A 130,153-nucleotide genomic window follows, 5' to 3' on the forward strand; every position below is an offset into this window, starting at 1 on the left:
GCCTTCCATGTCTAAAGCCTATCCCAGCTCTCACCCTTGAAATTGTTGTATTGGCAGCTCAGATAGTTCCCTGATTTTCTCTCATGCTCTTATTCTCACTCAGCGCTGTTTTCCATAACCTGTAGGTGGGTTTTATTCGGCCTCAGTGAAGAATGAGAGTTGCCGGGTGAGTGTGAATGTGTAGGTCTGATCTAGTCTCTCCACTCCCATCAGGGAATTCAGCCTCACTAGCAGAATTCCCTCTGCTAACAAGGGTGGCAGAGGAGGGCAGGGCACAGCTCCCTCAGACCCATTCCAGGCTCTATCATTCTGATGGGCCAGACACCTGAATCCACCTGAGCACGTGTGTGTGCCTGAGTCTCCTGTACTCTCCTCCGTGGAGAGCAGATGGCCTCCAGTCCTTGGAAATAATCTTTTTATCTATATTTTTAGGATTCATACCATGATTTAATAATGCAAATACCTTCAGTAATAACAGAGTCTACATATCCATCACTAGAACCTTAACTGACTTAGTCGGTGTTTCAATGTCACGATGTGCCACGTCCTCGCTAGTCCCCTCCTCACAATGCATTCAGAGCTTTGGGGTCCACCTCCCGTGCGGACATTGGTAGACTGGGTTTGAAGCCTCAGAATCTGAGCAGACAGCGTGGGAGACCTTGTACTCACTGGCCTACACACATGCACTCTAAGGACTGGCAGCCTGAAGGGCTTTGAGGGACCTCTATCCCAGGTGAAGGTATCAGTGCCCACAGGTGGGCAGTGGCCGTGGGATGGTGGTACCATTCAACACCTTCTAAAGTGGCTGCAACCAATAGGAAAGCTGTAGCAAAATTACATGAGGATGTTAGGTGTCAGCTCCCTCCAGATACCTCCAACGCCCTCTGTGAATAAATCGATGAGATTCCAACGTTGCTATAGATCCTGTGTTTGGAGGCAGTAGAAAGAGCTAGATGCCTTGAATGATCATTTTAAATCTGACCCACAATGACTTGCATTGTCTGGAAAGTGGAATTTTATGCTACTACAAATGAGTTATGAGACTCCCAGACCATCTCATGGAAAAACAGCCTGGACACTCTCACTTTGTTCTCCCCTTTCTTATCAACTCCTGCCCCTTCCTATCATCCTGGCCTCTCTTCTTCTCATTCCTGGCTATCCATACCCCTTATTCCCTGGTGATGAATGTAAATGATGTTTATGTGTTTGAAGATTATTACCAATCTCTCCTTGGCTACCTCTATCCAAGTAAGTTCACCCAGTTTTCCCATCATCATGCATAAAACAACATCTCTCAGCTAGACATCACCTTCAAGGCCTGGAGAGGGCAACTGGTCCAAGGTCAGGCAACAGCAGTGGCAGAACCAGGACTAAAATTGACTTCTCTTTCTTGCTCCTTGGAAATACTAAAGCATCCAACCAGTAAATGGGACAGGAGGAACTCCTTCATCTCTCTACCTAGACCTTCTTGATAGATGGGGCATGTCAACCACCATTTTCTGGTTCAGCTCAGACAGCAAGTGCCGGGCAGGGAGGTGGGAGGCCGGGTTGAACAGTGAGTATGTGTACATTTCAACTTCTTTCTTTGCATTTCGGCTCCATTTAACAATGTGTTACCTCTTCACTGAGTAGTTTAGATCATTGCAGGATGCCAAGAATGACATCAACATCTATTAAAACCTAATGTTTCACATTCTCAACTGTAAACATTAACATTGCTTAGTTTCCAGATATAAACTCAAAGTCATTCTGAAGTTGGATGGTTTCTTTCCAAGAAAGTTGGTGTTACTGTAATGAAATTTACCTAATTAATCTCCTTAAGGACGGTTAATAAAGACCTCAACGTTCTTCTTGTAATCAGAGCAAGGCAATCTGTGGATTCATTTCGGGAGAGACCATAACTTTCCAAATAAATCTTAGTAAAGCTTTGCAGACAGGGCACTCGAGCTATTTCCCCACTTGGCTGGCTTGCTTTCAGACTTAACTAGCCCAGTGTAAATTTCTCTAGAACCTCGGTATATTTATATTCACCTGTGACCTTGGACCCCAATGCCCAGGGTCACTGTTCTTGATGCCAAGAACTCATAGAAAAGGTAAATTTGAACAAGTCATTGATGGAAACGCTTGGTCTGCCGTCTTTCAAAGCCAACCCTTCCCCGAGGATCATCTGCTCTCTGTGTGCATGAGCCAGCCTTTGCCTTGCACGGCATGTTGCTTGCACTGAACAGTGAGTATGGAGAATCGCGCAGTCATCAGCTGCCAGGGCTTCCCTGACCCAGTAGAGCTGTCCACGTGTACGTACCCAAGAATTTCTCCTTTCAAAGGAGCACAGGGCTCACACCAGAGTATAGGAAGCCACGCTGGGGAATTGGAGAAACATCACCTGTTTCTAGGCTCTGAGTTCAAGAGACACCCACAAGGAAGAGTCTTCTGAGAGGTAGCCTCCTGTAATGATGTTGAGGAAGTGATGGAGTTTATTAACTGGAACAAGGCAGGAGTCCAATAGGTATAAAGAGAGTCATGGGGTGGGAGCCCTGGGATGTGGGGTCAGAGCGGTATGGACATGAGAGTAATGAAGACTTTGGAAGGTTAGAAAGAAACCTTCGAATGTGGCAGGAATTGGTTTTCAAAATTGGGGCCACTGGTCATGAAGAGATAAGGAGTGAAGAGTACCTTGAACCTCAGCTCTGAATACAGAGCTGGATTTGGTGAAGTCTTGACTGATTCAGGACATGATCCGACCGGGAAGCCAGGTGGGGCTGGGTTTGCAGGTGGCAGATGGGACAAAGGATGTCAAGGGAGGTAACATGCGAGGCCTCACACCACCTCAGCCAAGAAGGCCCTAAAGAGTCTCGGAGGCTGGTGACCTGAGTAGGATTTTCAAGAACAGAATCTCCATTACTCCCCACCCCATGCATGGAAAATTTTTGTTCAGGACTTGACATGTAAAATTCTAGAGTAATTCATCCCAAAAAGCTCATGGCAGGCATCCTCCACTCTGCAGCCCTCACTCCCCGTGAGTGTGTGTGTGTGTGTGTGTGTGTGTGTGTGTGTGTAGACGGCAGGGGTGGGGGGGGCAGGGGTGGTGGTGGTGAGGGGGGTCTTAAATCTGGGGCTGGACTCAGCCTTACTGTAATTGCTGGTTCACCATCTGTGTCCCACACTGGATTGTGAGCCCATGAGAGCAAGGAGCAGATCTGTTCCTATAGCCCGGTTTCCAACACAATGCTGGCAGTCCATAGGCCTGTGATGAATGAATGGATAATGGTGGCAGAAAACATGACTATGCTCGAGTACTCACTGCTGCCTTCCCTCTAACACATTCCTTCGGGCTTGGCCCTGGGACTTGCCGTGGCCTGTGGAATACAAGCCGGCATGACAGCCATCTCTCCAGTAGGAGAGTGAGACTGCGTGGCGTGCCTCAGCCTCCCGTGCTGCTGCTGTGTCTGCCACATGCTGCAAGATGCAGGTGAGGGATGCACCTGCGACCTGAGGCCCAGAACAAGAGAGAGGCTGGCTGAGTCAGCCCACAGCCTGGAGCAGAGCCCTGCCCAGGCCACACGCTCACGTGGCACTATGGAGAAATGAACGCTCGCTGGTGTAAGCCACTTCGATTGGGGAGCTGATGTCATGGCAAAGGCCCCAAGAGGAATGAGGTATCTTCAACTGAATTTCACACGCGTGCTGGCCCCACTGCCACCAGTTCCTCCATCTCACCTCAGCTAGAGCAGATGGCAAACCCATTTGCCTTCATGACCCCCCCCGCCACGCAATCTCTCTCTCCCCTCCCCTCACCCCCTGCTATGGAGCAAGTGGCCTTTCTGCTCACCTCTCAAAAAAACACTCAGAGCTTCTCCATCCCAGAGACACCTCATGGTTAACTGTCAAGGCTGCTTACAGTGAAAGGCAAGTTTACATATCATATTTTAAACATTTACACCATTTTAAAATAAATACAGGCCTGAGGCTGGCTCCGGTCCCCTCCCTCACTTCACCTGCCAGGGAAGCACGTTCTCTTCAGTTCTTCAAAAAGCCAGACTGGGACTGAAGAACCCGCACGTGGTCTGATTGGAATCTCAAGGTTGTCTCGTCCGCACCTGTGTTCCATGGATCTCGGGGAACCTCCAGGATAAGATGTGCACGGGCTTCGGGCACAAGCGAAAGCAGACAAAACAAACCTGGAGCCTTGGTGTGCTCTGCTCAGTCCCAGCATGACTCCCGAAAGCTGCCGAAATGATATTTCACTTTTGATGAAAGGTGGAAAAAAAAATGCATACAGATCTATGAGACCCGAAAGAGCTAAACATTTGGAAACAGCTAAATGGTTCGTATTTTATCAGAATCTGTAACGATACTTCAAGGTCTGGGCCTCCATCAGTGGCCTGCTAATTCCAGATGCTGCATTTGCAACCTTGACTTTGCTCCCAAGGGCAGATCCTTAGAGCCACATGACTGTCCACAGCACTTCAAACGTCACGCATTTAAAGTTACACAGTGCAGAGCCCCCTGAGCATGGGCTCCTCTCCCTCGTGCCCCTCACTGACCAAAGGCCCCCGCCCACCCAGTTGTGCAAGCCCAAGCTCTCCTATCCCTCAGCTCCCGCATTCATTTAATCAACAAGACCCTCAGTGCAACCTCAAACCCTTGGCGGAAGACAGCTGGCTGTAATATACCCACGTATATAAATAAAGGCCCCACTTATAGTGGAAATTTCCCTGACACTCCTTCCCCCCATCCCACTCAGCAGCCCCACCCGCGTTGTCTCAGTTTGCCTCCACCACGACAAGGACCCCCTAACCTGCTCTGCACCCCTGTAGCTGCTGCCCCACCCCCCCAGCCCCCAGTGCATCCTTCAGATCCGAGTTCTCCTCCTGAAACACAAATCTGATGCTACCACTCCCTTCCAGGCAAGCCCACTGTGGCTTCCCCCGGCTGGGGAATAAAGCTGCAATTTTGATTGGCTCATGAGGACATGGTAGTTTTGGGGAATTTTCCAGGCTCATCTCCCACAGTGTCCAAACTCTGAGCATTTTTTTTTTTGTTATTTTTAAACATATTTTATTGATATTTCACAGAGAGGAAGGGAGAGGGATAGAGAGCTAGAAACATCGATGAGAGAGAAACATCGATCAGCTGCCTCCTGCACATCCCCCACTGGGGATGTGCCCGCAACCAATGTACATGCCCTTGACCGGAATCGAACCCGGGACCTTTCAGTCCGCAGGCCGACGCTCTATCCACTGAGCCAAACCGGTTTCGGCTAAACTCTGAGCATTTTGAACGCACTGTGCTCTTTTCCCCTGGGAACACGGTGTCTGACGAGGGGATCCCTGCTCATCCTTCTGGACTCAGCCCCACGGTCCCATTCTCTGTGGGGGCTGCCCTGAGGCCCCACCCGCCGTTGCCCCAAGCCCTGGTACAGCCCCAGTGGCTTTGCTTTTCACGGGGTTTACCTGCCTGTCTCCTCTATCGAACTGGGCGTGATGTGAAGGTGGCGGCTCTGCCCGAGTTACCTCTCTAACTGTGGGACCAGGACATGGCGTAGGCTCTGTCATGTCATCGAGTCAATGGAGGAATGAGTATCAGAACGAGTTCTCTAGTCGTAGCCTAAGGTCCTTAAGCAGATAAATTGCGTAGCATATTAATTTTCCTACCAGTACGTGAAAACCAGAATGAAAATCCACAGGCGAGTTTTTTAAAGTGAAGGTTTTCTGAATAGAAGGACAGAAAACTGTGCTATCCCAGCATTATCGCTGTAAGGACAGTGACATCTGCTCTAGAACTGGAGCATGAGAATACTGACACACGGGCGTGTAGCGGGGACAGCCCAGTGCTGCAGGGTTAAAGCGAGGATGCCGGGAGGAAGCTTTTCCCTTTGCAACGAGAAAGCATAAAAGCATACTTTGCAGAGTTCTCCTTTGCGGATAGAATCGTCATGGAGCCAACAGTCAAGGGTTGAGTTTCAGCTCCAGCACTTACTAGCTCTGTGGTTGTAGACAAGTAATGTAACCTCTCTGTGCCTCAAATTTCCTGTTAGTATGTTAAGAGCACCTGCTTCATAAGTTATTATGAGGACTAACTGAATTAACGCAGATAAGGCACGTAAGACAATTCCTGGCATAACATTAGAGCTCGTTAAGCCTTCTATTTCCCCCCAAATGTTAGGAGGCATTTTCTACATATCAGAGATTGTTAGATACACTTTCACTGGCATTTCTCCTGCATAATCAAGCATTTGTGTATTTCTGTTTCCTCATCATTCATTATGGCCCAATGTTTTACAAAAGCCACACCATGTTCACAGTGTGTATAATAAAGATTCAGAAAAATGGACCCAAGATACAGAACTTAGGAAGTTTGTCCCCACCTTACTGATCCTCCAGCTTCTGTTCAGGGACCATCAAGCCAGGAAGGGTGAGTCCTGGAGGCCCCAGAGCCCACGGTGTGTGTGCCCAATGTCACTGTGCCATCTAGTGGACACAGGGCTCAGCCGCCGCCTGAAGCCCTCCCACAGGGCTGGATTCCTGGGAAGGATTTAGCATAGCTGTCCTGGTCCGATGGCCGATGGCCGGCTCCCAGGCGATGTCACAACACCACCCTCTGTGAGTCCCTCTTAAGAGCCGACAGCTCTGCGGATGAGCTCCACCTGCCCAGCGCCATCACAGCCATCTTTGCAGAAGCAGGCAGAGAGGAAAGGAATGAAAATGGACACGCCAGTATTTAGAAAAGCGGGAAAGAAGCTAGCCAACATTCACCTGTGCTGTAGTAACAATACACCAACAAGCCAGCCAGCGAGACGTGCCGACGCTTACTAACCTTTTGACCTCCACTCTGGCTCAGTGCATCTTGGCTGAGGGAGCCTGGTGCTGACGAGGGCTGAGCCGACTGAGCTGAACCCTGCTTTACTGAAGCGTTTTTAGGGGAGGCCAATCGCTCTTTGTAGCTGATTAAGAGCTTATCCCCACAAGGCGAGTAAACATTCGCCCCGCCAATAACTCAGCTCTGGCATGCAGGGCAAGGGGTACCAAACAGCGTAAGGGGGTGGGTGGGGGGAGTATCCATGTAAAACCCAATCAAAGGCAAGGTTTGCCTTGGAGGCCAATAAGCCCCCTCATCTTTATTTCTATTCAAAGTTCTTGGCCACAGTGACCAGGCGGACCAATATTAAACTTGAAAGATAATAAGTTTGGAATCAACAACTAACTGAAATCACTTGCTTGGGTCTCAGTCCAACACATTCTGGCAACAGACTTTCACCAATAAGATGGCAATGAGCTTAGCTGTGTCGTGTCCAAAACACAGGTTCTTTGGGTAATACATTTGTTTCACGGTCCTTCCAAAGTTTTATACTATTTATTACCAGAAAGAGTAAAGTCCCTGGAACCCCGTTTGTCCCAGAACACTTAATTTTTGATGAAAAGAAAAATTCAAAATCAAGAAGAGGATTCAAGTAGAAAAGATATAAAAATGTTTAAAAGCAAACATTTCCTTAAAAAATAATTCAAGTAGAAAAGGTATAAAAATGTTTAAAAGCAAACATTTCCTTAAAAATAATAAAAATAATAAACATTTCTTTAAAAAGGAGTGGGGAGGAAGTCTAGACATGCAGGCAGAATCATATTTATTTCTCTTTTTGCGAGTCCCTAAATCATGGAGTTCAAGCCTTATTCTTTTTTTTTTTTTTTTTTTAATATTTTACTGATTTCAGAGAGGAAGGGAGAGGGAGAGAAAGATAGAAACATCAATGATGAGAGAGAACCATCGATCGGCTGCCTCCTGCAAGCTCCTTACTAGGGATCAAACTCACAACCCGGGCATGTGCCCTTGACCAGAATCAAACCCAGGACCCTTCAGTCCCCAGGCCGACACTCTATCCACCAAGCCAAACCGTCTAGGGCAGTGGTCGGCAAACTGTGGCTTGCAAGCCACATGCGGCTCGTGAGCCGCTGTTTGCCGCTCTGTTGAGTAATGAGTTTGCCGACCACTGGTCTAGGGCAAGCCTTATTCTTTTTAACGGCTAGAATTAGAGAAAGTACACTGAGTCAATGTACCATTTTATTAAAAAAAGGGGAGAAAAAAGAACCCCAGCCCGGCAGGTGTAGCTTAGTGGTTGAGCATCCACCTATGAACCAGCAGATCATGGTTTGATTCCTGGTCAGGACACATGCCCAGGTTTCGAGCTCGACTCCCAGTGGAGGGCCTGCAGGAGGCAACCAATCAATGATTCTCTCTTATTATTGATGTTTCTCTCTCTTCCTCTCTGAAATCAATAAAAAATATATTTTTTAAATGGAGCTAAAGACATACTCGCTTTTCCCTAAGTTAAAATTGTAAACTGCCACCAGGTAATTTAAGAAATCAGATCCATCGCCCTGACGGGACAGAGCTAGAAGTGCTCAAAAAGTATTTCTAAACACACTGGCACCACCTCCCCATCTGAACATTAGCAATTATGAAAGGCTCCCAGCCCCGTGTCCCTGAGTGCTCCGGTGTGGTCCCTTCAGAGTTCTCCAGATGATCAGAGATGGTGCGGACACACCGCTGTGCCTGGGAGCTGGCAAGCCTCCTTCCATCTTATTAAAATGATACCCTTTCTGCTAAGATTGAAAAGAAACCCAGGAACTGGTCACTGTGTCCTGCTCACCCTCCACACAGGGGGACGGTGGCTGATCAGCCTTCTCGGGTTCATCTGTCCCTGTAGTACTGCGTTTCCTACACCACCCGACACTCCATGGCTTTTGTGGAGAGGTGGGGACCATCCTGAAGGATTAAAATAACAGAATTAAGCACCTTGTGGCAGACACATTATTTTGCTTACCTCTCCCACACCTCCCAGGAAGTAGGTGAGGTTATTAATTTGGATTTTTACATCTCCATTTCCCAGATGACACTTGGGAGAGGCAAAGAAATCTGACTACAGGAAAACAGCTCTCAAGGTTCGGAGTGGGGATTTGACCCCAGCAGCCTGGCATCAGAGCCTGTATTCTAACACCAACTCCATCCGGCCAGGTAAAGCTAGTGACCACGGTGCTGGGAGGTCCACGATACTCATCCATAACTGCTCTGGAAGCAACAGATGTGGGGCTCAGCAATCAGCCAACCATGTGGGGCTTCACTGTGGACCCCAAGGCCACCTTCCTGACCCTGAATTGGTCCTTAGCCCATGGCCACACCCATTTATCTTCCCAGGCCATAGACAAGCTGGACTGTGATAAACTTGCCAAGAAATAGGATGGAGCATCTGAGTTCAACTGTAGGGTTGGTGAATGTTCTCAGCAACTTTGAAGACTGCAGGTGTTTCCATCTCAGAATATGCCTAGGATTCTGTCTGCTTTTAGCCCCATCCCGTCCAGATACACAATGTCAGAACCCCTACATTTCCCTGGGAGCTTGCAACTCCTTCTCTAAGACCAGTTTGCACCAGGGGGGAAGTCATGGTAGCTCTCCTCTTTCCTGGAGCTGTGGGGTTGAAATGGATGGATCCTTGGGTCCAACCACTCTTTCTAGCCACATGGTGGACACAAGTGTCCACCAGCCCCAAATGTCTTGGGCCCTGTGCCAGCTCTCAGACTGGTCTGAAGTTGGAGCTCGAGCATCGGAGCCTCAGGATACAGAGACCCTTTTTTCCTCTCTTCCCAGATGTTTGGATCAGAGTCCTCCAACACAAAAGAGCTTGCTTCTCCCCTCTTCTGCCACCACACAACCAGAGGGCCCATCTAGGGTTAAGGAAGACCGGACCTTTGAAACAGGAAAACTTTCCACTTCTTCCTGGGAAGTTAACACCTTCCCTCCTCCCCACTGCCCAGCCTCCACCCCACCCCAGCCCAGATGAGGGGCCCCTTGCCACAGCAGTGGAACCCAGAACAGTGAGGCCTCAGCACTGACGTTTTTGATGAGATCTCCTACCGCAGGTGCCACGTGGATCATTCTTTTTTCCTTCAGAATCTTTTGCATTGGTGTTGGGATGGCAGAAGTCAAGAAAAGTGAAATAGGAGAGAAGGAACACAACAAAACACCAAGAGAACTCAAGGTTGTCAATGAGAATGTACTTAATGCCACAGAATTGTACAATTAAAAATGGTGACGAACCCTGTTCTGTTTGGCTCAGTGGATAGAATGTTGGCCCTTGGACTGAAAGGTCCTGGGTTCGATTCCAGTCAAGGGCACATTACCTCGGTTGCAGGCTCGATCCCCAGCCCCGGTCAGGGCATGTGTGCGAGGCAACCAAACGAAGTGTCTCTCTCACATTGATGTGTTTTGTTTTTTTTCTCTTTCTCCCCCTCCCTTTCTCTCTCTCTAAAAAAAAAAAAAAAAAAAAAAAAAAAAAAAAAAAAAAAAAAAAAAAGGAAAAATATCCTCAGGTGAGGATTTAAAAAAAAAAGGTGAAGATAGCAAGTTTTATGTTATGTGTATTTTACCACACAAACAAAAAGATTGTACAAACAAATCTGTAGCTTGGGGAAGGGATAGTTATTAGAAATTGTTTCAACTGTATGTGCCTAATCTTCTAAGGTGTCAATCAACTTGTGAATATTTTTAATCTACTAAAATACATTTACATGAAATGAAATGGACTTGTCATGAGCCAGAGCTGTCTTTTCTTCTGTCCTTTTTCCCTTTGTGGCCAAAACAAACAAACAAACAAAAAAACACTCTATACACATAGACAGTAAGTGTGTCGGCTCCTCCAGAAATCATCAGCTTTTGGATAAGGTACCTGGTGGCATTATTTCACCAGATCCAGTTTCTGGAAGACAGATTTTTGGTCTCTTCATGTTCACAGGATCTCAGATTAGACTCAGGTTTGTAGAGTTGTAGAAAATCAAACCGACATCTCTTTAGTTCCAGATAAAAACATGGCACAAGCAAAACTCTGAATGAATGAAAAACATTCCTCCCTTCACAAATCCATTATATGTAGGTACCAACTTTCATTCCCAGGTCAATTGTGCCCACAGCCGGGAACTCACACGTTTTCTGTGTTTAGCTGAGCCTGTGGGTGGAGTCACGAGGCCCTGGTGGCCAGTCCTCTGCTTCTTTAAACATAAGCATCCATCAGGCTGCAGGCCGTAAGCATTTTGCAAAAGCCAGACATTAAGAGGCAAGAGCTGTTCAAGGAATCACAAATATTTATTCTAAAGCAGGTCTTAGTTCAGCTTTCTTCTGACTCGGGCTGCCCGCTGACATCAGTCATTTATTCAACACCCCAACCTCGTTCAAATAGGAGCCAGCTCTTCATAATTCCGGGGGCAGCCCTCCCTTGTTTGCAAGGGAGAACAATCCAGATAGAAAAACCAAATAAACGTTAAGTACTTGAAACCATGTGGCTGATTATGAGTCTATGATGGCCCTCGAGGAGGGATGGGCGCTGTGGGGAGCTGCCTCTCAGTAACCATGTGGCGCCCAGGGGCCCACTTGCCTTGGGAACCCTCCGTTGTGCTCACTGGTGAAATAAATCACCATATGGAACATCTCTGGGTAACCTCGTCTTCCAAGGCTCAAATGAAATTGTGTCAGTGGAAGGGCTTGGTAAATCACTTTATAGATGTCAGTTATTATGAAAAATTGAAGCTATTACTGAGGGTTCCATAATGTTTCTATTTATTTCCTGAGGTGGTTATGCTAGACTTTTCCTCCCCTGAAGCTTCAGGCCCTAAATAGGTTGAAGAAGGAAGAATTAATGACAACTGACTTTGTATCCACAGCCCTAATCTGCAGCCTACACGATGGCCCATCGATTAAATGTTGCTGATGGACAAGTCCAAGGGGGGCAAGCAGGGACCTGCTCATGAGCCAGGAATGCAGAAGGCACTTTTGGAACTGGATGACATGGTGCTGTGATGGGAGCGCAGGGACTTGCGGTTTAGGCAAGCCCAGGTTCAAATCCCAAGTTCTTTGTCTGTAACATGGGAAAATACTACCCTCACCTTCCAATCCTCCCATCACGGTGAGAACTGGAAATGCTGCGTGTAGAGCATTTGTTTAGACTCCTAGGGCCACGAAGGGGATGGTTTAAAACAACAGGGATTTCCGGTTTGGTTGCAGGCTCCTCCACAGCCCAGGCCCTGGTCGGGGCCCATACAGGAGGCATCCAATCGATGTGTTTCTCTCACATCGATATTTCTGTCTTTCCCTCTCTCTTCCACTCTCTCTAAAAATCAATGGGAAAATATCGAGTAAGGATTTAAAAAAAAAAAAAAAATCTCTCCAGATAAGAAGAAACCAGAAAAGACACACACACACACCACCACCACCACCACCACCACCACCACCACCACCACCACCACCACCGGGATTTCTATTTTCACAGCCCCAGCGTCCAGAAGACTGAATGGAGGTGTCGGCAGGGCTGCCCTCCCTCCAGGGCTCCAGGGGAGCATCTCTCCTGGGCTTCCCTGGCTTCCGGTGGCTCCATCTTGGCTTGTGGCTGCATCACTCCAATCCCTGTTCCTGTCTTTCTCTTCATAATCTCCTCTTCTCTGTGTCACAGTGTGTCTGTTATAAGGACACTTGTCATTGGATGTAGGGCCCACTTGGGGATAATCAAGGATGATCTCATCTTCCGATCCTTAAATTAATGACACCTACAAAGACCCTTTTGCCAAATAAGGTCACTTTCACAGGTTCTAGGGATTAGGGCATGGGCATACCTTTGGGGAGGGGGATGGCCATCATTACAGCACCTAATATGTATCTGGCACAGAGCAGCCACTCAGTATATGAGCCACTAGAAAAATTGTTGTTACTATTTCCAGCGTGGAAGGACAGGGTTTTCCACCTCCCTTTCCCCTTCCTTCCTGGCCTGGTTCCTGGTGCGAAGGATCTTTACCTGAATGACTCAGCAAAGCAGCTTGTCATTCAGGTAAAGTCCCTTGTCATTCAGTTTTACCCAGAGGGCTGCGTGTGCTCCTGTGAGAAAACTAAAGGCCTGTCTATTCTGCAGAGGAGGCCTGTTTACCAGCCACCACCTTCTCCTCTTCTCGGGTAAAATACTCTCAGAGCCTTACCCTCCCACTCCCAGGAGCAAGCCAAGGCAGGGGTGGGGTAGGCTACAGGGATTAAAAACAGGTAGAGGAGATGAAAGGAGGAGACAGGCATTCCCAGATGCCCGACTCAAGCTGACTGGGTGGGAAAAGGAACAAATATTTGCCACCATCACTTGGACTTGGTGTGTGTTCATCATCAGACGCTGGTGATTTTAGGTGATGGGTTATGACATATCCTTGCACCAGCTCCCTCACTTCAAGGTTTCCTGTTCCCTCCTGCCCCCTCCCGACGTCTCACAGGTGTTTCAGGCTGCATGGCACATTCGAGCTGCCCTCCTCAAGTCCACCTGTCCAAATGCCACTGGAAGAAGGTCTGGTCTTTCATCTGACCCCGGCATCGGACACCTCAGTGGTAACCAAACCAAAACAGCAGGGCTTGATGGGGATTTAGTGGATTTCTTGCCTTCTTGGGCTTTAAGTTGCTCTCCATGCCCCCTTTCCCCTCGGCCCCTCCAGTCTTCCCACCTGGGACCATCTGGCCCATCTTTTGTTCACTTTGCCCCTGCACTTTGGGTCCACACCTCACATCAGAGACCCACCCCAAATTCAGTTCCATCCCAGGCTCTAGGTCAGCCTCAGTTTTGGTCAGCAGAGAAGTCTGGAAGGCAGGGCAGAGCAGCGTCTCACTCTTTGCCACAAGTTCTAATCCCTGGACAGTTTTTAACTTGTGCTTTTTGCTGGTTGTTCTCATTTGCGTACCCCAAATCCATTCTCCATTCATCCTGCTCTGAGCCCAGAGCCAACTCCTATGGAATGCCTCAGCCAGGCTGTTAGGGACTGACTTCCAGCTGGTGTTGGCCATGCGGGGTACTGTACGGAGGGGGAGAGTAGTGGTAAAGAGGTTGGGGACTTATCCACTCCCACGGTGCACCTTCGGGCGTCCCTCGTGACTACAGCTCCTGTCCCCACTGGGCTCAGTGGCATGATTTTCCTCCCTAGGCCCTTCTGCGTGGTAACAGCGTTCCGCTAGCGGTGGTCTGGGGATTGTCTGCTTCCTTACCTGCCCATGAACCTCTTCCCTTGAACCACTTCCCAGCAGGAGCCTTACCAGCACGTGGCCAAGCCCCCTTCTTCCTCCACTCCTGGGTGCCCAGCTTCATTCCCTACATGATGCATTGGTTCCCTGGGGAGAGGGGTGGTGGGCACTGGGGTGTGCCACCCAGATCTCCCTGTTGGACCACAGCACCCGTCCCTCAGCTCCGGGGTGCTTGTGGTGACAGTGCTCTCAGCAGAAGAGAGCACCTTGCCAGGGTCACAGCCCTGCCCAAACGGAGTTCACGTCCAGTGACTGACTTGTCAGCGGGAAGAGGTTGGAGTTGATGATGGTGAGATCTCCTTGCTTCGGGGTCTGATAAGGCTGAGGGGCTTGTCCACTGCTGTTTGGCTCCTCCGCCTATTCCTTCTGGGGGCGCTCCCTCCTCGGAGCTGCTCCTGACAGCATGGCCAGCAAACTCCCTGTGCGCGTCTCCATCTGAGGGTCTGTCTCCCAGGCATTTGTCCTGAGACAATGGGCTCCTCACTACTGACCAGGCAGTGGCCATTCGACTCTGGGCTTCTAGCCTTTGAAGACAGTGCCTGCCGGCCTGGACCCCCTTTCCTTCTCTGAAGTGCTAACCAAAGTTTGCCCCATACCCGTCAGGATCTCCTACCTGTTCCCACTCTGTAGAAATTCCGTTAGTCACCCTGTCTCCCTCTTGTGGACTGGAAAGTCCAGTGTCTCTGCTCTGAACTGTCTCATCACCAACTGACCTCTAACTCTGCATTCTTTCTCACAAAATAATCCAGTGCTTCTCAGTTCACGCTACGTCCCAGGCACAGAGTCCAGAACGAGGGACATAGAAATGGGTCAGCAGTTCTGCCTTTGAAGGTTCAAATCCCAGACATGCCACTTCACCAGTGTGACCTGTATAACCTCATCAAGGAGACGGAGGGGAAGTGGCTAGCACGGCTGTAAAGGGAAACACGTGGAGGGCAGATCATAGAGGTCAAATGTTGGGTTAAGACAGGAGACTCTGCAGCAAGTTTTACTCGGCGCAATGACCGTGTCAAGAGGGGAAATGCTGATGGTATCTGTGCACGAGTGAGGGGCTGCTCTCAGGAGCACGGCCCGTGAGTGCAGGAGCCCAGAAACAGGTAGGTTCACAGAGCAGTGAGTGGACGTTCTCTTCTGATGGCTCCTATGTTCTCAGGGAAATAAGAAGGAAGGAGTCAGAGGCTGGGGAAAGGCACTCGTGAGCTGAAGAGAGAAGAGGGGGTAACAGGCATCCAGGGGAATGGAGTGAGAACGAGTTGACTAGGGGTTGTCAAGTTGGGTTGTTGGGATGATTAAATAAGATATTAGATGAAACGCGTTTCCCACAATGTCCTGTGCACAGTGAACATGTAAAAGCTTTAGTTATCATTGTCATCCAGAGAAGGCATCTGGTTTTTGGTGAGTATATTTACTCAGGAGTCCAAATTACATATTATAGGGCTGTTTGATAAGTTTAGGATTAGAGAGAAGGCAGTGAATCTTAGGAAATTTCTTTGAAACTATCACTGTCTAATGATTTATCTGTCACTGAGTTAACTATTCTTTGTAAAGAACTGTTTTCTCATCCTTAAATCAGGACTCAGTCTTGCCATCCTAAATATTTATCAAAAGGTACAGTTTCTCAAGATTATGATTGATATGGCTTACACAGGTGCACTTTCCAAATTACAGACACAAAAAGATCATTTCTGGCAAGACTGTCTTCAACCCCAAACATAAATTTAATATCCATGCCAGCAACAATACCAGAACTTAGCATTTCCCCCTTCTCTCTTCATCGTGGGTTTATCTTACTTGGGGGTGATTTGAGCCTTCTCTGTACTAACTACATGCTGTTTTGTTTTGTGTTGTTTTTTTTCCTAAAAAATTCATGAGGAACAAAAAGAGTGAATGCAATGTGAGGACGTGGAGCCTGTGGGTTTAAAAAACACACACAGATTTAATGAAAAGCATAAGTTAAATTCAACCCAAGGCTAAAAAGGTGATTAATTATCGTCAGCATATCTCATTTATTAAAAAGAAATAAACATTCCACTCCTTTCTCCAATTGACTTGAGTTGAACTTTTCATGAGGGACGTGGGGGCAGGGGTCTTTCTATTCTACTGGTATAAATGCTCCAAGATGTGTTGGCGTCGTAAGTCGGGAACTCAACTCAACATTATGAGATATTTTCCTCTCTGCAAGTACTATCTTTCCCTACATTTTAAGTAATTAAACCATGATGTATCAACTAAGTTCAAGTTTTTAAATAATTATTATTCCATTAAGTTTATGTACTAGTATATGGACTTTGGAGCTTAGTAGGTGAGAAAACAGTTCTCCTATTTATTTTTTTATTTTTATTTTTTAATCCTTACCTGAGGATATTTTTCCATTGATTTTTAGAGAGAGTGGAAGACAGAGAGAAATATCAATGTGAAAGAAACACATCGATTACTTGCCTCCTGCATGCACCTCAACCAGGGCCAAGGCCGGGGAGAAACTTGCAACTGAGGTATGTGCCCTTGACTGGAATCGAACCCGGGACCCTTTGGTCTGCAGTCCAACTAGGGCTCAGTTCTCCTATTTTCTAACTTGAGAGCCAGTATAAAATAAAGACCCTTTGTTTACCTCATTTATAGAACAGGAATAATATCACCTACTTACTTTTTAGGGTGTTCATAAGGTTTACAAATGAGATTAAATGTTTAGAGTACACAATAGGAGCTCACTAGATGAAACTCATTTGGCAATTAAAGGTATTGAGACATACTCATCCAAAAAAAGAGTTCACGAAATTTTTGAGAGGACCTTTTCTCCTGTTTCCCATTTCTTAAATCATTGACCACACTTGGAATGGATTACTAGAAGAAAGAAAAGGTACAGGTAATATCTAAATCATTCTCAATCAAAATTCAAATGTCAGCACAAACATCTCCAGGTAAGTTTAGTTATCCCCTGAGGAACTAATGCATTGTGACAATGCCTATAAGCACATACATATTAATAGTGTATTTTATACATTAACATAAAGCATGCAAGAACATGAAATATGTTCTTTCTCCTATATCTGTGATGCTTTATTTCTTTTATTTTTGTCTTCTTCCTGTTCACTCCCATCCCTTATGAATCTGGCCTCTCTTCTCTCTCTACATTTTTAGCAGTAAAACTCAGCCTTGGCAATGCACATTTTCCCAAGTTCTAACTCTAGTCAAGCATCTTTTTCCGGAACTACACACCTGCTTTCAACGACCTGTTTGGCACCTCTGGATGGATGTCCCGGTGGCATCTTAAACGGAATATACTCCAAGTTGCATTCATCCTGTTATTCCCCCAAACTAGCATCTCCTCTTGAGAATCTATGTCTAAAACTAGAAATGAGCTGGTTTTGCTTCTTCTTGTCTTGATACCCTTATGTCCAATCAGTTGACCTTGGGTGCTTTGCCTTGATGTCCTGTCTCTACCTTTCTATTGAGAGATTCTTACCTCAATTTTTATAAACAGCCTCTCACTGGTTCCCTACTCCTAGCCTCCTCCCATCACAATCTAGCCTGGATGAATCTTCCTAAGTCACAAAAGCAATCATCTACTTTCATACTCAAAATCTCCCATTGAGAAAGCGAGGAAATAGAAACTCATGCTTGGGTCTGAGGCTCTCTACCAGATATCAACCGCTCATCTCCAGCCCTACTGCCCTCTAATCCTTTGACCCCGAGGTTGCAGGAAAGAATGGCCCCTCAAAGCCAGCGCTAGGTGGTACATGTAACTTTCTTTGGCCTACACAATGGCTTCATAAACTTCTAATCAGTTGCTAACATTGACACATTAGAAGGCTTCGCATGAAAACCTGGAGTCTGGCTTCTAATGAAAAGTTGGAATATCTGGCGACTTTGGGCCTACATTCCCAGGTGGCAAAGCTGAAGCCGGGCGGTGAGTGCCCGGTTCACCAAAGCCTTCATCTCATGGTGTCACTCAGCGTGGCACTTGGCTTGGTGCCTGTAGGCGTGTGAATTCTGCCGCTTGCCCTCTGCTCCCCAGTGTTCCACCCACAGTGTCACTCCCAGATGCACAGTGCACCTCTGCTATGTTATTCATCTTCCCTGGCTTTAAGGTCCACTTCGAACACTGCATCTTCCAGGAAGCGTTCCTGCTGGAATACCGCCCTGTTCTTGACCTCCCATAACACCCTCCATAACCCCTATCATAGGGGTTCTGCTGTGCCCGTATCCCACTCTCACTGGGTCGCAGGCTCTGGTGCGCTGGATTTCTCCTCTCTCATCCCTCAGGCTTTCTAGAAGAGCAGTGTCCTTCTGATCTAGACCTTCCCCTGCTCCCCACAGAGGGGCAAGTCTCCCCACCCTCTTCCCTCTCAGGGACCTGCCTGTCTACAGTGGAGGAGCCTTGTTCTGCTTGGCCGTCAAGGCCCTGACTCGGCAGGTGAGCCCGAGCTTGTCAGCACTTACCTGGGTGTGCATGTTGGCCCAGTTCTGAAGTTCAGTGTTAGGAGGTTGCCACACGTCTAAGCCAGGATCTCCCGTCCAGGTTTTATCAGCAAGCAAAGCTAATACTCTCGTCATCATCTGCTTGAATATGTACCTCACAACTGTTTCACACTCAAGCAGGGAAATGGAGGGGTTTATATTGGTGCTTTCGAACCCCAACAAGAGCTCACTTTTTCTTGAATCTTCTGCAGCTCTTAGCAAATACCATTTTACAGAGAGGCACTCAAAACATTTCTCAAGTTGAGTAAAAAAAACACATAATCAATGTGCATAAAATTCATGCAATATAAATTTAAAAAAAAATCCTCACCTGAGGACATGCTTAGAGAGAGGAAGAGGGAGAAAGGGGGGGGGGAGAGAGAGAGAAAGAGAGAGAGGGAGAGGTATCGGTTGCCTTCTGTATATTCCCTGAACCAGGAATCAAACTGGCAACCTTTTGGTGCACAGGACAACGCTCAACCAACTGAGCCACTCTGGCTGGGCAGCTATATACTTTTTCTTATGCTTATGTCTACACAAACTGTAACTTAATGTCTCTTTGTATAGTTAACAAGGCACAAATTATTCTGAATGTAACATAAAATATTTATTTCCTATTTACATTTCCATTGTTACATATATCATTCCATATCATATCACACATCAAAAAGAAAGAAAAAGAAAAAGGAAGGGAAGAAGTATAAGCCTTAACGGTGAGTGAAGAAGCGTCGCGCTGCGCATTACCAGCAGTCTCGCAGCTCTCGTCTCTTACCCTTTTTGGACTTCGTGGCCGTTTCTTGACGAATGGTGTCATACTCCAGTATGGACATTCTGGAAAGCCTCTGTAAGTACTGAGGTGGTGCTCCAGCGAGGGGATCGCTGAAGCCAGAACCTGTCAGGAAAAAAGATCAGCTGCTAAAATTCAAATAATCACACATTAATGATAGTCTCTCAAATATAGTGCAAGCAAAATGTCTATGTCCCTTGTTGAGTGTGTTGAAATCTGGTGTCATCTCACACTTTCTAAAGTGACTGTGATAAGTCATCTCAAAAATATCTCACTGAAAACACCTGCAATGTGTGCATTTAATTATATAAACCTAAATCTGTGTCTGTAACATGGGATGGCTATGGAATTTATTATCTAGAAATAATTATAAAAATGTATTCTCCATAAAAAATTATGGTCAATTCCTCCCAGTGTACCAACAGCAATCAAGGCTTAACTACACAAATTATCTCTATAAATAATTAGCTCATTTAATGCTTTAAGTGCTTATCAAGTTATTTTTTTGCAAATAAAACCATTTCTCATAAATACTAAGTGAAGTAACAGTAAAATTATAAAGTGAAATGGGCCCTTCTCTAACTGAGCATCTCTTATAGGGTAGTAGGAATAGTAATAATACTAGTAGGTTCACACTTAGTGAGTGATCTCTTTATGTAAAGTACTCTTTTCATCTGTTTCATCCACACAACGCAATGAAGTAGGTAACTAGTACTATCTTGGATTACATATTTTAAAACGACTTAATGAGGCTTAAATTCTAGCCATTGTTAGGGACAGGATTTGAACCTAAATCCACCAAATTCATAGTTCCCATGTAAATCGCTTCTTATTACCTAAATATGTAACTGTGTGTAAATACTTCTATTTAGAAACACACAAGTGTTTGAAAATAAAATATGAATCCATTTATTATTTTGTAAATACCGTTATTTCACACCCAAGTTTCAAGTATCAAGAAAGCTGTCTTCAAATCTCCAGGGCGGTTGGGTTTGCTTGTTTTGTTTTTATTTGAATGTGTAACATGAGTGAGAAGTTCAGAGAGAGTGGAGGGCAAGAATATGATCAGCATTCTTGTGCTTATGCAAGGGACTTGATCTTAGAGCCTCTGGCTACAAAATAACCGGATGCTATGTATTAAGCAATATTCAAAAAACTTCAAAGAATTGTTATCATACAGACCAATAAAATTAAGTTGAAGTTGTCAACAATAAGATAAATATAAAAATTCTCAAATATTTAGAAATTTACCCACACATTCTAAATTATGCATCAATAAAAAATAAATCATAATAAACATTTAAGTAGATGACAAAAAATATTACAAAACTTGTGTGGTGAAACGAAAGAAAAATTTTAGGGTATAAACCTCTCTATGGTTTAGGGTATAATTTTCTAAATTTCCTTTGTTAGAAAAGAAGGCTGAAAATTAATAAGTGAGATGTAAGATATACATTAGGAAAAGAATAAACCCACAGAACATGGGGGAAAAACGATAATTCAGAAAAGAGGAGAAATAGAAAACAAACAATAAGAAACTTTAAAAAGATGATAGTTCTTCACTGAAAAGACTAATAACAAAGGAAAGCCCCTGTGAGATTAATCAAGAAAACAAGGCAGAAGGAACAAATCCTATGTAATAAAAGGGTAATATGCAAATCAACCGAATGGCGGAACAACCGGTCGCTATGACGCACACTGACCACCAGGGGGCAGACGCTCAATGCAGGAGCAGCCCCCTGGTGGTCAGTGTGCTCCCACAGGGGGAGCGCCGCTCAGCCAGAAGCCCTGAGCCAGGCTCACAGCTGGCGAACACAGCGGCGGTGGTGGAGCCTCTCCTGCCTCCACGGCAGCGCTAAGGATGTCCGACTGCAAGCGTAAGCAGTTAGTCGGACATCCCCCAAGGGTTCCCAGACTACAAGAGGGCGCAGGCTGGACTGAGGGACCCCCCGAGTGCACGAATTTCATGCACCGGGCCTCTAGTAAGTAATACTAGAAGAGGAACAGAAGTACAGATAGAGCAAAGATTAAATTTTAGGCCAATAAATTTGAAAACTTAGACAAAATGGAAAAATTCTAGAACATATAACTTATCAAAACTGATTGACAAATTAGAATGCTTTAAGAATCCTAAAGTTAAAATGACTGGATCAATATTAAAAGACTCCTCCAAAGAAAACAAATGGCCCAAGTGATTTACCTGCAAGACTCTGTCACCTCATGTTTTCCAGAGAGATTTCATTTTCTTCTGGCAGCTGTCACTTTAATCCGGCCAACGATGGGCTGTAGGCTGTTTTAAAGCTCATCTCTTCTTGGGATGCCTTTATTGTTGCAGCCCTCTGGGAGTTTTAACCGAGAGCCTGGGAGTTCACTAAGGGCTCTCCTAGGTAGGCCTTAACCTCCCCCTCTGTCTCCCTGGCAAATGCTAACTTACTGAAACCTCTGCTCAGTTCTTTCACCTCAGAGAGGCTGTTTTCTGCTTAAGGTCCTGACATATGACCTGGCAGACATGCCCCTCAGGAACAGGCAAACACCTGGGGGAAAACTGCTCACAGAATTTGGGGCTCACTTCTCTGCAATTATTTCTCCATAATCTCAGCTCTGAAGTCCTATTGGAAATGAGAGCTCTTGGCACCTTAAAGTAGTTGCTTTTTAATTATTTTATATTAATAATAAATATGCAACTTTTATATTATTTATTTATTATAAAATATATTTTTATGATCTTTTATAATTAGCTCTTATGCTAATTCTCAGTGGTTAAAGTCATCTAATAGAAGCTATTCCAGCACAGCCGGAGGTGGAAATTCTATGGGTATTTATTTACTATAATGAAATTACAGGATTTATTTCTTTATTTTGAATTTAAAAAGTATTTTTATTGATTTTGAGAGAGAGGAAGGGAGAGGGGGAGACAGAAACATCAATGCAAGAGCAAAACATGGATTAGCTGCCTGACAACCGGAATCGAACCAGCAACCTTTAGGTGCATGGGCCTTGCAACGCCCAACCAACTGAACCACACCACCAGGACTGGGCCATTTTTTTAAAAGGAGTAACTACTGAAATAGATGACAGTTGCCAAATGATCCTTTAAAAACTTAAATCGGATGACATGAAAATCATTCTTTTATTTTTTTAAATAAATCTTTATTGTTCAGATTATTACAGGTGTTCCTTTTTTTTTCCTCCCATAGCTCCCCTCCACCTGATTCCCCACCCCACCCCATGCCCTTACCCCCCGCCACTGTCTTCATCCATAGGTGTAAAATTTTTGTCCAGTCTCTTCCCACACCCCTCACACCCTCACCCCCCTGAGAATTGTCAGTCCACTCCCTTTCTATGTCCCTGATTCTATTATATTCATCAGTCTATTCTGTTCATCAGATTTTTTATTCACTTGATTTTTAGATTCACTTGTTGGTAGGTATGTATTTGTTGTCATTTTGTTGTTCATAATTTTTATCTTTACCTTTTTCTTCTTCCTTTTCTTAAAGACTACCCTTCAGCATTTCATATAATCCTGGTTTGGTGGTGATGAACTCCTTTAGCTTTTTCTTGTCTGTGAAGCTCTTTATCTGACCTTCAATTCTGAATGATAGCTTTGCTGGGTAGAGTAATCTTGGTTGTAGGTTCTTGCTGTTTATCACATTGAATATTTCTTGCCACTCCCTTCTGGCCTGCATAGTTTCTGTTGAGAAATCAGCTGACAGTCGTATGGGTACTCCCTTGTAGGTAACTAACGGTTTTTCTCTTGCTGCTTTCAAGATTCTCTCTTTGTCTTTTGCCCTTGGCATTTTAATTATGATGTGTCTTGGTGTGGTCTTCTTTGGATTCCTCTTGTTTGGGGTTCTCTGTGCTTCCTGGACTTGTAAGTCTATTTCTTTCACCAGGTAGGGAAAGTTTTCTGTCATTATTTCTTCTACTAGGTTTTCAGTATCTTGCTCTCTCTCTTCTTCTGGCACCCCAATAATTCGGATGTTGGTACGCTTAAAGTTGTCCCAGAGGCTCCTTACACTATTTTCATATTTTTGGATTTTTTCTTTTTGTTTTTCTGGTTGGGTGTTTTTTGTTTCCTCATATTTCAGATCTTTGGTTTGATTCTTGGGGTCCTTTGATCTACAGTTGAATTTCTGTATATTCTTTATTTCAGACAGTGTATGCTTAATTTCTGACTGGTCCTTTTCCATTTTTTTTTTTGGCATTCTCATTAAGGTCCTTGAAGGTCTCACTAAGCTCCTCGGAGGTCTCATCAAATTTCTCGGCAGTTTTTAGAAGATTCTTGAGTAACCTTATAAATGTGGTTTTGAACTCTATGTCCAGTAGTTTGCTTTCCTCCATTTCTTTCATTCGTGACATGTTTCTTTGTCTCCGCATTTTGCTGCTTCCTTGTGTTGATGGAGTGGTTTTCTGTGGTAGGTGACCAGTGGTTCAGCCTATCACCTGAGGTGGACACTCTTGGTGCACCCCTTTGTGGGCTGAGTGCAAAGTCTTGGTGTAGTTAAGCCTTGACTGCTGTTGGTACACTGGGAGGAATTGACCTCCAGGCCAATTGGCTGTGAGGACCCGCTGTGTCTATAATGGAAGAACTGCTGTGCTGGAGACATGCTTATGGGGCAGGACTTGCTTCAGTGGGGCTTTGGTGCTGAGTCTGCCTCTTGAATGTGTCACTTATGGATGTGAGTAGTTGAAATTTGGTGTCGTCTCACACTGACAACTAGATACACTGGCTTCTGGATCTCCAATGGGGTGAAGATCAGCTACTGTCTGAGGCCACCCAGCAGGAGGTACAGAGAGAACTACAGTTTTCTCCTCTTTGCTTGGGGTTTGGAGGTTTTGGAGCTGTCTGACCAGAGCTGCAGTTTGTTAGGTTAAGCTGAGATAGGGCAGACCATTTATATGCAAAAGCCGCTGCATGGAGCTTTGGTGGGTTTGTAGATTGTCCGGGGCGGGGTCTCAGGGAGTCACTAGGCTAAGGCGTGGCAAACAGCGATGGCTGCCAGTCAGCCGTCTCTGCATTTCTGCGTTTCCAAGTCACGCCGTCCTGCGCCCCAGCGCAGTAAACAATGATTGCTGCATGCACCTCTGCAAGAAAGCCACCCTCATTTTCCAACCCAATGGCAGACAGTCCAGCTTCTCCCCATAGGAGTTTGGGTCCTCAGTGTCTCCCCAGAAACTGGAGTTCAGAGTAATCGGGAGCTTGTCTCCCTTCAGGTTGAAAAAAGCAGCGCACCCAGTCACCCGCCGCCAGCCCAATTCACGCGCCCCCGTACCTCAGCTTTTCACGCTTGTGCACGTCTCAATGCTCTTTTCTCTTTCCTTCTAGTTGTAGAACTTCCACTCAGCCAGCTTTCCCGTGGTTCTGGGTGATAGATGTTTTGTCTTTTAGTTGTAGTTTTGAAGTTGTTGTGCGAGGCAGCAGTTTAGGTGTTTACCTATGCCGCCATCTTGGTTCCGGAAATCATTCTTTTGTTAAAATTATTCAGTGACTCCTCATTTCAATCAGAGTTAGATGCAGTGACCCTTCCAGGGCCCTGCAGAGTCAGATGTCACCTCTTCTACCTGGTCTTCCACACTCTGAGATTAGCCACACTTGACTCCTGAATTCTTCCAACCGGTCAGGTACCATCCTGCCCTGGGATCTTTCCTGGCTCCAAGAGAGTAACTGTTTTCCAGGAGTTTAATCCCTCACTTCTTTTAAGTCCTGGCTCAAATATTACCCTCACCAGTAAACCTGTTCTGATCCTAGACCTCCTGATCTCCCTTCCCTTATTCTATTTTGTTTCTGTTATACTTACACCTTCTGATATGCTAGGCAATGGACCTTCTTTATTATATTTAACTAGAGGCCCAGGGCTCGGCCCTCACAGCCCCTCGCAGCCTCGGCTGGACCCCACAATGACCTTCCGGATGGTCGTTTTGCTGTTCGGACTAATTAGCATGTTAGCTCTTTATTATATAGGTTGTTTGTCAGCGGTAGTCTCTCACTAGAATGTAAATTCCACAAGGCCTGGGACCTTGGTTTTGTGGAGGGATGTAACTGAGGCCTAAGCATGTAGAACAAGGCCTGGCACAGAGTAGATACTCAATTCACATTCTTGCATGACTCAAGGAAAATCAACAAGTATTTACTGAACACTCTTTGTATTGCAGAAACTGGTGTTGGCACTGCAGGTTATAAAGGTGAAGAAGATATAGCATCCGGCCCAAAAGAACCATAAACTTGGCCTGTTAGAACATAGGCAGGCAAATGTTCATTTGGGCCAAGATGTCTTTTGCTTAAATTACCATGTATATTTTTATTTTATGCTGCCTGTTGATCACAAAAGTTGTTTATAATATTTGGAAATTCAGAGAAAGGACATATCCAAGGAGAAATTCATGAGCATTTAACCTTATGAACGTCCAGAGACTGAACTTGCAAAGCTCCTAAGTCAATTCTGACTGCTACCAACAATGTCGAGAAAGCATTATATATTATATATTATTTACTCTACAATTTTAGTGTTTGTGGTTTCTTTGGAGGTGCTCTATTAGCTCCATTAGTCTATAAGTACAAAGTCATGGAAGTGATGGAGATAACTGTGATTATTATAAAAATAAGTAAGGTTGAAAAAATCTTAAGCTGGTAAAGAAATAATTATTATACACAGATAAAGAAGGAAACACTTGATAGTTTGAAGGACAAATCTATATATATAAAAGCCTAAGCGACCATCGCAACTGAACGGATGACACCAAACAGGCTGCATGGGGCAACCAGGCTGGCAGGGGTGGGCGTGAGGGGCGACCAGGCTGGCAGAGGGGGGCAGAGAGGGGCGACCAGGCTGGAGGAGGGGGCAGTTGAGGGCGACCAGGCCGGCGGGGGGGGCAGTTAGGGGTGACCAGGCCAGTTGGGGGGGGCAGTTGGGGGCGACTAGGTCAGCAGGGGAGATAGTTGGGGGTGACCAGGCCAGCAGGGGGGCAATTAGGGGCGATCAGGCAGGCAGGCAGGTGAGTGGTTAGGAGCCAGTGGTCCTGGATTGTGAGAGGGATGTCTGACTGCCGGGATCAGGCCTAAACCGGCAGTTGGACATCCCCTGAGGGGTCCCAGATTGGAGAGGGTGCAGGCTGGGCTGAGGGGACCCCACCTCCCCATGCACGAATTTCATGCACTGGGCCTCTAGTAGTAAATAATATATAATGCTAGACATGTTATACTTAATCCTGTGGTTCTCACCTGGAAGTGATTTTGCCACCCTAAGGTCCTTTGGCAATGTCTGGAGACCTTTTTGATGACCACATAGTGGCATCTAGTGACCACACAGTGGCATTTAGGGATGCTGCTAAACGTCTCCAATGCATAGGACAGAGCCCCACAACAAAGAATTATCTGGTCCAAAATGTTAATACTGCCATTGTTGAAAAACCCTGGCTTACATAATAATCGACAAAAGACAAGAAAGTGGAAAACTTTTGACTTCAAGAATCTTTCAAAAAAAAAAAAAAGGAATCTCTCCCATTTAACTTTGGATAAAATTCCTTCAGGAAATGAGCACGAATTTATTGGAGAACTTAAATGCTAGACATATGCATGTCGCATGCCATATATGGTTCCCTTAGTGTAAGGCCCAGGAATCGGTAACACACGAAAGTTAGGGATGAGACAGTCTAGATACCAGAGCTGCCAAGAAATTCCCATCATCTTGTAGACCTCATCAAAAGGGCAATTACCTGGCTCAACTGATTTTTCAGAGTCTATTTTTGAAAAACAAAATTCTGATCAAACACATCAGAAATGTGGAGGTGAGAATGCCTGATTTTATCACTTCAAAGAACAAATTCATACTCCAAATAAGTGAAAATACAGCTTAGTGCTATAAACCCTCCTAGTCACCAAAGGCTTAGGAATAAATCAATGTTAAGACTAGTTCTTTTGAACTCAAACTATTGGCATAGGGATAAGTTTCTGCAGTTGGATGTGATAAGATGCACAGGATTCAGGAAAATAATTAATTAGAAGATCAGGCCACAAAGGCAAGTTAGTGCAAGATGGTAAAGGGTTCAGTGCCAAGCTAGGGAGGTCATACTTCAGTCTGAGGGTATTGCAGAGGAATTGTTTTTGAAGAAGGGAGTGATGCGATTAGAGGCCAAGGTCTTCAGCTTGTTGTAGTATTGAAGGATTTCAAAGGCCAGAAACTCCAAGCCAGACTAGTTTGCAGGCAACTGCAATGGCCCACCTGCAATAAGGAGGGCCCATGCCAGGGTCCTGGGATAATAAAGATATACGATATACCGAACACAACATCTACTACATTTACACACCAAAGCTTCAAAGAAGCAGTAACAAACCAAAGACAATTAAATCAATGGAAAGAAAGGACGTTTAAAACAAAAGATAAGTATTCCCAGCACAATAAGACATGTGGTCAGGAAAAAAGAGGAGCCTGCTTGCCTTTGGGTCTCTCCAGAAGTGGTATCACAATGCAGGGCTCCTTGGTCTTCCTTATCCTGAAATTACATGTTATCATAAAGTCACTTCTCTACAAATCCAGGCACATCCGTCTTTCACGATGCAATAAGAGACAAGAAGCCTGCTTCCAGTGAAACTCACCTGTTGAAGGACATCACATAGAAACTAAATAAACATTAAAGAAACGAAACTCCTTCCATCATAGCTAATCTAATCAGAAACAGATATGAACCAACTTAATGTCTCAATTTTTGCTAATAAATTTTACCCATGGAGGAGTGTTATGTGTAACTTTTCCCATCTTTATCTCAATTTTATTTTTATCTTAATTCTCAGTAACCATGATTCAGGGAATGCTATGAGGAAGGGAATCAAGATTAGATCAACAGGGTATCTGGATATGCCAGCTAACCAACTCAGTTATTTGTACACTTATCACCTATTCATCACCACAATCTAAATTTTGACATAATTAACTCTCGTTCCTTCTGGAATAGATCTAGATAATATGTAGGAAATATGTCATGGTTGAATCTGCTGTGGGTAAGAGGATACCTAAGAATTCCAAATTTCTTGTAGCTACATTAAACTTTAGAAGTCAGCCAAAACTTTTAAATACTCGTCACCTCTAGGATTCGTATTATCAGTTTTATTACCAGACTATGCCTTCAGAGTCACTGAAAATTTCTGATTAGCATTAAAGAAATTTGAAAACACATTAGTCTTTTAGAATCAAAGAGGGGTTTGTACACAAAATGAACAAAAATGAGGACTTCCCTGCTTTACCAAGATTATTCCTTCACAGGGCGCTGGGCAATGCAAAGAGGAGAATAAAATTATAGCCCTGGCTGGCGTGTCTCAATGCATAGAGTGTCAGCCTGAGCACCTACGGGTCTCGAGTTCAATTCCCGGTCAAGGGCACCTTAGAGGCAGAACAGGCTGACTCAGGGGGTGCTTTCTGGGCTCCAGTTCTTTAGGGGATCATACACACGGAAGGAAGGGTCAGAAGACTGGTCTGGACTGAGACAAGTCCATCACCACAGGCAGCCCTCTACACTCTTACTCCCTTCCCCATCAAGGCCTGTGACCCCTGGGACAAGACAGGGATGGGCTAAGTAACAGTGTTGGTGATGGAAACACAGTGTCCTTGAAGAGGTGTTATACTCAGGTTTCCGGGGGGCCCGCTTCTTTCCACAATCTTACCATCCTGTCTCTTTAACTCCCACCATCTACTCTACTGCAACTCACTCTCTCCCACCGTCCCTGGCTCTGCCTTGTCTCACTGTAATCTCACTTCAGAAAGAGCAGTTTTGCTTTGTATATTTTTAGAGCTTGGCAATCTGTCCTCAGATAATATTTAAAATGTGGGGAAAGATTTTATGTGTACTATTGCTCACAAAAGTGAAAAAGTCAAGGTAATGTGAAAGTGCAATGATAGGAACTTTTAAATAAACTATGTTGTTTTATTAAACACAGTTTAATAACATCAATGAAATAAAACGTGGACAGTAACTGAAGATTATGTGAGATAAATACGTGTGTGTGTTTGTGTGTGTGTGTAAAAAAGGCAGAGTAAAACATTGTAAGTACACTAATATTACAACTAAAATAAAAATATATAAAAATGAAAAAGGCTAGAACTCCCAACAATAAAAATGGATATGTTAAGATGGGTAAATTTTCTGCAAAGCTCTTATTTTCACAATTTAGATCTAAACTAACTACAACTTTTCATTTTTAGTATGTTCTAGTTTTCTATTTATATTATCAGGATTTATTTTGAGTAATTAGCAAGAGCAATAATACTGGTAGAAAACTCAAGAAATAGACTCTGAAATTCTGATACTTGTGCGCTATATACAATTGGATGACTTTAAAGCTCATGACATGAAAATATACATATACGTGAAGACATAAATCCTCCCCTAAAAAGAGCTGCAAATCAGACTGCTTTCAATGCTTGGTCTTTTTTTAAGGTTGGCCTTTCAGTAAATACCAAATGAATAAATAAATAAACCAAAGTAGAAACCAAATAGAAGCCTGTCTTACTAATGAATACATACATACATCCCTTTAAAGAAAGGGGATTTCTTTTAAGGGTATGTCAGTCTGATTTACAGTGGGAAAGGTATTTATAATAATGTTTTTAAATGCCAGGATTCCAGCTGACAAACTCATTTCTGATCATCATTGCAGGGTCTTCATTAGGCTGATGTCTCATTCAGAATCACCCCTCACACCACTGCAAACAGGCAGTGAAATGCAAGGCTCTGTATGCAGGGGAGTGAGACCTGTTCATATTGCAGTTCATTTATTTTTATTGCTAAAAATTCCAACATTCTCATGAGCAATTTACACTAGGGCAATAGAGAGTCTTTAAAAAAAAGACCTCGTACCCTTTCTGACAATGTCACTTAACCGTGGGAAGCTCCTACTTGTCAAACTGAATAAAATCACAAAATTAAATCCTTTATGGAAAAAAATTAGTAAGCAGGAAAGAACTGGATTCACGGGCCAGAAACCTCTCCAAGCAGAAGTTTTACTCCAGCTAAGTATGCAACAGGAGAGAACGGAATAGGCAGGGCCTACCTGACGGGAGGCATCTGGGTGTCAGTGCGCCGCCGTCTGCTAGGGACCTCAGGTGGAGATGAACTCACACTTTTCTGGCAGGTTTGCAATCCTGGTAAATATGGCATTCTGACACGTTCTCTGAGCTCTTCTAGACCAAATGCTTGTGTGTATTCTAATAAAAAATAGTATCATAACCACCTTCATTATTTCCTGATTCAATGTATGTAACTTCTTTTCCTATACCACAATGCATAATAAAATATACTAAATGGGTCATTAAGAAAGAAAATTAAGCTACTGTACTTTACCTAGCATCTTTTCTGAGAGAATACCTGAATTCCTAACATAGGGACTGCAGGGGACAGGGGGTAAGGGTCTGCTTAAGATTCGAACCAGGAAAAAGGACAGCTTCCCGGCGCCTCAGTCTTCACTGTCCTCTGTCTTCATGATTCTAGAATCCTCAGAATATTAGATAGATTCACATTGAAAAGAGCCAAAAGCACTTTCAGGAGTCTTACATTATCTGCTACTTTAAGTCTTTCCTCCTTTCTGCTTTTATGTAGAAAATCAAGGTATGTAAATACATGATCATCTGAGCTAGCCGTATGAGATAAAGGAATTCTATTTTTTAAAAAATATATTTTATTGATTTTTTACAGAGAGGAAGGGAGAGGGATAGAGAGTTAGAAACATCGATCAGCTGCCTCCTGTATACTCCCTACTGGGTATGTGTCTGCAACCAACGTACATGCCCTTGATCGGAATCGAACCTGGGACCCTTGAGTCCACAGGCCGACGCTCTATCCACTGAGCCAAACCGGTTAGGGCTTCAGGCACTGATTTTATTTTATTTTTCCAGGCACTGATTTTAATGATTTTGCTGCAAATTTTCAAATTTGTAAATAACAACATTGAAACACCAAGATTTCTTCTACTGACCTCACATATCATTAAACAAAGAGATTATAAAATTATTAAAAATTTTCAAAACGAAGGAAAAAAGATTAAGAGATTAAAGGTTTGGGTGGTCATTAAACTAAACATAGAGAATTGTTTTTAAAGCTTTCTCTCCTGAGCAAGTCTAGCCTAGTAATAAAAAAGGTATTTAATGAGGCTAGAATTATATTAAATACTCAAAATGCTATTTTGCAACCTTTGATTGCTTTTCTTTTTTGGGAAAAAAAAAATGTTTCTCTTGCCAAAACCGGTTTGGCTCAGTGGATAGAGCGTCGGCCTGCGGACTGAAAGGTCCCAGGTTCGATTCTGGTCAAGGGCATGTAACTTGGTTGCGGGCACATCCCCAGTAGGAGGTGTGCAGGAGGCAGCTGATCGATGTTTCTCTCTCATCGATATTTCTGACTATCTATCCCTCTTCCTTCCTCTCTGTAAAAAAATCAATAAAATATATTTTAAAAAAATGTTTCTCTTGATCAAAATATATATAGATTCTCTTTTAAGCAATTAAACCTGGGGGTGGGGGACAGATAAACGGGTGTCTTCTGAGTACCTTTAATGGGAATCTAGTGGAAAAATTGAAAAACTATAGCAACACGTTCAAAACGAGAAGTGATGAAATGGTGAGGGAGTTCAGATTTTACTATTTTCAAGCATTATATCTCCGTCAATAAAGCTAATGGCAGAATTCGGGATAAATAAAAAATGTAATTTATAATTTGAAATTAAGGAGGGAAAGTTATACATACTCACTTACGTGTCAAAAGTCCTCAAACTAGTCTTTATTGAGCAACTATAGGATATAAAATACTTTTTACAGGAAAGGAAAGAAGACATAATTTTGATTAGAATTATTAACACAAAAAGGTTCTGTAAAAGATTTGGGTTTCTTAAAATATGAAAACCAGCTTGAGGTATTTAGTTTTGTTTTTTATTTGTTTTTCTCTTTTTGTTAATTTGTACCCAAGGACATCCTTTCCATTGATTTCCAGACAGAGTGGAAGGGAGGGGGAGAGCCAGAGAGAAACATCAATGTGAGAGACACACATTGATTGGTTGCCTCCCACACACGCCCCAACTGGGGCCTGAATTCGAGCCTGCAACTGAGGTTTGTGCCCTTGACTAGAATCGAACCTGGGACCCTTCAGTCCACAGGCAAACTCTCCAACTGCTGAGCCAGACCAGCGAGGGCGACTTGAGGTATTTAAAAACAAACACTATTCATGAAAAGGAGCATGATCCAACAGAGGGAGAACTGCACTGATATCAAGGGAAGTAGTTCTTTAAATTTGTTCTCTCATGAGTCACAGAATTACATTAAGGAAATTAATTTTAATTTGCTTCCATTCGTCTTTTCCTAAGTTTAAGATAGTATTCTTACTTAAATGTTACAAAAATTATAAAATGTCTCTTATTACTTTAAAAATATACATGTAAATTCAAACTCACTATTTCTATATTTTCTTAAGTTAAATAAGAATAAAATTGATGTTACCATTCTTCAACTTTCGTGTTTCGAAAACCGCTTTCCTCCAACTACTCTCAAAAAGCAAATATCTGTCCATGGAATTTCTGGTGACATTAGAAGTCTCAAATTTGATTTCAGGAGATAGTGCTGGCATTTTTTCTTCTTTCAACAGTGCTGATGAAAGTGACATGCTGATCCGAATTTGGGACACAAAATACCAAAATACAAAAAAAAAAAAAAAAAGAAAGGTATTTCAAAGATAAATATTTTTCCCAATCTGTTTTCCATCATACAGATTAAATACTAACATACACTTAAATGAAAATTTTACTTATATTGTATGTTAAATACATATTCTTGGTATTTTAAAGCAAGAGGCCTTTAAGAATATAGCTAAAATATGTAGTAAGAATTTTTTCTTTTATAAAGATTAATGAATTATTTCAAACTGTAGGTTATAGGTAATTGGCAATATAAAAACAATTTAAGTCCAACAGCAAGTTATCGTGTACAAGAAAATGTTTAGGATTCTCTCAAAAATATTACCATTATACACCATTATCAAGTAGACTTTACCTCTGGGATGCAAGAATGGTTCAACATACAAAAATCAGTTAATGTGATACACCACTTAACAGAATGAAGGGTTAAATAGCCACATGATCATCTCAACAGATATAGAAAAAACATTTGATAAAATTCAAAACACTTTCATGATAAAATAAATACTTTGAACAAACTAGAAATAGAGAGAAATTATCTCAACACAATAAAAGCTACTAGTAAAAAGCCCATAGTTAATATCATACTCAATGGCAAAAAATTAAAAGCTCCTCCTCTAAAATCAGGAATAAGGCAATGATGCCCACTCTAGCCACTTCTGTGCAATGTAGTACTGCAAGTCCTAGATAGAGAAATTACAAAAAAAGGAATAATAGGCATCCAGATTGGATAGGAAGGAGCAAAATTGTTTCTGTTTATAGAAGAAACAATCTTATGTGCAAGAATGCCCTAAGACTCCATTAAAACAAAAAAGTTAGAACTAATAAAGGAATTCAGTAAAGTTGCAGGATACAAAGTCAACAAACAAAAATCACTTGTATTTCTATACATTAACAACAAACTATCTAAAAAGAAAATTAGGAAAACAATAGCATTATTTTTTAAAAAATATATTTTTATTGATTTCTGAGAGAAAGGGAGAGGGAGCGATAGAAACATCAATGATAAGAGAAAATCATTGATTGGCTGCCTCCTGCATGCCCCTTACTGGGGATCAAGCCACACCCCAGCATGTACCATTGACCGGAATCAAACCCAGGATCCGTCAGTCCGCAAGCCGATGCTCTATCCACAGAGCCAAACCGGCTAAGGCCAATAGCATCATTTTAATAAAATACTTAGAAATAAGCCTAACTAAGGAAGTGAAAGAGTTATACACTGAAAAACTACAAAACACTGATGAAAGAGATTAAGGAAAAAAAAAATGGAAAGATATTCCATGGTGATAGACTGAAAAACTTAATATTGTCAAAATATCCATACTACCCAAATGACCTACAAATTCACTGCAATCTTTACCAAAATCCCTGTGGTATGTTTTTAAATAGTAAAAACAATTTAAAAATTCATATGGAACCACAAAGGACCCCAGATAGCCAAAACAATCCTGAAAAAGAAGATCAAAGCTGGAGGCAATGGAACAGCACACAGGCCAGAAATAAATCCACACATATGTAATCAGCTGATCTTTGACAAGGGTGCCAAGAATACACAATAGGGAGAGGATGGTCTCTTCAACAATTTGTGCTGAGAAAACTGGATATCCACATGCAAAATAATGAAATTGAGCCCCTTTCTTACACCATACACAAAAATAAACTCAAAGTGGATTGAAGACTGAAGCCTGAGACCTGAAACTATAAAACTCCCAGAAGTAGACACAGGAGAAAAGCGTCATGACATTGGTTTTGGCGATGATTTTATGATTATGACACCAAAAAGCACAGGAAACAAAAGCAACGACAGACAAGTGGACTACATCACACTAAAGGCTTTTGCACAGCAAAGGAAACAGAGAGTGAAAAGGCAACCTACAGAATGGGAGGAAATACTTGCAAATCATACATCTGATAAGGGGTTAATGACAGAAATATGTCAGGAACTCCTACAACTCCCTAGTAAACAAAACGAACTAATAACCAATTTTAAAAATGGGCTAAAGGCTTGAATAGACATTTCTCCAAAGAATATATAAAATGGCCAATGAGCATAGGAAAAGACACTCAACATCACTAACAACCAGAGAAATGCAAATAAAAACCACAGTGTGGTATCACCTCACACCTGTTAAAATGGCTACTATAGAAAAAAGAATTTTTTAAGATAACAGCGATGGTGAGGATGTAGAAACATTGGAACCCTGAGCATTACTGGTGGAAATACAAAATGGAAAACAGTATGGTGGTTCCTCAAAACATTAAAAATAGAACTGCCATAGGCTCTAGCAATCCTGCTGCTGGGGATTTAGCCTGAAGAATTGAAATCAGTGTCTCAAAGAGGTATTAGCACTCCCACGTTCACTGCAGCACTGTTCACAACAGCCAACATGTGGAGAAAACCTCTCTCTCCTCTCCCTGCCTCTCTCTGAAATCAATAAAAAAATATTATTGAAAAACAGATGAAGGGATTAAAAGAAAGAGGTAGAGATCAACAATGGAATATTATTCAGCCATAAAAAAGAAGGCAATCCTGACATACACAATACAGATGGGCCTTAAGGATATTATGCTAAGTGAGATAAGATGGTCATGGAAGGACAAATACTGCATGATCCCTCTTATATGAGGTACCTAAAATAGTCAAACGTATAAAAGCATGGGCTGGTGGTTGCCAGAGGCTGGGCAGGGGACTGGGGCTCGGGGTGGGGAGCTGCTAATTGGTGGGTATGAAGTTTCAGTGCTGCCAGATGAGTAAGTTCTAGAGATCTGTCCTGCAACATTGGGCCTACAGATAGCAATACTGTATTGCACACTTAAAAATCTCATGTTGTGTTACCACAATAAAATTTAAAAATCTTAAATTATGACCGTTATAAAATGCATTTCTGCCTAAAAAAAAATAATAATTCCTATGCTCCATGGAAAATAAACATGTCCTCAAGATAGCTACTTTTATTCTAAACATGGACACAGAAGAACAACTAATCATGCATCCAGCTTATGTACTATATACTCAACTCAATCATAGCTGTGAAGTGTCTGCTTTGTGCAAGGCATTATTAAACTCTGAAGCGGGTACACCACAAGCAAGGCGCGGCCCCGACTCAGGACAATGACAAGCACGCAGCAACAATTCACTGGATGCCTATTATCCCATGTTCCCTGCCCCGCCTTTTAAGTTCGTTTTCTCCAGTCTTCACAACAAAAGGATTACAGGTACCTAGGTTCAGCTGTGCTCATTCATTCATACAAAATATTTCCCAAGGGTTGGTTCTGCACCAGGAATTGAGCAAGGCATTGGAGAAACATGATAAACAGAGCAATCCCTGCCCCCGAGGAGCTCAGAGTCCAGCAAACAGACACGGAGCGGGTGACACAGTGCAGAACGTGCTACAAGGGAAAACAATACAGGGTCCTAGCAGAGGAAACATGTGGAAAGATATGAAATGAGAGACAACATGGCGTGTGTGCATCCCCACAAGTGGGTGGGCAGCAAGAAGCAGGGAAAGGGGAGAATGTGGGAGGAGAGAGGGAAGAAAGTGAGAGAAGAGGAAAGGAGGAGGAAGAGGGAAAAAGAAGAGAAGAAAGGAGGGGAGGCACAAAGGTTGCCTTGGAGTGGTGAACATCTCCTATTAAGCAGCTGTGTCAAATCCTGGAGAGGTTAGCCTGGCCATTGTGGCTCAGTGCTGAGCATCGATATATGAACCAGGAGGTCATGGTTCAAATCCTGGTCAGGGCATATGCTCGGGTGTGGGCTCCATCCCCAGTAGGGGGCATGCAGGAGGCAGCCGATAAATGATTCTCTCTCATCACTGATGTTTCTATCTCTCCCTCTCCCTTCCTCTCTGAAATCAATAAAAAAAAATTTTTTTTTAATTAAAAAGAAAGCCAGGAGATATTACTTATCAGGAAGTGAGAAATGAGATGAAAATAAAGAGGGGGGGGGGGGGGGGGGCGGAGTCTGGACTTGGTGAGATCTTGGGCCCTTTGAAGTGGCAGTGCTGGAATTGAAGGTGAGGGTAGAAACCAGATCTTAGGGGATGGGGGGGCGGGGAGGGGGCGCATGAAGAGCATTAGGAAATGCAAGGACAGCCATGAGAGAAAAGCGTCACAACCTCAGCACCATGCCACAGGCCCACATGGGCATCCCCAAGGGGACCTGGCCCGTCCTCTCCTCGGAGCCACTGTCCTCTGCTCGGAGCCACCGGCTTTCTCTGCAGTGGCTCGGCGGCTCACACTGCTTCCCACATTCTCCAGGGCAGCCACCACCCTCTCTACATTGGGTCTGTCCTCCCTCCCAGCAGCAGTGGAAGAAGAGGGGCTCCTTCTTTCTTTGATGCTCTTGAACTCTCTTGATTTCATAGAGTTTATCACCAAAGATGAGCAAACAAGACAACCAGAAGATCAACAACAATGATGAAAATGACAACAAGTCTGAACTGAAATAGGAAGCAATTAAATTTCCAAAGTCTTAACAGCTTACTAGAGTCACAATCCAGACTCCCTGCTAAGAACTTGCTTTTCATTTTCCTTTAAAGGTGATGGTGACCTGCCCGCTTTGGTTTTGCTCCAAGGTAGGCCCTCCTCTCCTCGGAAGCCTCCCTCCAGGACAGAAGAAACGGTTGGGGACTAGCAATAAATGCCTCTCAGGGCATCACAGCCAATAAGTTCAAGAGAAACATTTCTTAAAATCGAATATTTTTTAAAAGTTCACACAATAAATACACGAGGGGTCATTACACACTATTCTCTGCATTTTTGTGTATGTTTGAAATTTTCCATAATAAAAAGTTAGGGGGGAAAAGCCCACAGCTGCAAGAATGTACAACTTAAGGAATGTGCTGAAATAATAAAAATTTAAAAACACATAAATGTTTTTGATCTGATGTTTCCTGAAAACATGGTCCCCAACTAATTCTGGTGGAAAAAGAAAAATTAAGGATACTTTATAGTACCAAAAAAGGACTGTTTAAAAAAAACACATGTAGAAAGAGATAATAAAAAGAACAAAGTACTTATGTTCTAGGGCAGGCCATAAAAAAACTCACTCAAAACAAATGCTTTCTCAAGCCCTAGCTGGTTTGTCTCAGTGGACAGAGCGTCAGCCTGCAGACTAAAGGGTACCAGGTTTGATTCCGGCCAAGGGCATATGCCCGGGTTGCAGGCTCAATCTCCCCAGTAGGGGACATGCAGGAGGCAGCCAATCAATGGATTCTCTCTCATTATTGATGTTTCTATTTGTCTCTCTCCCTTCCTCTCTGAAATCAATAAAATATATTTAAAAAAAAGAAAAAATGCTTTCTCAAATTAAAGTCAGGGATTGAGATAACCTAACTGTTTAAAACAAAGAGCTATAAAATAATTACTATATTTTCAAAGGCACCCCAAAATAAGGGTGCATTTAAATATTTTTGAATTAAAATATTCCAAATATTTTAAATTTTGTTATTTTTTTTCATCTAGTTTAGAAATAGAAGAAAATGTTAAATGTTTTCTATTCATTATTTATCTATCCATTCATTTATTCACTTAACAAAAATGTGTTGAATGACAATCATATGTCACACAACAAGAATGTAAAAATGAACCAAACCAGATGGGGTCCCTGTTCTCCTGAAACTTAGGTGAGAGAGATAGACTAAATAAACAAATAAATGAACAAAGTTTATTACAGATAACATACAATAAAAGTAAAGTCAATTCTCATTATTCAAGATCGGTACAGTCTATGAAGTCGACGTTAACACTGAATTAGTGAATACTGAACTATTGGTCCCCCAAACTTTAATCCACAGGTCAGCAAACCATGTTCCCCGGGACAAATCCAGCCTGCCATGTGTTTTAGATTGAACTACTGATTTAGAGGACATATAGGAGACAAAGGAACCTACTATCTGACATCACAGAATGTGATCAGCAAAATCAGAACATGCAACCCTAGACACCGCCTATTTTTTTCCATACTGCCCTGTTCTTGCCTTACGGTTTCCACAACTTCATCTCCTTGAATATTATAAATTTAATTTTTTCCCATTGTGTCCATCATTTTTTAGTTTAGGGATACAAATCTCCCATTTGCTAAATCTGCCAAGTCTCCTTCCTTGTGGTTCTTTTCCTTATATAGTTTGTATGAAGTAAACGTTGTGAGCTCATCTTTAGAAAGACTGCTATCTACAGGACTCCATGTTCCCTGAGCCACAGAAACTTTGCTGCAGAGAGGTTTTCCATTCGTCTCTGCCTGGACCTGGGTGTCAGAGGTGCCAGATTGGTTAATATGTCCATTTCTTGGATTGTGATCCCTTAACCATGAAGTAATATGGATTCAGGCCTCAGACGTGTGCTGTACAGGATCTGAAGCTCCGCCTAGTAGCTGACTCTTTTCCATCTAGTAGCTGACTCTAGTTCAAGTGGATGGCCAGCTTCCTTGCAGCCTCCTCAGACCAATGGAGGGCATTTTTCTGGTTATCATCTCAACGTCAAGGTTCTTATGGCCGGTTGTATTTTTCAAAGAAGAATGCACTAATACATATCCATCCCCACATGTTCTTCCTTCAGTGTAATGTCGACACTCCTCCTTCAACAGGTGAAGTCTGTTTCTCTCTCTGAAACTAACGCCCTCAGTCAATACGATGTGGTCGAAGTGCCTGTGTGATTGCCAAGGCGAGTTCATAAAACGTGGCTCTCTCTTGGAATACTCACCTTTGAAACCCAGCCACCATATTGTGAGGAAGCCAGGTGGCAGGAAGAGGCCCCAGCGAAGGTCTCAGTCCACAGCCAGCACCAGCCACAGACACGGGAGTGAACAAGCCCCAAGTCTTCAGGTCCTCCACTGGAGGCCCCAGACGTGGGGAGGCAGGGCCATGCTGACCATGCTGTGCGCTGTCCGAATTCCTGACGCACAGAATCCATGAGCACAGGCAGTGGTTGTTGTCCACCACTACATTTTGGAGGAATTTGTGATGCAGTCATAGTAATGGGAACAGTATTCCTTTGTGATTTCCGGCTTTTGGCAGATGCTCAACAGTGGCTTCCTAGGTGAACATGCCTGCATCTATGGTACCTGGGCAATTCTTTCTCTTGCTTCCTAGCCCAGCCACAAATCCATAAATTACCTTATTACATTTACCCCACATTGGAGATATAAGAAGGCAGGATGGAGTCCTCTTCAAGTCAGCTCACTCTGCCCAGAAGCTCCCATAATAATTTTTCAAATGAAGACATAAAGAACTGAAGAATTTATTTTATGTACAAGGATACTTAGGAATAAAAATTAAAATGAACCCTATAGAGTATATTTATTAAAGAACAGATAACTTCCTACAGAAAAAAAAAATAGAATGGGTCAATAAAGTTCATCCTCACTAGCACTCCAATAAAAGCAATATAATGAGCTATAACTTTTGCCAAATGAATGGCAAGAATTTTTTTCTTTACTACTCAACAGTGTAAGACGGGTTTCAGGGAACTAGGCACTCTCATAGGTTTCAGTATATGCATTTTTTTAATCTTCGCCCAAGGAATGAGAATACTTTTTCCATTGATTTTTAGAGAGTGGAAGGGAGGGGGGAAGAAGAGGGGAGAGAAACATCAATGCGAGAGACACATTGATTGGTTGCCTCCCACACGTGCCCCCACTGGAGGTGGGGATCAAACCTGCAACCCAGATATGTCCCCTTGAATGGGAATCAACCCTGCACAGAACAACACTCTAACCACTGAGCATGCCAGCCAGGGCTAGTATATGCATTTTATAGCGTTTCCAGATAGCAATAGGTATGCCCTTAAAAAAATTTTTTTTAAAATATATTTTATTGATTTTTTGCAGAGAGGAAGGGAGAGGGATAGAGAGCCAGAAACATGGATGAGAGAGAAACATCGATCAGCTGCCTCCTGCACACTCCCTACTGGGGATGTGCCCGCAACCAAGGTACATGCCCTTGACCGGAATCGAACCCGGGACCCTTCAGTCCGCAGGCCGACGCTCTATCCACTGAGCCAAACCGGTTTTGGCTGCCCTTAAAATTTTATGCACGTTTGACGCAGCAACTCACTCCCAGGAATTTATCCTAAAGGAATAATCACTGATACACACAAATATTTATCTTCAAGAATGTCGAATTCTGTATTTTTATAATAAAAAAAAAGTCAGTCATTGTGCTAGAAGCTGAAATACAAAAATGATGAAGATGGAAAAGCCTACAGTGTATTGAGGGGAACAAAGTAAATGATTACAGTTCATTGTGGTAACTAATCATGAGAAAGCTGTGGTACTGCAGAGCCTTTGCTAACCTAACCGAGTGTGCAAGTAGGAGAGTTTTGCTTCTGATTTTGAGCAAGGATGTCAAGCTAAGTCCCACAGGTTTTGATAAGAGGAAATGAACTGTGGCAGAGCAGGCTGCATGCCTACCAGAATTCTTGCTCCTCCGGAGAACAGAACTGTTCCTGGGAAGGGCTGCCTCCCTGAGAAGGGAATGTGAGAGAATGCAGGCTTCCTTTGTGCAGGAAGCTATCTGCTTTCTCCATGCTTTTTCCTTCCCTTTCTGCTGGCTGCAACTGGACAAGAGCAGAGTGCTCGTGAATGGCAGAGCCTGGATCCTGTTACCTATCGGAAGAAAGCAGCCTACTGATCAGTAACGCCAGGCCCTCTAGTAGCATCATTTTGTTTCAAGTCATTTGTGTGCTCGCGTCAGCAGCATATATACTAAAATTGGAATGATACAGAGAAGATTAGCATGGTCCCTGCACAAGGATGACACCCAAATTTGTGAAGCGTTCTGTATTTTTTTGGGGGGGAAAATGTTGCTTTGTTATAACATAGATGAAAAAAACAACTCAATTCTGGCTGGGTCCACTGTCTGTGTGGGGTTTGCATGTTCTCCCCATGTATGCGTGGGTTTTCTCTAGGTCTTCCATGTTCCTCCCACACCCCAAAGATGTGCACATGAGATAAATTATGTTAAATCACTAAAATGTTGAGGTCTATTTGTTACTATAGCTAACAATACACTAATACATGCAAACTTTTATTCCCAAGTGAATGTATTAGCTCACCTACCCAAATATATTCACTAAGCATGTACTATCCTATCTAATAAAAGAGCAATATGCAAATTGACCGTACCTCCGCTACAAAAACAAGCCACGCCCACCAGCCAATCAGGAGCGGATATGCAAATAAACCCAACCAAGATGGCTGTGGCCACGGAGAGCAGGAGGGAGGCTTGGGTTTCCCTGGCAATGGAGAAAGCCAAGCTTTCCGCCTGCCCTTGCCGGCCTTGGCCGGGGGCAGAGCCGGGCGATCAGAGTGAGCTGGGGGTCCCCTGCCCAGGGCCCGAGCCTTGGCCAGAGGCTTGCGGCCTTGGCCAGGAGCGGAGCTGGGCGATCGGAGGGAGCTGGGGGTCCCCCGCCCAGGGCCGGAGGCTTTAGGCCTTGGCAGGGACGGAGCTGGCAATTGGAGGGAACTGGGGGGCCCCTGCCCAGTTCCCGAGGCTTTAGGCCTTGGCAGGGGTAGAGCCGGAGATAGGATGATATAGGTGTGAACTACAGAGCAAACACCTTTTCTGACCGCTCATTGGCTAAGCTCCCTGTATGCCACTGGTAATATTCTTAGTAACTTGGGTAATAAGAATCCAAAAAGGTGATCTAGGGCTTTTCCACCTCACTCCTGGAGAAAAAAACGAAGGTCTGCTGCTGGAGGGCTAAGAAATGTCATATCCTGCCCTAGCCTGTTTGGCTCAGTGGATAATGCCTAGGTTTGCCAACCACAGGGTCTGGGTTAGATTCTGATCAAGGGCATGTACCTAGGTTATAGGCTCCTCCCTGGCTGGGGCCCAGGTCAGGGCTCATGCAGGAGGCAACCAATCAAAGTGTTCCTCTCACTTTGATGTTTCTGTCTTTCCCTTTCTCTTCTGTGCCGCGCCAGCACAGCCAAGGGTTCAGCGAGCCTGAGGGAGGGCGGTGAAGGATGAAGAATAAGACAGAACAAGAGAATAAGCTGGGTCTAGGTGGATCTTCTGTGCCTTGCTGAGGCCACAGAACAGATCCTGACTGCAAAGCTGATGCTTTATTTATAGTCAGGGACAAACAAGGTAATCTACAATGTTCTTGTAAGTTTCACTTGTTTTGGCAGCACTTGCTGCCCCTCCCACAGCCCATTAGCTACCCAGGAAAGATCTAGGGAGCAGTCACAAGATCAAGCTTTATGCTTAGAGGAGTGTGCCCTCCAAGCTGGGACTTGTTTGCGACTTTGCCAGCAGGTCAGTCCGAGGCTTAACCCTATAACCGCTCCCTACACTCTTCCACATTCTCTAAAAATCAATGGAAACATATCCTCAGGTGAGGATAAAAGGAAGGAAGGAAGGAAGGAAGGAAGGAAGGAAGGAAGGAAGGAAGGAAGGAAGGAAGGAAGGGAGAGAGAGAGAGAGGAGAGAGAGAGAGAAAGAAAGGAAGAAAGGAAGGAAGAAAGGAAGAAAGAAAGAAAGAAAGAAAGAAAGAAAGAAAGAAAGGTCATAACCTATGAAAGACACATCTTGAAAATGCCTAAAGAAAGTTGTCATTTTTTCATGGTGAAGGGATCGGAGTCCGTGTTGATGAAAACACCTTGGTGGCTGCGGTGACTGGCAGTGGCTGCAGCAGTGGGGTGATGGGCTGGTGCCTTCCCCTGATCAGCCCGGTCACCTCCCACAAAGGGAGGCCAGACTGCGGCTTAGGCACGCTCCCTATAGGGAACGGGCCTAAGCCGTCAGTAGGACATCCCCTGAGGGCTCCCAGTATGTGAGAGGGGGCAGGCTGGGCTGAGCAGGCCCCCCCCCCCCAGTGCACGAATTTCGTGCACCGGGCCCCTAGTGTGATATATTCACTAAACATGTACTATGTGCACATGAGTGTGCCATGTGTTTGACAAATACAAAGATAAACTAAATAGAGTTCCTGCCTTCACAGAATTTCCTGTCCTAAAGGAAAAACAATAGCCATTCATATAGCTACAACATGAGGCGAAGTGTGAAATCACAGCCAGAGGGATGATATATATATGTGTAACTCCTCATATTAGAGGAGTTAAAAGACAGGAGATATGACCTTCACAAGGAGGTTCAAGAAAGACTTAGGAGACACTAGAAAATGACATTTATATAAAATTCAGACAGGCAGAAATGTGGGTAGTGACATTCCTGGAAAGATACAGGTGTGAAAAGATGCCATGGAAAACGGTGGTTTAGGTCAGTGGTCGGCAAACCGCGGCTCACGAGCCACATGAGGCTCGCGAGCCGCGGTTTGCCGCTCTGTTGACTAATGAGTTTGCCGACCACTGTCATATACTACCCTTTACCTCTTTGCACACAATATGCCACAATTGCCTAATCCTCACAACTTCCAACTACACGGTAACATTTAGTCTAGTCCAGTGGTCGGCAAACTCATTAGTCAACAGAGTGGCGAACCGCGGCTCGCCGACCACCGATTTAGGTAAAGGCATCCTGACAAACAATGAAATGATAGACAGGGAGATCACAGACACATCCAAATGCAAATGTGCTTTCTTCCTGGAGCAATGGGAGGGCACAGAAGGGTCTTGCGCTGAGCTGTGGCAGAGGCCGAGACAGTTAATACAATAGCCCAGGTGCTTACATTAGAGTAGCAGCAGTGAGAGTGCACAATTAAGTCACTGACTGAGTTTAGGAGGTTCAGCAAAGAAAAGGGATTTAAGGTGATGGAGGCTCTGAACTAGGCTGACTAAGAATTATGGAACCATGAATTAAATTCAAAGAGGAAGAGCTGGCCCGGGGGTGGAGATCAAGGAACTGTTTTAGATACCACGAGTCTAGAACCTCCAGGTAAACCTATAACCGGGGTTTAAGCTACAGGAGTTGAAGACTATAGGTTTGGCTGGGAGATAAGTTATCTATTTACAGGTGAGAATTGAGGCCAGAGACTGGATTAAAGTTGCCAAAGGAGATTTGAGAGAGAGAAGCCAGATTCCCTCAAAATATATGCAAGGCAGGAAGATAAAGAACAGGCAGAGAAGTGACTGGAGAGGCAGAGGACACAGAGGAATCAGAATCGCAGGAAGCTGTGGACCATGTCCAATTTGAGAGAAGTAGAGAAAAGAACTATCAGTAATACTGTAACATCAAATACACAATCACATTTAATCCTCCAACAACTCAATGAAACAATTCCGTTACTGACCCAACAAAGAACACAGCATTGGAATAAAATGAACTTGGATTCTAATCTTTTTTTTTTTTTAATAGGGGAGAGTGCGAACGCAGTCCCCCACTACCACAAATTATGCAGTCGAGTTTCCCACATTTGGGGAAATCGCAGGGGTCAGCACATCCGGAGTGCAATGGATAAGCCTCGCCCTGGGAAAACCACCTTCGTGATCATGGTATCTCCCTGCCAGGTTAGTATTGGATTCTAATCTTGACTCTGCCCTTTAATAGCTGCGTAACTATAGGATCATGAAGAAAATAATAGTGCCTGTGGCCTGTGATTCTCATTGTATTAGTGAGGATTAATCTCCCCCCGCCGCCCCCCACCCCCCGCCAGTTCCACCCTGCCTCGTGCACCCCCGCCGGCCAGGATTAATTTTAAAATGTGTGTAAAGTGTTCAAAGCCGCACTGGACATGTAATAAACACTCAGCAAGTGAAAGCTATTGTTTTGCTTTTAAATAATGATAAACAGGTTTTTCTGAACACAGCCTGCTGATGGAAATGTCAACCCGTAAAGACTTAAGAAGGCAAGATTCCACCAACTTTTTCCACCAACATTTTTTAATGTACATATACCTGACCCAGCAATTCTGCTTCAAGAAATTAACTTTGTAGAACTATTCCAAGTGTAAGAATGTTGATTGTAATAAGGAAAAGTTGGAACCAACCTTAAAGCAAGGTAGTTATATAGATTATAATACATCTATACCACATGATCACACATCTATCTATATGATACATCTACGAAATATTCAATGCAGACCTATATAAATGATATGATAGGCATTTGCCATATCCTCTTAAGTGAAAAAGGTAATTTCTCAAAGGAATCCATACATGATTCCATTGATGATCAAAAAACAAATGGAAAAAAAGTATGGCTAAACACCAAATTAACTCTAAGAAGTGTTAGAAAGTAGAAAGAGCTTTCACCTCAAACTCTATATACTTCTGTGCTGTTCAAATTAGCAACACTGATATATTATGATGCAATTTCAAAAATGTAGGAACTTAAAATAGGAAATGTCAGAAGTATTTTTGAAGGAAAGCCATTGTAACTGGAGATTTAACTCACCATTAGCAATGTGGGTAGAAAGTCAGTCAGATAAAGAGCAGGGGTTCCGGGGGGTAAAAGTCAGAAAGATGAAGGGACACACAACGCCCAGGAATGGGTGCAAAACTGCATTTGTCTAGAGAGAGGCTCCACAGTTTTCATGTCTCATCCCAAAAAGGTTGTAGGGGAAATGACGGGTACAGAACAGACGCCGTGCATCACACAAATCTTTTCTAGTATTTTCAACCCCTCATGAAAACAGTCATCAGCTCAAATTATAGGTAAATCAGAAATGGTACCAAGCAAAATCCGCAATGAAAACGGGGCCAGAGCTATCTAATGAACACAATCAGCGTCCCAAACCTGCTCCATCCACGTGGCCCCGTGCACGTGCGGTGGTCGACAGTCAACACCCCCCGCCCCCTGCACCGCGCGTGCGTCTGCTGGCAGGATGGCTGAGGGTGCTGGTCTGTTCCAGAAACGGGGGTGGGGGGGACGCAAAGGTTCAGATCAGGTGGTGGTCCGCCCTGGTTTCACTCCCACCTCAGCCCCGGCCTCCCTGGCCTCCCCGCCGCCAGGTCCCCAGGAAAAGAACACGGGGAGTGACCCGCGTGCCTCGCCAGGCTGATTCTCCCTTCCCGGGAGGAGGCCCGGCAAGGTCCCTGAGCCCTCAGGCCGCCCACACTCACTGTCCCAGCAGCTCCGTGGTGGAGTGAAGGGGCTTCCTCGCCTGCTGGGCCCAGGGTGGTGGCACCCAGATCTGAGTCTCGGGCATTGGGGTCAGCGGGGGCAGCGGGCAGCTCGGGAGCCGGCGGCGGGACACTGCGGGACTGGGCGGGCCGGGCCGCCGCAAGCTAGCTGGATCGCCGGTCTCGGGGCGAACATGCTGGGCTGCCGGCAGCCCGACGACGCTCAGGAGAGGGGAGCGTCCAGCCCAGCCCGCAGCGGCCCCGAGGCTGAGGCTGCAGCCCTGCCCGCCAGGCGTGCCCCGGTTGCCAGGCGCCTGGAGCTTCCGGCTGCCCTCCCTGCTGTCGCCTGCCGCCGTCCCCACCGCCTCTCCGGAAACCGAGCCAGGAGGGTGCTTGGGCAGCTAGGAGAAACCCTACCCCCACCCCCGGGGTCCCAGATAAAGGGGTCGGAGTGGGGGGACGGCGGCGAAACAAGGCTGGTGAACGAATCAGTCCTGAAACAAGGTCATAGGGGCAGGAAAAGTGCACCCGGCTACAGGGTGGGTGGTGGGCAGCTGGACAAGGCTGGCGGTGTGCAGTCCTAAGTTGCATTTTTAAGATTCAAACTACCAGGGTCCCAGAGTACTGATGAGTCTGGACCTTTCAAACACCCCAGTAATACCTGACTAGTCCAGTCTTAGAAAGTGACAGAATCACCCCGAATTCCCTCCCCCCTCCGCCGGAATTCCGTGTTCTATGCTTCCTTTGTCTGGGTTCTTTGGTGAAGGCTTAGATGTGTGTCCTCTCCCTAGCAAGGAAGCCTGCCCAGCACCCTCACCTGCACAGGGTCTTAGCTATACTCTTGACCCCACAATAGGGCTGCACATTTAGCCCTGGTAATATGGTTTCAGGTCCCACAAAATTCCCGACACTGCTCTCAAACCTACTTTTCCGTTTTCATTAAGCTTGACACGAACCTCTCCTAGTTCCTCTGGTTAAGAAAACCAACTCAAATTAGACCTGGAACCTAATACTAGCCCCAGCACTCAATGTAGTTGTGTGATGGGGGCGGGGTGTAGTTAACTCATCCAGAAAATAGGGATAGTGGTATATTTACCTAGAGGAATAGGCTGCACATGGAGAACTTCCACAGAAAAGTCTGGGGCCAAAACCAATTAGGAACTCAGTTCTGGGGCTGCACTCCGAAGTGGAGAACCATGGACTTATGTTAGGTGCATTAATTGGACACTACACTCAACGCGTGATCAAATGTTTAACTGGCTGCTTCTGAGTCTTGCTCTCACATCCTCTTGGCTATCACCACCCCTCCCCCCAGCTCTGTGCCAACTCCAGGCCTGGCTCCTATTGTTTTATAAGCAGGTACTCAAATCCTACCAACCTTTGTGAAACTTCCCAATCCTCACAGTGGAACCATCTCTATATTCTCCTAACATGTTCTATTTTCACATACTATTATCCCTAGACAATAAAACTCATACATCCACAATCCAGCCCCCTCTTTTCACCATTCCTATCCCAACACCCGAGGACTGCATGTGCCAACTGGAGATACATCATTGTAAATGGCTATTGCCCTTTAAGAGGGTTGAGTAACTCAAAGCAGCAACTGGCATGGGATGCACCAGGCATTGTTTTAAGTACTAGAACAGAGAAGGTGATGACTCAAAGACAAGTTAACCAAGCAAGTTTTATCAGATAGTAAGAGATGCTCTGAAGAAAAAAATTATATGAAGAGGTGTGTCAGAGAAGACCTTTTACCCAAATGAAAAAAGCCAAGTACACAGGTCTGAGGGCAGTGTTCCAGACACAGGATTACAAGCGCCGAGACTCTACATTAGAAGCTTCTCATTTATGAGAAACAAGAAAAAATATAGCTGGGAGCCATGTGTTAAGATTAAAGATCGCCCTTCTGAAGATTTCTGTCCTAGTTCCCAGGACCTGAGGACATGCTACCTTATGCAGGGACTTTGCAGATATACCAGAATTAAGGTATTTAAGACGGAAGGACTACCCTGGATTACCTGGGTGGCCCAATGTAATAACCAGGGTCCTTGTAAGAGGGAGGCAGGAGGAGCAGAGCCAGAGATGATGGGAAGATGGAAACCGAGATGGCACTCTGAAGATAAAGGAAGGGGTGACAAACCAAGAAATGCAAGCAGCTTCTTGAGTCTCCCCTGAGCCTCCAGAAGGCAGGCCTGCTGACAATTTGTTTTAGCCTAGTGAACCGGATTTTGGACTTCTGACTTCCAAAACTGTTAAGACAATAAATCTATGGTTTAAGTAACTTAAGTTTGTGATTTGTTACTGCAGCAATAGTAAACATACATAGTGCCTACATGGAGACATGCAGGTTCAGTTCTATACCGCCGCAATAAAGCCAGTCATAATCGTTTTTTTTTTTTAAATGTTTTATTGATATTTCACAGAGAGGAAGGGAGAGGGATAGAGAGCTAGAAACATCGATGAGAAACATCGATCAGCTGCCTCCTCCTGCACACCTCCCACTGGGGATGTGCCCGCAACCAAGGCACATGCCCTTGACCGGAATCGAACCCGGGACCCTTCAGTCTGCAGGCCGACGCTCTATCCACTGAGCCAAACCGGTTTCGGCGCAGTCATAATCTTTGCTAAAGGGTCTTGCCACATCTGTGAAACGCAGTTAAAATGAGGTATGCTGTGTATGTTACATGTACGACAAAAAGACTAGCCTTAAAGAGGGATGCCTCCCAAGAGAAGGGAGGCACTGGTATGAGAACAATGTTTTGTCCAGTTTGGCACCAAATCTGTAAAGGAAAACAGTGGGGGGCAGAAAGTTGTCAACCATCCCCTGGAAATAGTCCTCAAAGACCCCAAGAAACTGTCACTTTCTAGCAGTCCCTATAGCGCGTACATCTCCGTATCTGTTTCATCTATCTTGCCCATTTCATTCACACGGGAACAGAGGCTTATTTTCATTTGTACGCCCCTAATAAGCACTCCAATTTTACAATAAATGTTTACTTAGCACTTTGAGCCAGGCACTGCTCTGAGCATTTTACTTGACCCAACACATTTAATCCTTAAAATCCTATGAAAACAGGTACCACTATTTTCCCCATTTTGCTGATAAGGAAAGGTTAAGTAATTAAGCTAGTAAGCAGTTTGGCTCCAAAGCCAGCACTCTTGATCCAGCCATCCTACCAGAGGAACCTTCTAAGCAACTCGAGGTAACTTCGGCTAAAGGCCAATGAGTGCAACAGATGACACTTTCTGAAGACAGGGGTAGTTAGAGACCTAATAAAGCCGGACCTTCAAAGGGTACAAATGGAAATGCACATGGGAGTTTGTAGAAGTAGCACCTAATGAGTGGCCGCCTTTCCTTTTAGGAGGTGGGCTAAAATAAGGTATTAACCTGCATTTAAATAGGTTTTAATAGTTCACAAAACATTTCCCTATCCATTAGTCTTCACAATTCTGTGATGAAGGTAGACCCACTGTCCGATTTCTACTCACCAGGAGACTGACAGCTTAAGTTGTCACCTGGCAGCATGTGACAATTTAAGCTGTCAGTTTCCTGGTGAGTGAAAATGGGACAGTAGGTCTACCTTCTCTCTATATCCCCCCTGAAACTCCTACTGGACTTAATTCTGAAGCAATCCTAATCCAGATGTCTCCAACTCCTTCCCACTCCCAAACAGGTCCCTATTCTTTGGCCACACTTGGGAAATAATTTACAGGATTAAAAGCGGGAATGTATCTACAAAGGACAGATACAGCCCAGTCCATTTCTTTATCCTAGATATTCTTGGAGAATTTCCTAGCCCTCACCAGCTTCAAAAGCTGTGCTACTTTGGGTGGTGATGCATCAGTGTTTAGGGATCCTAACAAACCTATGGCTGTCAATCGCAGGCAAGATTGTTGAGCGCTTGGGGACAGGGGCGTAAGGTAGTGCCCCTTTATCCTCGGTTTTGCTCTCTATGGTTTAAGTCCAAAACTGTATGAAAATCCCAGAATTAAACATGTTTCAAATTGCACAGCATCCTGAGTAGTGATGAAATTCCTTGCCCACGCCTGGTGGTGACAATCCCTTTGTCTAGCATCTCCATGCTGTACACACTCCTTGCCTGTTAAGTCATTTAATAGCTTTCTCAGTGATCAGATTGACTGCCCCAGTATTGCAGTGCTTGTGTTCAAGTAACCATTATTTTACTTTAAAGCCACATTCACATAACTTACTACAATATGGTTATAATTACTCTATTTTACTATTGTTAACCTCTCATTGTGTCTAATTTATAAGTTAAGCTTTATCAAAGGTATGTATGTGTAAGAAAAAATAGTATATGTGGGGCTTGGTACTATCCAGTTTTAGGCATCTACTGGGAGTCTTATCCCCTGTGGATAAGGGAACTACCATATCTAACCAATTTTACCATAAAAATAATAAGCTGTGTTAAATGCCATCACCCATATATAGAGTGCCACGTCTATTTATTACTATCCCAATTCCGCCAACATTTACTTTCCCATGCCTAGGTAGTTAGCAATATGCCATCTGTACTTTATTACAATAATGCGGTTTTTTTTTTCAGAGCCACTTTCTACCTTTCAGGATACTGGATGAGCCAAGGCTGGGGGACTGGGACTCTATCTACTTAAGCAGCAAAACAAAATGGTAATTTCAAAACTCAGACTCTTAGGCGCCACCCACCACCTAAAGATTAATTTGGTTTATTTTTTTGTACAGTGATCCAACTGTGAAACAGCTTCCAAGACCAAAGAATTTAAAGAAATTCTTAAATGTATTTATGTAGCGACTTTCGCATACTAGTAAGTAACGATTCTGGTGCAAAAGTGTCAGGAGAGCAGGGCGTTTCATATACATCATACCCTTGGCACATCAATGAGGATTACAAAAACTGTAACTTTTATTATACCTATTTCATGTTACACTCTACACTTAAAACTGTCAGTTCATTAACCAGGTAAGATGATACATAAACCATAGAGGAATGTTTCTTATAAAATACCAAAACTGCCCAGCTGGTGTGGCTCAGTGGTTGAGCTTCGATATGACCCAGGTCACCATTCAATTCCTGGTCAGGGCACATGCCCAGATTGTAGGCTTGATCCCCAGTATGAGACCTTCAGGAAGCAGCCAGGCAATGATTCTCTCATCATTGATATTTCTCTCTCAAATATTTTGGAGAAAAATAAATAAATAAAATACCAACACTTATTTAAAGTTATATTCACTAGTTTCATTAGGAGTGCTTTAGGTGCTCCAAAATAACTATTATCAATAGACACTAATTTCATTTCTTCCTTCATAATATATACGCTGTATTATTTTTTTAATGTTAATCCTCACCAGAGGATATTTTCCCATTGATTTTAGAGAGAGTGGAAGAGAGAGGGAAAGACAAACATCGATGTGAGAGAAGCACACCAACTGGTTGCCTCCGGCATGAGCCCAGACCATGGCCAGGGTTGGGGAGGAGCCTGCAACCAAGGTACGTGTCCTTACCAGAATCGAACCCGAGACCCTTTGGTCTGAAGGCCGACGCTCTATCCACTGACTAAACTGGCTAGAGCCATAACATATGTAATGAAAAACGTACTGACATATGGACAAAAGATACAAAACAAGGAAACAAAGGAAAACACATTTACATAATACTTTATAGGTAAGCCAAAGCCCGAGAAAACGGAATTTCAGCAATACTTCAATATACAAACTGCTTTTATCACACCTTACCTATAAATCATGCACAAAGGCCTGCGAAGTAAACTTTCTTAGTAGTTTTGGCAAACTCAAAAGTAAAAAATAAGATGCCTCTTTCGTACAGAAAAGTCCTTACTAAACCCAAGAAGTGTTTTTCATAAGATACAAACTGAACCCTAGTTTTGGATGCAATGGCTGTTGATTTGGCTTAACTTTATCACATAACTAAAATTTGCTGATAGTTAAGGGAGACAGCGGAGGTGAGGCAGGCTAACAAAAAAAACTCACCAAGACAACAATATGCTTCAATTTTGAAGAACTCAGTTTATTAACTGACCAGATTACAAAAATAACCATGGTAGATACCTGAAAGGGAAAAAAAAACAAAAAACCATTAAAGAAACCACCTCAATAGCTAGGAATTAACATAAATCAGGAAGTTATGAAAGTACCAATTCAGTTTCTATTTTTAAGTAGAAAAAAACAGATCTTCCCCCCTCCAGAAATAGCCTCAAAAAGAGTAACCAAACCAACTGTAACCCCACTAAAATATATTAGAACTCAAACCAAACCCTCATCAACATTTAGTGAGAAAAGTATTTGAGACTGCATCCCATTTACTCGAGTATTAAGTAAATGCCTCTCGAGTAGATGCTCACCTTAGTTCATCCTTCTAATAAGCCTGTTAATCTGGTCTTCCCTGTTCCCAGCATCTCCACCTTCTACAAAATGGGTGGTCTTCTTCTTCATCCCACCCCGAGGAGAAGATAATTTGAAGGGCCACAGGAAGTTGTTGACTTCTTTGAAGCGCTTTCCAACAGTGTAGATCTCATGAATCAGATCTTCCATGCAGATGATGCCATATTTACCTGAACATTTTAAGGTTAAGATAACAATTGTTACTTTTTAAAAAGATTACTAAATTTTAAGGCACTGAACAAACACAATTATAGGCTGTACTATATAGTTAAATAAAGAGTAAACAGAGAAAAATGCAGGGCCACAAGGCGCCAGAAAATACTAACTCTGTCTAATATCAAACTTTTCCCCAAAGAGGCAGAACCTACCAAGAGATCGAGCAATCAATGAGTTATCTGTCAGGGCAATTCGTTTTTTGTTGATTTTGCCATAACCACGCTTGTAGATCAATTCATTTACCGACTTCAGGTTTGGGTACCTGAAATATGAAAGCAGACGTAAATGACCAAAGAATAAGGTTACTGCTGTCAAAAAACCTAAAATTCATCTTGCTAACATAACCAACTTACCCAACAGAAATCAAAGGAGAGGCAGACTTACCCCCAAGCAATGTATGGCTCCACAATCCTCAGCATGTTAATGGAAGCCTTGTTGAGCTTCACAAAGGTGCCGTTGAAGATCTGGCGAAGGCGAAGAAGCTGTAGCACCTTTCGGACCTTTGGGCTCACACCATTGATACTGCAGTGAAAAAAGACCAACAATTTCACTTGGCTTTTTATAGGAATTTGTATTCATGAAGGACAGGAAGCCATTACAATTTTGGACAACACAAGTCCACCGAAATAGACAGGAATCCTCTCCAGTTACAAAGACCACTGGTGTTTTTTCTTATTTAGCTAAATTTTTCTATCACCTCTCCCTACTTGCCCCCTCCCCAAGTAAACTGCCTTTGGACACATACCTATGACATTTAAACTTCCTCCCCAACCCTTCTCCCACTTCCCAGTTTTGTACACATCTGTGTTATAACACTTAGGAGGCTACATTTAACTACTTTTCATCTCCAGGAACCTGAACTCAAGTCCAGTGCTCAATTAGAGAATGCATAAGGACATTGGGGCACAGGCCTCACAGCTAAACCACTAAAATAATCCCTTGTTCAAGCTATCCCCTAAGTAATTTTTTAAAATATATTTTATTGATTTCTTAGAGAGGAAGGGAGAGGGATAGAGAGTTAGAAACATTGATGAGAGAGAAACATCCATCAGCTGCCTCTTGCACACCCCCCACCGGGGATGTGCCAGCAACAAAGGTACATGCCCTTGACTGGAATCGAACCTGGGACCCTTCAGTCCACAGGCCAATGCTCTATCCACTGAGGCAAACCAATTAGGACCAAAAAAATTTTATTCCAGAACCAAGGCCTCCAGAAGTAATGTCCCGTTTTGCTGAGATTGCAGTTTTCCCCTTCAAAACCAGACTGCAGCAAAAATCCCCCAAACAAACAAACAAACAAACGCCATGAACTTACCCTCTGATCCTGATGACAAATGCCAATTTGGGTTCAGCAGGTACGTAGAAGTTGCCAGCTTTTCTTGCCATCCTAGCCATTCGAATCTCTGTTCTGTACATCTGCCTGTATTCCTTGTGATAGTGCTTAGCTTTTTCGTAGATGAGCTTCCTTCTTGCCTTTCGAAGCTGAAAAACAAGAATTATTCATCTGATTTTTTAGCTCCAAACACAATGACCAAGACCAGTTCTTAAGAAATCGAATCCTCCCTTGAAACTTTTTTTTCTTTCTTGCCAGTTTGCATTAACATTCCCAAAAGCAGATGCCACCTTCATTTGCGATGTCACTTTGAGGCGCTAACTAAGCTCACCGGTAGGGCAGGTGAAGTAAACAAATCTTGCTTGCCACCCCAAAGCCTCTTCTTACATGGTGCCTAAGAAAAAAAAAAAGTTTACTTACCATCTTTTGGGCAAACTTCTTTCTCAGGCGCTTGATCTTCAGCTCTGCGAAATTCCTTCGCTTTTTCTTGAGGGTTTCTGGCACAGCAGGGACCTTCTTCTTCTTCTTCTCTCTGGCATTAGCAAGCATTAACAGTTCTTAAAGCTCACGGCCCCGCAGCACGCCCATTCTGACCGAGCGCTTAACAGAACTACCGTCACTGGCTCTAACATTTGTACCTTCAGCTGCTCTCAGCTGCGATGGGATGAGACGAAGATTTTAGGCAACTTCTATGCTATTACCTTTAACACGGAAATTCACGTCTAATACACGCCCGGTCCCAGCCTCGCACAATAAAAATATCCACAGCAAAGTTAACAAAAGACAAGGATCCCTAGACTGTTAACGAGGGCTTAGGCTCCTCAACAAATAACCCCAGAAAAAAAAATCCCATCACCCCTGCTCAGGCCTCAAGCGCCACATGCTGAAAGCAAAGGACTGACGGCAGGGACGCCTAGATCAAGTACCAGACAAGGACGAACCCAATTCAGAGGTTCTGTGCCTCCCTCACAAAACTGAGGGGTGGAAAACCGGCCGATTCCGCACATATTCAGTTGTCACACTTCACCTGGTTCCCAACAACTCCAAAACCTCCGCCCCAAGGCTGCCTGCATCCTCTGCTAGCCGGCGGCCTCCGCCAATGTCACAAAACGTCACAAACACACAGGTAAGTAGGCAAAGGTAGAGGGTACAGTTGGACCGGGGGAAAGTGGGACAAAAGATCTCTGGTTTCGGGGATGGAAGAGGATTCTTGAGGAGAGGAAGAGCCACTTACTCTACGCCCTCCATGGTTCCAGCCGGAAAAGAGGAAGGTAGCGCATGCGCACTGTTCACTTAAAGACGACGCGTGAAGCCCCAGGACTCATAGGTGACCCAGGATAAGCCAGAAAAGAACTCAGAACTGAGAACACGCCCTGCAAACGCAAAATTAAGAAATTCCTGATTCAGTCTCTTAGGGTCAAGTTTAGGATAAAATTTGTATGGGGAAATATGTATTGATTAAACTCTTTAATCAATATGAGAGCAAGGAGTGCTGACACCTTAGCTAGTCCTTAGGGTGCGTTAACCCGGTGCGGGTTGAATTCCACCCAGTAAAGAATGCAAATGACACGCCACGGGTGCGAACTACAAATCCCAGCATGCATCAGTCCTACTGCCTGCCCGGCGGGCGGGAGACGTTTGGCAGGGACTGCAGGCAGCCACCACGGTGGTGGTTCCAGTCAGGGAAAATGAAATTCTTTTGGCCCACGATGCAAAGGGCTAGCTGAGATTCCAAGTCGCTCCCGAGAACCGGCTTTAAGCACCTTTTCGGCTCTCTGCCAACCCCAGTCACAGCCTCCAGCGCCCCAGTTGCCGCGCGGCCGAGGTCCTTCCGTTCCGCCAGCCTGAAGGGCTGTCTTCCGCAACGCCTGATTGCAGGCGGAGCCGTCCAGAATGACCTGCTTAATGAAAGTGGCGAGAGGGGCGCAGCGAGGATCGGACGCCCGGAGGAGGATGGCCGGGGCGCTGCCGACTGCCGGGCTTGGCAGGCGGAGGCCCGGACACCCCACGGCAGGGGGCGTGAGCCGCGAAGGGAGGTGCGAGGAGGGCTGGAGGCTGCGGCCACGGCCATGTGAGAGGGGCTGCCCCGCCGTGGTTCAGCGGACTGCGGGCGGGCGGGCGGGGGGCTGGGCCGGGGGCGGGGTGCGCCCGGGGGCGGGGTGGGCCGAGCGGAGGGAGGGCCGATGCCGCCTCTGGCTCTTCCCGGTCGCGGGTTATATAGCGCGGAGCGTGGATCCCGCTCAGAGGCGGTCGGGAGCGCTCCGACTTGCGAGTGGCGTTTCGCTGCGGAGCCCGGTGCCGGAGTGACAGCCTCGGAGAGTGCAGGGGGCCCGAGACGGCGGGAGCAGCTGCAAGCGGCTGGGCAGCGCTCGCCTGCGCCGGGCGAGTCGCCCCTTCCCGGCGCTCCCGCTGCCCCGCACCCCACCCTGCCACCCTCTCGCAACTTGGGTCAAGTTGACAAGTCCCGCGGCGGCCCGCCGGCCCGAGCAATCTCCGCCGCGCGCCCCTCCCCCGGGGTGAGAGGGAGCCGCCGCGGCGGCTCCGGAGACGCTCGGGCGGCGGCGGCTTGGCCATGAGGGCAGCGCGCGCCGCCTAACTCGCGGCTGTCACCGCCGCTGCAGCGGGACCGGCCGGCCAGGCGGGCGCTCCGGGGCAGGCGGGCGGCCGCCGGCAGGAGGCGCCGAGCCGGGCAGCCGCCGCATCAGGCACCGCTTGGGCCCCCGCGCCGAGCCTAGGCGGGAGTGGCCCCGCGCACCCCAGCCCGGCAGCCACCTCGCGGGTGGGCGCGGGGCGCAGCCTTCTAGTCCCGGCCGCTCTGACAAACGCCCCGGGCGGGGAGCCGGGTTGCCGGCGCGGGGTGGGCGCGGACGCGGACGCGGGCGCTGGGCTCGTGCGGGCCCCCGGCGTCGCGATGAACATCGTGGTGGAGTTCTTCGTGGTCACTTTCAAAGTGCTCTGGGCGTTCGTGCTGGCCGCGGCGCGCTGGCTGGTGCGGCCCAAGGAGAAGAGCGTGGCGGGCCAGGTGTGCCTGATCACCGGCGCGGGCAGCGGCCTGGGCCGCCTCTTCGCGCTCGAGTTCGCCCGGCGCCGGGCGCTGCTGGTGCTCTGGGACATCAACACGCAGAGCAACGAGGAGACGGCGGGCATGGTGCGCCACATCTACCGCGACCTGGAGGCGGCGGATGCCGCGGCGCTGCAAGGTAACTCGGACCTGCGCCCGCCCTAGCATTGTTGAGTCAAGCCCCTCCCCGCCCCAGCGCCCACCTGTGCGCCCCCCGCCCCCCCGCCCCGAACCCCATTGCCACGGTCAGCCTGTCTGTCCTGGAAGAGACACCCCCTCCCACCCACAGGCTCCCCCTCCCATAAAGGAGCACTATCCCCTCTGTTTTAAAGGGGGACGTGTGCCAAACCCTTGTCTTAGCCGAGGTCCGGTGTCTTTGAGGACTAAGCCCTCCGAGGACAGGGAAGGCAGAGGGAACTTGGGTCTACAGGTTTGAATCGTAAAGAAATGCCTCCATCGCCTTTGCGATGGGAAACTTGTCTGGGAAGTTGATCTCGGAGTGGACAGAAGCACATATGGTTCATGTGGTCTGAACCTCTTAGACTAGGGCAGCACTGATTTCACTGTAACTTTAATCACTAGAAAATAATTACATTGTGTCACCAGAGATAACTAAGTACTTTAGTTACACACTTAGCCTGATTGAAAAACGCGCTGCACTGCTTCTTAAGACAGAGATTGAATGACTTAAGCCTCTTTGTAAATTTTTTCCATGTTTTCGGTAACCTCAGGAAATCTGCATTTTTGTATATTTATCAACTGACCTGAATCTGAGACTTTAAAAAAAAAGTGTGGAGACCACCACCAAACATAAGTATTGGTCCAGGAAATTTGACAATCACTTTTGCTTTTTAACAGAATTTTTCGTTTTCCAGGGAAAACATTGAACTATACAGAGAAGATTAACTTGAGCACCACCCCTCCCCCATATTGATCATTTGTTGCCAAAATGATTGGCACCTGCTTGTTTAGGTCAGAAAAATCAAAGGTTAAAAATGTTACATTTTCAGCGATGGTTTGGAGGGCAGCAAATACAGATTTTTGTGCTCCCTGCCAAAACCTAAGCGATAAAGCTATTCGTATTCCAGGGAAGAGATTGCGGTTTTTAAATTGAGTTCTTGTGTGATAAAATGGCATAGTTACCTGTGAACTTGATTTATGTAAGGGTGCTATGCCAGTTAGAACACACTAGTGTGCACTTTTCATGAGAAACTCTAGGATCATCTATTGGCTTTGGATGAATTCAGATTATTAGTTACAGTTTTGATATGTGAGCCTTGAGGTGAGTTTCCATTTTGAGGGTGCTCATACTAAAGAGTAAAAGCCACTTCTGGCCACTGTCCCCCAAAAGAGGAGTGTGTACTGTGTGTGTTTGGGAGGAGGGGTGTTGGTCCCTGGGCGGAGATCAGTTCTCACCAGGTGTCTTTCGCTCCAGGAAGCTGATCCCAGGAGGTCTGACTTGCACTGGGCTTGTCACAGTTACATGATTTTCCCCTAAGCGAAGTTCTCCAACAAATTGCTGTAATTCCCCAAGACTTTTAGGGGAGGGAAGCAGCTGTAAGCTCAGTCATTGGCAAGCCTCACAGTGTTAGAAATCTGAAGCTCACTGTAGAATTTTTGTTTTGTGTGATCTTTGTCCTACTGATTGCCATGTGACTCACGTTTTGCAAACCCCCTCCCTTCTCTGTTCCATTTCCCCCCCTCATCTGGACTTCTGAGGACAGCTGGGAATGGTGAGGAAGAAATCCTGCCGCACTGTAACCTGCAGGTTTTTACCTACACCTGTGATGTGGGGAAGAGGGAGAATGTCTACCTGACGGCAGAAAGGGTCCGCAAGGAGGTTGGCGAGGTCTCGGTCCTGGTCAATAATGCCGGTGTGGTCTCCGGGCATCACCTCCTGGAATGTCCTGATGAGCTCATTGAGAGAACCATGATGGTCAATTGCCACGCACACTTCTGGGTAAATATAAACACCCTCTGTTCATTTCTGGGCCCTCTTCAATGAGAAGGGGGGTTGGAGAGAAACTTCAGTACCAGCCTGAAAGCCACCTGCACACTCCCACCACAGAGCTTCCTCCTAAGCACGCTTCCCCGTGGTGAATTACATCGCGCACCGGTTACTATTAAATAGCTGTTTGCTTCCCGCCCCCACCCCCAATTCAGCATTTCTTGAGAGGGTAGAGGACTGAACATTTTGAACTAGTTTGAAAGACTGCCATAAAAATAACAAGAGGAAGCATAAAATCCTGGGTTTGTTTATTTTACTTTCCGTAGAGTTTGTAAAACATCGGCTGTTCTTATGAATTCCTAAAGTCAGAGTTTAGGCTTCCAAATTACCGCTGGGCCGCATTTTGGGAAGTGCCAGAGATTCTGAGATCAGCATTTGTGGTCCCCTGGGCGCAGTCAGGCCACCCTGGCAGGCACTTCGCAACGTGCACCATCGCAGGGTCGGGGCACTGTCCTGTTGGAGTCCATCTCAGCTTAGAGGAGGCCTCTCAGGAGACAGAAGTCACCCCTATTGGACCACAGGGTCCCTACGTAGGGGCAGGAAGGTTGTGAGGTCTGGTGGATCAGGGACTTAAACCAACCAGGACGTCAGCTCCTGGATGATAGATAGAACATCGGCGCTCCTACCGCACCTGAGGAGGAGAGCGAGGGCTTTCTGCTGCTCGAGGGACAAAACTAACCCAGTTTTTCAGCCGAACTGATTCAGCAATGGGAGGTGTGAAACCCTCCCCTATAACTGTACATGGTTGACCCACTTTCTGCTTTTCCTCCTCCATAGTATTCCCCCTTTACTTCTGTAGAGAAGTGGGATCTGATAAAAAAGGGTAAGGAGAAAGGACTGTGTGTGTGTGTGTGGGTGGGTGGGTGGGGGGGGTTGTTGCTGTGTGTGTTTTCCATAGGCAGATCAGCCTTCTAATCGAACACAATGAAGAACTGTTTCTCCTAAATAGGTCACCTTAAACCTCATTAGTTTTTTAGCAACTGCTTAAAAACTTAATCTGGCTTTGGAAGTACTTAAGTCAAATGTTGCTCTTTTAACAGCAAACCATTTCTCCTGGAAGAAGCTTACACATTTTATTTTCAAACATGAACTTTATTTAATTCATTTCCAAACCTCTAGAATGAACATATAAACGTTGTGAGTTAACTCATGTCATGTTTTAAAGGAGGAAGGAGAAGACCAGATACAGTCTGGGGGGATTAAGTGTGCTTGTGTGTGTGCGAGCGTGTGCTGTGCGCAGTGGGGGTCGGGGGATGGATAGTCCTTGCTGCCGGGGTCCATAAGAGCAGTGGCAGGTGACAGAGGGGTGGGGCCGACGAGTGAAGGCAGTGCAACTGGGCAACAGCTTATCCAGCATCTCGTGTGTTTATCATTCTGAGTGAAACAATCTCATTAGCAATAAAATGTACATACAATGCGGGTGGACTCTAGTTTTCCTGTTTGAAGAATGGTAAGGGTGAAGCTGCCATAGAAACTTGAGTTCAGTCAGCTATTCATCCTTAAGCAGGTATTCAGCCCTTGGGTTATGAACCCCGGCACCGGGGCTGGCTTTTCCCGATAGCCTTTGACGGAGCTGATGCTCGGTTTCTGAACTCTAAACGTTTACCTACACAAAATACTCTAAAGTCTAACCACCTACTTTCTCTGCATGCTCATTTTGCTAAATTCTAAAATTTCAAATGCAACCAGATTTTTCAAGAAATCCCCTATGATCTGCAGTTAAATTCTTGTAAGAAGAAAGCGGCTCTTCTTCTCTAAACGTCCTATGAAATGAGAGCTAATTTAGTGGGTGTTAAGCACAGAAAAGCCGTAGCTTCAGCTTTGAAAATACACATCAATTAATGTACTGTACCTTAAACATCAGGCTACTTTCTAACCTAAGAAAATCCAGTCACATCTCCAGTAGCAAGGTTATTGTGGAGCGGAATCGACACAGCACGCAGGAACAGATCACCTTCCCAGAGGCCTTTTGAGATGTTGCCTAACTCCACAATTAAGGGAGTTCTTGGAAGCCTTGACAGTATGACGTCACTTCATATTAAAATATGGGAGGCTCCTGAGTTCTCCAGCTGTTTTTCCCCCAAGCATCTAAACTTAAAAATTTATTTTCAATATTGAATCAGAAAATTCGCTTTCTAGTTAGAATTTTTAACTTATTGCCAAGAAACCTTTTAAGAAGTTGAGATCTAGCAACTAAAATGTAAAAGAAGACTTAATATCCTATTAATTTTTACAGTGATTCTTGTGGTGGGGGGGAGGGTCTACATGAATTCAGAGCCACCTGAATTCAGCTCCCCTTCCAGTGGTCCCTCTTAGGGGAAGATGTTCGTGGTAGCTGTTCAGAGATGTCCGGTGTTGGCATGTGCTATTCCCTTCCAGAGGAAATCAGCAGTGTGTCTTTTGACTGTATCTGGGTGGGGAAAAGAAGTTGCCCCAAACATTTTTAAAAAGTAGATCAGCTGAGCAAAGACTTGCCCAGTCATTTGAACAGATCATCTTGAGCTAGACTTTTAAGTAGCAGTTGTTGTTGGTTTTCATAATATAATCAATAGCATGCAGTCCTGACCCCGAGTTAAAGTCATATGCAGTTAAGTAGAAAACCACGGGGGTGTCATGTGGGCGTCCACCAAAAAGCTGTGGATGCTGCTACTTGCAAACCATTCCTCACACTCTTCCCCGGCCTGGAAGGCCCTCCGCCCCTCCTCCATCTGCCTTTGAAGGCCTCGCTCAAGTTCCTGCTGTAACCTTTTCTGGCGTTTTTGCATATTAGAGCTGCAAGGGTCCTCAGAGATCATCTTGTCCAGCCTCTTATTTTCTGATGAAGCTGCAGTGAAAGGACTTGGCTGGGCTTTCTCTCTTCCTGCAGCCTCCTTGTCAGGTCCATCCTGGGGTGCACAGTCTGTGTTCTTTGGTGCAACTTTTTCTACCTTGTGCTCTGAACCCCCGAAGTAGATGGCACACAGTCTGAAGGCAGCTTATTTATGCATCTATTTGCTTTCCCCTTCCTGGCACAGAATTCTGCTCCTAAGCCACTCGATAAATGTTTGATAATCAAGGCCAGGCTTCTGCTTAAATATTTAGATCAACTATTCAGAGGATGCTCACATGGGTCTGTCTGCTGCAGTTTCCAAAGGTGAGCGTGATGCTGGACTAATTGAAGCTGGGAACCATCGATGAGATTTCATAGTGGGGCTGGCTCCCGTTCGTTATCGTTCGCACCTCTCTGTTTTCCTGCATCGTTTTTCCGTTCTCCCTGCCCCCCTGTATGCTCGTCTTTACTGTAGTGCATTAAGTCTGCTCGGTGGCGCGAGGCTGGCGACTTTGCGAGGGCTGGTGTGAACATGCAAATTGGAATCGAGCTCAAGTGGAATGCCTGGTATCCATTCCTATTTCCCAGTGACCAGGCCTTGAGGAGAGGACTCCTTCTCCAACTGCTTCCTTGCTTCTTGCTATTCCCATGCACGATGGTGGTTTTTACCGGACGTGGCACTGTTCTGCACAGCCCTCCCTCCCATCTGCTGTGATACTTCACCCTCCAGTACTCTTCCATCACCAGGAACCTTCCTAGGAACCTTCTCTTGGTCGCCAGTCAAGAAGTGATAGATTTGGGGCAGGCTCTAGTCAGCATAATCTGTTGTGCACCAATCCCAGTGGGGACGAGACCGTGCACAGTGTATACAATACAGTGCCCTTTGTTTGCCATAATCGTAGGAACCATCTCGGGTTCTCTGTATTTTGGTGAGAAATACGGAAAGTTGGCCTCCATACAGGAACTGCAAACCCATGTTTCCCCCCAAAACATTAGCATGGCTTCACTTGTTATTTTTAAAGCACAGAGTCCTAGCTTGCTGTTTCTAAAAGCGAGTTTGTCTGTAGATCCTTCTTGACCAGAGAGCTGCATCTCGCCTTTCCACGTGAGCAGCACATTGATCCCTGATTAACCAAAAGGGGGAGCAGAAGCATTTAGCTGCAGGCTTTTTATGTGCAGGAGAAATTTTGCATCGCAAAGGACTCAATCTGTCACATAGCAAGTTGGTAATTTACTTCTATTGATACGGTAGTCAGACAAGATAATTGGTAGTTAATTAATAGACCACTTAACTTAAAAGGTTTCACAGTTTTAAAATACTAATTACTGAATTAGGCATTTATCTATATCCAAATGTCTAAAGTCTATTTAGTTAAAATCCATCCAGGAAAAGTAAAAGCCCACCAGTAGACCTGAGTAATGTAGCACTTAAAGACATTAGTACCTAATATCTCATGAATGGTCCCTAATCATTAATGTTCAAGTTTTTGTGTGATTTACTAGTTTTTAATCTCAAAGACTGTAATCCTCTGTTCTCTGGTTAGAGAAACCTAGTTTTCTTTAAGGCTTCTTAGATTAAAAAATATTTCTAAAGTATTCACATAAAACTACATAGTCAATGCTTCCTCCTCCAACCATAATATTGAGAATTATTAGACTACTAGAGGCCCGGTGCACGAAATTCGTGCACGGGTGTGGTCCCTAGGCCTGGCCAGCGATCGAAGCATGAGCCTCTGGCGTAGAAGGGCAGGTCCCAGCTGACCTCTGGGCCCTGGGCGGCCCCTGGGCCCCGCGTGCCCCCCTCCACCTGAGTCACAGCGCCCGAGTCCCCACGCGGAGATGCGGTGAGCCGGGCCGGACGCCGCAGGCCAGGGAGCAGTGGGCCTCTGGGCCGCCCAGCAGACGGAAGCCGGGGGCAGCGCGCTGTCTCTTGGCCAGCCTTGAAGACTGGCTCCTGCGTGAACCCAGGGGGAGCCCGAGCGGCGGCTGCGGCCCGGCTCACCCGGAAGAGGCCACGCGGGTGCGGGGTGGGCTCCTCGCAGGTGCCCGGTACCTGAGCGTGGGGGCTTCCCGGTGCACAAGCCCTGGCGTCCCGGGGGAGGGTGGCAGGGGAGTCAGAGACCCCACATTCTCAACCCACCTCCATTCCCATCACCCCCGCCCCCAGGTAGCCAGCGAGAGGTCACAGCCCCCCGCCCGGGGGCCAGGTCGCCGCCCCCTGGTGGTCAGCACACATCATAGTGAGCGGTCGGTCTCCTGGTCAAAGAACCACTTGAGGGGACAATTTGCATATTAGGCTTTTATTATATAGGGCCGTGGTCGGCAAACTGTGGCTCTTTGGCCCCTTGAGTGTGGCTCTTCCACAAAATACCAAGGCCTGGGCGAGTCTATTTTGAAGAAGTGGCATTAGAAGAAGTTTAAGTTTAAAAAATTTGGCTCTCAAAAGAAATTTCAATTGTTGTACTGTTGATATTTGGCTCTGTTAACTAATGAGTTTGCCGACCACTGATATAGGGTATATTTTCTAGACGTTGTTTTTCTTTCTAAGGATAGCTCCTAAAAACTTGCCCTAGCTAGTTTGGCTCAGTAGATAGAGCATCAGTCTGTGAACTGAAGGGTCCCAGGTTCGATGCCAGTCAAGAGATATGTACCTTGGTTGCAGGCTCCTCCCCAGCCCGGGCCCTGGTCAAGGCATGTGCAGGAGGCAACCAATCGATGTATTTCTCTCACATTGATATTTCTCTCTGTCTTTCCCTCTCTTCCACTCTCTCTAAAAAAATCAGTGGAAAAAATATCCCTGGGTGAGGGTTAAAAAAAACACACACAACCTCCCCTCCCCGCCCCCCCAAAAAACACCCTTGTAATTCAAGGCCTCTTTTAAAGTCTGTACTAGAACTAGCTGCTTTCTGTTATTAAATAAATATATGCATAAAAACCAAATGTTTTAGCTGTAGAGATAAAGACTTCTTATATCTTGAACTGAACTAAAAATTGACATGGGGTAAGCATACTTTGCCTTAGTAATTTTTGTGGTCACACTAAAAGTTCTTAGATAGCAACTACTTGGATACCTGAGTCATTTCATAGTCATTTCATAGCCCTCTTTCCTAAAACAAAATAAGATCACATGCTCATTGAACTTTCAGTGTCTATATTTGATACATTACATGCTGGGCCCATGTCTATTGCTACTAGAAATCAACATTTATGATATGATAAAATGTCACTTTACATAACTGGTCTGAGTGAGCAGGGAGCCATCCTATAAAAATCTTCCCAGCATCTTTGGCATATGTTCCCATATGTGTCTGGTTAACTCGATCATTTAGAAGGTCTTACCAAGTAACCAGTGCCAGAGGAGGAAGAGCTGTGCTCCCCCAGTGCCAAATCCAGAATGTGACCCTGTTGACGGTCTCCCTGAAACTAGGTGCTTTAGCTTCCATGATAAGCCCCGTTTCTCCTGCTTCTCTTCCTGTCAATCCTCTTAGCCTCCCTGCCTCTGAAATGTAATGACTGGTATTAGGTGCTCAGACTTCTTCCCGCTGGGCACTGCTGGCTGGGTAATCTGTCTATCTCAGTAGCTTCCACTGTGATTTCTGTGGCAGGTCCCAAGTTCACACAACTGCCTCGTCTGTTCCATGCATTCCCTAACATCAGCAAGTCTCAAAATTGAACTCCCTCCTTTTTGCCCCTTCTTGAATTCCCAGGCATGGCGTGCTGGCGACATCAGCAATGTCTTTCTTTGTTGGTGCTGCATGCATGCACGGGGCACCCAGCCCTGACCGCTCTGTTGCTTCCATGTGCTGTGATCCCTCCTTTCCACTCTGCCTCCACCTGTGTGCTTCCACCACTCTTGCCTGGTTTCTGGAAAGAGTCTCCCAATGTCTTTCCCTGTTTCCAGCCATTGCTCCCCACCCTGGGGTTTTCTAAGCAGACTTAAGTTTGTGATGTGTCTGCTTAAGGGTACACTGACTGGAACAGACCCCAAACCCTTGCGTGACCATTTTGTTCACAGCACAAAGTCCAGGCTCATTAACACCACAGCTCAGACCTCCCCAAGCTGAATTCTACTTGCCTTCAAGCTCATCACTTAGCCCCTAAGCGAGGTCAAACGGGGCTGTGCCCTGAAGGAGCCCTGGCCACTCAGCTGCTCTGCCATTTGAGTCCTGTCTTACTGGGAGACAGAGCTAAATAGTTCAGACAATGGATCACTACTCCAGGGAAAGAAAATACAAACACAATCAAGATGTTTTCATGTTGACTAACTAGTATCTTTATATATTAAGGGGCAGTCCTTGTAGAATCAACTCCAATTCCTGGTTCAGGGAATGGCCCTCTTGTTGGATTATGTGCTATTTATCTCATTTCTGGAAGCAAAGTTGGTATTTGTTCTTTTTCCCATGCAAGGCTTTAGCCATCATCCAACCCTGTAGAATGTATCTAGAGGACACGTCAGAGTGGATGCATTCTTTGACCTGTGCTAATGCTAACACGGATTGAATAGCTTTTCCCGAAAGACTGAATGGACATTGCCTGGCGGAGTCCCTACCCACTTGCTGCAGGATTGGGTCCCTGGGGCCAGCAGAAGAGCTACAAACTCAATGGCCAATGCTTAACTGCCCACATTTTCTCATTTTATTCTCTTTAAATTTGTGTTTACCTTAATCATTCTTCAGATTGTCTAGTGAATTTACTTTAGTATCTTGACTATATCTCTTAAGATGTGGCAATCAGAAAATCCCTTTCAGTAGTCTTAACCTCACTTGGGAGTTAGAATGCATTTTTAAAGTAGGAAACCCCTTTTTATTTCAGTTTGTCTTGAGTTAAAGGGTGTTAATAGCAGGTGCATCTATAATTTCTGTCTCTTGGAAACTACAATTAAGCCTGTTTCAGTTCCGGTAAGTCGTCAATTTGCCTCTGTCTAGCCCAGAGAGCTGCTATGTGGATAGATGTGTAGGTGGTCCTGAGTGTTTGCTCGGCTTGGAATGCTCAGTGAGTGACATATGCAGAAGGCTTGTGACCAGGTGCAGTTACACCCCTGGACTTGCAATAGTCCTTCCGCGCCTGTGTTAAGTCCTCAATACCCAGGATATTTGGGGACCCCCAAATTGTACTATGCTGAAATTCCACTAGGGGGCGTACTGGCAGGGGGGATTTGTATCTTATTTCCTTCTACACACAACCAGTTATTTTCCCAAGATAAAGGGCCTTTTGTAGCTAATCTTTGAAGTATGACAAACTCTGATAGATTTTTTAAAAATGGAAACTATTCCCTGCCTCCACTGAATGGGTTAATAAATCCAATGTTTTGAGCCTGATAAAATAAAAATGTGTTAAATCTCTCAGTTTAATTAGTGATTTCTTATCTCAGAAGTTACTGTCAAAGTTAGCTATTCAAAGAATAAATCCCTCTTATAGTTTCCATTAACTGACGAAAAAACTCCTTCTAGGCTTAGACCCCTTGTAAGCATAACTGAAAAATAACTTGGAGGAAGGGAGCTCATTCTCTCGTTGAGAATACATATAGACAAAGCATGCAGCTGGTCCCCGCAGTGGGGAGCCTGAGCGGGCCTGCCTGTGCTGTGACCTACACTCTATAAGATACCCCTGTATCTTGTTGTCAGAGCATGGCCTTAGGATTTCATCTCCCTCGCCCTGACAGTGGGCCAGCTAGTTCCAGTCACCTGGGTCTCTGGGTTTACAAGGCTTGAGCCATCTCAGCCCGGAGGGGATGCTTTCAACAGCAGGAATGCGAACACCTTTTACTTGATCTCACCCAGCATGGCCCATTCCTGAATTCCTTTTTCTTTTTTTCCCTTTATTTGTCAATTCTCTTAAAACTTAAGTTCACACCTGTCAGAGACCATTTTCCAAAATGCTCTGAAAGTAAAATGAAGTGAACCAAGGGGGGTGAAAATGGAATATCCTCTCATAATGATTATAAAACTTTCAACACTTCAGCAAATGCTGCTAGAACATTTAACAAGGGAGGGCAATTACTGCGGCAACCTTGAGTGCTGTCAAATTAGCCCAACTGACAAGCCACTTTCAGTGACTTCACATTTGGAGACAAAACACGACTTGGTCTGTGAGACTCTCAAAGTTCACACAAAGCTGTGAACAGTGGCACCGTGTTAACATTGCGTGATCCTGGCGATTTTTGGTTTGGGGAAACCAGTGTTTCTCATTTGCTGCTTGCATAAAGTTTGCATTTCTTGCTTTTCCTTCAAATAGCTCAGTACTGGAATTTTTAAATATTAACGTGGTTCAGCTTCTTAGTGTCATTCTAAGCAATGGAGCTCAAAGTGACACTCCCCAAATCCGTGTAACTGGGAAAATACTTGGTGGTGTAACTTGTGTAGCACATGGGGATTTTGAGGACAAGTGAAACTTAAAATTCAAAGTCTGAATTTTCCCACCTGCAAATTGTAACTAACATACTGCCCCCTACTGATTTCTCAAGGATTTTTAAAAACAAGATCTACAATCTCTTGGGAAAGAGGAAATAGCAGATATAAAAAGTAGCTCTGTGCTATTAGTATTTTTACATTTGCTGGACTTCTCTCCGTCAAGCATTGTAATTGATATTTTAAAACAGTTGTTTTCTGGTCCTAGTAAAACAGGGCTAAAGAAAAGGATTAGAAAGGGGTGTTATGGGAAAGTGTTTGGGTGTTTCCCAGCACCGTCTAGGACTCCGGAGGAAAAGGTGTCTGAACAATTACTCAGCAATGTGTTTTTGAGGCTGCTTCAGGGGTCAGGACGGGTTTTTGCAGGAAGTGTGGTCTGGTGCTGCGTGGAGGGCAGGGAGGCCTGGGAGCCATACATAGTAAGAACCAGGAGTTGCAGGAACTTGAATAAAACAACATAACCCAAAATAGATAGCATTTATAACCAAACTAGCCTATAAATAAATATATGCTTAATGAGCCTTGTGTGTACTTACTGTACTTTTATATAGCACTTAAGTTTTATAAAGCCCTTTCATGCACACTCTTCTGAATTAAGTAGACTTATCCCCATTTTTATGGATGAGGAAACAAACTGTGACAGGTTATGGGACTTGCCTAAGGTCAGTCACCCCTGGGGAAGGAAGAAGCAAGGACCCAGGCCCTCATCCTAGGGCTTTAGTTTGGAGCCTCTACAAAGTACAGTGTCAGTAAGGTCTGCAACTTTAAGCAGAATGGCGCATGATGTGACCAACTTCGTCACAGGCTAATTGATATAATCAAGAGTTAAGTTCCTAAGGCATCTCATCAATATTAACGAATCGACATTGAATGAATCAATGTTATTCCAGGACCTGCTGTACTTCTCTGGACTACATGTTCAAAGCATCTGGACTTGCCTGTGAGTCACTTCTGCTTTTGTCCTGTGGTAGAATGTAAGAATCCACCTTCAAACATTGATTTTTTTTTTTTTTTTTAACTACCATGGTTAGTTTAGCAATGGTGGTAATTAACTCTAGCTTAATGTCCCCAGAAAGATAGCTCCATAAATTAGACAAGCATGCAAAAATTGTAGACTAAAGAATGAATACCACAATAGAATTTTATTACCAAAGCCCAATTCATATGTTTTTCTGCCTTTTCTGTAATTTTCATTGAGAATAGAATAGTGCATCCCTGTTCACCCAGCCTCTTTCCCCCTCCTCCCTCCCTCCCTCCCTCCCACCCTCTCTCCCTCTCCTCCTCCTCCTCCTCCTCCTCCTCCTCCTCCTCCTCCTCTTTCTCATCTTCCTCCTCCTCCTCCTCCTCCTCCTCCTCATGCATGTGTCAACATTGACAAACTGGATGGGAAAAGTAGTGAATAAAAAGGCTCTTCTACAAGGACTGGCTGAACAAAGTCCTATAAGTACTTGGGACCAAAATGTCACTAACAGCATGATTTTAGTGCAGTTTCATTGTTAAGCTTATTATCTCCTGAAAAATGTAAAACCTTTATTCTGTTACATAATAATCTTATGGGATCAGAATTCCAGATAACTCTGTAAGCTTTGCCTTAGAAAATGCTAATCATGGTTTTTCAAAATTGTGCAGTTTTGACTGGCTGATTGTGTCCAAACTTAGCCCTTTATTGAAGGGGTCACTTTTTCCTAGGTCAGGTTTTCTCCCAGGCTTATCAAAGCATGACAGCTTTAGAAAGGTAAATGTGAAAAAGGAAAAGGAATGCTGAGGCCTAAAGGTCTGAATTTCCTGTCTGGAAGGCTGAACCTTCCAAGCCTCTGGATGATTTTGAAGTCTTCTCCGCCTCGTTTTGAGAGCTTGTTCTAATGTGGACAGGGAGTCTGTTCGGGCTGCTCTAACAGAATATTACAGACTGGGTGGCTTACCAACGAAATAAATGGATTTCTCACAAATCTGGAGGTTTGTCCAAGATCAAGGCTCCGGCAGATTGGGTGTCTGGTGAGGACCCACTTGCTGGTGTGTAGACAGCTGTCTTTGCTGTTACCTCCTGTGGCAGAGTGGGGGAGGGAGCTCTCTGGGTTTCTTTTATAAGGGCACTCATCACATTCATGAGAGCTCCACCCTTGTGGCCTAATCACCTCCTAATACCATCACCTTGAGGTTTAGGTTTCAACATGAATCTTGAGGGCGACACAAACATTCGCAGACCACAGCCGAGGAGCCTGCTAACTACTAAAATGGACCCAGGCAGTGTGCATACAGTGAGTCTGTAAACGGACTCGGAGTCCCCCCAGAGCTCTATAGCTCTTCTTTGACTTGAACCGGCCTTTATCTAATAAACGTTGTTGGGAGAAGGGTGTGGGGAGTGGAGAATGGGACTTCCCAACCCCTAAAATCCTGGTTCGATAGAGAGCAGAGAAATTAGTCTGCCCATGTTGCTGCATTGCTAGCAGAGACTGCTCTGAAGCCGCAGGAGGTGTGGCATGGACAGAGCCTCTGGCTCGCAGAATTCGGTGCTCAGCCCGGGGTCCACCCAGAGGGCCACATGTTGGAAAAGCAGATCCAGGCCCTTCCCAGACCTACTGGGTCGAAATTGGCGTTTGATTCAGGTCCCAGGTGATCCGTGCACGTCAGAGTTTGAGAAGGAACTTTTCTTGAAGGGAACCACTGATTTATAGAAAAGGTGGTTTCTACAATCCTTAAATTTACTCAACATGCCCAATACAATATAGATACTTGACAGACCCTCACACATAGCAAATTCTAAGTTGTGATAATGCAGGCTTGAGAATACATTAAGTTTTCAGGGATAACCTTTTGATTATATTTCTTTCATTTAGGTTAAGATTTAAAGTTTTTAAAAAGACTCCAGTAAAAAACTAGAAATCGGAGAAGAATTTGAACTGTTTCCACATATGAAACACAAGGGGTGATGGAAGGTGATCCTGGGGACATTGCTGGGGTGGGGTGGGGTGGGGTGGGGTGGGGTGGGGTGGGAGGGCCCTGCACTCCAGGCCTGAGCGTGGCCGGGCCTGCTGCACGTGGCCATGCCTCGTGGAAGTGGTTACAGTCACCAGAGCAGAACGGAGGCTCTGCCCTTGGGAAGATCGGTCTTTATTATAATTTCTGAGATGTGATTCAAGTTCGGGGCAAAGCAAAGGGATTAATGACAACCTGTTGTTCAGCCAACGGTTTGGCTGCAATTTTGTGGATTATTTTCATTATTCTGTAAAGAGTTATTAAATGAGGGGAGGGCCCTGAGCTTGAGGGAGCTGCCGGAGCATTCCTTTGATCATCTAGGACTCGGCCAGGGGGAGGGTCAGAGAAAACAGCCTTTCAGAAACAGGGCTCAGCATTCATGGTTTCTTTTAACACACCAAGCTTCCATGGGCTGGAGTGAAATACAGAAAAGCGATGATTGTTTTGCAGATAACTTGTTATTTTTTTAGCATAGAAGAGGCATGGATTCGAGTTGGATTATTTTAAGGCACAGGCATGACCAGTTATTCGTGTGTGATGACTAGATATTCTTACTGCTCACCAGATGCTGGCACTAATGGAGAGATACCTACTGAGTCATTTACGAGACTTATGCAAGTAAGACCTCAGTGTTACAACTTGTATTTTGAAAGCGTGGCAGGAATCGAAGAAAGAATTATTGGCTATAAGTCCTCATAACATTTTTGAGCTAAGAAACTTGGAGATCTCCTTTTCATCTCACAAATGAGTTAAGTCGAGAGAGGTCAGGTAACGAGGAAGGCTAAGTGATTGGCAGTGGGGACCACGTGGTTTCTGGGCTCCAGAGGCAGGTTTGAGTTTTCAGTCACCTCCTCGCCGGTGTTTCCGTGTTTCCGGGTAGCACACGCTCAACTGTAAGGGGATGTGGACGCCTGAGTCTCCGCCTTGGGGAGGGTTCTCTCCAGGCCTCTCAGTGGGAAGGCAAGTTAATGAACGCACTTAGTTTTGCTGAATAACTCGCGGTGTCATCATCTAGGTGTTCGTTTGAAAGGCCTCGCTCTTTTATTGGCTTCTTGGCTGCAGGGTAGCTGTAGGGATGGGCTTGTGTGTGTGTGTTCAGGATTAACTGCCGATGCCTGCAGATGTGAGCTAATCCTGCGGCCTCATCCCAGCCATAAAAAGGACGGTAGATGGTACAAGTCGACGATGACGACACGTTAAGACGGAACATTTTGTGTCAGTCTGAGATTTTGATGAACATTTTGTTAAGACTCAGAGAGTAGATCCAGGCTTTGGTATCTTGGGGCTCTGTTGCACAATGTGTCCCTTTCTGTCTGCAAACACACCCAACTCGGAAAGAAAAAAAAAGCCAGGATCCAGTTACATAAATTTCAGAATGTGTGCTGTCAACTGCATCCAGAATACTTCAAGTCGGTATATTGGTATCGAACATAGATCTGGGTTTTACTTCCTAACTGAAGGTAACTTTGTAATGAAAATTTTCAAGTAGCATTTTCTACGTCAAAGTGCAATGTCTGAGGTGTGGTCAGTATAGTATTTATTTAGTCCTGTGCTCCTCTCCCAGGTTAGGTGGGAGGGATGCCACCATCTTTCAGTCTCTGAACACACTAATGATTTATCCTGTTAACCTTTGTAGTACAGTTCACTGTATCTTCAGTGCTTCAGTCGTCTGTGCTGTTGAACCATAGTTTTCCAGGAGCGGGGACTGAGTTTCCAGAGCAGAGTGCCCCCAGCTGGGCCTTGTCAGCAGCCGTGTGGTCCCTGGGAGTCTCTGGGAGCTACGTAGACAGGAGAAGCAAGACCCTGGGAGCGGTGTTGAGCCACTGGAGGGGGGCACCTTAAGGGTTCCAGTTACATGTTCTTTGTTCAGTGAGTCTTGATTGTTATTTTTAATTGTATATATTGCTGTTCTTTGTAGATTCTGAAAACTGTCAACATACAGCGGAAAACTACTCTAAGTGCTGATGGTGGTACCCTTCCCCGTAGTACGATTCATGGGTCTCATTAGAAAGTTCACTCTTTCTTGGACATTCAAATGAGAGATAAACACTACAAAGTGATTCTTTGGAAATACTCCTTTTCTTGAATTGACCACAGGACAGTTGTAAAATGTATAAAAATACACCATGAGGCCTTCTCCTGCTGTGGGAAACTCCCGCACTTTCCCCTTCGTGCCCATTCACTTGGACTTGCTTGCAAGTACGGCGGGCATGTTCTGGGCGTCTCACCCACACGTCAGTCCCGGAGTTTCCAAGCCGGGCTTTGCGGGATCCACATTTCTCCTGGTGCTCTTTGTTAGCTTTGGGCTGATTGGGCCTGACAGGGCCGCCGCGGGCTCTGCTGCAGTCTGTCATTAAGAGCACGGGAATGATCTGGGCGGTTGGAACTGTAGGAGGTTAATTTGGCGTAAACCTAACATTCAAAGATTTCTCAAGATAGGACATGTCATGTCTGTGTCCAGTCATACTTCTGTTCAAGTTCTTGTTTATATTGTAAATATGACCTTTACAGTTATCTTTCAAAGTGCCTGGTGCTTTGAAGAGGACCCCTGAGGAGCCAGGGAGATCTTAGACTTGTTAAGGAGGTTCCATAGGAATGCCAGTGTCCATAGGAATGTCTGGGGTGTGTGTGTGTGTGTGTGTGTGTGTGTGTTTTGTTACTCCTCACCCAAGGATATTTCTTCCTTTGATTTTTAGAGCGGAAAGGAGGGGGAGAGACAGACACACCGATGTGAGTGAGAGAGACACATCGATTGGTTGCCTCCCACCCCAACAGGGCTGGGAAGCAAACCTGCCACCGAAGTAAATGCCCTTGATTGGAATTGAACCCTCAACCCTTCAGTCCCAGGGTCAATGCTCTAGCCAGACCGGCTAGGCTCCTTCTGTATAAAGGCACGTAGCAACCCTGTCAGCTGGTGGCCGACGGCGGTATTGGAGTCTTGTGCGGAAAGTTAATCATGGGTAATCAAAGGTGTATCTCCACACTTGTTAGCCAGGCACCATTATTAAGAGTTTTCTCTTTTGCAGTTAAGATAATCCACAGGTCCATTCTGCCTCTAAATTCTCTCATGGAACAGACCAATTAGTGTACGTTGCTTACTGATTTTAAGTGCCTCCCCACCAGAAATCAAAAGCCAACCCTGTTTTCCTGACGAGAAGCTGGGTATCTTCCTGTTTTGTAGACATTTGAGTAAGAGGACATAGCAATGGAGTGTAATTCTCTGGCTTAGGTTAACCGTTTAGCCAACCTTGCCAACTGCCATTGGCACCAACCAACGCTGTGCTTCCCTCAGAGGCCCCTTTACCAGGCCCCAGCTCCTGCCCCAGGGAACCCGTCCTTCCAGTGGAGAACAGCAGCCCTGGTGTCGAGGGGCTGGCCGAGCCGCCCGCCAGGTGCACCGATGGCGGCACAGCCACGAGTTTATACTTAAGCCGTTGGGTGTGCACTTCAGGTTTGTCCTTTCTGTTCTGCTAACGACTCTGAGACAAAGGGAAAGATCGCGAACCTTAGCTTGAACTGACTGGTGTCATGGCAACTAGCACTTCACCTTTCGCTGGTCCCCATCTCATACATGCTGCAGTATTTGCGCGCATTAATAATTCATTGCCAAGTGCCAGCTTTCTGTGCGCTGTCAGACGGTGTCAGGGACGGAACATGCTGTGCTATCTCAGATGTCATCTCCCAGGCTGGGGAGGGCAAGAGTCATTAGGAAAGAAGACTAGTCAGGGGCTTCGGGAAATTCCTGAAAGTGAGGTGCCTTCTAGCCACTGATTTATCGCATTTTTCTTGTAAAGTCGGGGGTAGAATCCGTGCTGATCAAAGTTTATTTGGTAATGTGCTCCAGACATAAGGCAGGAGTTTGGTTGTGGAAATATCGCACAAGCAGTAATTGCTCACCTCCATTCAGGCAGCAGAGAAAATGATTAACAGCCTTGGTGCTCAGTCACGTGGATCAGGCTCCAGCCTGAGCCCTGCAAACTCAGGGTTAGACAGAAACCTGCGTGGTCCCTACGCGCATGCTCCCGTCCCAGGCTGGCCTTGGCCTGGCGCACAGTAGGGGCTGAGCATTTGACGCCAGCCCTGGAGGATGGCAGTGTGGGCTCCGAGGCCCACAGGGCCTCCCACTTCCCTCAGCACCTCGCTTTCCTGGCATTTTGTAGTTGTCGTGGTAACTGTAGCATTAGACCTATAATCGGTAAACTTTTCTAAGCAAAGAATATAGGCCTTGGTCTTGGGAGTGCGAAGTACCACAACACATTGGGTTTCATTGACAGAGGCCAGACCTGTCCCTGACTAGGCAAGAAATCATACATTTTAAACAAAACATTGATCTGACCCTTCCCTCTCAAAAGAAAGCTTCAGATGAAAACAAACCTAGGTCACACTCTAGTAGCTACTTAAAGTGAAGCATACTTCCCTGAAAAATAGTGGTTTACAGCCACAATTAACTGGAAAAAATTTGTCACTTAGGCATGTTTGGGTTCTTTTGTTTCTCTTTTTCTTTTTCCTTTTTTCTTTTAAATACAAACCAGCAGCTTCGACCTCCCTCCAAACTACTTTGCAGAGGGTGCAGGGGAAGAAGCCCAAACATTTTTTTTTTTTTTTTTTTTAAGAATATGCAGCCATAAGATCCTGCTTTTGTGAAGGATAGGCTAGAACTGCTTTCTATTTGGTGTTCTGACTTAACACAGTGAGGCGCTGGCGAGTGTGAATTCTGCACAGACAGGAAGGGACCCGCTGTCATTTCCCATCCCTGGCCAGGGCGGGACACAGAACCTGCATGGAGTAGGCATTCAAGAAACGCTTGTTGAATAAGTTAATGCCACCAGACTGATTTCAGGGGAGGGGACATTCATCAGTTTCAGAAACTTAGAGCAAATTAAACTTTGAAAACCATTAGGAATTGTTAATCTTCTATCCCCTACTTTTATATGGGGCTGGGACCTGGATTAGTCATTTAACACCTGCAAGCAACAGTGTGGCGCGTGAACAAGGGGTGTCGTGAGAGCCGACCCACTCAGTGTCTGTGTGTTTGTAGTCACGGCCAACCACCGAGAGTCAGTGGGGACACTGGCCACGTGGCGGTCACAGTCAGTGTTCAGATTTGTCAGGCCACCAAGTAGCATATCTTAGTGGTATTTTATACTGTGTTTAATTTCTTGGGATTTAACATTGAGTTCTTAAGAACTTAAAATAGGGCCCTTCATACTAAATCTACCCGCGTCTTTCAAGACGAAGAAAACTTTTAATACTTAAAAATGATTTCTGGATAACATCAAGAATAAATTTTATAATTTTTGGAGTATAAATCTGGAGACAATTAATTATAACCAGATACTTATAAGAACACTTATAGACTTGCTTATTTAAGGATAGGCTTTCTGTTGGAATATAGAAGCCTCTTTGTGATGTTACTTTATTGCAGTTCTGTGATATAATAGCCATATGTCAGCTATAGAGCCTAAAGGTGAACCTATAATGACCTAAAGTACCACAGCTTGCCCTTTTTAGCTATCAGACCAAAATCATAGCTATTATCACCATTGCCTTAATCATTCCCGCTTACTACTACAAAGAAATAAAGTCAGGCTGAAGCACGGGCCTGTCATACGCCCAGCCCTGCGGCGGGTCTGTAAGCACGCAAGGAGTCCTGTCACTTGCTTCCACAGTGCTTGTCACAGCGTAGGGATCTCCCTTCATCGCTGACAGAATCTGTATCTTCCCGCTTAGTCTGGGCTAGCTAGACATACCAATCAAAACCAGAATACCATAAAACATATGTTACGGTGAATGGTACCTACTATGTGTCTTAAAGAAATATGGACAAAGTCAAGGTAAACAGAATAATATCTTAACACCCCAACTACTTTCGATAGAGAGGTCTTGGGAAGCTCCAGTGACATGAGCACTCTGAAGCGGAAGGGGCTGTGATGCATATTATGCTCTGAAGTACGTAGGCGGCCATGGGAGGTAGAGCGTCAGAGAAGAGGTGGTGGGTGAAACCTGACAGGTGAGAATAAGCATGACATAGGTAACAACAGCAATGAGGCCCAGACAAATGGGGTCTGAGTTGGGGGGCAAGGGGTGTCACATGCTGGTCCAGAGTCAGGCTAGAGAAAACCTTAGGACATGTCACCAAGATTCATTTGGCCAACTGCATGTAACATGGTTTGGAACATGAAAAATCTTCAAAATTGATGGAATGACTGTTTTTGATCTTGTACGTGCAAAAGCTTTGATAACACATTAGCTATTTATGCAGAAATTCAGTGATCACTTAGCCAGAAACTCCTCTGAGAAGGGAATGAAGCTCTTCTTAAAGTCCATTGTGTGCAGCGTTTGGGTTTTTAACTTCATAAATCATGGGGAGCTGTGTTGGCAATGGGCTATAACTCAACAGTAGACAGATTGCTCTTTGCTGCTTTCTTTTAAGAAGCAGGTTATAAAACTGTTGGGAGCCTGGTAGAGTAGTTCATAGATCATCTTAAGCAATTTGAAGTAATGTAAAAAAAAAAAAAAAATACAGCCTTGCATCTCAAAGGCACTAGAGCCTGAGGGAGCAGAGACTATTGAGGCCCCTTCCTGGAAGGGGCGCCGCGTGCTCTGCTACCTGAGTGGCCAGTCACCTGCCTCCCTGGGAAAGCCACTCCCCTGCACACCCCCCAGCGCAGTGCGGTCAGTGCGAAGTTTTGTCAATGCAGAGTTAGCATTATGACAGTTTTCATTAAAATGACTCTGTACTTTTACCCGGTTCTTCTTAACATATGAAAACACTTTACCTCCTGTTAGCACCCTTCGGCAATAAAGCTTTGCATGCTGGAAGAGAATGCTGGGACAGCCCTTCATTCATGGGTTTGTCACTGCTTAGATGTGTCCACTAGGTAAACATTAACTCAAGGCATCTGTTTGTGGGGAGGGTGGAGGCCCTCCCAGACCATGAGAGCTGCACTCAAGTGTGAGCATAAGAAGACTCTGACCTGGGAGTCGTTTAGATCAGCAGACAACACTCACTTGAAAGTGATAGAGAGCCTTATAGGAACGGCTTTCTTTTCATCTGGACATTGTCCCCAAAGGGACTTGTGTCTCGATCTTGTTGGTCACGGCTTATAACAGGCCTGCCACGCCAATGACACGGTGCGAGGTTAACCCAACTCTGAAGGGGTCTTCTCCTTAGTGGTCAGTGTAAACTCTGTTCCATGCTGCTGGGTTGGTGTTTTTTTTTTTTTTGGGGGGGGGTGGGTTTTAGATGAAACTGCTCGTGTCAGTTCTGAAGCCTGTGTCTCTCTTTTCTTTCAGACCACGAAGGCTTTTCTTCCTACGATGCTGGAGATTAATCACGGTCATATCGTGACAGTTGCGAGTTCCTTGGGATTGTTCAGTACCGCCGGAGTCGAGGTTTGTCAGAAGGGAAGCGTTTCCTTCATTCAGTTGCATTCTCCGGTGACGAGTCCCCCCAAATCCTGAAAAGAGTACCTACTGCCCTCCACCTGGGTGTGCCAGGCCGGCTAGTGTGACGGGAGAGAAGGCGCTGGGCCAGTCCTCTGTGCCCCGTGCCGCTAGCGGTTTTGCTTGGTGATGGTGGAAGGCACAGGTTCAAGAACAAAGCCATGGAGGGCAGGGCCAGGGTCATGGGGAGCAGATAGTGAGGCCAAAGGTCGACCTTCTGTGTTGGTCAACTTGCCCAAAGTGAGCTAGCTATCTGTATCAGCTCGTCAGATGAGATGGTTCTGGCAGATGTGAGGGGTCCTGCCTTGTCAGTGTATGGAACTGACCTTCTTCACCACATTCAAGTCATGAAGCGTGTGCATGTATCTTACCCCGTGCTGTTCTCCTGTGGGTGCCTGTGGTGTGAACACGGAAAGCATTGCCCCACGCAAATGGGCACAGACTAGACGACTTCTGCATTGCCATCCCTAAGTTTAACGTTGGGTAATGGAGAACTTGCTTCTTACACCGTGTTTCCTTAGGCTGAGTTCTAGTTTAAGTTCACAGGTATAGTTACCATTTTTACTTGTACTTCACCCAGAAAAGAAAATCAGGTCATAACAACTTATAACCTAAGCTAAACTCACCTTTGTTCTCCCAGCATTAATTTAACTGTTTTTCAGTTTCCTTTGGGGAACAAGAGACCATTTGTAAATTTTCCAGACACTTCAAAGTGAACCTCTCTCCATTTTTAACTCCAGTTCGCTGGCTCTCATAGACTCCTTTGTGGTAACTTCCCCCAAGTAATCTGATACTTCATTGATGTGGCAAAAAGTGTTCATGTGTTTTTGCTGTTGCTTTGAAAATATTATTTCTGCACTGAACCACATCAGATATCTGTCTTTTAAAAAGCTTTCCTTTTCTTTGCTTAGTCACCTGTAACCTTTCGTAGCAAACATGTAACCAGAGTAACAGGCCCTGGAGAAGGTTGGGTTTGGTCTGGGGCCTGCGGTGTTCTCAGCTCTTGCCCTCTTCTCTCCCTCTAACAGGATTACTGTGCCAGTAAATTCGGAGTCGTGGGTTTCCACGAATCCCTGAGCCACGAGTTAAAGGCTGCTGAAAAGGACGGAATTAAGACAACACTGGTGTGCCCGTACCTGGTAGATACTGGCATGTTCCGAGGCTGCCGGATCAGGTCCGTGAGAACCTATCTTACCGCTGATAAAAAGCTGTTTTAAAAATCACCTTTCCATATCGGGAAAATGTGAAATTGGATCCTAGAAGTCAGCTTGCACTTGGACTCTCATTTGACAGTTAACCTGTAATTTCCACTGGTCAGAGGCTTTGTAAAATTGAGGAGAATGAGACGAACAGGCGGGGTCTCGTGCCACACTGTGTCACCCTGCAGATGTTCGTCTAGAAGCGTCAGACAGAACATGGCTTCTCCAGGCCTTCATGGAGGAGACGCAGTGCCCAGGATTGCCCTGGAGGCCCCCTCTTTAGGAGGTGTTTTACTTCCTTAGTACCAGTGTGGGAATGTCAGCGTCAGGGGAGTTACTCTCCGGGCTTGGGAGCATCCTTTCTGCAGAGAGTGTATGTAGCCAGATTCACTGCAGAATGAGAAGCAACGACTCGGTTTACTAGGAATGAGAGGAGGCATGTGGGAGTCTAAATGTGAAGTCTCATCTTACTTTGCTAAGCAGAATAAACATGCGAATCATTCAGAGGGTACTTGTGATGACGTGCTTGAGACCTCTGTTGGATGCATTTGAAAAGCAAAGGAAGATAACCGAACACGTTCCCTGTTGGTCACATCCTGAACCTGACCAAGCAGGGAGGCAGGTGGAAGGTGTCTTCAGTCCTTGCAGTCTCAGGCTGACCCTTTCCCTGTGTGTGTGGGGGGGGGGGCGGGGGGGGGGGGGAGGTTGTCCCTCCTTATATGTTAGGAATCAGTTGCTCAGAGTCTGAGGAGCTCTGCTTCCTGTTTAGCATCATGGCAGGTGTCCAGAGCTGTGGTGGGACAAAGAAAAGTGAAAGGAGTAACGCATTTCAGTAGGCTATTTCAACATGCGCCGTGCTGAATTCAGCTGAAGGTCAAAGTCAATGCGCGTCACGTCAGAGCCCTGGAGAACGTACCTGGCTTCCCAGCCAGCGCCCGGGAAGGCTCTGCTGCCTCCGGACGGCTGTGCAGGGCTCACACTCCGCTACCTGAACTGCCTGAACATCTTGTTTGGGCTTAGTGTTTGTTATGCCAAACACCCTCTCCTCTTTATGTTGAAAGAAAAAAGAAAAATAATTTAAGGTATTTAAACTTGACTCACTTGAGAGAAAAGCAGGCCAATTTTGCCCTCTTTTTTAAACTTGTTTTCCAGACTCTGCCTATTCATAGTAGGAAAGTTTAGAAAATACAGAAAAGCGAAATGAAGCGAAAAGTGAGGCAAAATCTTGTCGCTCAGATAACATCGCTGTCCATGTTGTGAAGTGCAGTGCAGTCTTGCCCATTGTGTGCTCACCTTCACTGCATTTTACTTACATAACTTTCAGGAAGGAGATCGAGCCTTTCCTGCCCCCTCTGAAGCCCGACTACTGTGTGCAGCAGGCCATGAGGGCCATCCTCACCGACCAGCCCATGATCTGCACGCCCCGCCTCATGTACATCGTGACGTTCATGAAGAGGTAACTGAGGGGTCTCCCCCCGCGCCCCCCCCGCCCGGCACTGCCCTTCTGGACCCGCCCCTGCCTGGGCTCACGCCTCGCATTTGCTAACCGCTGTGGCTTTCCCTTGCAGCATCCTCCCTTTCGAAGCCGTCGTGTGCATGTATCGGTTCCTAGGAGCGGACAAGTGTATGTACCCCTTTATCGCTCAGAGAAAACAAGCCACAAACAACAATGAGGCGAAAAACGGCATCTGAGAATCTTTTTTGGGTGGAGTGCCATTTCTCTCGGAAGACGATCAAGATGTTTCCGTTCACCCACATCAGCATTACGGACATTCTCGGGATTCTAAATTCGTGTGGACCTTTTTTTTTTTTAATTATTAATCAACTTTTTAAAAAATAAAGTGTAAATTAACCGACTAGAGTACTTGGAAAAACGCAATCAGCAAAGGTGAGGTCGAGTGTTGCCAGTGGGGTCCTTTTGAGGCAGAACCCTAAAACCAGTCAGTTCTTTCGGACAAGCACTGTGGCGTCTCCAGGCTCCCGTGACTTTTTAAATGAGCAGAAAGTCTAGAGATGACAACTACAGTGTGTTTCATGTGTGTGGCTTTTCCTTATTCCCATAGAGTTTATTAATTCTTGTCATTAAACTCGAGTCAGCTGACACCCTTGCAACTCCAAGGACCGATAGTGCGATGTGTTCTCCTGTTTCCTCAGTTTTCGTTTGCACAGCCTGTGCGGCCTCCCGTGGTGTTTATAGAGCTCTTTTAAAAAGGAATTTTGAAATCCCCATCAGTTTGAATCAAGTGATGTTTGATTGTTTCGGTAAGATAATCGGTCTCTTTCTTAAAGTCACATGACTGAAGTGTTAGCTGAATTTTTGAACTTTCTCTCTGAAACCTTTCCTTTAAGTATCTATCACTGGGGACCGAATTATCCAAAAAAGATCGTGCGTTTCCCACCTATGAATTCTGCTGCATACAGAACGTGCCCTTTGCTCAGGAAGTCGCTGTGTTTCATTTCTTTGGGTGGACTTTTATCTGGAATACCTAGCAGATCAGCAAAGAGAACATTTCTAAAAATGGGGACTTCTAAATTTTAAAAAATCCCCATTTTTGTGCCAACTATGATGAGTGAGGGGGGGAAATCTTACACTATGGAGTACATATGGAAGGCTGTAAAGATTCTTTTGAAATTTTTATTCACCTTGTACAACAGCAAATGACATTTTTACAGTATTTTTTTGTAAAGCAAACTATTTTGTGCCTTGAATTTGGTAAATGTGTATTCGTGAGACGTTGTAAAAGTGAACTTCTACCTCTGTATCTAAATGTATACCATCCACTTGTAAATGACTATAAACTATTATGTGATTGCCTTTTTTTTTTAGAATGTCTTGTTTAAATAGCAACCAATGTTTAAGGCTATTAAAATAAGCCATCTTTTACTAATTAATTGGGAAGTTTTATAAAGGACTGATTAAATTTAAAGAATTAACTTACATACAACTGAGTGTGTGGTTTATTAGTTATCAGCATTGTCGTAGGGAAAACCATGTTCTTTTTTTCTCTGCCATATCATGCCTTAAAAAAAATGTTTGAATGGGATGGTGTCGGGAACAGACATGAACAGCTTAGGGTGCCATTCACTCCAATCTCCACTGTTACCATTTGCTTAGATTAGATCCCTTATCAGGGGCTTGTTTATACTAAAAGTGGGAAAAGAAGAAGAAGCCCATTTGCTATGAGTCGGCCTGCCCCACACAGATCAAATCTGCTCTGTGTCCACACAGGACAGTCCTGGCTTGGGCGCCTGTCCCATCTCTGGTCTTTATAAGGAGTAGCTTCATGTTATGTTGGGAGTTCTCTTTATTAATGACTAGAGGCCCAGTGCACATGAAATTCGTGCACAGGGCGGGGGCGGGGTGTCGCTCAGCCCAACCTGCACCCTCTCCAATCTGGGACATCCCTCTCACAATCCAGGACTGCTGGCTCCTAACCACTTGCCTGCCTGCCTGATTGCCCCTAACCACTCTGCCTGCCAGCCTGATTGACACCTAACTGCTCCCCTGCTGGCATGATTGTCCCCAACTGCCCTCCCCTGCTGGCCTGATCACCCCCAACTTCCTTCCCTTGCGGGGCTGAGGGGACTGGGGGACTGAGGCTGGATGAGGCGGGGCTGAGGGGACTGGGCGCCGCCATCTTGTGGCTGTGGGTGCCGCCATCTTGTGAGGGCATGACAGTCAATTAGCATATTTCCTCTTTATTGGCTGTGGGCACCACCATCTTGTGAGGGCATGATGGTCAATTAGCATATCCCCTCTTTATTAGGATAACCAAGCCCCAGGACATTGAAACAACTGAAGCACCAGGCTGCCTCTTCATTTCCATTTTGAGTTTAAAGAAGTACTTTAAAGTAGCCTCATAACAGTGTGAGCAGAGACGTGTCCAAAGCAACTCAGGTTTGCCTGCATCAGCCAGCACCCGCCAACCACCCTGGAGAAATCCATTCTACTCAAACGACCTATTTCTCCATCGCAGGACTAAGGAAACTTCCCTACGTTTAATTTTATTCTCCTGTGTTGTCATTTAAACTATTGCTATTTTTGTTTGTTGCTGCCCTTGTAAGGTTGTCCATCTCTGAGTTCAATAAACCTAATTCATTTCCCTTTTGTGTAGAATTCAATTCCCACGTCCCAGCCTAGTTTAATTACATCCGTGGCTCTCCTTTGAACGTTGTCCAACTCCCCTAGCCGTGCAGTTGGAAGGGGATACGGTGAATGCACAGTTAGGGTCCCAAGCCCCCGCCTCACTGCAGTTCTTTCCCTCAGCATCACGGTCTTGGTCTAAGGCTGGGTGCGTGGTCATTGTTCTCCCCGAATGATGTGAGCTCTCTTTCCGTCAAGCCTGCGTACTGCTGTTGCTCACTCAAGTAATGGCCAAGGTGACTGTTCTTGCTGATTATTCCTCTACACCCCCACCTTGACATTACTGCTGACTTTGAATACGTTCTCTTTGCTGTCATCTGGCCTAGTCAGGCCACTGTTCAGGGCCACTGCACTCAAGGCTGACCCCCTAGGGAGACCACTTCTGTCTCCCAGCTGTGTGAGTTCTCTCTCTCTCTTTCTCTCTCTCTCTCTCTCTCTCTCATACACACACACACACACACACACACACACACACACACTCCTTTCAATCGGTTTAATGATAATCACACTGAGTGGGACCCAGGAATTATGAAGCCGGTGGAGATAAATTCCAGCCATTGTTCCCCCTGCTCTGCTGGGTCTGCTGCTGTGTCACAGGAGATTAGCTGAGCTTGACAGAGCTCAACTGCGTGCAGCCAGGCTGAGTTTTTTTTGTTCTTTCTTTCTTTTTTTTCCCTTTAAGTATCCTGTTTCCTTGAAAGGCTATACCTTTCAAATTTTCCCCAAGTTAAAAAAAAAAAAGTCAAATGTCTTTTTCAAAGTTTTCTTTTCCAACTGGCAGAAATACTTTCAAATTGGCGTTGACCTGAACCTTGGATATTTGCTTTTGCCTCCGACAAAATTTAAAATCAGTGGGGGTTGGGAAAGCAGGGTAGATCTTTCTGTGCCAAATCTATTGCCTGTGTCTGATTTAAAAAGAGGAACCAAGAAAGCAAGGCTGGGATGGGCCCGCCAGGCTGGGACCCTGGGCCACTTGAGCAGACAGTCAGCCTTGGCCCCCAGGCAGCTTAGGAAAGCACACCAGGCATCCCCCGGGCCCAGGGCCCGTCCCAGGGGCTCCGGGAGCTTACAGTGAAGACACAAGGTCGCATCCGAGCATCTCTCTGTGCTAATGCTACAAACGAAGCCTCAGAGTGCGACGAGGTCTCAGCAAGGGGCAGGCAGGAGGTGGCTATTGCAATAAGCCTTGAAGGTTGCGGTACAACAGGTGGCGATGAGGAGGAGAGCCGGCCCAGGAACGGGGTCTCCGGAAAGGCCGGAGAGTGAACAGCAAGATCACGCTCATTAGACCTCAAACGGGACGTGGGCAGAGAACGCCACGCACTCCCTAAGGAAGCCCCATCTGTCTCGACAACAGCCTTCATTCCAGGGGAAGGAGCGGTGCGCTTCATCCGACAGAGAAGAGGGAAGCTGCCTGGGGAATTTTCTGGCAGCGACATGAGCAGTTATGAGGTTAACAGAATCAGTTCAGTGGCTATGAAGAATCTGGGGACATGGAAGCCAGGGGACCAGTTGGGAGGGAAGCTGAGGCGGAAGTCCTGCAGGGAGGTGGTGAGAGGGGAAAGGAGATGGCCAGAGAGTGTGTGGACCAATGACAACGGCTGTGCAGGGGACTTAACTTTTCTCTCTCTTTTTAAAATATATTTTTTTATTGATTTCAGAGAGGAAAGGAGGGGGAGCGAGAGAAATCAAAATATCAATGATGAGAGAGAATCATTGATCAGCTGCCTCCTGCACACCCCATCCTGGGGATCGAGCCTGAAACCTGGGCATGTGCCCTGACCAGGAATTGAACCTGACCTCCTGGTTCATAGGTCGATGCTCAACCACTGAGCACGGCAGCTGGGCGGGACTTAACTTTCCTGACAAGCACACTCATCAGGAGCCTAAGCAAGTGGGAGCAGCAGAACGGACCATGCTCAGATATCAGAAATTCTGCATGGAGATGACAGGAACAGGCAGGCAGGCGGCCTCTCGTCCCTGTGCCCGACAAAGAAGCTGGTGCTAAGATTCTGGAGTCCCCTGCAGAGAAGCTCTGAAGTGAGCCTGGGAGGGGGAAACTCAGAATGAGAAGGTCCAGGGACCCAAACTTGGGGAATGGGAGAGAGCCATCAAAAAGACAAGTCATGAAGTTGACGTCGGAACAAAGTTAGGAGGGGAACTTCCTCCTCCCGAGGAGAAACCAGACTAGATAGAAACAATTATCTCCTCTGCCTGGACCTAATCTCCAGTCTGAGTCACACTTAAGAAACCTCAGTCTGACCCAAGAAAAAGAGTCTGCGTGGCCAGCCCCGGGGCCGCGGCCCCAAGGTGAAGGACAGTGCTAACAGATAGCACGGAGCTTTCACCGGAGGGCACGAGGGCACGCGGGGCCCAGTCACTGGATCCATTGTTCCAGTGACCAGAGGGAAATCGCCTCCTCGGGGAACCCGCTGCTCGTTGGCAATTTTGTCAGCTTGGCTGAGGAAGCAGGCCGCGCTTAGACGGGCGGGCAATGAATGGTCCATGGGAACCTCGGGAAAAACAAAGCAAGGTTCAGGGTCGCCAGATGGATACTTGTTACTTCAAGTGCGCCATTTCCATGAGCCAAAAAGATGGGACACCACCACTTCTTATCAGTCTGTGCAGCGGGACAGGCTCCTATCTGGTTCCCTGGAGTGCTGACCTCACCGCTGGCCAGGAACGGCGAGGACCGGCTCCGGGCTGGTCCCGGGTCATGATGGGCATCACTCCTCTCCCAGGCAGAGCGTGGGACCACAGTCCTAGGTACTTTTTTTTCAAGCTTACTATCATTATTGATGTCAGAGAAGAAGGGAGAGGCAGACGGAGATAGAAACATCATGATGAGAGAGAATCCTCGATTGACTGCCTCCTGCACACACCCTGTTGTGGATTGAGCCCATAACCTCGACCTCCTGGTTCATAGGTCAACTCTCAACCACTGAGCCACACCAGCTGGGCAGTCCTAGGTACTTTTAATTATGGCCCTTCCCGGGCTCACTGTTCCTACACTACCATGGCCATCCCACAACGCTAACCCATTTCTACGACTCTCGCTCTGGGAAAGCCCCGAGAATGTGCCATCACGAGTCTAGACTCTTCCTCATTGAGTAATTATTTCTCCTTTAACTTGCTCTGCTTCTGTAGACATCTTGCACTGTCTTACAGGAGCTTCTCACAGGCTTTTTAGCTGTAATTGTTGCAACCTTTCTAACCACTAGCCAAGAGCAAGGGAATCGATTTGCAAGAAAAACAAAGCATCTTCAGCCCCGATCTGAGTTGGGGGTTTTCCTGTCAGGGTGATTTAAACCATGCTGTAGGCCTACTGTGTAGGGAGAGATGTGTGTGCACAGCAGCCACGAGAAATGCCCCCTCGCCTTGCCCACACCTCCTGGGTGGTCCACCTGGACACTACCCGCAGGCCTCCCCTCCCCCACAGCGACGGACGGACGGAGCCTGGCTCCTCCATCCCGGCCTCTGCCCACAGGTGTGTGTCTCCCCATCCAGCTGTCTCTGTGCAGGAGGCCAGTGGGCAGGTGGGGGCCCTGCCCCCCAGGCACACAGCGTCCTACAGCTGTAGAGCTCCCATTTAAAAGCGCAGCATTGCAGGTTGACTCATGTCCCCCAAAAGATAATGCTGTCCTAATCCTCAGCTCCTGTAAATAGGACCATTTTGCAAAAAGGGTCTTTGTAGATGCAATCATAATTAGGTCTATTACCCCCGGTGGGCCCTCAACCCAATTACTGGCATCCTTTAAGAGACGAGACAGAGGCAGAGGCAGAGCCCTCAGCAGTGCCCACCCCACCCCCATCGGTCTTTCCTTCAACAGACCCAGTGATGCCCCTTCTTGCAGCCTCCGACCATCCTCCAACATCTTTCTAGTCACCACCCACGGGATAATCTCAGCCATCCTCCACCCAAGAGCAGCCAACACCGTTTTTTGAGCTTAACCCCTTATTGCCGAGGAATTTGTCAGAGTTCCCAAATTCATCAGTCATTCCACCGTGGAGGCCCCATCAACCGCCCAGCCAGCCTGCATCTGCAGGCCTCCCACACATACCTCTCTCTGGGCTTCTATTTCCACGGTGACCATGTGGCCCTGGAGGGCGGGGGCCACTTCTTCCTGGAGTTGGCTGAGGAGAATTGAGAGGGCTCCCAGCGGCTCTTGAGGATACAGAACCAGCATGGAGGCCACACCCTCTTTCGGGACGGGCTGAAGCCTCCCCAAGATGAGTGGGGTGAAGCTCAGGACACCATGGAAGCCGCCGTGGCCTTGGAGAGGCCCTGGGTTCTGACCCCACAGACCCTTGTCTCTGTGACTTCCTGGAGAACCACTTCCTGGGTGAGCAGGTGAAACTCATCAAGAAGATGGGCTACACCTGACTCACCTCCGCAGGCCGCCCCCTGGCTGGGCTGGGCCAGTGCTTCCTCCAAAGGGTCACCTTCAAGCACCACCAGGAGCCTGTGGAGCCCCAAGGCCTGTCAGGGGCTCCTCCCTGTCCCCCTGGTGTCTGGCTTTTACCCGAGCCTCTCCCTGCAACCACTAGGCAGCCTTTTAACCCCCTGGAGCCCTCTCCATGCCTGGGGCCAAGTGGTAACAGTAAAGTTTTCTGCAGAAAAAAAAAAAAAAAAAGACAGAGACAGCCAGGGAGAATGCATGTGACGACAGAGGCAGAGACTGGAGTGAGGAGGCCACGAGCCAAGGACTGTCTGCGAGGACGGAGCTAGGAAGAGGCAAGGAGCTCTCCCTCAGAGCCTCCAAAGAGGAATCAGCCCCGTGCTCACCTTGGTTTGGGATTTCGAGCCTCTAGAACTTCGAGGGAAACGATTGCTGCCGTTTCAGCCACTCGGTTTGCGATGCCATTTTCGGCGGCCCTGGGGATCCAGCACGTTCAGGGTCACGGCCGAGCGCGAAGCCAGCCCTGGCCCTCACTAGCCGTCGATGTCTGTATGTGTAAGGGGAAGTAACAGTATCTGCCCCGAGACTATGGTGAGGGATGTATGAGAGGTGTGGACGAGAAAGGGGCCACAGACTCCACCTGACCAGCTCAGAGGAAGCCTGCGCAGGCCTTACAAACTCCGAGACCTGAAGTGACCACCCAAGGTGGTCTGAACATAAAAATCCCCAACTAAAAGTGAGTCGTGGGGGGAAGTCCTGGCCTAGGCCTGCAGCTTCCTTGACACAGGTCAGTTTTACCTTAGCTGACCCCTGTCCACTGCTCCGACCCAAGGAAGATAACATATCTTTGAAATGTCAGGGTCCTCTCCTGCCCCCGGCCCCTCAGGGCACAACCTCTGCACCAGAGCCAAGACCAGAACCCGCCCTGTTACCTGGTTCCCCATCACCATCTCTGTGTGCTGGAAATGTGCATTCCTAACTAGCCTGTACCCGCCAATGTGAAAAAATGTATGTGTCGCTCCATTTAATTTTTGATCCAATCCAAGAGATTTCCCGTTTGACTTTCTCCCACCCCCTTACCAATGGATTTCATGCACCCCACCCCTTCCTATCTTCTCCGTTGATCCTGCTGTATAAAATCACTGCCATTCTCCGCAGCATTTTTAAAAAAATAATTCTTTATTGTTGAAAGTATTACATATGTCCCCCACTGACCCCCTCCAGTCTGCCCCCGTCCCCCACTGCAGGCCTTCACCACCTTATTGTCTGTGGGTGGCCATGGGCCATGCATATATGCACACAAGGTCTTTGGCTGATTCCCTCCCTCCCACCCACCCTCCCCCGCCTTTCCTCCCAGATTCCACACTCGGTTCCATGCTTCCATGTCTCTGGCTCCTCTCTGTTCATTAGTTATTTTGTTAATTAGATTCCACATATGAGTGAGATCATGTGATACTTGTCTTTCTCTGACTGACTTTTTTCACTTAGCATGATACTCTCCAGGTCCCTTCATGCTGTCTCAAAGGGTAAGAGATTCTTCTTCCTTTTTTTTTTTTTACTGCTGCATAGTATTCCATGGTATAAATTCCATTTTCTCAACCCGTTGAGATTTTGCTTCCTAGCAATCGTCATCGATCTGGCTCAAATAAACTCATAAAAATTCTCTACAAGGTTGGACATTTCTTAGGTCGACAACCTCTGCTAGTCTTGTGTCCTTGTGTGTAAACTGGGAGCAATAGTGCCTGTCTCAGGAGTATAGCAAGGAATGTGAGAGGACGCACACAGAGCACTTGGTGCTGCATCCATTCCTAACGGAACATGGCGAACATGGTGAAGTGATTGCTTTTGTTGTTCCACTCGTTTACACATTCATTGGTTGATCCTTGTATGTGCCCTGACCAGGGATCGAACCTGCAGCCTTGGCGTATTAGGATAACGCTCCAACCAACTGAGCTCCCCGGCCAGGGCTCCACTGGTTTTGACCCACAATCACGTGGTTCAGCCTGACGGTAAAGAGGGAGGTGATGGTGGTGGCAGCACCAATATCAGAGCCCCCGTTTATAATACTATTTGGTTTTTGCAACAACGGTTCTCAATTCTCTGACACCAGCCAGGTGTCCTACCAGGCCCTTCGGTTCTGACACCTCTCAGCGTTAGCGCAGACCCGGCAGCCTAAGGGCTCGGTCCTGCCAGCCTACCCCCAATTCCCCTGCCAGCTGCCAGGGAGGACACCAGGCTGCCCACACATCCGCCCGGCTGGCTACCAAGTTGGAGGCTCCCACACCCTCCTCCTCAGCTTTGATAATTGACTAGAACGACTCAGAACTCAGGTAGACACTACACTTACAGTTGGTTAGAAAGGATACAAATGAACGGCCAGATGCATAGGGACTAAGGGCAGGAGCGGGAGGGGAGGTGGCAGCCAGCTTCCATGCCCTTTCCAGACACACCGCCTCCCAGCATCTCCATGTGTTCGCCAACCCAGAGGGGTGTTACTACAGAAGCATGATTGGCTCAGTCACTGACCACAGGTGATTGAGCCCCATCTCCAGCCCTGCTTCCCGCTCTGGAGGCTGGAAAAGGGGTGCCAATCCTCGCAGACCCACAGATAGAGAGCAGGCCCATAGCTGCTGGCGGGGAGGGGTGGGGGGAGGGGGTGGAGTGTTGGGGGATGGAGGGACTGAGCAAACAAAAAAAAAGAGAGAAAAACTCATAGACAATAGTATGGTGACTGCAGGGGTGGGGGGCGGTAGACGAGGGTAAAGGGGATAAATGGTGATGGACGGAGACTTGACTTGGGGTGGTGAACACACAATGCAGTGTACAGATGATGTGTTGAGGAATTGTGCGCCTGAAGCCTGTATACTTTTGTTAACCATTGTCACCCCAATAAATCCAATAAAATGGAAAACAAATTCAATCCTCTGAGTGGCTAGCTCTCCCTCCAAAGGAAGTGCCCACCAGGGTCACCTCATTAGCATAAACACAGGTGTGGTGGAAAGAGGCTCCTATGAATACAGAAGACACTCCCATCACTCCAGAAATTCCCCGGGTTTTTGGGAGCTTTGTGCTGGAAAGGAGGTCAAAACTGAATACGTACACACACACACACACACACATACACACACTTATACCATAAATACCTCCTGTCTGCAGTCAGCTTTTATACATCTGAGGACAAGTGTCCTTAGTCATCTCAGCAGCACCTCACATAGAGCTAAGCACACGGTAGACACTTAATAAATGTGGACCTGAACACTCTCTGTGCTCTTCAGATATCACCTGTGACCGGCTCCCCTGGGAAACCTAAACATACTTTGCCAAGTTTTTTGTGCACTAAAGGATTCCCCCCTCCTCTGTTGCTTCTAAAGGAACTTTAGGGGACAATAGAATTTTCCTTGGCCTAGCAGAGTGGCTCAGTTGACTGAGTGTCATCCTGTGTACCAAAAGGTTGCCGGTTCGATTCCTGGTCAGGACACATTCCTGAGTTTCTGGCTTGATCCTTAGTCGGGGAGTGTACAGAGGGAGGCTTCTCTCTCTCTCAATTCCTCTCTCTAAGCATGACCTTGGGTGAGTATTAAAACAATAAAAAATTTAAAAAGAATTGTCTATTCACACACCCTTAGGGCTTTGCTCTCAGCAACCTCACCTGTGCTGGAAAGTTACTGATGACCAGAAAAGTGTGTGAGGCACCCCACCCCACAGGTGCTGGTCCTCCTGACCCCTCAGAATCTGGCCGGTCTTGGAGAGTCACGAGAGAAATTCAACAGTTGGCCCTAGGATTTCCTGCAGGACGCTGGGGCCTTCGCACCAGCCCTGGCAGCGGACCTGGGACACTGCTCTCACCGTGGCCTCCGGAGCCCCATGCTGCCCTCGCATTCCTGCGGGGGACCGCGGGCTGGGAACGGCAGACCCTGGCCGGGGAGGGAGGAAAGGAACGCGGCTGTCTCGGAAGGAACTGGAGCAAAAGCTGCGGCCCCGGGGACGTCCGACCACAGCTCCTCCAGCTGCCCGACTTCCTGTTCCAGCACTGGAGTGTGTCCCTGAGGACGCCCCAGCTGACAGGCAGGAACCCTTCAGCATTACCTGCTGCAGACGGACTGCTGACTCAGCCCATTCGGGAGGAGAGGGCTTGGCGGGGCTCCCTCTCTGGGACCCAGCTTTGGGGAGCGAGTTTCATTCATGCCTCGAGGTTTTAGCTCAGTGAGCCCCAGAATAAGAAGCGGGTGTAATCGGGGCACTGCTGGTCTATTCCCAGTGTGGAATGATTTATCTTAGGAGCACAGAAGTAATATTTTATGTACGGCGGGCTGTGGAGGTGGTGGAAGTCATGTAACTTCAAAGATCAGTGAAATGTCACCAAAGAGGAAAAGGTGAGGTTATATGCATGAGGGAAACATGCGAAGCGTTGCAGACTTCCCCAGGCCAGTCTACTTTGCTCTCTCCGGCAGTGGAGGCTAGTAGGCTGAAATAGAATTTTTTATTTTTATTATTTTTTAAAAAATATTTGCATTGATTTCAGAGAGGAAGGGAGAGGGAGGGAGAGATAGAAACATCAACGATGAGCGAGAATCATTGATTGGCTGCCTCCTGCACGCCCCCAACTTGGGATCGAGCCCGCAACCTGGGCATTGCCCTCGACCAGAATCGAACCCAGGACCTTTCAGTCCGCAGACTGACACTCTATCCACTGAGCCAAACCAGCTAGGGCTGAAATAGATTTTTTTTAAAGAATAGTTCATTGATTTTTTTAGAGAGAGAGGAAGGGAGAGAGAGAGAAAGAGAGAGAGAGAGAGAGAGAAACATCGATGTGAGAGGGCAGCATCAATTGGCTGCCTCCTGCACACCAGGCATATGCCCTTGACCGGAAATCGAGCTGCCAGAGAAATGCAGACTCCAGCGGGGTGGCATTTACAGCTATTTGGGCCGCAGACCTGACAGACAGGAAGAACACACGGGGCTGGGGAATCTATATAGCTTTGGGCGATAAAGAAATGACATAACCTGACTATAAGGATGTACACACGCCGGGCAGATGAGACTCGCGTGAGGGGACACCCTGAGCCCCGAGATTCCAGCCCCCTGCAGGCCTGCATGGGTGATGCGACGTGTCTGTGAGTAGCCGTGTCCGCAGGGAAATCTGTGGCTGTCACCTCGGCCGCTGAGGGGAAACAACTTGCTGACCCAACTTTACTGCTTCCTCCCTGAGTAAGCGTCTTTTGACCTTGGGAAGGATTCCAATAAAATATTAATATGTTTGCATTAGGTTTTGCAACAATTTGTGTATATTGGGCCTCCTGGGTGCTTGTAATGTTTAAGAGGAGCTGGCATGAAAGAATCATATATCAGTCCCGTGAGTCCAATGTGAAGTGTGTAATTGAGTAATTGTCTACATTTGTGATTTACTAGGTTTGTAAACAATACTGGAATGTTTATGAGAACTCAAGATGCACTATATTTTTGTTTAATTTTTTAGACTTATTAAAATATGCTTTAGTGTTTGGGAATGTTCTGATTGTTAGGTATTTGAAATGCTTATAAATAAAACCAAATATATTCCATGTATAAATTTGTTGAAGATATAGAAGGGGATTTAACTAACAAGTGAAAAACCCCTTTAAGAGTGATTGTTAAAATTGTCTAGATATATAAATAAAATAAATGAGAGCTGTCAGTTGAACTTAAAAGCTTAAGCAAAACTGGGGAGGTTTCTAACATATTAATTGAGTATAATTTTTTAAAATATGTTTTTATTGATTTCAGAGAGGAAGGGAGAGAGAGAGAGAAACATCAATGACGAGAGAGAATCATTGCTTGGCTGCCTCCTGCACGCCCTCCACTGGAGATTGAGCCCACAACCTGGGCATGTGCCCTGACCGGAAATTGAACCTTGACCTCCTGGTTCATAGGTGGACACTCAACCACTGAGCCACACCGGCCGGGTATTTTTTTTTAAAGTAACCAAAGGTAGTGTCTCTTCTAGGTCATTACAAAATCACTCACTTTGCTGACGTGGCAGAAGAGATGGGTGGGAAGAACAAGGACCAGGTGTACCTGCCCCCAGGCCCTGCCACTGCATGAGCTCCAAGGACTCTCCCCCCACCTTTTTATTACAAAAAATTTCAAACATACGAGAAAGTGAAAACGTATAGTGCAATGAACACCCACATACCCACCTCCTAGACTCCATGGTCCTAAACTTTTTGTCATACTGGCTTAATTTACACCTACCTGTCTATCTACAGAGCCATTTCAAAGTAATTTGCTGATGTCATAATACTTTATCTCAAATTGCTTCAGTATAAACCTCCAAAAGTAGGAATGCTCACTTCTACTTTTTTACAAAGAATGTTTTCTCTGTAACCACATCACATCATACCTGCTGATGTTAACAAGGACTTCCTAATGCCATCTGAATCCAAGTCCAGAGTCAGATGTTCTCAAAGCTATGTTCAAACAAATTTTTTCTTCTGAGTCTAGTTTAATTCCTGCGATATTTTCACTATACATTTATGTCATGTGATGCAGTAATACGTTATGTATCATATTTTATTATAGCCATTCATCTGGTTATATGAGTTGTCATTTCCGGGTTTTGCCTGTCCAAATGATATTTTTTAAAAAACTACATTCCACCCTGGCTGGGTGGCTCAGTTGGTTGGAGCATCATCCCATACACCAAAATGTTGGGGGTTCAATCCCTGGTCAGGTCAAGTACCAGAGCCAACCAATTGGTGTTTCTCTCTCACATCAATGTCTCTCTCTTCTCTCTCTCCCCTCCCGCTCTCTCTAATCTTTTTAATTTATTGATTGATTTTAGAGAGAGGCAGAGAGAGAGAAACATTGATTTACTATCCATTTATTTATGCATTCATTGTTTGCTCTTATATGTGCCCTGACCTAGGATCCTACCTGTAACCTTGGCTATGGGGCCAATGCTCTAACCAACTGAGCTACCTGGCCAGGGTCTTCACAGGACCTTTCTGTGTGTGCACACTCACGCAGAGAGAAAGATTTTTTTAAAGACTTACCATGTGGGTGTGAGAGAACCGAGGGTGCTTAAGGAACCCCCGATGTGACAGTGGAAGCCATCCTTAGGGAAAGTTTGAGATGGGTTTCCCTGGAAGGACTTCTTGGAGTGTTGGGGCTGGGTTGGCCAATCCTGGTGCCAACAGGACTGAAGTTCACCGTGGGTCAGGGCAGGACTCCCAGGCAGCATGGGGAGGCCGAGGCAGGAGGAGAAGCGGGTTTTTCTTTCTGCCTGCAGTGACCAGGTAGCTGTGGTCTGGGGGACTCAACCAGCCTTTCAACGTCTACTTCTTCCCCTCTGTGTTCCCGGCCCCACATCTGATGATCAGAGATGCGCAGTTTTTAACGAGTTTCATTGAAGTTTTGCTTAGACACAAGAGGAGGCCTTCACGGAATCCACACTCCTTTTGCTTTAAAGACGGGTGCAGACAACAGATGAGAGTGCGTATGTCGTTCAAACGGAAGGTGGTTAATAAAGACCTCTGAGGAGGCTGGCGCCCAGGAGAACAAACAGGAGTGACCCCATGTCCCACTGAAGCCAGAACACAGATGCCTCCTGAGCACTGGCGTTCAGATACTAACGCATCCAATCTTGGCAACTACCCTGGTGAGGCCATCACTATTATTACACTGAGTGGCTAGATTATTATGATCTCTGAACGCATAATAATCTGGCCACTCAGTGTGTGTGTGTGTGTGTGTGTGTGTGTGTGTGTGTGTGTGTATGTGTATGTGTGTATATATATATATATATACACACACATATATATATATATATATATGAGGCCCGGTGCATGAATTCATGCATGGGTGGGGTCCGGCCAGCCTGGCCAGGGGGAGGGGACATGGGTGGTTGGCCGTCCTGCCTGCTGGTCGAACTCCTGGTCGAGGGGACAATTTGCATATTAGCCTTTTATTATATAGGATATACACTGAGTGGCCAGATTATTATGCATTCAGAGATCATAATAATCTGGCCACTCAGTGTAAACTCAGTTACAGACAAGCAGCGGAGGCGTGGAGACATCGACTCATGTAGCCCAAGGTCACGTAGACGGTGTCTGAGCCAGGGTCGGAACCCCATCATCTGGCTTCAGAGTCTACACTCTCAGCTTCTCCCCCTTCTCACGTGCCTTCCCTCTGCATCGGGGACGAATGTCCCTGTGTAACAGAGGAAGGGGGGCCCCAACCCCCTGCCGCGCGTGGAAGTGAAGCAGGACCCTAGGAGCCGAGCCCACACGCTGGGACAGCGCGGGGAGGAATCACACTGTCCAGATGCCTTTTCCGGTGACGCACAGCCTCAGACGGGCAGTCACACCAGGTGCTGCCTCCGGTTCAGCCGACACAGGAGTGAGAAGACGTTCAGTGGCATTAGTCGATCAGGAAATGCAAATCAAAACCACAAAGAGACACCACTCCACACCCAGCAGGGTGGCTGTCATAGAAATTAAGAAAGGAATGGCACGTTTTTAAAAGGGACAGAAATTCTGTGTTGGTGAGGAAGTGGGGACGTTGGAACCCCCTCGTACATTGCTCGTGGGAATGGAACGTGGCGCAGCCACATTGAAAAAGAGTCTAGCGGTCCCCAAGAAGAGAAATGTAGAGTGACCCTATGATAACTCTAGACACAGACCTCAAGAAACTGAAAACAGGGACTCAAACAGATGCTTGTGCACGAATGTTCTCTTCATGAGAGCCAGAAGGTGGAAACAACCCAAACATCCAACAACGAATGGATAAGCAAACTGTGGCCTAGCCTCCCAGTGGATAACTCCGCGTGATTCGAGCTCGGTGGGATCCCTGGCCCCATTTGCCAGGGAGGAAAACTGAGGCAGATGGTTCTGTAGGTTGCCACAGGTCCTAGGGGGCCAGGCGGTGAAGCGGGAATTTGGACCCAGACAGCCTCAGGCCAGAGCCGAGGTGTTTCCCCACAGGCCCACGTCAGTTTCATGGAGCGTCCTGCCAGCATTAGACTCATGAGGTTAGAATGCCATCTCCTCTCCCCGACCCCTCTCACCCGGTGGAAGAGGCGAGGCTGCCCCCTCCCAGTCACCCTGCTTCTCCCGCACCTTTGCTGGATCAGAGGTCTTCCCTCTTCCCAGGCAGGCTCAACTCTCAGAGCGTTCTCCCTCCCCTGCTTTCGGCCCATCGCCTGTTGCCAAATCCTGCCGGGCTGCCTCAAACCCTTTCCACACCCAGTGCCCCATTGTCTCTTTCCCTCTCTGCCTCACAAACTGAGAATGCGAGGAAACGGACGTGGCCCCACCTCAAGGAGCGTACTGTCAGACAGAAACCAATGAGTAGGCAGTTTGTATACAGGGATTAAGTTCGTGGGAAAGGAGGGACAGGGTCACGCCTACAAGTGAAGGGTAAGGGTGGACCTCTAGGTAGGCTGAGGAAATCTGGGAGGGCTTCCTGAAGGAGGGGGGGGGGCCTGACTTAGACTCAGGACAGTAGGGACTATTGGCACTAGCCAGCTCATTCACAGCTTCCTGTGGTCCAGCCCTGTCTACCAGTCATCCTTCCCCAGCCCCCCAGTAATCCTGTGCTCTGCACACTTTGACCCTACAACGTCTGCACGCAGCAAACATTGACAGACCTGGGTTCAAATCACCATTCTGACACCACCCAGCAGCCTTGTCCTGCCTGTTTAACCTCACCAAGCCTTCCTTTCCCCAGCTGCGAAACGGTGAGAACAGTACCTACCGTGTGCAGCTGGTGGAGGAATTAGCAGGAACATATGTCCACCTGGCACATAGCAGTTATTGAATCAGTGGTTGCTCTTAATATCATACTATTTGTACGATCATACCTTCCCTCTGCCCCCCGCGGCCCCCCCCCCCCCCCCCCGCCGCCCCCAACCTCAGTTTCTTTAAGAAATCGTCTGAGATCCAAGAGTTGAAATGAATGTGCCTCTCAGGGCTGGCCTTGGGTTAGTGACCTATGACATGTAGAAGTTCCTAGATGCTCAGCTGCCGGCAGCAGTGATTGTGTTTTATTCATTGTTAACCGCTCAGCCCAGCTGTTTATAAAATTAAAATATGGACCCAATCCTGTCCTGAGGAATGTCTGGGGCAACTGGGGGAGAGGGTGTCATGCTGGCCACAGGCCAGGGGACTGGACCCAGTGGTTGAATGTGCACTGGGATGGGGTGAGGGGAGACAACAGAGCAATTCAGATGCAGAAAAGGTGGAAAATACAGGAAAGGGAAGGTGGAAATGAATTAAGACGAACATGCTTCAATTGTCTGAACTTGTACATTGGAGTCATTTTGCTTCACATTAAAAAAATCTCCCACAAATAAGCAAACCCCAAAAGACATTTGAAGAGACCTCCCACCCACTGCTGCAGGATGGAAATTGATCTGACATTAAGGTGTGCATGCCCTTTGATTCTATGAATTTATTTCTAAGAACTTCTCTTAAGGAAATTATCAACTAAGAATGTGATAGTGTATTCAAAAATGTTTTCTTACAGCATCGCCTATCATAATAGCAAAAAATAGCCAACAACTAGATGCCCAATGATAGGAAGCTATTAAATAAATGATGGCACAATATTGTGTAGTTGTAACAATGAATGTAGCAAATCTGTGTTTCTTAGCATTGAAAGATGTTCATGATCGCCCAGCCGGCGTGGCTCAGTGGCTGAGCGTTGACCTATGAACCAGGTGGTCAAGGTTAGCTTCCTGCTCGGGGCACATGCCTGGGTTGCGGGCTTGATTCCCAATGGGGGGCATGCAGGAGGCAGCCAATCAATGATACTCTGTCATCACTGATGTTTCTATTTCTCTCCCCTCTCCCTTCTTCTCTGAAATCAATTTAAAAAAAAGATATTTATGATCTAGTGAAAGTGAAAAAAAGCAGGTTACAAAATAATAACCATCCTATTTTTGTATTTGGGTGCATATCTACAAATACATAGAGAAATTGAACTCTGGGAGCATATCTCCCAGGTACAGTGATGATTTATACCTACTTGCTCTTTTTTTTTTTCAGGATAATAATGTGAATTGTATGTTCCACGTGGGCTGTAAGTGGTGTAGCAGGAGCCGCTTCCCTCTGTGCACGGAACATCTGCTGGCCTGGTGCTCACCGGAGATCCCAGGCACATGGTCCCCATCGGGGCGTGAGTCTAAGGCAGCCGTGGGCAAACTACGGCCCGCGGGCCGGATCTGGCCCGTTCGGCTGTTTTATCCGGCCCGCGGAGCCGAAAGAGTGGAGGGTTCTCTTGCTCTCCCCTCCGCTCCTTTACTTTGAATTTATATTAGTTCACACAAACACTCCATCCATGCTTTTGTTCCGGCCCTCCGGTCCAGTTGAAGAACCCATTGTGGCCCTCGAGTCAAAAAGTTTGCCCACCCCTGGTCTAAGGCCACCAGCGGAGAAACTTCCCAGACAAGAGCCAGCAGACGGAGTAAAAGGGCTTTCCCGCTCTCGCCAGCCCATGAGAGCACAGGAGGGAACATGCTTAGCAGAACAGGTGGTGAGGTCCCTGCTCTGCCCGCAGAGGAGGGGTCACACACTCACACGAGCAGCCCATGGTTGTCTCCACTAAGCGGCGGTGGGCCCTGCGCGAGGAAGAACCGTAAGACCTCGTCCCCGGGAAGTCACCAAGTCAGGATCTCACTGTCATGGCAGCGAGTGTTAGGGTTCCTCCCTGCCCGAGGCACGTGGCTGAGCCCAGGAGTCCCTCGCGAGCCCCTCCAGGCACCAGCACACCGTATTTGAGGTAAATCCTTAGGCTTGAACCTGCTCCAGGCTGCAGGGGAGCAGAGACCTTCCTGGGTGAATGGAGAAGTAAAAAGAACGGAGTTTAGAGGGAAAGGCAGGAGACTGTCCCTAGAGATGGTCTTACTCCCCCAAGGGTCCACCAGAACCTTTTCTTCTTCTATTAATGTCAGGCAGTTCCCACGGGCTGCTTGGTATTGCTACCTATTCCTGTATTTCCAGGCATCTCCCAGCTCACCTCCTCGACTAGGTTGACCACGCCCGGAGGGATGGCCCGTTTCACCAAGTACCAAGCAGGGCACACTGTACAATGATACCGTCCCTTCAGCACACCATTCCTGTGGGCCTACTACGTGCAGCATGGTTCAAGGCCCTGGAGAGTCTGTAGTGAACTGGGCAGTTCCCATCAGAGAAAAATAAGAATTTAAATAAGACAAACCATTGCACCTGACCTTGGACTCAGTAAGCCACATGCAGAGAGCCAGGGCTGGGAGAAGTCTCGCCAGACGGAATGGTGTTCGGATGGGAATGTCGTTTTTCAGAAAGCATCACTCTTCAATAAAAGCCAACCGTTTGCTTCATCTGCTGTCTGACCAGAGAGAACAGTGATCCATTCTGACTCTGAGGAAGAACGGTTCCGTCAAACTTACCGGGAGACAGCGTGTGGTTTCCGACCTGGCGTCTGCCTGGGGAGGTTTCAGGGTTCTAACGTGAACCCCACATACTAGCCGATAAGCAGCCTCCTCAGACGTCCTCAAACTACGGCCCGCGGGCCACATGCGGCCCGCCGAGGACATTTATCCGGCCCGCCGGGGGCCGCTGCCTGTCCTGCTTAGCAGGACTCCTCCTGGGCCCGCAGTGTGCATAGGAATTTGTTCATAGTTTTTTTTAAACTATAGTCCGGCCCTCCAACGGTCTGAGGGACAGTGAACTGGCCCCGTTTAAAAAGTTTGAGGACCCCTGCCGGAAGTCCACACCATGAAAGGAACCCAGAGAAGGACTGCTCTCCGAGTGCAGCGGCAGCTTAGGTTTGGGGGTGTTTTACATCTACAACGTACTTTGCAAAGGTTTTATCGGGACTGGCGCCCTCTTGCACTCCTACGTTCAGGAAATGCTTTCCCCACCCGCAGCCCGGAGTTCTGAATGGGACCTACCGCCTCTTCCAGCGCGGCGCCCTCCTTGCTCCCATGTGATTGGCTGAAGGGGGCCATCCTGAGCCAATCACAGCATCTCATCCGACCCTGTAGACAGCGGGTGGAAGAGAACCCTGCTCCAACCGGGTCAAGTCCCAGGGTTTGTCCAACTGGATCTCAAGCAAGAGATGCAAGCATTTCCGGGGTGAGGAGTGAGGGGTGGGGGTGCGGGGTGGGGGTGGGGGTGGGGGTGGGGGGAAAGCTCTGGGATATGAGATGCAGGAGCAGCATGGCCGTGTGGAGGGAGGCAGCCGGAAGGACTGCACCAGCGCTCCCAAGAGCAGAACTGAGAGATGGAGAGACAGCCTTCCGCAGCAAGCGTCCCCTCCGCCCTGAGACCGCCCCCAACGGGAGATTTCCTACAAAGTCTTCTTTTTGGCCGAGCTTGTTCAAGATGGCGCTCCTCGCCCCGAGGAAGGAGCTGGAGCTGGGAGAGGTTCCGTGAGCCGCCCAACATCCCGCTGCCGCCACCAGAGAAAGCAGCAAGGATGGAAACACCGCCTGGGACCCTGGTGCACGTCTGTGACCCTTAGAAGGGTTTTCCCTGCCTCGGATCTCATCCCCTCTCGCACCCATTGGTGCACTCTGGTGGCTGTCTTTTCCACAGCGCAGAGCCACGCGCCTCACATCCGTGTTCCGATCCTGCGGGGACACAGGGTCACAGCAGAGACGCCTCCGCAGGGCTCCAGCCCACCATTCCCTCCCTCCCTGCGGCTCCCGGAGTGAGCACGCCGTTCCTCCCTCTGCCAGGGCCTGGCCTCCTGCCCGCCCACCTGGGGGGCCTGGCACATCCCTCCAGTCCCTAACCACGCGGGAAGCCTCCTGCTCCCCACCACCCCAGGAGGAGCCATGCTTCCTCCTCTCTGCCCCTTCCTGGATCTGCCTCCAGCAAGGCAGCGCTCGCCTGGTTCTAATCCTCCTCCGCCTTCCGGAAGAGAGAGGTTCCTGGGGCCAGGGCTAGGCATGCCATCTATCTCTAACGCTGGGCACATAGTAGGTACTCAATAAATGTTCGCTGAAGGCCAATGCAAATATCCAGCATTCATACCTCGTTCACAATCAGCATCAGGTTGGGGGTCGACTGACGAGGTGCTTCGAAGCCAGGGAGAGCTGACCGGGAACATCTGAACACCTCTGCAGAGATTCATCACCTTCTGCACCCAATTAATGCGGAGCCATTAGCCCTTTGTGCGGCTGCCAGGATCTATTAAGCCATTTAACTTCTCCGCAGGCACTTCAGCATCAGTCCCAAGGGCATTTTCCTCAGGCCTGGGCAGCCAAAGCCTAAATGGCTTAAGTGGTGAGCGTTCTGTCACTCCCACTGGGAACCAGACGGGGAGGCAACGCTTTAGGATCTAAGACAACTGTGGGACAGGAAAGCTCCTGAAACCCAGACTAGAGTCAGTCTCACCCCTGAAAGGAACACTGGCCTGTGTCTTTCCTAAGGGCTGACCTTCTGAGTAACAGAAAACCGCCTTCTGTGGGGTGATTGGAATGGTCCCAGGAAAGTCCCCAGGCTGATGGATGTCCGTCCCTCGCAATTACTACAGGGCCTGAAATTCCCTCCATTAGTCACTTCACAAATCGTTGAGCACCTACTAAGAGCCAAACACTTGGAGAGTCTGCCTTGCATCATTAGAAGATTGTTCTGCTGGGCTAAGTTAGGCTTTATGCTGAGCTCAAAAGCAAATGTCCCTCTGCCCGGCCGAGGGGCTCAGTGGTTGAGCGTCAACCTATGAACCAGGAGGTCACCGTTCAATTCCCAGTCAGGGCACATGCCCGGGTTGCTGGGAAGGCCCTGTACCCGCTGCTCTCTGCAGTCATTTCCTCACAAAAATGCACAGGGCACATGCCCAGTGGGGGCATGCAGGAGGCAGCCATCAATGATTCTCTCTCATCACTGATGTTTGTATCTCTCTCTTTGTCTCCCTTCCTCTCTGAAATCAATAAAAGCATATTAAAAAAAAACACAAACAACACACCAAAAAACAAATGTCCCTCTAAGATTAAAAAACAAAAAACACACACCACAAAACAAAATGTCCCTGGAAGGGTAATCCAGTAAGCAGTATTAGTCATTAATACCATCCTTCCAAGAAGCCCCAAGGCAGAGGACAGCTGCATGCTGGGTCCTAGGACAGATAGTTGCCGGGGAAGAAGTGTAAGCCTTATGGGATATAGACCAACTCTCTGTGCAATGAGTAGGCACCATGGGTGAGCTTACCGTTTCCAGTTCCCCACCCCTATGGATTTGCCAGATCAGAGACACAAGCCCAGTGGGTGTGTCCAATAGACCTTGTTTATGGGATTAGCCTGTATTCCCCAGCCTGCTTGTAGGGAATGCATTTTTAAGAAACCAAGTCTACACTTGATCTTAGCCAGAAGGCTAAGAGAACTTGGAGGGGAACTAGGTCTGCCCTCTGAGAGCTGATCTGCAATAATGAACAGTTTCTCTAAAGAGACGGAATGGCTCGACCATACCTGGATGAAAGGTATGGAGAGAGGAAGAGGGTTAGATGGTTGGAAGGGATCCCTAAAACAAGAACCATCTGGGCACACTCTTCTATGTTGTCCTCTTAACCCCAAAAAGAAAGTCCCGTGTAGTCGGTGGAGACGACACGGACCAGGAAGTACCACAGCCCCCGAAACCAGCACCACCGTCTTCCAGACGCTTCTTCTCCCACTGGGTGTTGGTTTCCCACAGTGCGCCCGCGGCCACGGAGAGCGGATCCTTGACCGTTACAGCTCACTAAAGATGGACAACTGGAATTGTGATTGGTCACCCCTCCCATGAACTTAGGGCCTGGTGCCTCCTACAGACTGGTCACAGGCCAGAACCTGGACCACGGGGCCCACCTGTGAGTCCTGGCCTGATGCTGAGCTGGCTGGCCCAGGCCGACTCTGGTCCCAGGCCTCCTTTAGACCAGCGGTCGCCAACTGGTGGTCCGTGGACCACGGATGGTCCGTGAGGTCCAAAAGGTTGGCGACCGCTGCTTTAGATGGTTCCAGGCCCTGTCCACCCGCCCTGCCCCCCTCCTTAGGAATCCGTGCCTTTGAGCTGTGGCCCTGGCCCACCTGCGCTCCTCTCCAAAAAGCCCCGGATGATGCTACCCACAGGTGTGGGTGGTTGTCTCATCAGACGTCTCTCCCATTCCCTGGGGCTTTGTCTTCTCAGGTTTCTTGCACTCTCACCTGACAAACCAACTGTGTGCTACCTTCCCAGGCACTGAAAGTAAAAACAGTTTCTAAGGCACTAAAAATCATTATAATCTTTTATTGTTGTTAATCCTCACCCGAGGATATGTTTCCATTGATTTTTGGAGAGAGTGGAAGGGAGGGTGAGAGTCTGACAGACACACAGAGACACATTGATTGGTTGCCTCCCACTCACATCCTGACGCAGGGCCAGGGAATGAGCCTGCAACTTAGGTACCTGCCCTGACCAGAATCGAACCCGGGACCCTTCAGTCCACAGGCCAACGCTCTACCTACTGAGCCAAACCAGCTAGGGCTACAATTGTTTTAAAAAATTATCTTCATTGTTGAAAATATTGCAAATATCCCCCCGTTTTTTCCCCCTCCACCCCACACCCACTTCTCCCAGGCCTTCACCGCACTATTGTCCATGTCCATGGGCTATGCATATATGTGAATCTCTCCCCACATTACAACTTTTTATTATATAATATATGCTCTATTGATAACTATATTATTAAATATAGTATTGTATATTATGTAGAGATATGTTATAAATATTATCTAATAATTAAATTCTAGAACTTTTCAACATATAAAAACAAAGAGAAGAATGTAATGATCTCCCACATCCTCATCACCTAATCTCAACAATAATCAACACTTTGTCCCTCTGGTTTCATCTGTCTCCCACACTTTTTCTATTCTGGGCATTTTTAAAGCAAATACCAGAGAACATATGATTTCACCCACATTTTATTTTACACGTTTCCTCCTTTTTGATTGAATTTATTTGGGGTGACATTGGTTAATAAAATGATATAGGTTTCAGGTGTGCAATTCTCAACTCCATCATCTGTATATTGTATTGTGTGTTCACCACCCCAACTCAAGTTTCCTTCCCAGATAAGCACATTTTAAAAGACATAACCATACTGCCAGTATTACCTCAACAAGATAAACAATAAACCCTTCATATGATCTAATACTCAGTCCCAATGTTCAGCTTTCCCAGGCTGTTTTAAAAATGCCCGATGCCTTATTATAACTGCTGGTTTTTCAGGAAGTAAGCCAGGTTCAGACACCGCATTTGGTTGTCACATGTTTTTATCTAAAACCATCCTTCCTCCTTATTTGTTCTAATTCCATTTATTTGTTGAAGAGAGTAAGCCATTTACCTGGTAGAATTCCCCCACATTCTGGACTTGGCCGAGTGTGTGCTCTTTGTGTGGTTAGTTTCACTATTGCTGGTATTTTGTGTAAACTGCTAAGCACGATTTAGAACAACGATGTGCAATGGAAGTAATACGCAAGCCACAGATGTACTTTATGTGTTCTATCTGCCACATTTACAAAGTTCAAAAGAGGTAGGTAAAATGAGTTTTAATAATATATTAAAGTATTCATTTAAAATGAAACAGCCAAACCATTACCGTTTCAAAATGTTACTAATATAAAAAGTTATAAATGAGCAATGGGGACATCTGTAATAGTATCAGCAATAAAAATGAGCTATTTTGTATTCTTTTGTCCACTACCTCTTCAAAAGTGGGTGTGTGTTGTGAACTGTAAGCACATCTCAATTCAGGATGGCTACATATCAAGTGGCCACGGGCCACACGTAGGCAGGGTGGTTACACGTAGGCAGGTTGTTTAGATTCAGTTTTAAATGTTTTATGTGAGAAGGATACTTCGTACTTGTTTCTGTAGATTTCCTATTTTTCAAATTCCCTGTCAACCTTTCACCGGGTAGTTTTAGCATTCACTGGTGATCATTTCTAAACCCCTTACTTTATTAGGGTTGTAAATTTATGATTTTCTAACTCTATTATTCCTCTGCATTTGTTAGGGAGAAATCTTACGTAAAGATGAGCTTGCCCTCATCAGCTCTTTGGCTACTCTGAAATATAGACCACGTGGGAAAAGTGGCATATGGGCTTCCTCTTTCTATCAATGTTCAGAGAAATGAGTTGGTGCCCAAACTATTTCTAATGGTGACTGAGAAGGGGTCTCTTTTTATTGCTGTGAACATATAGTTTTCAATTTGCTACCTTTCAATGCATTGCAGCCTTTATTCTTTATGATGCGAAAAATTTCCCACTTTGGGCCAGTGAGACCCTCTGGGCGGCTGCTGGGTGCCCTGCTTTCTGACACAACCATGAGGCTCACGGTGGACGTTTCCTGCTCCAATCAGAAACCAGCTGTTCCTTCAGGGAGCGCTGGTTCCTTCGGTGAATGAGATCAGGACATTACAAGCACCAAGAAGAGTCAATAGGACAAAGATTGTCTTCTTGGGTGGAGAGGGTAGGATAAGAGGAGAAAGGGAGATTTCAGAGGGCCTCCCACATCTCTTCCTGCCCTGCCCCTTCCTTTCTCAGAGTTTCTGACTCTCCACGCCATCTACTCCCAGGACTAGAACCTTCTATTGCCCTTAAAGTGCAGGTGAAAGTTCAGCCAACTGGAGCCCGGGGGTCCCCACCTGACCTCCCTTGGCAAAGAGCCCAGAGCCTTTGTCCACAGTTGCATCACTTCCCACCCAGCCCTTCCTGAGCCACCTCCCCGGTGTCTCCGGGACAACACAGTCGGCCTCATCCCAGTGACATCAGGGAAACTCCTGTTTCCAGCAGTTTCTCCTTCAGCTGCAAAAATGTGCAGCGGTAGACAGGGCGTGGGCTTTTGAAGCCTCTGCAGGAAGCGGAGTTGTTTTCTCAGCACCACATCCGAGCGCATCTTCCGTGAGAGCTGTGGTTGCCCAGCTGGTGTGCAGCCCTCCCATCCCCTCGCCTGTCCAGCTCCACCCCAGATGGCCAGCCAGGGAGGTGGGGTGGGGGTGGGGGGCGGGCAGACCCCACACCACGTGGTGGGCGTTAAGGAGATCGCAGGACCAGCACGGAGGAGCAAAAGGTAACGGAGGCTGGTGAGGGGGCGCCTGAGATCTCTGGTGGGTTTCCTGAGTGTTCCTTGTCGCTTCCATCCCCTGCTCAAAAGGTAATAAACATCACTGCAGTGAAACTCGCATCAGACTAGGGGAGCCCCCCAGTACCTGGCACCCCAGCAGTGTGGGCGTGAATATAGAATGCTCATTTCGTGCCCTTGCCACAGCCGCTGGCACTCCGGGCCGGAAGACAAGGAGAGCAGAAGCCGCCTTTCTAACGCAGACACCTGCTCATTCTGGCAGCAGCTCGGAGCACAGTCGCATCGGTCGGGGGCCTACTGTGTGCCTGGGGTGCTTTCCCAGTTCTGTTTGCTCCTGTCAGCAGGCCTGTAGACAGATATTGTGTCCCCACAGTCCAGCAGGAGAAGTTGAGGATCCCTAGAGGTTAAGTCATGGCCCTGGATCTCACGCACGCCAGGTCTCAATGTCTCCAAGACCGGGCTCCGAAGGTCACGCTGGCCGCCAGTGGGTATATGGATACCTTCCCTCAACCAGGTGCTTTGCGTTTATGATCATTTTAATCTCTGCTCCCCTTTATAAAGTGGCTGTCATCATGCCCTCTTTACAAATGTCGCTAAGATTTGTACCGAGGCCTGATTCCAAAGCTTGTGCGTTTTCCAACGAGCTGCCCTGACTCTCACCAGTAGCGTCTCCATTCCTCCCAACCCCCATCTTCTGGCTCTGTGGCACATTCAGCGCACAAAAGTGCAAAGACACGTGGCAATGCCTTCCTGTCTGAATGGCGTTCAGCCTCTGGTATCCTCAGAGGGAACCCCAATAGGAGGCGGACGTCTGGGCTGCAGGGGGTGAGGTGTCTATCAGAGTGTGTCACTGTTCGGGACTCCCAAACCTAATTATATTACTGAAAATATTAATTAGGATGAAGCTATATTTTTATAAGTCTTAAAGCCTTGGCCGGTGTGGCTCAGTTGGTTGAGCATTGTCCCATGCACTGAAGGGCCACAGGTTCAATTCCTGGTCAGGGTACGGACTGGAGGCAGCTGATCGATGTTTCTCTCTCACATCAATAATTCCTCTCTCTCTCTCAAAAAATAATAAAAACATATTTTCAAAAAGTCATTAAAAATAATAAAGAACTAACGGTACAATTGGTCCACAGAGGTGGCAAAAACCAAGACTGTAAATGACAACTTAGCAGACAGCCCCCAGTCCTCTTCATGTCCCAGCCAGGACACTGATGTTTTAGCGAGGGAAGGGTAATGACGGTAAAACAAGACTAGAATCACCTAGTGCCGGCTTTTATCACTAAGAACAAGAGTATGGTTCCCTTTTCTCTGGCACATTAAAGTGAAATAGAAAGCCTGCAATCAAGAACACTCTCCCCCCTCTCTGTAGACATCTCATGAGATTTACTGGAAAACTACCTTTCGTGCTAGGAGCGTTTCTGGGAAACAATATTCCACCCCAAGAATAAACACCGAGTGGAAGGACAATCTTCTAGGAAGTGCAGTGTCTGGTGGAGGCAGCGGCAGCCCTGAGCAGAGAGGACTTTTGGCAGCTCCGAGGGCGCGCAGAGCTGTGATTCAGAAAGCACGCTATCTCCGTGGGATGGGGGAGTGCCTTCTGCGAGGCCAGAGGGTGTCCACTTATCGGGGGATTTCCTTTGGCATTACAGAAAGTGGTGCAGGGGTGTCTCCACGCCCTGGAATGAGAGGTGAGAGGCTGGCGGCCGGGGCAGTGACTCTGTGGGGTCCGAGTCTCACCCTCATTCCTAGTGAGTGATGTGGGCACCAGAACCCTGGCCAAGTGACTCATCCACTGCCCAGCACTGCCCAGAGGGCAGCCCGAAGCCGGGTTTCTCGAGCTGAGCCCCGCTGCCCAGGAGAACTCACTCTTGTTTGGTCCCCTCTTAAGTGAGAGCCATGGTAAGAAGGCATAGCGGTTCATGGAATCTCTGGTAACAGTGGAATTGTTCATCGTAGTGCTGTTGGAAACAGCAAAAAGTTGGAGGCGACTTTGTTCCTGAGTGGGAGACTGGTTTAGAATATTGTATTCTGCCTGGATTGTCGTATGACCAAATACAATGAGATTATTTACAAAAGATTACAGCAATCCACGTGAATTGACAGCGAGAGACCTCCAGCGTGTTTAAATGGGAAAGATGAGCCACAGAATCCTGTTGTAGAGAGCGGTCCAGTTTTTGTGTATAATGCTTACCTATGTGTGTCAATGCATGGAGAAAGGTCTGGGGAAATTTGCCTGTGAAGGGGTGGGGCAGAGCTGCTCCCTGAACTTTGGGGGGAGGGGTTGGTTGGAGAAATGGGTCCAGTGGTGCTGTGATTTGCTGTCCTAGGAGAGGGAGGAGATGTTGACTCAGTAGGAGTAAATGAGTGGGTAAGGAAGCTTGTTCCCAGGACACAGAGATTTTCCCCCTTTTCCGGGACTGAGAAGAACCGGCCTTAAGACATGGCCTCGCCCTAGCCGGTTTGGCTCAGTGGATGGAGGGTTGGCTTGCGGACTCAGGGGTCCCAGGTTCAGTTCTGGCCAGGAGCACATGCCCAGGTGGGGGGGAGAGGGGGCATGCAGGAGGCAGCCAGTCAATGGTTCTCTCTTATCATTGATGTTTCTGTCTCTTTCCCTCTCCCTTCCTCTCTGAAATCAATAAAAATACATTAAAAAAAAAAAAAGATATGGGCTCTCCCACAGGAGGTTGTCAGATGGCACCCCAAGGACCAGCCAGCTCGGGTGAACCTGAAGAGCTGGGCCTGTTCCACCCCTGGGACTGGACCCACTTCCTCCCCCTCCTCCACAGTGTTCAGGCCCCCCAGGCTGCACCCGAATTCCCCAGGACTCACCCTTTGCCCTGGGCATTTCCCTGAACTCAAGGGCTTCCCCTTCCTTTATTCTTTAGTCCTATCAAGTCATCCCTTAAAACGCTGCTCTCTGGGAGGGAATAGAGAAACAAGTTCCAGGCACCTCTGCGCAGCAACACATTTGCATGTTCACTGGTATTTTCTGGGAAAAAGTCCTTCCTAGGAACGAGTCCATCCATTCTTTCAACACGCACTCTGATAGCACCCAGCCCAGGCCAGGTGCTGGGAACACAGTGAGCCCTGCCCGCAGGGACACCCGCAAGGCCGCAGTCTGGCCGAGGCAGCTGGCAGTGGGGATTTCCAACGAGAAGGCAGCGGGTTCGAGAGATGTCTGGGGAGAAGTGAGCTTCATCAATGTGATCAGAGCAGACCATGCAGGCGCCTCCCCAGCATCTGTGGAACCATCAACTTCAGGATGGGAAGCTGGGTTCAAATCCAGTCTCCACCACTTACCTCCTGGGCGACCTCGGGCAAACCAGGTCACCCGAAGCCACGATCTCCTCATGAGAAACATAAGGATACAAACAGAACCTGTGTCCTAGCCCCTGGGGCTCCAGTCAGGTTACCTGAGATGTGTTTAATTTACTTTCCACATCACAACGTGCGAAGACTTCCACTGGCTCTTCCGGGAGGTGCGTATGGGCCTTGTGGCTGGTGCGCCCCTGCCTCAGGGGCCGGCACCGTGACACAGCAGTTCGGCACGGTGGCCAGAACCAGCCAGTAGTGCCAGCGTAGCCAGGGGCACAGACTCTGGGGCAGGATCTGGGTAACACTCTGTGACTTTGAGCAGGTGACTTAACCTCTCCAGACACCAGTTTTCTCATTTTAAAATGAAGACAATAATACAACTCACTGCAGAGGCCTGTTGGGAGGATTAAATCCATGTAAAGCAGCATAGGCGGTAAGCTCCGTGGCATCAGTCTTGGCTGCGATAGTTTTGGGTTTGAAACCAAAAGGAGAGGAAACAAAAGCAAAAATAAACAAGTGGGACGACATCCAACTAACAAGCTGCACAGCAAAAGAAACCATCAAGGAAGTGAGAAGACAACCTATGGAATGGGGGGAAATACCTGTAAACCAGGTATCTGGTAAGGGACTAATATATGAAGAACTCATACAGCTAAATAGCGAAAACACACAAGTGATTTGGTTTAAAAAATAGACAGTGTAGAAAGAATAGATGTTTTTTGAAAGGAAAAAAAATACAGATGGTCAGTAGGCATGTGATAAGGTGCTCAACATCCCTAGCCATCAGGGAAATGCAAATCAAAAGTACCATAAGCTATCACCTCACACCTGTGAGAATGGCTATTTTAGAAAAGACAAGGGGTATTGGTAAAGATGTGGAGAAAGCAAACCTTTGTGCACTGTTGGTGGGAATGTAAACGGGTGCAGCTGCTATAGAAAATGGTATGGCGGTTCCTCAGAAAGGTTTAAGTAGAATTACCATATGATTCAGCAATTCCACTTTGGGGTATTTATCCGAAGGAAACAAAAACACTAATTCAGAAAGACAGCTGCACCCACATGGTTCTTGCAGGATTGTTTATCATCGCTAAGACATGGAAACAACCTAAGTGCCCACTGATGAGTGAATGGATGAATGGATAAAGAAAAAGTCTTATATATATGATGGAATATTATTATATGTAATATACTCGGTGTGACAGGGACTACCAGTCACACATTGCTCCTCCGTGGCTCCCTTCTGCTAGGAAATGAGGCAGAATTCTCTAAAACCAGTGTGCTTAGAGGGGGCAAATATATACATATACATATATATATGATGGAATATTATTCAGGCGTAAAAAAGAAGGAAATACTGTCATTTATGACAACATGGATGGATCTTGAGGGCGTATGCTAAAGGAAACAAGTCAGATAGAGAAAGACAAATATCATATGATCTCACTCATATAAAACACAAACAAAACGAAAACCCTGAACTCATAGACACAGAGAATTGGCTGGTGGTGGCCAGAGGTAGGGGGCAGGGAGGGTGAAATGAGTGAAGGGGTCAAAAGGTACAAACTTCCAACTGAAAATACGTAGGTCCTGGCTCTGCCTCTCTGTCCCGCTGCTTCCCTAACAGACTTTCACTTCAAACTTTACCATAAATGAAATAATAATTAAATTAATAAGTCCTGGGGACATAATGTACAACATGGTGACTAGAGTTAATAATGATGTATTGTATATTTGAAAGTTGCTAAGAGAGTAACTCTCAAAGGTTCTCATAAAAAAAAATTGTAACTGTGTGTGTTGATGGAGGTTAACTAGGCTTATTATGTTGATCATTTTGCAATATCAAGTCAATATGTTGTATACCTGAAACTGACATAAGGTTATATGTCAATCGTATGTCAGTTTTTAAAAGTCTAAGTAAAGCAGATGAACAGAGCCTGGTCAGGTTGGTCCAGTGTGAGCTATTGGCAGGGACCCCTGAGGAAGGGTCAAGCACCCAATTAGCATGAAGGCTGAATTGGGGGTGCTCAGAGCACCCTGGTTTTAGAGAATTCTGCTCCACTTCCCAGCAGAAGGGAGCTATGTAGGAGCAATGCATGACTGGTCACTGACTCTGACATAGCATTAGTCACAGATAAAAATGTGCCATATCCCAGACGTGACGCTTCACTTTCTTTTTTTGAAACAAGAATGGGGTCTAAATAATAAAACTGACAGTTGAATATTTTTGCACTTTTTAAAGTGCAAAGCCACCCAACGGGTGTGGCTCAGTGGCTGAGCATCGGCCTATGATCCAGGAGGTCGCCGGTTCAATTCCCAGGTCAGGGCACATGCCCTGGTTTCAGGTTTGATTCCCAGTAGAGGGTGTGTAGGAGGCAGCCAATCAATGATTCTCTCTCTCAACCATGTTTCTATCTCTCTATCCCTTTCCCTTCCTCTCTCTCTAAAAGCAATAAAAACATATTTTAAAATTAAAAAAAATTAAATAAAAAGCACAAAGCTGGGGATGGCTATCAGTTTGGGGACAAATAAAAATCAATGAAAGACTATTCTAAAATGAATGAAATTTATGAAGCTGTTGCATCCTGAGGAACTGAGTGTCTTTCTGCTGCTCTGGGGGAGGCAGGGGTTCTAGGAACACCAGGGGCTTCAGTGCCATTTGAGCAGTACTGACCTCACACCCAGGGGGGCTGGTCCTGGATCCAGGTGGGAGTTCCAGGGAGGCAAAGCATTGCATCATCTCTTTCCCAGCATCAGGGATGGGGTGTGTGCCAAGTGCTGGTGAGTAGAATAGCAATAGAGCCTTTGGGATTTCAAAGGAAGCCTTGCGTTTTAAGGCCTGGGACGAATGGGGAAGGATTCAAGGAGGGGATGGGCTCTGAGTCACACAGGGGTGATGAGAAAAGAGGCTTCCTCCTAGGGAAAACATTTGGTACCAAAGAAAGGATTCATTTTAAGCCTCATTGAATTTGGTAAGAGATGGACTGGAAAGAAAAGGAGAATTTTAGGGATTAGTATGGCAGGGAAGCAGTGGGCAAGGGTCCCTTAGACCAAGCATGTCAAACTCGTGACCTGCGGCCACATGCCTCATTTATTTGGCCCATGTTAGCCTTTGAGTTGGACATGCTTGCCTTAGACAGATGCCAGGCCTCAGTTCACCATGTCCCTTAGCCAAAGGCACAAATTCAAACAAGGGGATCCAGGCTTAAATGTACCTACTGCACCCAGGCCTCAGTTTATTTTTCAAAAATAATTTATTTGTGGCTCGGTTGGTTGAAGCATCATCCCATACACCAAAAGGTCATGGGTTCAATTCCCAGTCAGGGCACATAGCCAGGTTTCGGGTTCAATTCCCAATCAGCAACCAATCAATGTTTCTCTCGCACATTGATGTTTCTCTCTTTCTCTCCCTCTCCATTCCTCTCTCTCTAAAAAATCAATAAAATCATATCCTCAGGTGAGGATATAAAAAATCCTGAATAATAAAAGGCTAATATGCAAATTGTCCCCTCCACTGGGAGTTTGACCAGGAGGCCTCGGCCCCTCCACCCGACTGGCCCCTCCCACACTCCAATCGGGGGGTGGGCTGGCTGGACCCCACCCATGCACAAATTCGTGCACTGGGCCTCTACTATATAATAATTTATCAAATGTTCCAACCTCATAATACGTCCTATATAAACTTGGGGACAATTCAAAACATTGAGCAAAACTTTGTGTTTGTGTGATGAACAGGTCAGCATTTTATAGACTTGTGACAGCCTGTGGGGTTTGAGTGTTGATGCTTTTTTTCTAGTCAGGAACTAAGTGAGGAATTGCATTTATAGCACCAAAGAAATTCTATCCAACAGCAAAATTCAGGAACGTTGTTGTTGTGGGAATGGCCATGACTCTGGGAGGTGGAACCCAGTTCTCACTGTGGTACCACCAGCAACCACCTGTTACAGATAGGCCTGGAGTTTAATATGTGAGTGACTGTTCTGTCAACCATCATTGATGGGCTCAAAAACACCAAGTCCGGCATTCACCATGAAGCCTATGGGTTGAGTGCTCCCAAAAGGTATGTTGGCCTAGAACCTGTGAAGGTGACTTTATTTGGAAAAAGGGTCTTCACAGATATAATTACATTAAGGACCTTGACATTATCCTGTGTTAAGGTGGGCCCTAAATCCAATAACAACTGTCCTTCTGAGAGAGGAGAGGGCCGTGTGAGTTGGAGGCATCTATGCGCCAAGGAACACCAAGGATCACCGGCAGCCACCAGAAGCCACCAGAAGCTGAAAGATGCAAAGAGATTTTTTTTCCCTGAGCACAGCCTGCCCGAACCTTGACTTTGGCCTCCTGGCCTCCAGAGTGGTGACACAATACATTTTACTGTTTTAAAGCACCCAGTGTGTTACCAGCGGCCTCAGGAAACTAACACAGAGCCCTTGGATTTCCTTTCCATGGCATCTAACAGAAGATGTTCATTCAAAAGGGGTTTCTTCTGGTTGTAAAGGAGGCCCTCCCACCGCCATTAAAGTTGGCCAAGTACCATTGTCCGGATCAGAGAGCACTGGGCTGAGGAGGGAGGAGGGAAGAAAGAGGTTGGTGCTGGAATGTGAGCCCTGGAAATGACTCCCGCCTGTGCCCCTGGTGAGGTTAAATCAGTTATCTCCCTCATCTGTCAAATGGGAATATTATGGAGAAGAGCAAACTAGATAAATAATGGGAACACACCATGTCAGCATAAAGGGTTGGCTGCCCCCTCTACCATCTCTGTCACCCTAAGGCCCCTACTAGAAAGAGCCCCCTTGTTGAAGCTGTAGATCAATGTCTGTTCACCTACAGAGTTAGTGGAGAGGACACTGTGAGCTCTGCAGCCAGACTGCCCCACTCCTCATCTTTCAGCTTCATGACCTTGGGCAAGTCCTTCCCCAAACCTCAGCTCCTTATCCATACAGCAAACATGATCCTAAAACTATCCAGCCAATAGCATTGATCACAGGATGGCTGTAAGGTTGAGGAGCTTAATACATGGAAGGTTGTGATTAGCATAAGCTTAGCCCATAGTCAGCTCTCGGAATGGTTTCCTGTACTCCAATCTATAATAATAAAAACGTAATATGGAAATCGACCAAACGACTGAACAGTAGAATGACCGTCTGGACAACTGTTCGGATGACCATCCGACCATGCTATGACACCCACTGGTGCCAGGCCAGCCAAGGCGGGTGCAATGCAATTGGTCGGGGGCCCAGCCATTGCCCCATGCTTGCCCTGCAGAGGGACGCCCAGGCCACCGGCTGGCGGAGAAATCAATCGGGGGGCTCCATGATCACCCCAAAGAGGGAGGCCCAGGCCACCGGCTGGCAGGGCGATCAATCGGGGGGCTCCATGACCAAAGAGGGAGGCCCAGGCTACCCCATGGCGGCGCTGCGGCGGGTGGGCAGGGCCTCCCTCTGTGGGGGCGATCCATCGCAGAGCCCTGGCCGGGTGGGCAGGGCCTACTGCTTTGAGGTGAATGATTGTGGGGCTCCCAGACTGTGAAAGGGCACAGGCCAGGCTGAGGGACCGCCCCACCTCCCCCGAGTACATGAATTTCGTGCACCAGGCCTCTAGTCTGATAATAAAAGCTCCAGGTGAGTGGCCCCAGTGCCATGAAGCCATGGCCTCCACCTCAGCCTCCTGGGTCCCCTTGCTTTCCCTTCACCCCACCCACCCTGACTTTCCTGTTCTGAATTCAAATGTCATCACCTTGATGAGGTAGAAGGAATGAGCCAGCTAACAACTGGGATTTAGGGCCAGGGCAGAGGGGAAGCAGGAGGCAGAGGAAGTACATGAATTCACCATCACTCATCACAGGGTCTCACTTGCTTCAGCCAAAGTTGAAAACACGATCAATAAATCAGCAGGAGGGAGAAACCAAGATGGCGGCATAGGTAAACACCTAAACTGCTGCCTCGCACAATATCAAAACTACAACTAAAAGACAAAACGGACACCATCCAGAACCACAGGAAAGCTGGATGAGTGGAAATTCTACAACTACAAGGAAAGAGGAAAGCACATTGAGACTCAGAGGAGCTGCAAAAGGCTGAGGTACGGAGACATGCACGCAGAGAGGATGGTCAGCTGAGTGCATGGGTGGCTGAGTGCGTGGCTGGCTTTCTAAAGCGGGAGGGAGACGGAAACTCCCGACTGCGCTGAACTCCAGTTCCGGGCGAGTTTCTGGGAACCCAGACTCATTCGGGGAGAATCTGGACTGTCAGGCAAAGAGAAAGCACACTGAGACTCAGGGGAGCTGTGGAAGGCAGAGTTCTGGAGGCGCACGCGCGCAGAGAGGACTGATTGCTGAGTGCACGGGCAGCTGAGTGTGCGGCTGGCTTTCTAAAGCGGGAGGGAGATGGAAACTCCTGACTGCACTGAACCCCAGTTCCGGGAGAGTTTCTGGGAACCCAGACTCATTTGGGGAGAAACTGGACTGTCTAGCAGCAGGTGAAACTCGAGGGCAGCTTTCTCTCAGAGGTGCTTGCAGTGATTACCGAGGGACACTGAGACCCAGGGGCCTCATAGGGCAGGGCTGATGGGAAGCCAAGGCTGTCTGCTCCACCCTGAGACTCTGCCCTGTCCAAGCTGAGCACAGAGACTTTTGCATATTTGTAAGTCTTGTAAGGGTGTCTCCAGCACAGAAGTTCTCCCAGCATAGTCACAGCTGATCCTCACAGCCAATTGGCCTGGAGGTCAATTCCTCCCAGTGATACCAACAACAATCAAGACTTAACTACAAAAAGGCTGAGCACACAGTCCACAAAGGGGTGCACCAGGAGTGTCCACCTTAGGTAACTGGGGGAGGTTGAGCCACTGGGCCCTATAGGGCACCTACCACACAAAGCTACTCTACCAACTCAGGGAAGCAGCGAAAATGCGGAGACAAAGAAACAGATCACAAATGAAAGAAATGGAGGAAAGCAAACGACTGGATATAGAATTCAAAACCACGGTTATAAGGTTTTTCAAGAATTTCCTAGAAAAGGCTGATAAATTTAGCGAGACCCTTGAGGATATGAAAAAGGACCAACTAGAAATTAAACATACACTGACTGAAATAAAAAATATTATACAGAGATCTAACAGCAGACTAGAAGACCGCAAGAATCAAGTCAAAGATCTGAAATAAAAAGAAGCAAAAAATACTCAACCGGAAAAGCAAAAAGAAATAAGAATCCAAAAATTTGAAGATAGTGTAAGGAGCCTCTGGGACAACCTCAAGCGTACCAATATCAGAATTATGGGGGTGCCAGAAGAAGAGAGAGAGCAAGATACCGAAAACCTATTTGAAGAAATAATGACAGAAAACTTCCTCCACCCGGTGAAAGAAATAGACTTACAAGTCCAGGAAGCACACAGAACCCCAAACAAAAGGAATCCAAAGAGGACCACACCAAGACACATCATCATTAAAATGCCAAGAGCAAAAGACAAAGAGAGAATATTAAAAGCAGCAAGAGAAAAACAGTTAGTTACCTACAAGGGAGCATCCATATGATTGTCAGCTGATTTCTCAATAGAAACTATGCAGGCCAGACGGGAGTGGCAAGAAATATTCAAAGTGATGAATAGCAAGAACCTACAACCAAGATTACTCTAGCCAGCAAAGCTATCATTCAGAATTGAAGGGCAGATAAAGAGCTTCACAGATAAGAAAAAGCTAAAGGAGTTCATCACCACCAAACCAGTATTATATGAAATGCTGAAAAGTATTCTTTAAGAAGAGGAAGAAGAAGAAAAAGGTAAAGATAAAAATTATGAACAACAAATACATGTTTATCAACAAGTGAATCTAAAAATCAAGTGAATAAAAAATCTGATGAACAGAATAAACTGGTGAATATAATAGAATCAGGGGCATAGAAAGGGAGTGGACTGACAATTCTCAGGGGCAAAAGGGGTGACAGGGGTGCGGGAAGAGACTGGATAAAAATCGTACACCTATGGATGAAGACAGTGGGGGGAGGAGGTAAGGGAAGAGGGTTGGGTGGGAACCGGGTGGAGGGGAGCTATGGGGGGGAAAAAGAGGAACAATTGTAATAATCTGAACAATAAAGATTTATTAAAAAAATAAATAAATCAGCAGGAGACCAACTTCTTCATTGTTCTCACTGCCGAAGAGGAATTTTTTTAAGTTGATATTTCTGTTGTGAAGAATCACTTACCTCAAGTTTGGCAATACCTTCAGTTCCTTTTTCTTCTGCTACATTCAAGAAAAATTGAATTTTTAATTTGAAACATTCATGTTTTGAATAACATGTTTATAAAATTTATCTATCTGACCGCATTTTTCTTCCCTCAGTGCTAGAAGTCCATATGCGTACAAAGGTGTCCAGAGGCTGTTCAGCAAATGCTGATGATGGTATGTTAGGATGTAATTTTCCTTTCTGCTCTTTTGTGTTCCTTGAGCATGGATTTTAAAAAATGTATTTGCATAAAAACAACGACGTTATTTTTTTAAGACTTCTCTGTTGGTACCTGGACTAGGCAAATTTACAGAGTCAGAAGGTAAACTCGAGTTTACTAGTACCAGGGGCCAGGGGAGTGGGGAATAGGGAATTATTGTTTAATGAGCTTCTGTTTGGGGTGATGAAAAAGTCATGGAAATGGATAGTGGTGATGGTTGCACAACAGTGTGAATGTACTTAATGCCACTGATTTGTACATTTGAAAATTGTTAAAATGGTAACTTTTATGATACAAATATTATATATATATATATATACCACAATTATTTTTTTAAAAGCTTATTTCTTGTGATTTCCATCCCTGGGCACCAAGACAATAAATTCCTAGGTGGCCAATGTGGCAGATGAGCCTGACCAATGGGCTTGCTTATCCAGCTCAGTATTTGCATAAATGAAGCCTTAATGATTTTTTTTCTTTATTGATAAAGCTATTACATATGTGTCCTTAGCCCTCCATTGCCCTGCCACCCCACCCCCCACTCATGCCCTCACCCCTCTACTGTCTGTGTCCATTGGTTAGGCTTATATGCATGCATACAAGTCCTTTGGTTGATCTCTCACCCTTACCCTTCCCCTCCCCTACCTTCCCTCTGAGGTTTGACAGTCTGTTCGATGTTTCTCTGTCTCTGGATCTGTTTTTGTTCATCAGTTTATGTTGTTCATTATATTCCACAAGTGAGTGAGATCATGTGATATTTATCTTTCTCTGACTGGCTTATTTCGCTTAGCATAATGCTCTCCTGTTCCATCCATGCTGTTGCAAATGGTAAGAATTCCTTCTTTTTTACAGCAGCGTAGTATTCCACTGTATAGATGTACCACAGTTTTTTAATCCACTCATCTGCTGATGGGCACTTAGGCTGTTTCCAAATCTTAGCTACAGTAAATTGTGTGAAGCCTTAATGATTTAACCCCAAGGAGAGACTAAGGTGGGGAATTTCGGGATCTGAGGCAGGGCTTGGGAAGACAAACCTGCTAACCAGCTTTGAGTGGAGGAGAGGGGTGGGTTGAAGAGACTCTTTCCTGTTGCCTTGGCAGCCCAGCAGGTAGGTGGGGGCTTTGTTTTCCTTTTCCTTTGCAAAACTGGCCAAGAAGTTCTCAGCTCTTGGAGCTCGTTGCTCTGTATCCTTCCATGCAGCCGAGTGTCCCCGGGGTTGGCCCAGTGATCCAATAACCAATTCCAAGTTTACGTCTCTTTGGCCCGCCTCATCTTCCAGGGAAGCTCAGGCCTGTCTATGTGCCGTGCGTCTGAGGAAGACAGATGAATCAGCAAGTCGTGGGGGAGACAGGAACTCGGGCCCCACCTCCAGCCTGTCAATTCCAAGCCTCTTAGAATCTCTGTTGTACATTGCTGCCATGGCAACTGCTGGGGAAAACACCTGGCCAGAGAGGGAGCCTGCCAACACCCCCCAACCCCCCCACACCGTAGCAACAGCAAGGGACAAAGAGGGTATTTCCGGGACAGTCAGAGAGCAATTAGAGAGGAAGGGGCCAGATCTGAGCCAGCCAGCCCAGAACAGTCTGGAAGTGTTTGACCCAGAGTTTAAACCACAGAGGCTGAAAATATAAATTTTTTTAAAAATCAGCATAATTGCTTTTATAAGTGCTAAATACTGAAGGACTGTTTGTAAGTCCCTCTCTCATTCTTTATTCTGGGGCATGATGACCAATAAGAACGTTGGCCTCCATTCCTGGCCCTTCCCGGGGTGTGTAATTACAGCAGATCCGCAGAGAGCTCCCAAACACCCGGCCGGCCAGGCGGAGACCAGCTGTGCGCACAGACCTGGAGGACAGCGGTGCCTGCACACAGCAAGCCCTGTTCTGCTGTTCGCGTCTTGCTCGCTGCACTGCTCGCTACCCTGTTAACAGAAGTCACAGGAGGCAGAGTGGCTTCCCTGTGTGTGTTTCTCCTCTCCACTCCCTGAAAAACAGAAAAAGAGTGGAGTTTTAAATTTCACGTTCTGTGATCTAAGTTCCCATTTCCCACTTACAAACAAATGACATCTGGCCACTCTCAACAATAAACTTGGAAAGATGAGACATTTCCTGTTAGTTCTCCATGTAACCCCTGCTTAAACTTTCAAATTCCTTAAAGAATTGCCTGAAAAATAAATGGATCATTAAAAAGTGAAGAAAAGTGGGTTGGGGGGCGGGGAGAGGCGGACCTGTCACAGGAGCCCTTTGACAGTTAATGCTGATAAGTTTTTACCAGTATTTCAGCATTTTTATTATTATATGTTTGACCATGTTTTAGCTCTGAGAGATGGAAACAGATCTGTTATTCCTCCTTGTGGAAATAGCAATTGGAAAAACCTTCCACCGGGCTGCTGGCTCCAACCTCATGACTAATTGCCCGATTCCTTTAAGTGGAGGTAGAAAATATTATTTTAAACTACTCATCTGTTTCTTAGCACCCTGCTTATCTATCCACTTAATTCCTGAGAAATTGCATATGGCTTCCAAACTGAACAGTTACACAATGCTTTTCGCCTCTTGAAGATTTACTCGTATATTTCCAAACGGGAACTTTCTTCCTCATCTTCAGCTGACGTTTTCTGAAACAAGCAACAGACACAAAGTGGGTTACAATTTCCTTGAGCCACACACTTAAAACCCACTCGCACACGCACATTCCCCTCGCACTTTCTTCCTCATCTTCAGCTGGGCCTTTCCTCTCGGTGGCCCTGCCCTTGTCTCACCCTCAGCATGACTAGGACTGCTTACTCCTAACCAACCGCCCGAAGCCAGCTCCCCTTCCCACACGTCCTCCTTCTCTCGATGATTCCTGCTTCCTCCAAGATCCAGGCTCCTGCCCTGGCGTCACAGGGGGGCCTGGACTCCTGCCCGCCCCCTCCCCCCCATAGAGACATGACCTCTGGTATCACATCACACTCGCTCCTTCACCCATCTCTGCAGCCACCATCCTTCTCTGTGTGATCTCCATCTCCTGTTGGACCAGCGGTACCCGTCTGCCACTTCCTGTCCTCACTCATCCACTCTAATCCAGAATTTTCCTGCTCAACGTCTTTCAGTGCATCCTCAACGCTTACACACGGCGTGGGCTTCACGGGTAAACCGGCGGGCAGCCGCCCAGGGCTCCACGCTCGGGAGGGCTCTGCACCGGGGTCAGTGTTCTGCTACTGAGTCTTCAAACTCTTCATCATTTTGAACAAGGGGCTCAGAGCTGTCCTTTTGCGTTGGGCCCTGCAAATGAGGTAACCACTCCTGCTTTTATGCTAAGTCCAGACTCCTTAGCTTGGCATTGAGAACTGCTGGCTCCTCTCTCTGGTGATGAGATCTTGGTGTCCACCCTCCACTCCAGCCATGGATGTTGATGGTCTGTGTAAATGGAGCACGTCACGCTCATTTCTACTTTCACATCTTTCATATACGTCCTCTCTCCCACGACTATACCTGCTCCCCTCCTCCTCCTCTGTCTTCTCTCCCTCTCTCTCATTTCATTCCTCCTCGTATTTCCATATCCTCTCCCTCGGAGTCTCTCCCTACACTCTTCCTCTGGCAAGGATGGTCAGCCTCATCTGGCTCTTATATGATTTTTCTTCTGACTTTATCCTTTTTTAAAAAAAATTTTTTAAATTGATTTCAGAGAGGAAGGGAGAGGGAGAGAAGACAACATCAGTGATGAGAGAGAACCATTGATTGGCTGCCTCCTGCACAGCCCACACTGGGGATCGAGCCCGCAACCAGGGCCTCTGCCCCAACCCAGAATCGATCCAGCCACCTCCTGGTTCATAGGCCAATGCTCAGCCACTGAGCCACACTGAGCCACACTGGCCGCGCCTGACTTTATCCTTGGACTCGCTGATTCTTGCCCTTCCAACCAGTAACTTCGGTTTGGGGAGGGTGTGTGAGGTCAGTGCCATCCCTATGATGCCTCGCAAGGTGTGTGGTCAAACCGATTGCCGAGCTCTCTCTCCCCGGTCTCTAGGGAAGGTGTTAGAACATCTCTGCTTTATAAACGAGCAACAGACACAAAGTGGGTTACAGTTTACTCGAGCCAAGTGCAGAAAACTGGAAATAGTTGTGGAATGCCTCTGCACATTAATTTAATAAATATCCATCGAATGCCTGCTTTGTGCCAGGCGCTGTTCTGCTCTAACCAGTAGGCAGGCCGCCGGTAGAGTGGTTGCCACATTTGTCACATATTTGGGTGTCACAAACAGCGCCAGGGATGTTCTGCCCCTGGGCCCACAGATGCAGGTTGTCCTCTATCCAGCGTTGGCCTCGGCTGGTGGGAACCTTCTTCACCTCCCAGGGAGGCATCGCCATCACAGCCACGTGTGCTCCAGGGTGTTGGTCCCCGACAAAGCCAGGTCTCAGACACACCTGGGTGTCTGCGGCCAGCTCTCCCCTGGAGGTGGTCTATAGGAATGATGGCAGAGAAGGGTAGGAACTCTTCCTGACCCTCCTTGCTTCCCCCTCTGTTCTCCACAAACTCAGAACATCTAACTCGTAAGGAAGTTGTCCAACGCCATGGCTTCTGCTCTGAGTTCCCTCAAAAACCCTGTCTTCCCAAGCGTTCATTCCCTGGGGCAATGAACGCCTCTCCGTGGCTGCCTCTTTGGGGTGGATCAGAGTTATGGGGAGAAGGAAGTACCGGGGAGGCACAGGTTACTATGGAAACATGAGGAGGCATCTCACATTCCGCCATTTAACAAATATGAAGGGAGCGCCCTTCCTTCCACAGGACACGCACTGTGCTGGGCGCCGCACCAACCACAGACCCAGAACACGGTGCAGCCCTGCCCGCGGGGCCGCCCAGGTCGCCACAGTGCCAGGCTGGGGGACACTCACAGGTCCCTCCTGCGCTGAGAAAACGCCTCGCCGCCCTTCCGAACACTGCTGTCCCCAAGGACAATGACTTCTTAGACCCAGAACAGGAACGATCCGACTTCTCATAAATGCGGACAAGAGAGCAGCCAGCTCCTGGTAGGAACTAAAGCACCGTGGGGGCCACACACTTAAAACCCACTCACACGCACACACAAAACCAACCAACAACAAACACACTCACACACACACACAAAACAAACCAACCAACAACAAACACACTCACACACACACACAAAACCAATCAACAACAAAAAACACACTCACACACACACACAAAACAAACCAACCAACAATAAACACACTCACACACACACACAAAAACCAAACCAACAAACACACTCACACGCACACACAAAAACCAAACCAACAAACACACTCACACGCACACACAAAAACCAAACCAACAACAAACACACTCACACACACATAAAACCAATCAACAACAAAAAACCCACTCACACACACACAAAAAACAAACCAACCAACAATAAACACACTCACACACACACAAAACCAATGAACAACAAACACACTCTCACACACACACACAAACCAAACCAACCAACAACAAACAACCCACTCACACACACACAAAACAAACCAACCAACAACGAACACACACACACACAAAACCAATCAACAACAAAAAACACACTCACACACACATAACAACCAAACCAACATACACACTCACACACAAAACCAAACCAACCAACAACAAACACACTCACACACACACACACAAACCAAACCAACAACAAACACACACACACTCACACACACACACAAAACCAATCAACAACAAACACACACACACACACAAACCAATCAACAACAAACACACACACACTCACACACACACACAAAACCAATCAACAACAAAAACACTCACACACACAAACCAAACCAACCAACAACAAACACTCACACACACACACAAACCAAACCAATCAACAACAAACACACTCACACACACACAAACCAAACCAACAACAAACACACACTCACACACACACAAACCAAACTAACCAACAACAAACACACTCACACACACACACACACCAAACCAATCAACAACAAACACACTCACACACACACAAACCAAACCAACAACAAACACACACACACACTCACACACACACACACACACAAACCAAACCAACAACAAACACACACTCACACACACACAAACCAAACCAACCAACAACAAACACACTCACACACACAAAAACCAAACCAACCAACAAAACACACACTCACACTCACACACAAAAACACCAACCAACCAACAACAAACAACACACTCACACACAAATGTATGTTACATAAAGGACCAGGACTTCTTTGTCCAGGGACATTCTTTTTCCTTAAGACCTCCTCCCTTAGAGTGCTCTAGGCCGCAATAGTGGGAACAGCACGTGGGTGCTTTTAGGCCCCGGGTGCCCTTTTTGGCAGGAAAGGGACAGAGGACAGGGGAGCCTGGGGGCCTCTCCCAGGCAGGTGTGCTTCGCGCCCCAGGTGTCCAGGCCTGTGGGCAGCCAGGGAGGTGACAGGTTGTCAGTTCTGAGAGGAAGCACACGCTGAGCCAGAACAGAGAAGGAGCCAAACCCCGCAGCCTGGGGTCAGGACAGGAAGCGGTGGTGAGTGGAAAGTGTCCACTCCCTCCCTCAGATGGTGAGAGGAAACCACGCCGGGAGGTCCCCCTGGGGGGCGGGCAGGAGACGCACCCAGGAGGCGGCTGCTCTCTGAGAAGAGCGGAAAGAATTGCGAAACTCCCCGATGACCCAAGACCGAGAAGAGGGATGTACTTTCCGAAGGCCACGGAATCGCCTCCGGAAAACACTAATTTTTTATTCAGATTTATTTATGATCGCAAAGGAAAGGCATGTTGATTTCTGGTTCTCTGGTGAAGTGTTTTTGATGCTGGGATTTTTTTAAAAATAAAAAGATAATATGTCATTTAGGAAGCTGCTCATAGGAAAATAAATATTTGGAGAAGACTGCATTTTTCTCAAGCAGTCCTTCCCGAACCAAACTCAGCATCCAGCCACGGAGGAAGAGAGGAAGACGAAGGCAACTTCACACTCCTGGGCGTTTGCTGAATGCCCTCGGGGCCCCGGGCCTTGGGAGGCACTAAGGGCAAAGGCAGGTGAGACAGCCTGGGTCCCCAAGGCGCTTGCTGCCCTCAGGGGAGGGAGACACGAGCTCAGGCTGAGGGAGAGGAAGGGGGAAGTGACGGCGGATTCCTGGAATGGCTTACCTAATTTGAGCCTCTCACAATCTCCAAGGGCTCCCACTTCATGCTGAATTAAAGCCAAGTCTCTCAATGGCCTTCAAGGCCCACTCCATCTGGCCTGGCCCCTTTGCTCTCAGGCCTCGTCCCCTGCTCTCTGCCCTTCCTCCCTCCACACCAACCTCAGCCATCCCACCAGACACAGGTGCTGGGCTCTCTGCCTGGACCCTCCTCTCAGAGATGCGCTCAGGTGGCTTCCTCCTTCAGGCCTTTACTCAGTCACCGCCTTCTCCACAAGGCTCCCCTCCAGCCCCCAACATACTCCATATTCCTTCCTGCAGCAAAACACCTCCCGAAAGTGCTCAGCGGGTGTGGCTCAGGGGTTGAGCATCGACCCATGAACCAGGAGGTCACAGTTCAATTCCCAGTCAGGGCACATGCCCGAGTTGTGAGCTCGACCCCCAGTAGGGGGTGTGCAGGAGGCAGCCGATCAGATTCTCTTTCATCATTGATGTTTCTATCCCTTTCTCCCTCTCCCTGCCTCTCCCTGGGATCCATAAAAACATATATTTTTTTAAAAACCCTCCCAAAAGTATATGGGGAACTTTGAGAATGGCTACATTCTGATTTCAAGGGAGGCTTGTTAATATCCAGCTCCCCAGCCTGTCCTCCACAGATCTGTCTTATTGGCTCTGAAGAGGACCCTAGAACTCTGCATTTTAAAAAGCAGCTCAATCATGTGGCCCAAGACCACCCTTTGCCAAAAAATGGGAAGCCATTGAGAGATTTCAAATGGCAAGTGACAAGATTAGATCAGGCCTTCAGGGAGATCGTAGGTGTCTAAATTAGGGATCAGCTAACTACATACTGTGGGCAAAATCCAGCCCTCCACCTGCTTTGTAAATAAAGTTTTATTGGAACACAGCCACACTCATTCTTTTACGTAATTGTCTACAGCTGCTTTTGTGCTAGACTAACAGGGCTGAGTGGTTACCTCCAGGCTGGCAAAGCAAAAACTATTTACTCTCTGACTCTTTTTAGAAAAAGTTTGTCAACACCTGATCTAAAGGAAGAGCTAAAAAGCAGAGAAAAAAAACTTGATCACTATTTAGAAATAAGACCAGGTGAGTGGATGGGGGGAGATGAGGGTGGGGAGGGAGGTGCTGAGCCCCTAAGGCTGAGCTCTGGGACTCAAACTCAGACACCAGGTGAAGGTGGTATCACCAAATAAGATGCATGCTGCTGGAAGAAGCCCAGAGTTTGTCCGAGGACAGTAACTCTATTTGTGGACCATGTATTCCATATATTCTTCAGGCTTAATATACAGTCTCATTGAGATTTTCTGTAGTTAGTCCCCATCAGGTTGGTATTTTCCTTTCTGAAATAAGACTAATGACTCTGTCAGAGGAACCCCAGGCACTAATATAAACGCACTGCTTCATTTATTCAATGAAAAGGTACAATTATTTCCACTTTACAGATCAGAAAAATGAGGCTTCCAGGCTAAATAATGTGCCCAAGGACAGATCTGTCTGACGCTGGAGTTCTTAACATTGCTCTTTGCAAACTTGAAGCTCGACTCTGTCTTTGTATGGTTTGCAGCAATGGTTTTTGTGAAGACACTCCCAGCGATAGGTAGTGGAGGATCCCCTTGTCCGTGTGTTTTCGCCCAGAGCTTGTGTTAGTCTTTGCGTCCTGTTTCTAAGCCAGTTTCTGATCCATAACAAAACATTACACTTAATCCCATCTACAGTAACTGAATGTTTGTATCGCCGGTTGTTGTGGAGCCCAGCCAAGGCTGTGGATGAGCTAAGTGAAGTAAATCGCCTCCGTGGGTAATTTGTGCACTGAGTGATACCTTGGACCTGGGGTAGGTGAACCAAGGTGACTCCATGGTGCATGCCTGTAGCCTCGGGGATGGTCCCACTGGCTTTTAGCACAAACTCCGCTTTCATCACCTCGAAGTTTGACTTTATTTTATAACCAAGAGGAAGGAAAATGAAATCCTTACTCACCCGCCCCCACCCCAGCTAACTAGCACAGCAAAGCTGCTACCAGTCAAAAAGTAAGAAAACAGAGTTTATTTACCAGTTTACTTCAAGAAAGACCAATACCATAATCTCCTGCTAACCTCTGATTACTTTCCTACAAAAGATTAACATTGACAGTGTGGAGGGACCTGGAGTGTATTATGCTAAGCAAAGTAAGCCAGTCAGAGAAAGACAAGTATCACATGATCTCACTCATCTGTAGAATCTAATGAACAAAATAAACTGATGAACAAAATAGATCCAGAGACATAGAAGCATGGAAGACTCTCAAATCTCAGAGGGAAGGTGTGGGTGGATGGGTGGGTGGGAAGAGATCAACCAAAGAACTTGTATGCATGTATGCATAACCCATGGACTCAGACAATAGGGTGGTGAAGGCCTGGGGTGGGAGGCAGGGGTGGGCTAGAAGGAGTCAATGCGGGGACAAAGAAGGACATATGTAATACTTTCAACAATAAAGATTTTAAAAAATAAAATAAAAGCAAAAGTAATAGATTGACATTGGAAAGGAAGGAGAGTGTAGCAATGGGGAAAAGAGTAAAATTTTCTAAAAATTCAAAAACACACTAAATGATCGTTCCAGAAGATATCCACTTTCAAATTTGTTACTGTTGACCTATTCCAGCACACAGCTCCTCCCTTATCTCAACCTTCCCTGGCTTCTCACTGCAAATAAAATAAAATCTGAACTCCATATGTGACCCTCAGTCCCCCAGTGGCGTGGGCCTCACCTCCATGCTGGCTTCTGGGATCCTCAAGGCAACAGTCCTTTCCACCTGAA

The 130,153-nt window shown here is 46.6% G+C and overlaps 3 protein-coding genes across 5 annotated transcripts; 1 reads left to right on the top strand and 2 right to left on the bottom strand.

Moving 5' to 3' along the window:
* Positions 1-19,127: 19,127 nt before the first annotated feature.
* On the bottom strand, positions 19,128-47,249 carry LOC308236597 (uncharacterized protein C8orf89). 2 transcript variants are annotated; one of them, XM_080646466.1, is made up of 5 exons: positions 46,954-47,249; positions 32,800-32,963; positions 30,369-30,522; positions 27,762-27,817; positions 19,128-19,432 (listed from the first exon to the last, which is right to left on the bottom strand). In XM_080646466.1, exons 1-5 carry the CDS (start codon positions 47,037-47,039, stop codon positions 19,281-19,283), a joined length of 612 nt encoding a protein of 203 aa, XP_080502592.1. In that variant the 5' UTR covers positions 47,040-47,249; the 3' UTR covers positions 19,128-19,280. The 2 variants fall into 2 exon arrangements, with proteins under 2 accessions (XP_080502592.1, XP_080502593.1); XM_080646467.1 differs by lacking the exon at positions 46,954-47,249 and adding an exon at positions 46,286-46,342 and having other exon boundaries at positions 19,130-19,432.
* Positions 47,250-52,961: 5,712 nt separating this feature from the next.
* Positions 52,962-57,003, bottom strand: RPL7 (ribosomal protein L7). 2 transcript variants are annotated; one of them, XM_080646883.1, is made up of 8 exons: positions 56,669-57,003; positions 56,140-56,278; positions 55,326-55,437; positions 54,888-55,054; positions 53,957-54,094; positions 53,725-53,834; positions 53,317-53,526; positions 52,962-53,023 (listed from the first exon to the last, which is right to left on the bottom strand). In XM_080646883.1, the coding sequence occupies exons 2-7, from the start codon at positions 56,151-56,153 to the stop codon at positions 53,318-53,320; spliced, it is 750 nt and encodes a 249-aa protein (XP_080503009.1). In that variant the 5' UTR covers positions 56,154-56,278; positions 56,669-57,003; the 3' UTR covers positions 52,962-53,023; position 53,317. The 2 variants fall into 2 exon arrangements, with proteins under 2 accessions (XP_080503009.1, XP_080503010.1); XM_080646884.1 differs by having other exon boundaries at positions 56,405-56,743.
* A 144-nt stretch (positions 57,004-57,147) lies between these two features.
* Positions 57,148-83,754, top strand: RDH10 (retinol dehydrogenase 10). Its single transcript, XM_080647230.1, has 6 exons — positions 57,148-58,105; positions 59,691-59,926; positions 79,463-79,561; positions 80,641-80,786; positions 82,136-82,267; positions 82,380-83,754. Exons 1-6 carry the CDS (start codon positions 57,817-57,819, stop codon positions 82,501-82,503), a joined length of 1,026 nt encoding a protein of 341 aa, XP_080503356.1. The 5' UTR covers positions 57,148-57,816; the 3' UTR covers positions 82,504-83,754.
* Positions 83,755-130,153: the final 46,399 nt, after the last annotated feature.

Source organism: Plecotus auritus, assembly GCF_963455305.1.
Source record: "Plecotus auritus genome assembly, chromosome: 11".
NCBI lineage: Eukaryota > Metazoa > Chordata > Mammalia > Chiroptera > Vespertilionidae > Plecotus > Plecotus auritus.

Coding starts and splice junctions, on each gene's coding strand:
- LOC308236597 (XM_080646466.1), bottom strand. CDS start 47,039: ATGCCCGAGACTCAGATCTGGGTGCCACCACCCTGGGCCCAGCAGGCG. Junction 30,523..32,799: donor AACACGAAAGTTGAAGAATG/GTAACATCAATT, acceptor ATTTTTTATTAG/AATACACACAAGCATTTGGT. Junction 19,433..27,761: donor ACTTCTGGAGAGACCCAAAG/GCAAGCAGGCTC, acceptor TTTTCCTGACAG/GTTCTGGCTTCAGCGATCCC.
- RPL7 (XM_080646883.1), bottom strand. Junction 55,055..55,325: donor AGAAGTTTGCCCAAAAGATG/GTAAGTAAACTT, acceptor CTTGTTTTTCAG/CTTCGAAAGGCAAGAAGGAA. Junction 54,095..54,887: donor TTTGTCATCAGGATCAGAGG/GTAAGTTCATGG, acceptor TTTTCACTGCAG/TATCAATGGTGTGAGCCCAA.
- RDH10 (XM_080647230.1), top strand. CDS start 57,817: ATGAACATCGTGGTGGAGTTCTTCGTGGTCACTTTCAAAGTGCTCTGG. Junction 79,562..80,640: donor TCAGTACCGCCGGAGTCGAG/GTTTGTCAGAAG, acceptor TCCCTCTAACAG/GATTACTGTGCCAGTAAATT. Junction 80,787..82,135: donor TTCCGAGGCTGCCGGATCAG/GTCCGTGAGAAC, acceptor CATAACTTTCAG/GAAGGAGATCGAGCCTTTCC.